This window comes from Orbilia oligospora, assembly GCF_000225545.1.
Source record: "Orbilia oligospora ATCC 24927 unplaced genomic scaffold scaffold00091, whole genome shotgun sequence".
In the NCBI taxonomy this organism is placed as follows: Eukaryota; Fungi; Ascomycota; class Orbiliomycetes; order Orbiliales; family Orbiliaceae; genus Orbilia; species Orbilia oligospora.
Window position 1 is genome coordinate 139,338 of NW_011645648.1, and position 143,384 is coordinate 282,721.

The 143,384-nt window shown below is 40.8% G+C and overlaps 28 protein-coding genes across 28 annotated transcripts; 16 read left to right on the forward strand and 12 right to left on the reverse strand.

Annotated features, from left to right (window-relative positions):
* Positions 1–390: 390 nt before the first annotated feature.
* On the forward strand, positions 391–1,287 carry AOL_s00091g48 (uncharacterized protein; the record flags this gene model as incomplete). The annotated part of the gene is made up of 3 exons (XM_011125806.1): positions 391–431; positions 488–792; positions 869–1,287. The coding sequence occupies 3 exons, from the start codon at positions 391–393 to the stop codon at positions 1,285–1,287; spliced, it is 765 nt and encodes a 254-aa protein (XP_011124108.1).
* A 696-nt stretch (positions 1,288–1,983) lies between these two features.
* AOL_s00091g49 (uncharacterized protein) lies at positions 1,984–2,592 on the forward strand (the record flags this gene model as incomplete). The annotated part of the gene is made up of 2 exons (XM_011125807.1): positions 1,984–2,131; positions 2,261–2,592. The coding sequence occupies 2 exons, from the start codon at positions 1,984–1,986 to the stop codon at positions 2,590–2,592; spliced, it is 480 nt and encodes a 159-aa protein (XP_011124109.1).
* A 2,123-nt stretch (positions 2,593–4,715) lies between these two features.
* Positions 4,716–5,645, forward strand: AOL_s00091g50 (uncharacterized protein; the record flags this gene model as incomplete). The annotated part of the gene is made up of 1 exon (XM_011125808.1): positions 4,716–5,645. The coding sequence occupies one exon, from the start codon at positions 4,716–4,718 to the stop codon at positions 5,643–5,645; it is 930 nt and encodes a 309-aa protein (XP_011124110.1).
* A 2,311-nt stretch (positions 5,646–7,956) lies between these two features.
* On the forward strand, positions 7,957–8,769 carry AOL_s00091g51 (uncharacterized protein; the record flags this gene model as incomplete). The annotated part of the gene is made up of 1 exon (XM_011125809.1): positions 7,957–8,769. One exon carries the CDS (start codon positions 7,957–7,959, stop codon positions 8,767–8,769), a length of 813 nt encoding a protein of 270 aa, XP_011124111.1.
* A 2,343-nt stretch (positions 8,770–11,112) lies between these two features.
* Positions 11,113–12,819, forward strand: AOL_s00091g52 (uncharacterized protein; the record flags this gene model as incomplete). The annotated part of the gene is made up of 1 exon (XM_011125810.1): positions 11,113–12,819. One exon carries the CDS (start codon positions 11,113–11,115, stop codon positions 12,817–12,819), a length of 1,707 nt encoding a protein of 568 aa, XP_011124112.1.
* Positions 12,820–17,146: 4,327 nt separating this feature from the next.
* On the reverse strand, positions 17,147–18,039 carry AOL_s00091g53 (uncharacterized protein; the record flags this gene model as incomplete). Its single annotated transcript, XM_011125811.1, has 2 exons — positions 17,147–17,211; positions 17,298–18,039. 2 exons carry the CDS (start codon positions 18,037–18,039, stop codon positions 17,147–17,149), a joined length of 807 nt encoding a protein of 268 aa, XP_011124113.1.
* Positions 18,040–18,581: 542 nt separating this feature from the next.
* AOL_s00091g54 (uncharacterized protein) lies at positions 18,582–19,124 on the reverse strand (the record flags this gene model as incomplete). Its single annotated transcript, XM_011125812.1, has 1 exon — positions 18,582–19,124. The coding sequence occupies one exon, from the start codon at positions 19,122–19,124 to the stop codon at positions 18,582–18,584; it is 543 nt and encodes a 180-aa protein (XP_011124114.1).
* Positions 19,125–22,392: 3,268 nt separating this feature from the next.
* On the reverse strand, positions 22,393–23,198 carry AOL_s00091g55 (uncharacterized protein; the record flags this gene model as incomplete). Its single annotated transcript, XM_011125813.1, has 2 exons — positions 22,393–22,990; positions 23,062–23,198. 2 exons carry the CDS (start codon positions 23,196–23,198, stop codon positions 22,393–22,395), a joined length of 735 nt encoding a protein of 244 aa, XP_011124115.1.
* Positions 23,199–26,098: 2,900 nt separating this feature from the next.
* On the reverse strand, positions 26,099–27,619 carry AOL_s00091g56 (uncharacterized protein; the record flags this gene model as incomplete). The annotated part of the gene is made up of 1 exon (XM_011125814.1): positions 26,099–27,619. One exon carries the CDS (start codon positions 27,617–27,619, stop codon positions 26,099–26,101), a length of 1,521 nt encoding a protein of 506 aa, XP_011124116.1.
* A 1,023-nt stretch (positions 27,620–28,642) lies between these two features.
* AOL_s00091g57 (uncharacterized protein) lies at positions 28,643–29,942 on the forward strand (the record flags this gene model as incomplete). Its single annotated transcript, XM_011125815.1, has 2 exons — positions 28,643–29,813; positions 29,887–29,942. The coding sequence occupies 2 exons, from the start codon at positions 28,643–28,645 to the stop codon at positions 29,940–29,942; spliced, it is 1,227 nt and encodes a 408-aa protein (XP_011124117.1).
* Positions 29,943–32,157: 2,215 nt separating this feature from the next.
* AOL_s00091g58 (uncharacterized protein) lies at positions 32,158–32,995 on the reverse strand (the record flags this gene model as incomplete). Its single annotated transcript, XM_011125816.1, has 2 exons — positions 32,158–32,709; positions 32,792–32,995. The coding sequence occupies 2 exons, from the start codon at positions 32,993–32,995 to the stop codon at positions 32,158–32,160; spliced, it is 756 nt and encodes a 251-aa protein (XP_011124118.1).
* Positions 32,996–50,993: 17,998 nt separating this feature from the next.
* On the forward strand, positions 50,994–51,959 carry AOL_s00091g59 (uncharacterized protein; the record flags this gene model as incomplete). Its single annotated transcript, XM_011125817.1, has 2 exons — positions 50,994–51,164; positions 51,219–51,959. 2 exons carry the CDS (start codon positions 50,994–50,996, stop codon positions 51,957–51,959), a joined length of 912 nt encoding a protein of 303 aa, XP_011124119.1.
* Positions 51,960–52,632: 673 nt separating this feature from the next.
* Positions 52,633–54,276, reverse strand: AOL_s00091g60 (uncharacterized protein; the record flags this gene model as incomplete). The annotated part of the gene is made up of 1 exon (XM_011125818.1): positions 52,633–54,276. The coding sequence occupies one exon, from the start codon at positions 54,274–54,276 to the stop codon at positions 52,633–52,635; it is 1,644 nt and encodes a 547-aa protein (XP_011124120.1).
* Positions 54,277–59,440: 5,164 nt separating this feature from the next.
* Positions 59,441–60,805, reverse strand: AOL_s00091g61 (uncharacterized protein; the record flags this gene model as incomplete). Its single annotated transcript, XM_011125819.1, has 2 exons — positions 59,441–59,990; positions 60,048–60,805. 2 exons carry the CDS (start codon positions 60,803–60,805, stop codon positions 59,441–59,443), a joined length of 1,308 nt encoding a protein of 435 aa, XP_011124121.1.
* A 3,721-nt stretch (positions 60,806–64,526) lies between these two features.
* Positions 64,527–64,934, reverse strand: AOL_s00091g62 (uncharacterized protein; the record flags this gene model as incomplete). Its single annotated transcript, XM_011125820.1, has 1 exon — positions 64,527–64,934. The coding sequence occupies one exon, from the start codon at positions 64,932–64,934 to the stop codon at positions 64,527–64,529; it is 408 nt and encodes a 135-aa protein (XP_011124122.1).
* Positions 64,935–76,805: 11,871 nt separating this feature from the next.
* AOL_s00091g63 (uncharacterized protein) lies at positions 76,806–78,482 on the reverse strand (the record flags this gene model as incomplete). Its single annotated transcript, XM_011125821.1, has 1 exon — positions 76,806–78,482. One exon carries the CDS (start codon positions 78,480–78,482, stop codon positions 76,806–76,808), a length of 1,677 nt encoding a protein of 558 aa, XP_011124123.1.
* Positions 78,483–80,485: 2,003 nt separating this feature from the next.
* On the reverse strand, positions 80,486–81,175 carry AOL_s00091g64 (uncharacterized protein; the record flags this gene model as incomplete). Its single annotated transcript, XM_011125822.1, has 1 exon — positions 80,486–81,175. One exon carries the CDS (start codon positions 81,173–81,175, stop codon positions 80,486–80,488), a length of 690 nt encoding a protein of 229 aa, XP_011124124.1.
* Positions 81,176–84,337: 3,162 nt separating this feature from the next.
* On the forward strand, positions 84,338–94,140 carry AOL_s00091g65 (uncharacterized protein; the record flags this gene model as incomplete). Its single annotated transcript, XM_011125823.1, has 6 exons — positions 84,338–84,374; positions 84,477–84,752; positions 84,853–90,776; positions 90,835–92,570; positions 92,650–92,732; positions 92,786–94,140. 6 exons carry the CDS (start codon positions 84,338–84,340, stop codon positions 94,138–94,140), a joined length of 9,411 nt encoding a protein of 3,136 aa, XP_011124125.1.
* Positions 94,141–98,451: 4,311 nt separating this feature from the next.
* AOL_s00091g66 (uncharacterized protein) lies at positions 98,452–99,213 on the forward strand (the record flags this gene model as incomplete). Its single annotated transcript, XM_011125824.1, has 1 exon — positions 98,452–99,213. The coding sequence occupies one exon, from the start codon at positions 98,452–98,454 to the stop codon at positions 99,211–99,213; it is 762 nt and encodes a 253-aa protein (XP_011124126.1).
* Positions 99,214–102,618: 3,405 nt separating this feature from the next.
* Positions 102,619–103,146, forward strand: AOL_s00091g67 (uncharacterized protein; the record flags this gene model as incomplete). Its single annotated transcript, XM_011125825.1, has 1 exon — positions 102,619–103,146. One exon carries the CDS (start codon positions 102,619–102,621, stop codon positions 103,144–103,146), a length of 528 nt encoding a protein of 175 aa, XP_011124127.1.
* Positions 103,147–106,488: 3,342 nt separating this feature from the next.
* On the reverse strand, positions 106,489–108,016 carry AOL_s00091g68 (uncharacterized protein; the record flags this gene model as incomplete). Its single annotated transcript, XM_011125826.1, has 3 exons — positions 106,489–106,581; positions 106,646–107,857; positions 107,936–108,016. 3 exons carry the CDS (start codon positions 108,014–108,016, stop codon positions 106,489–106,491), a joined length of 1,386 nt encoding a protein of 461 aa, XP_011124128.1.
* A 3,362-nt stretch (positions 108,017–111,378) lies between these two features.
* Positions 111,379–111,657, forward strand: AOL_s00091g69 (uncharacterized protein; the record flags this gene model as incomplete). Its single annotated transcript, XM_011125827.1, has 1 exon — positions 111,379–111,657. The coding sequence occupies one exon, from the start codon at positions 111,379–111,381 to the stop codon at positions 111,655–111,657; it is 279 nt and encodes a 92-aa protein (XP_011124129.1).
* A 231-nt stretch (positions 111,658–111,888) lies between these two features.
* On the forward strand, positions 111,889–112,233 carry AOL_s00091g70 (uncharacterized protein; the record flags this gene model as incomplete). The annotated part of the gene is made up of 1 exon (XM_011125828.1): positions 111,889–112,233. One exon carries the CDS (start codon positions 111,889–111,891, stop codon positions 112,231–112,233), a length of 345 nt encoding a protein of 114 aa, XP_011124130.1.
* Positions 112,234–114,928: 2,695 nt separating this feature from the next.
* On the forward strand, positions 114,929–116,483 carry AOL_s00091g71 (uncharacterized protein; the record flags this gene model as incomplete). Its single annotated transcript, XM_011125829.1, has 4 exons — positions 114,929–115,065; positions 115,161–115,414; positions 115,544–115,972; positions 116,032–116,483. 4 exons carry the CDS (start codon positions 114,929–114,931, stop codon positions 116,481–116,483), a joined length of 1,272 nt encoding a protein of 423 aa, XP_011124131.1.
* A 2,798-nt stretch (positions 116,484–119,281) lies between these two features.
* On the forward strand, positions 119,282–119,575 carry AOL_s00091g72 (uncharacterized protein; the record flags this gene model as incomplete). The annotated part of the gene is made up of 1 exon (XM_011125830.1): positions 119,282–119,575. The coding sequence occupies one exon, from the start codon at positions 119,282–119,284 to the stop codon at positions 119,573–119,575; it is 294 nt and encodes a 97-aa protein (XP_011124132.1).
* Positions 119,576–120,904: 1,329 nt separating this feature from the next.
* On the forward strand, positions 120,905–121,666 carry AOL_s00091g73 (uncharacterized protein; the record flags this gene model as incomplete). The annotated part of the gene is made up of 1 exon (XM_011125831.1): positions 120,905–121,666. One exon carries the CDS (start codon positions 120,905–120,907, stop codon positions 121,664–121,666), a length of 762 nt encoding a protein of 253 aa, XP_011124133.1.
* Positions 121,667–121,904: 238 nt separating this feature from the next.
* Positions 121,905–122,874, forward strand: AOL_s00091g74 (uncharacterized protein; the record flags this gene model as incomplete). Its single annotated transcript, XM_011125832.1, has 2 exons — positions 121,905–122,430; positions 122,588–122,874. The coding sequence occupies 2 exons, from the start codon at positions 121,905–121,907 to the stop codon at positions 122,872–122,874; spliced, it is 813 nt and encodes a 270-aa protein (XP_011124134.1).
* A 987-nt stretch (positions 122,875–123,861) lies between these two features.
* Positions 123,862–124,839, reverse strand: AOL_s00091g75 (uncharacterized protein; the record flags this gene model as incomplete). Its single annotated transcript, XM_011125833.1, has 1 exon — positions 123,862–124,839. One exon carries the CDS (start codon positions 124,837–124,839, stop codon positions 123,862–123,864), a length of 978 nt encoding a protein of 325 aa, XP_011124135.1.
* Between the last annotated feature and the right edge of the window lie 18,545 nt (positions 124,840–143,384).

The following is a 143,384-nucleotide window of genomic DNA, read 5'->3' on the forward strand; positions in this document are numbered from 1 at the left end:
GCTGGGGCTTTTGTCAGGTGTCAAATGTATATAAAAGAAGCAATATATCTGCCTGAGGGGGCCATGGTAACCCTAGTACAAGGTGGTATCCACTGAGCCTCGCTGATAAAAATCCGAAATTACGAGTAGATGTTACAACCAGATGTTATCTCCAAAGCCAATCATGCACTACTCGACACCAAAACAGCCAACAAGGGCATCCGCTATTATCCAGTTTGTTGATTTGGGAAGGTGTTGATCATTTTGAAGTGATGAAGAACATGGACTATGAAAGATTGACGAACAAAATTTTTTCTATAAATTGACTGATGTGCTCTGCCGATTGGGAGATTCACCCTGATCTTGCATTAGTCAGTGGATCTCATAGGTAGCTATCTTTTCTTCAACATAATGGCTCATAACACTTCAACTACTACCTCCCTTGAGTACCCGTAAGCCAATTTCCCGCGCTTTGAAGCTAAAGTTATCTACTAACGTATATCCGTAGACGAGGTTTCGACTTCGACGTAACCGACGACGGCTCCCCTCCCTATACAACCTTGCTTCAACTATATTGGAAGATTACCGACTTGGACGACTGCATGTCAAAGACTATGCGTCGTAACGAGCGGCTCGTAGCAGAAAATGATCATTTGGAGCAACTTAACGCTGAATTGACCCAACAGATCCAACATCTAAGGGGTGCAAATACCTTGTCGTCCAACTTAACTGGCGCCAATCTCAGCTATCCCATGACACCGCCGGACTCCCAATGTCCAACAGAAGTGCTGTCAGACGGATCTTCCAACGACGGTATGTCATCGAACCCACTACCCATTACCTTTGGCTAAGAAGGAAGCGGTCTAATAAAGTATGAATCCCGAACCAGGATACTCGTGCTACCAAGAAGACTGTGATCGAATCTTCAAGAACATATGGGCGCGGCTTCAGCACTACGATATTGCCCATAAAGGGGTCAACACTTGCACCCTATGCAGCTTCGAAGCCCCCCTTGATGCCAGTCGGGATGAAGTTTCACAAACACCTAGGTATCATTGGATCAACTACCATTGCGGTCTCCAAACTGCTGTACCTGAGATTTGGCCATATTATCGAACTTGCGGCAGTTGGGTCGATAATGACGATGATATTGTCGATGGAAAGCACTTTTGCGTGAAAGGATCTCCCATAACCCTCGATCGTGCCCAAGGCAACGTGGATATGCTTTTACAAGCTCCGGATTTGGTGAAAGCCTGGCTAGAACTAGTCCCGGAGCCTCATACAATGACGGAAACTCCCTTCAACTAAACTCTGAAGCTCGCCCAATCAATCTTTGTACAGTCCTTTCGGTATATATCTACAATTACAAAATAATTCAATTTGTTTATTTATAACTATCGCATCAACGACAAGTAAACATGCTAATGTTATTCTACTATCGTTTGATTTTACACCTATCTGCCTGTCTATTAAATGATATCTGTTTGATGCCTGTTTCGAATGGTTTTCCACTCAGGTTAAAGCGCTTTCAGAATTATAGGGATGTTATGTGGGAATTGACACTAATTCTCCCCCGACGATAATCACCTATGCTGGCCACGTACAACCATATTTTTTCCAGTCTATTTATGGTATTTTCATTGTTTAAAATAAATCATAGGCCTCATCTATATATCCATGTAGTTATTATTAGATTTTCAGCAACGTTCACATATTTATCTCAAATATGCATGTGTAGACGGTCTCGTTCCCAGAATGCCGTTAGTCAGAAACCTATATATATCGAAGCTCGGTCAAAAACAACAGACTTTTTGCGTTGAGTGGTGGAACACTTCATTTAGAGTTTACCCCACCTTGATGCTGCATCTATAGCTACCAGCGCGTATACCCCACATTGCATTTCCTCTCAAAAACAAATTTGTAAGCCCAAAAGAAAGCTACACCGACGACATACAATACAACCATTAGGATCAAAGTCGGGATTTAATAATTAGGCCGGCCATCATGGATCAATTGCGGGAATACTATAGTTACTGGGAACTAGCGTTCCCGGACGCTGATCAGGCAGCGTTTAGAGCAAGTGCCAGATCCGTGTATCCTCAGAGGGAGGCCAACAAGGATAAGAGAACTTCAGCGGAGGATGTTAAAAACGGTATTTATGGAGAGGGTACCCCTCAAACTCAAAAAAATAAGGATTGGGCAAATCTCAGAGTATCTCGCGTCCGATTCAGAGTTGGGTATTGAATATCGTGCTAATTTATATAGAAAAAAATCTCTATAGTCCGCGAATCCTTCTCAAAATTTTATTCTGAGGAAGACCCGATCAAACTACGGTACGATAACTTGACAACCTCACAGCAGATGCAAATTAGAAGGGCAATTGCGGGGCTTGTCGACTATCAAGATCATCAAACACAGATTAACATCTTCCAATTGGGATTCTCCATATCGGAGCCAGACGCTCTAGCCGTCTGGTTATGGGAGAATCATGTTATACCGTTGAAACAAAAGAAGACCCCAGGAAAAGAAGATATGATTTTGGGGGACGAACCCAAGAAAATCACGCTCCCCCCTTTTGGAGAAATCTCAAACTTTGGAGTTGGGGAGTTCTGATGGAGATAAGGCCTTTGCCGCTAGAGCATGCTGGAATTTCAAGCTCAAATTCTCTGTCCGGTCTCCGAGCTCTCGGCCGTTTAATGATTGGATATAACGATTGCAAGGTAGTAAATCACACGTTAGTAGTCACCGTCTAGCTTGTATAGACTCCCAGCCTACAACGCTAATAGTTTGATATCAATGGAACACGGACATGTATAATCAGCATTTCCCCATCCAAAGTTCTCTTAGCTGCTAGCTTAATACTATATCATCGATTTAGCTAAAACTTTGTTCCCTGGGGCCGTGGGGGATTCCCATCGAATCATCCACGTATGAGTGGCTCCAAGTTGATAGTGAAAAGTCGATCCGCACTTGCTCTAGAACCAGTTGCGGACCGATGCATGTCTCCGGAAGAATGCTCATCTCCAGGTTTAGAGTGCCTATTTGCGGAAGTACGTGAATCTAGTGCTCTAAATCGCCTATGAGAAGGTCTGGTAAGCCGAGCGAACATGATTTCGACATTTGTAGCCAAGATCATACCTCAGAACACCACCTAAGTCATTCCGCTTTTTAAAAATAAAATACCCAATAATTACTAGCAAAATCGAGGCAAGAACAATGGCTGCGATAGCACCGGATGCTATTGGCCTCTTCGAGTTTGGCTTTGCTGAATAACTAGGCCTGTATGTTGAGGCTTTCATTGCCGCTGGATGTTCAAGAATGTTAAACTTCCTAAGCTTGCAATGAATCCAATGTGTCGATGGTGAAGGCTGCCGAGTTTTATATCTACGGCTATTCTCAAGGTTCCTTCTCTTTGAATTTTAGATAGAACCGCACTTGGCACCGTATCCACGCTAAATTGGGAAGGGTCCTAAACCCGAAATCGCCGGAAGAAGGTAGCACCTAATTGGGGGCCTAAACTTGTGTTTAAACGTTTAAACTTGCTAGGAGCAGAGAAGACGTTTGTCGAGGAGAGCGAAGGCGTAAAAGATTTTAATTGCTGCATATTGCATGTTGCAATACCCGCTCCCGGCTACCAGCTTCAAGAAGCCTCCTCAAAGAGGCTTAGATCTGCATCAAGAAAGATGATAGCAAAACGATACGTGAAATTGCCTAGAAATAAACCGGCCCCGCGCTCACCTCTTACTTAGGTGCTTTAAAAGATTGTAAACGCGAGTTAGCATAGGGGGGAAGCATTCACCTTTATATCTATTTACAATCGCTCCAAGCAGTCCTACGAGCTTCCACACAGGTCTAATATTAACTGGCGACGTCTTCGTACAATAACTCAAGGGGTTAAGAACCCCGACGGCGTTGGCTCAAACCGTGTTTGTGAAATATTCTTAGGCCTGCGTAGGGAGTATATATTTTGCTTTCGTTTCGCGGAGAATGACGTGGCCTTGTACGTGGCCCTGTACTGCATTTTGCGTACGAGCGCGAGCGGTTGCATTGGTAGCTGGGTCAAAACTGAGCTGACATATTATCGGTTTAGATGGTTCCGTTTCAGAACAAAAAAAAGAAAATGACGCTAGGCTATTGGAATGGACTATGTATTGAAGATGAAATATGCGGTCAGATACACACATAACGGATATCCCATGCGGAGTTGTAATTCAGCGCAGTTATCCGGCCTTTTGGTAAGTGATAAGTGTGATCTAGTCGAATCTATAGCTAGGACTCTATACTGTGATATTCGGACTGCTTATTTACAAAAATATATAGCCGCACCCCATCTCATTCCCTGCGTAGTATAGGGGCCTTCTTGCTATATTCTACTGGCGGGATAGAAAGACACCTGGCACTCTCCACGCAAATTTTCGGTCAAGCAAGTGTTACCAGGCTCAGTAATAGCGAGGCTATAAGACCAGGTCCTAGCGCCACTATCTTCGAGCTTCTGGTTGATACCGAGAATCCGCGATGGTATGTCAAGCAAATCCAATTGTTAAAATCCAATCCAATAAGATTTCATCGGTAAATTTCTATTTCGGTCAGTTACCATAATCATGCGATGTGATGAAAGTCTAACATTCTAATGCACTCTGCCTTTCGATAGTGCGCGACGCACCTAAAATTCCCAATCTTTAACTCGTCCGTTCTACATACCATTATTGATACGTCCGGATTTTTCGACATACGACATGAACAGCAGACAACGAAGCCATCTTGAACGTCAAGAAATTGCCGCGGCACTAGGGCTTTCAGCTCTACGGTTTACCGAAACGCCTATACAAACGCCTTTTTCGGTCCTCGATTGTTTCTTAGCAACTCTTAACGATAAAGGGGTACAGTTTCAATCAGAAAAGGACAGGAATTCTAGGACTAGGACCGATAATCAGGATTTAGGCCATCTGTCGGCTCATAAACAGCAGCTGGATAAAGAGATACGGGAATTGACATTCACCGCAACCTGTTTCCTTAAACTCCCTACGGAAATCACCCTGCGGAACTTTTTTCTCAGCTTTAAAACGCTTCTTTTGTCCATTTCCCAGCATCCAAAAGCGATTCCCGATGTTTCACCATGGAAGACATCTATCGACGTACTCCGCAGATGTATTCTATCTCCTCAGGGACTCGCGCTTTGCTATGAAATTCCCGAAGTTCATCGATTCGTTTTGCTTGGCTTGGAATCAACTATACTACTCCTTGGGCGGCGCTGCAAGAACATGACAAAGGATGAAATCATACAGGTCCAGGCCAGCATGTCATTTTCAATTGGGGCATTGCGCCAGCTGTCCGACGATCTTTTGGCGCTCTGGCATGAATTCCGGCTCTATAATTCTAACGCTCGTTTTCTGGCGGGCGGGCAAGCCTTGGATGATACCAGGCCCGGTGGGGAAATGACGCTCGATATGGATAACAACTTTCCCTCGGCTAATACGGGTTGTGTATGCGTCGCGGGTCGAGATCTGCTTATCCTAGATATCGGTCGCCCGGCCAGCGCTGCAGTTTCTCCGCGACACACATCGGAGCTCGACGGTAGACAAGACGCAACCATCGAGAATTCGAAAGAGAGCTGGAATTTCCAAGTAGGAACGAACGAACCCAGTAGATACAAGTTTGTCTGTTGAGCCAGGAGTTGGCGGATCAAATCTAGAAATACCACAAATGTATGTACACCTCGATCTTCTATGGCAACGCGATTGAACCAAATGAGCATGCGCATATATCAGTTTTCCCTCTTGACTTTTCCCTTTTTCATTGCAGGTACGACTAAACAAAATTTTAATAGTAAATGATAATATATCAACAATCATTATATATTGTATACTAAGATTGCTATAAAAAAAGTATGATACTATAAGCTGGCCTACTACTTGCGTATCAGTCATTCTCATGTTACTTCCCAGTCTCGATCTTATCTGATATCTGCCGCCGCTTAGGCACGCATACTTGTTCCTGTAAATAAGGGATCGATAACATCAATATCTAACTAGAATACTAGAGTGGTACAGGCGCATAAGTGTCATCTTTGCTCGAATGTTTTCCTTAGCGGCCATGCCTTAAATAGGCATGCGAATTCCGTACCCGGCTGTTTCGGGAGTACTGATAGCCTGGTCATACCCAAAGACTGGGAGCCATATGTGTGCAGAGAGACCCGCTCTCGACCCAGTCTATTTAGCTGCGATATTGACTCCTGTACAGCGGCATTAAAATTACGAGCTATTGACTATTGTTATAAGGATTGGGTTATAAAGGTAAGATCTCATTTGGCTAAAAAGCATGGGCGTCTTATGATGATCATTTGTGGAGACTGTCCGGGACAGTCGTTTATGACGGTTGATGCAATGGTTGGTCATCGAAAGTGTCATGAACTCCCACCACCGAACGAAAGTAGCTTTAGAATCACGCTATAGTTGTATCTAATATGTTTTCGACATTCCATTTTTTTAATTTTCCCGAACAACTTCGCAAGAGCCATGTAGAATATATCAACATAAGGTTATGTAAGTCCCATCATAAAGATGTACACGTCTCACTTTCAAGGGCCTAGGCGGCCGCGGCCGTCCACTGCATCAGCCGTCGCTCTCTTGCTTGCTCTAGACCTAGTGGCCTTGGAGGGTTTTGGTTATATGCTGTTCCGGAAATCTAGGTGGGATTAATCCGGTGTTATTGTAGCGTAATACGGTATTAATACGATATCGTGGCCAATATTCGTCATATAAATTGGATTAGAACGGTATTGAAAAACAGGCCCCTTCTGGCAAAGTAATTTAGGATTAAACGACCAATATATACTATACGAGAGACCTACGTTAGTTGTTTTCGTACCTAGACGTCGGAAGGGCTGGTAAGCCGTTGCTTGGACTTTAGCTAGGTGTAAGTCTGAATCGGTATATACCGGGATCTAGTTTCTAATGAAACTCTAGCTGCGGTCTACGGGTCAGAAAGCAGCCAAGGCCCTGAAATAGATGCCACCCAATATGGTCGTGGGTATGATCACGTGAAGAAACGTTCGAACATGGACATCAATACTTTATATATTGTCACGATATATATAGCATAATAATATTCCATGTATATATAAGCACGGAGTTCGTGCGGGCCTAGCCCGATCCCGTAATCAAAAGCTCATTCGCATAGCACCACCAGCCACCGGCCTCCTGTATCTCTGCCCTTTGCTCACGTGCTCATTGTGCTCCTGTAACTTTGTTACAAGACACATATGTTGGAATTTGTGGCAGCTAACTTAACTCCGGGGCCAAATGGGGCCTGAATAGTCTTTATCCATGTGTACAGACTAGCTCGCATATTGTTTACTTTTTTGTGCTCATTTCATTGATATGATATATGATTGGCGTCTAGGAGCAATCTTTACTTTTCGCGTATTGACTAGGATAGCGCTTTAATAGGTAGAGATCCCCGGGAGCCTCTCCGTAGTAGGCGGTACTTCTAATCAACTAATCCTGTCTCTTTGCACTGATGCGGAGAATGCTTGCACTACAAATCGACGGAACTATAGTGAAGTCTATAGTATTCATCTCAAAGTTTAATATATTGGTGAAATAGGGCCTCAAATATTAGTGTGCCATAAGTGCCTGTTAAATAAAGACTTTCATATTCCAAAAATTTAATACCGTACAGTATAATTAACCTTAAGTACTACTTTCATGTAGTCAGTAAAAGTTGCTGCCTGGGCTTCATTTAATTTCCCCTCAAATTCGTCTCATTTAGGCATACTAACCTGAGCGAGGTAGACATGGCTTGGATGGCGGTGCATATGTTATCTAAGGCTCTAGTGTAATATAAAAAGTCGTATAGAATCCTGCACGAGTTCTATTTTTCTGGCTTCTTCCTCTAGATCTCGAGCTTCCCCTTTCACAACGTATCTCCCGTCCTTTATTCCTTTATACCGCTTAGCGCCATTTCATATCCTTCGAAATGCTATTGTCTAAACTACTAAATCCCACCGAAAGCTCGAGCACAAATGAGGATAATCCTATTTCACATGTTGATGGACTAAGACAAATGGAGCCATGTTCTAAAGAATGTTCAATGGCAGAATATGATACTTTTGCGGTCCACGAAGCACAGCTTGAAATGTACAAGATGAACACCAGCGACAAAACTTATACACAAGACGGCCCTAGAATGGGTCGGAATGTGAGTGCCGAGGTATATCAATACAGTTCTGACACCTTAGCCAAGGCCACAGCACCAAGCCCTTCCGAGCCGATTGATATCTCCCCAAGCTATAGGCATCGCGAGTTCGGCACCAGACATCCAGATCAGGGGACTGGAGACTTCAATACTGTATCTCAGAGTAGTCCTCAATTCTACACAGCGAAGTTTGAACAAAGCGGGATGCCTGCTAATAACAGTGAGTTATTTACTGCCGAATTTAGTACGTACATGACTCACCACATTGTTGAACGAGATATAGAACACTTCCCACCCACAGAAAAGGACGAGATGGCTAGTGCTACTACAATATCATCGGCAGTGGAAGCGCACTTTCCACATACTGTGGCGCCTCAGCAACTCGGAGAACAGCTGGATGACGATGAATATGAAGTTGAGAGAGTGGTGGCCAGCCGAAAGCCCCGAGGAAAACAAAGAAAATACTTGATAAAGTGGGAAGGCTACGACGAGTATACATGGCTACCGAGGAGCAGTCTCAACAACGCCCTGGATGTACTCGCGGATTATCGCCGCAAAAGGAAGGAGCGACGCAGAATGAGAGGGTATGCTTGAAGCGGGAAGAGGCGCGTGTAGCAAGAATTTTCATGCCCAAAGAGTAAATCCCATAATCACCTACTTGGATATGAGTAGCCCATGGTCGTCTGACAGTTTCACGAAGCAGCAGCCGCGAATGAATCATGTCTGGAGTCTGACTATAGACTAAATATGCGGGCGCTCGTTCGTTTGTCTAATGCAGGTTCAGGTAATAGTATTGTGCCATCATGTACAGAGTTAATGTAAAATATTAGTGAAAATTTGTGCCTGTTTGTCTATTATTTTAAAGAATATGCATATATGTCGAATATCACCCTATAAATGGATGTGTCATGGACCCTTTTAAGGTTGCAACAGTAAAATGTATGTTTGGGGTAGTGACCAGAAGAGCCTTAATTTTTAAAAGGTTTGGGCAATCACACAAAGAAAACAACGTTCTTAGAATTGTATTTTTTGATCTTGATATCTACAATCACTATGCCACCTTATCTTTAACGTTGAAAAACCCGGCGGGTTTCTGATAGCCTCGTCACGTCGGTATCATTGTTACATTGTTGCATTGCCGTCGCGCTGTCGCTAAAAGCAGCTAGTGCCAGGTATAACTGTTGAGATCTGTGCTACTAGGGTACGTGGGTGTCAATGGGCGGAGCAGTCCGATGTGATACAATGACTGATACATGATGAAACTTGACTTCAGGTACTCTTCGGCTACATCCTGCAAGCGTAGTATCATCGCTAGGACGGACAGAACACGAAAACTCTCGTTTAGCACATCCCTTTCTTCGGGTACGCGGCTCGATACTAGGCTGGCCATATTCGGGATAGCCAGGGAAGATTCTTGGAGCTTGCTTTGAAGTTTTTCACGGATCAGTCGAAAGTTTCAGCCTCGAGCCAAGTTTTATTGGGATGGTCTAAGTCAGATGAAATAAATCTAATTGCCTATGGTGGCTTAAATTATATTACGGGAAAAATTCGTAAGAAAGAGGCCTCGAGGACTCGAATACCAATGACCATTACAATTGATCGGCACTCTTGATTATTTCGATATCATTGATAACCACGAAGCCTAAGCTAAGGTTCTATGTTTGAATTGATATAAAATCTTGATTTACCCGTTCTAATTTAGTAATAGGGGCGCTGAACAGCTCGATGGGGTAAAACTTAGTAGACAGATCTAATTATCTAGTGGCGCCACCGCGCACTAATATCAGAAAGTGGCCAATCCTTGCTGTTGATTTTGCGATTATCACGTTAAAATAACCGTGCTTAGGATCTACTTTCCGCTATCCTCACTTGTAGGTTCTCAAGACAACCCGTCGACAGGACTTCTGAATCTCTCCTTTGGTACAACGTGGGACTATAATTATAACAGGGGGAGCGTCCAATAGTGGTGGATCAAAGATTAGGTGTGGCGGAGCTCAATCTAGACCCAAATATTGCAAATCAAACCCAAGCATGTTTTCAGAATAACACAGTTAGTCCTTGGCGAACAACAGCCTATCTTGCTGCGACAAGACTACCTATGTCTTGTTAACTAATGTCACGTACTTCTGCAACCTTGTGAGCGAGCTTGGGTCGTACCGAGACTTTTTCGTCAAACAAAGCCTGTCTGCGGAGCAACTACTATGCTTGCGCTGCTCTGCGAGTTTCTCGTGTGGCAGGGAACCAAAGGAGCGAGAAATGGAGAAGCAGCACGGTAGAGGAGCCAGAAAGCAGGAATGTAGTAATCCAACACAGGGAACTATTCACAGAACATTGTTTCGATATTATGAATAAGATTTAAGGAGGATTGGGAAACCTTGTCCCGTCAGATTCTTGCAATTCATCGAAGGATGTCGACGACGCAAGCTGTATCACAAACCGCTCAAGTTGTTGTGCCATTCTATGCCGCCGTCCGTGCTAGCTGCCTATCCCGAGTCTATGCTTGAAGAATCCAGATACGAGCTCTCTATGGACGTAGCGGGCTGTAAATACGGAGCTGAGCAATAATTGTGCTATGGCCTTCTCAAGGCAACCAGCCATTGGCAGTACTCACCGCCTTCTACCCACCTTTGAGCCGAAGAATAGAAGTTGCATGATCAATCGCTCCGTAATCCCCATGTATCGTGAAACATTGCAGGCAGAGACTATGGCTGTGCATTTTCTATGGTATAAGCTCAGAGATAATTCATTTCTTCAATTGACGAAAGGGGTTTCGATGTCTATATAAGTATTGTCAATGTGCCCACCTTTTCGGAAGTCTATTCTACTTCCTGAACAACCAGATTGACCGCTCTCAAATATCAACAACATTTGTCTTAACCTCAACCCAGTCCATATCATTCAGTCCCTTAACCTTCTTCTTCATCTTCTTCTTTCACGATGGCATATCCAATAACAGACTTAAGACAAGCCGGTGAAGATTGGTTCCCAGAGTCTATTCACCACTATAGTCAGAAATACTCTGTATCTTCAGAACTCAATCAGCCTTTTGATCTTTTGCTTGAAGGGATCGAATTATCAAGCTCAGGGCATGTCAACGAACTACTCGACAGCAATCTGGCCTGGTCTGAAGAAGGGATTTTTGCCCTAAATTCGGAGCCAGCAAGCAATTACAATTTCCTTTCAACTCAGCTTGCGGCACCAAATATGCCGTGGACGTTGGGGCTATATGGAGAGTCCCAAATCGGCTGGAACTCAGTTCCGTTTGAGAACTTAACGACCTTCGATGTGCCAACGCTCCTAACGCATCGAGAAACTGCCACGGCGGCAGGATTACCCTCTTATGAGCCGATTCTGGCGCCTATGGCACCTCGAAGCACCGCTCAAAACTTTGGAATAGAAGATGGGAGCCATATTTTGAACGGGATGTTGCACGATCCCTCCCACGACACCAACATCAAACCTCTCAACCCCAGTGCAACACAGGCGAAGGGTGTTGAAGTGCTATTTCAACTTCCACCACTGAAAGATCTACTTAAAATTCCGACAGCCCCAGTTGATACTAGTGTCAGCTTAGACTCAAGAGTGGCGCCTGCTGTAAACGATATAATGTCACTGCAATCTGTTTTTGAGCCGAAAGACCGCCGTTCATATGTCCACCATGTACACAATGGTGCTGCGGTGAGATCCCAGTTGTCAACTCCTGTAGAGGCCAGTACGCTTGACGGCCTGGAAGATTCTGATTCGAAGACTACGCCCGACCCTGAGATCGGCAAGCTCCAGTCACAAATAGAGTGTGTCGGTACTCCGATACTAAATAGCAAAAAGCAAACCGATTTATCGAAGGAAATCGAAGCTGAAATTGTACCTTATGAAGAGAAACCTGCGACAAGTGAATTGGAATTTGCAACAACGGGTAGCGACGGTGAAGGGGATACGCCAGACACCACTAAAGTTACCAGCACTGAAAGGGAGATGGCGCCTGCACCCCAGATTTCTACCGGATTTGTAGACTTAACTGATACTAAGTCGGAAATCGGCGTTCCTGATGGCATGGAAGAGGAAACAAGCAGTCGATACCGTACCTCTGATAAGGTGGTAGATCCGACCAAGGTCAAGATGAACAAAAGGAAACGAAACACTGAGACCAATCTAGTCTCGGGTTCTAGAGCTGTTAACTCGCCTCGGGGAACGAGACCTCTCAAAAGAAGGAAGAAAGCAGATTCGACGCAGGACCTCTACCACATACCTCTGGCGGAAATGGAATGTGTTGTTATGCAGTTTCCAGAAGGACCCGCGTACATGAAGCGCATTCGATTAGCTGATGGATCTGTATCAGTGGAAATGGCGAGTGGGAAGGAGATAGAAGCTTTCACCAAAGGCACATCCATACCCTTAGCCACGATTCAATGTGGGAAAATTTCAAATCACACTCAGGGCGAAAGCGATCTCAAGCACAGCTGCTTATTGACATACACTTGGCGGTGGCAAAATGGAAACGAAATAGAGATAGGAGAGAATGAATTAGATGTCGAGCTACTCAAAAAGTATTGGAAGAAGAAGGGGTCAAACGACATGCGCTTTTACTATTGTTTCGCGTCAAATCCATGCCAAGTTTGCGATCCAATCTTGGAGGAACTGAGATAGAAAGGTTTTTATTTATTTTTGTTGAAACTGTACTATAAACCTGTATTTAAGAATCACTAGTTTACTTTCGCTGCTATCATGAGTTCGTCTATTTTCTTAGCGTACAAGTGCCCAAGTGTAAATGCGATAAGCATTTAAATTTTCGGACTCCATGCATGGCCAAGTTCGTATGAATTCATGATGTTAACATATGTTCAGAGGAACTTCCAGCCCTGCAAGCCAAGATGAATAATACAACATAAACAACACAACACATTTCAGTGCACTTGCGGCAGCGAGCGATGTTATATAGGTCGGTTGTGTCGCTCGATCCCGCAACCAACAGGGGAGATCGAACGCGCGTGCACAAACGGAGGATATATTTGCATATATGGATGCCAGTCTGGGACTACTTCGTCGGTACACATACAACATTCGTGATGTGTTGTCCTGTTGCAACATGTTGCCCAGACTTAATTTTCTAAATTTGGATGATGGTTGGTATGAGTAGGACTCTCGTGCTCACAAGTGGATGTCTACCAACGTTCTCGATTCGGCGACATTTCAAGACCTGAAATAGAGCGAAATACCTAGATTCTAAAGCCATGGCGCAGGGGTTCGACTAGAAGAAAAAGATCCTACTGGCAGACCCTGACACGCAGTCATCAACATCAACATCAGCATCAACGTCCACCTCTAGATCCTCACCCCGCCCTTTCCCTCACCAAGCTAGTGACGACAGCCCTCAAGGCCAACTGATTGAAAGAACCAACAACCCCAATTTAGCGCAAGTGCGAGAGGCCCTGAGAATCCCGGAGGATGGTTTGATTAGCACTCAGATCCTAAGTCGGTATCCAGATTGGCCGACCGAAACATCTGGCAAGGAGGTATGGAGGATTGTTTTGGTAGGTAAATACCCCACTTACCAAGCACAACAAGCCCTCTAACGTGCTTGAATATAGGATACTTTAAAAAAGCTGATAGAGGACTACGCAGACGGCGTTACGATAGATGACAAGAGATATCAATGGAACGTCAGTGGGCCTAGTGACTATGAAAGCCAGAACTATGTCATCCAGACGGCCGTGATTGATTCAGCATATCTCAAACTATCTTCGGACAATCGAGTCAAGTTTATCGCAGAACGACTCCACCGCTTTGAAAATGAGTGGGCATTGAAATTTTTATTAACCACAAGAGCGACCGCACACAAGCGAAGAGATAATAGAGCGGCTGCGGCCAATCGTATTGGGTAATCTCAATCGTCCCATCACCATCTTGTCTGCAGGAAGCACACGGTGCATCCAATAGGAAAGCAATACCCCAGTGCAAAGGCCCAGCCAGAAAGTACCACACGATTTTGATTAAATCAAGCAAGCCTTGGTTCAGGGAATTGAAGTCATCGTATATACGTACAGATACAATCTGCCCCGAGTAGTCAAGATTGTGAAGATATACCAAAATCGGTTGTGTCTGGGTACGAGGCAAGTTGTGTTCCATTTATGGTGCGGTTTTAGTCAACCCGTCTTGTATAATTAATTACCCCAAGATATCTCAAGTCACGAACGCAGTTTCAACAAAATCTAAGTAAATTTGTTCCCTGAAGCGTGAACTGTTGTAATAGTTGATTATTGCTTGACTATCCTTACGAGAAAGCGTTCTACCGAACGACGTTCCTCGTTCGTTATATACATATATGCTTATTGCTAGGAGCAGAGATTTTTCGGAAATTTTCTTCATGTTATCGAGGTGAGCTCGTTCACTTGTGAAACCTTACTTGGTCACGTGTGTGGCGTTCGGTCAGCCACCGTTGGTGGCGCTCGATTGCCTGTTATTTCGACATGAACAACTTTAAAATTCCAACGTCTGCAACGCACATGAACCCAAATCCCGCTCACTAGCTAGACCTTCCAAGAAGAAACAAGCCAACATAAAAGAAGACAGAGAATCCAACAACAAAGAATGCCGAAAAATATAAGTAGCCGCAAACAATCAGATCTTTGAACAGAATAGTCGTATTCATCGCAATTGCATGTCATATCATAGACCCCACGACACTTCGAGCAACGTATATTCTCCAGGTCGTTTAATTCCGGGTGCCGGATTTTATCGGTTGCAGGTGGACAAGCTTCTTGATTAGCAAACAAGGACGGGATGGAGGCTGTCGATGGTGAAGAGCATGCCTAATAATCATATCCTGGGGTTAGCCCTTTCAGATTTGCAAATCGGCTGGATTAGTTCACTGACCCTGTCCAATTTTGCTGCCATTTTTAAAAAGCTAATAAGCCTGAATAATTCCGAATAATAGTGTGATAGTATAACTCGTGGTATTGAGTTCCTTCAGTAGTATATTTCGATAGGGGAATCTGGCGGCCTAGAGTGTAGGAGCTATCGTCGAGGTTGAGTTGTTGAAGCCAGCGCAGACCGGATCACTATAGAGAGCGATTAGATTATGATTGAAATCTGCCCAAAAGCGCCCTTTCGTTGAATAAGTAGTTTTTGTATGTAACTAATCTCGGAAAAATTTGAAGCCTCGAATTATAAAAGTGGGTGGGGTGCTTTGCCTACGCGCGTGCACGTACAATCACTATCACTTGTTATTGCAGGTGGCATATATACGTCCGAGCGCTTGTAATTAGCGGCTGGGAAATATGCAAAGACGAGTCCCACCGATGCCGCCATGCACTCACGAAACATAGTCACCAGGTCCCCCTGCAATGGACCTGGCCTCGAGACTAGCGGTGAACATCAGAAGCTAAAAACATTGTCGAGCATATTAATACTGCAACGCTGCCTGTTGACTCAACACTTTTACCTGCGGTACTTCAGCTCCCGCGAGAGTGTGATCTCCGCGACATGATGTACGGGAACCTTGTAATGAGGACAAGATGGGAAGCCGGGCATCGGCATTGTAGAGCGGCAAATAAAGCAAGTAAGACCTCTGATATAAAGTGTATAAACCACGAGGGTGTGCAACGGCTGTCTCAGTTCTCCCCAATCCACTCCACGGCAGTCTACCATGAAACAACTAATCGATGTTATCCACTTGGGCTGAAGAAAAATAAATAACCATGTAAGTCTTTCTAGTCCTATAGGTTTTGGTTTATGCTGGCTGTGGTTCTGGGATGGGCTATGGGATAGGCTCTGGCTCACGCTTCTTGTTCTTCGGGCTGTGGAGCAGTAGGCGCCTGCTCTGCCGATGCATGCCTCTACAACTTTTGCCCACAGGACAAGAAGCGTAAGCCAGAACTCATCCCAGTCCCCATTCCAGAACCAGAAGAACCAGAAATAGTCATTCCTACTTTTGGCGAAGCTTACACTGACTTGCCCTATGGACTTTTGGCTGCGAACATCGCTTTATATCAACTAAAGAGCCACAGAAGATCTGATTAGCTGATATGAATAAGTAAGTTTTGCATGTTTGGATAGTATCATGGAATATCGCAATGCCCACACCAACGATTCCGACGGACTGAAGTACCACTCCAGTATAAATATAAAGCAAACTCAACGCTACCAAAAAGCCAGTGGCGACAGGAAATCACCGCCTCCTGCAACCTCAACGACATGAGGGTAATTAGTGGCTCAAAAATGCGGAGTGGACCCGGATTATGTTCGGTGCGGTAATATAGTTATCGATATCAACACTAAACAATCAGTTCGGATTAGTATCCTCGAATTCCCGCGATGGGCTTATACTGGAAAGAAGGGATTCTACTGGCGGGTACTGATGCTTCTACAATAGCTCAGAATCTTGACCCCACACCCCACCACGATGATAGTACCGTAGAACTAGCGGCCCGCGAAATCGACAACCCTGGCGCAAGGGCGAAGCGCCCTAGATATTCTGGAGGATAAATTGAATATTTGATAGATTGCCACTCTATATCCGGAATAACTATATCGGTAAATATTAAATCTCCTAATATCTACTGAGCTTAAGAGAATTGCTAATAATCCGTAAGGAGGTTTTGAAAGACCCGATAAATAGCTACGCAAATGGCGTTATTATGAATATCAAGTCATGGCTATAGGACGTCAGTAGGGCCTGAAAGCAACTTATAAAGCCCAACTTTCAAATAGCCGTACCATCTTCATTGTTAATAGGTTGGGGCGCCGCAGAAATGACTAGCATTAAAATATCTGTTAAGTATAAAAGCAACTGCATATAGGCGTTGGGGACAATCAGCTGATTAGGTTATACGACGATGGGTGTCTTAAATTCATTCCATTCTTTTGTATCTATTTGATATTTTAACCCGTTCTAATACATAAATGACGTGTAAAGACTATGACGCCGAACTAAAGTACTTTAGAGAGCGAAGAGGTTATTGCTTTGTTTTCCTGGCTAAGCTACATTTGGTAGGAGTGAGAAGGATTCGGTAGTAGAAGGTTGAGTTGAAAGGCACTGACCTAGTCGTGTATAAGTACTGTCAATCATCTCTCTGCACGCCGAAATAGGCATCGGGATAGGAATTTTCGAAGAAGGGGCGTCCTACATCGCCGGCGGGCTTTAACTTCTGTAACGTGCGCTGTTTTTGGAACCTCTGATGGGCCATTGCGGTTTGGAGATGGGGTGGATGTTCTACAAGGAGATGATAAAAGCGCTGGGAACTGTGATGCTTTCGCGCCAGTCGTGATTGCAGGATCGACTGACGTTGCCATGCTTGTTGGTGAAGGGATAGAGTATCGTAACGAGTGGCAGGATCCTAACCTCGGGATGGCCAGTGGAGGGGAAGACAGTGGAGGGGCAGACAGTGGGGGCTGAGGTATTAGTTGTATGGCTGCAGGCACGATTGTGGGGGCTAACACTGGCCGCAAAGGGTTCCGACCGTTTCGCCGTCGTAGGCGAGGCGGGAGTCGCGGACACGGGCCTAGATCTATTGGAGCAGATCTTAGGGGTGGAGGCGGCGGCGGCGGAGGAGAGTGTGGAGGGCTGTTTGGAGGACAAGGGGGAGTGAAAAGTCTCCATTCTGGAGCGGAGTCCTCTTCATCTGCCGCGGGTTTGTATCTGTAGTGGAAGCAGAGGCGGATCTGTTTACTATAAACTTTCGACACCTTCTCTCCTGAGCGGGGCGTTCCCTGAGCCCAAGTGGAATATAGGAGCTCTGTTAGCCAAAATCCTTTCAATTTGCAAATTTCGTGCGAAGCAGGTCTTAGGATTGGAATCCGAGTCATATCTTTCAGCAGTGGGATGAGCCTCGAAGGCACACTTAGACGAACATCTCTTTCCCCTTTCATCTTATGTTCTGGGCCAAAAAATAGGGTCAACTTTCCATCAGGTCCAGTCAACCTGACCGTCAATACTTCCAATCTGAGTTTCTGAAATTTCTTCACCCCGAGAATAAAGGTCCTGGCGATAGATATGAACCTGTTATAGAAGGTAGAAAAAAAATGTGATTGAATGGTAGCATAAAATACGGTGATCTTGCTCGACTATGGATTCAACAAAGGAGCGATCCTGTGAATTCGCGGTGGGGATGATTGCTATTTATGTTGTACAGAGCTCTAAGCCTGTCCTGCTGTGGCCGCTCGGTAGGGCAATGAACCAGAGGCATATATCTGGCTCAGCCACTGTAATTCGATTCCCTCCCCATTACATCCCTATGTGCCGCTCAGCACCTCGGTTTCTGCTGCGGCTCCCAGTTTTATTTTCCCCTTTGTTACATACAAGATAGTCTCGGTCCCAGACGCCCTCGGACACAACTGTGCATACAAGATACTACCCTAATAAAGCGATAAGCCCGTCTGTCTCAGATAGCCCTTGAAAATCCACAGAACTCTCACAGCAGCCCCTGAAGGTCATCTGGGAACCCAGGCGCATACTCGATTGTCGGCAGATCACCCGTAATTCCTATAGGTCGATCACGTCCATTGACCGAAGGAAGGTTATTTTGAAGGCGCAAGACAGCATGCGGGACATGGGAAGCCTGCGTCTGATACGGCGACTCTGGTAACAGGACTGACTCTCGAGGCCTCCCTAAGCCATGATCGAAGTTGACACAATCCGTCGGCCCTTTGATGACAGTCACCTGTTCCCAGAAGTTTTGAGTGGGTAAACCCATCGTTTCCGCTACGATATTTCCTCTCCTACACATAAGGTATTTTCCAGTAGATTCGTCGGCTTGCGCTGTAGCGATAGCATCGTATGGATTCGGGGAAGCGGAATCTGGATTAAGCTCATTCCAATCTTCCCAGGAATCTACAGGCGCCTGGCAGGAAAATTCAAGATTCTGGCGAAATCTTCTAGTGACTCTCTCCCAAAACTGGTTCAAATTTCGCCGCAGTCCCCATATCTGGCGTTTCGATGGCTGGAAGTTAGGCATGTCGAAATATATATTGTGAATTGTGTTGTAGCGTGTGGTATTTTCACCAGTTAAGGCAATCGATACTAATCAATTTAATTGATATATGATATCAACGCAATACTGACAGATAGATCAGTGCCAGATGCAGATTGGTTAGAGAAAGGAGAACGGATCGGCTCATGATCGCTGCTATGCCCAGCGGGCCATCACCATCGTCAATCGTCCAGGGCCCTTTCTGATTTTCCGTTTCCAAAATTTCGCATTTTCGCTGAAGCTCCGGAACGAAGATCTAGTTCCCTGCAATATAACGACGAACATCTCAATACGGGTGGTCGATGGCGCAAGAGTCCCAAAAGTAATCACACTCTTAATGGTTTAAAAGCCTAAAGTCTAGGTGCTAGGTCATGAGCTCATCAGGACCAAAGTGTACTTTTCAGCTCATAAGCAAGCAAGATGGTCGCGGGGAGGACCGGTCTCGTATACCAGCCTCCACAAACGCTCACGGGCCTTAATTTTGGTAGATGTAGTGGCTAGGATCCTGTCCCAAGAAGAGCGGGAGATCAGGCTAGGGAGCCTAGCCGTGGTGACACCTTCAGTGCATAGTCGAAATTTTAGGCAGATGAAAGATGTAGACCATAGAATCGCTGTCGGGGTAGGAATGGAGCTCCACCCAACTCCGCGCCGCCCCATCCAGCCCCTTACAGCTCTGTCTAGGTTTATTGGATCCTTTCTTGGCTAATATATGGATAGTATATATCGGACCTCCACCAATTCGGGACCGCCTTGATCCTTGAGGGATGCTCCGCCCGTTGATGCATTCAACATCAGGCTTAGGTTTGGTTGAGCCCGCAGCGCAACCTCCACACGATCCTTCTAATTTTATATTGCGGTATAGGCAAGTAAAAACCCGTAGAGCAAGTACCACAGACGGGTATAAATCGGGTGGCACTTTTTCAACGAATTATAAGGTCGGTGGTGGATGTGAAGTGTGTGGTGGAGAGGATATCTCATGACAGGGTAGCTCGACTTTCGTCCGTTATCGCGCTACGAGCCGCTGGCTGAGGGTGTACCAATCCAGGCTCTCACACTTATCGCGAGGCACATCGATGACTAGATGAATTGTTCGCTATTGATGCAGGCACCTTCGAAATACAGGGCCCCGACATGACCGCTAGAGTTTAAAATCACCGCAACTGTACAAATTAAAGCCATATAGATCGATGGCAGTTTATTGCATAGTAACAAAAAGCGACCCTCTTTATTCTAGCTGCAAAGAAAGGAAAAAGACGCTGTGTCTATCGTGGGGTTCTTCCGTTGAACGGCAGCGCCTAACACCACGGAGACGTACGCTTGGCGCTGGCCCCAAGGGAAGTCCTCGGCAAGATAGATGCTGCCGAGGATGCTGTTGAAAAGAAAAGCACGTTTCTTCCGAAATCCAATGAAGCCCAATGTCCCTATGAGTTCGAATGGGCAAGCCGATCTTCCTAATTCGAAAACATGGAAAGTTGCAATGAATATTTGCCGGAGACCTAGAGCTTAGAGTGTGTTGACTTTGTTCACATGTTGGGTTTTTTGTCACTGTGCTCTGATCTGTAACTTTGTTACAAGATACATTTGTAGGAATATGTGGCACCTGTCTTAGACACAGGGCCAAATAAGGCTTGAACAGTCTTTATCCATGTGTACAGAATAACTTGGCATATTTATTCGATACGCCTTTCGAAGCTTTCTAAGTTTTATTTGGTAACTCACAGGACAATCACCCCTGTACAATATATACGGCACCCTAAGCTATGTTAACAGGGTTTGTGAGGGGTTTCAACATCATGTACTTTGGTAACAGGATGGGTGTAGAAACAGGAAGGTGGGCGGCGACCAGCACAGCGGCAGCATGTAGGAATATAACTTCGTTTATCATGCCTCCGGTCATGTATATTATCTCTTCCCGATAAAGGGGGAATAACCAAGTCCAGTTTTAAGTGCCTTGGTGGTAAAGGTTTACACCAGTTTGTATAAAAGAATCGTGTGAACTTAGACGGGAATACCAATCGAGGCAATGCCGGAGATCAATGAAGATTGCTAAGACCTCGGTAGGTCTAGGATTTCTTAGCTCACAAGTATGTCGAGTGTGTCGGAAACTCCTTACCCAGCTTCGGGACCGTGTGCCATTCGTGCTGGCATGAGCATAAAACCTTCTCGATTTTAGACTACGAGGTAGGTTTTAAATTTCTTATACATCGTGGAGCTATAGCTTAGTCGTAGGTTCTATTTACCGGGCTCCCAGTCACAAGGTGGTCATACTTTGTGTGACCTTTGGGTAAGTTTTAGTCCAAAGCCATTGAGAGATATACGACTGCATGCGGCGTCGGCTGCACATTTGCAACATTTTTTTCAATGGCCATAGGCAAGGTTTTGGATTAGAGGCCATAACCAAGCCACGGATCTGTTCTCCCTTACAAAACGAAACGAACCATTATTCCAGTTCCAACCTTTAACATTCTAAACTTCAAGTTGACACTGATACCCACGACGTCAACTAGAGGAACATCGCAAAGTCAATTATATCAATTATAGATATGGGGCCCTCTATCTTGTCCACAGAGGCACCTAAGCTTCCTGGAGGGGTATTCCGACCCTAGAAGAAGCCAAGCGTCAAATTCCCGCACACAAAGAAGATATACAAAAGTGCTTTACTCCAACTACCCAAAGCTTGACGAAGGCACCGGTATTCGCGAATTACAGTATAGATTACTAGGATTAATATAAAACTTGCTTATTTGAATAGCATTGGTGACCTATTGAGAGTATTCGCGTAGATCTAAATATGATTAAAGTATAAGATAAATTAGGATAACCCTCCACGTAAAAAATTGCAGGAGAACGACTGAAGCAAAACCACCATAAAATATTATCCAAGCCAACAATTGCTATGAAAACGGAGCCGCCTCCAAGTCCTTAAAACAGGCACAGAATACGCAATGCAAGTGGGCTCATACTCCCATACCGTCCCAGAACCCCTCTGTGGCTAAGCCCATGGATTTTAATCCATCTTTGAATATTTTATGCAGGTTTCGCCCTGTTTTTCAATACGCATTGAACACGATTGAACTCTGCATATTATACGGAGGGCAGGTTGGCGTTTTTGACGATCTGATGAGTGTCCATTAAGGGGGTACAGGTAATATTTTTCTTGGTAGCTCTATTCTAGGCCCAGCCCGACTTGAGACGGGGGACAATGTTAATATAATAACCCAAAAACCAGATCGAGCGATAGACTGTTAGGGTCTTACCGAGATGATCTTTGTTGAACGGGGCGCAATGGACGTCCTCCTATAATCTTTGTTATATCCTTCCGAGTTCGACGCTCCGGGAGGCCATACCAGGCCATTTTCTTTGGCCCCGTGGGTCCCACCTCCCAAGATTGGGGTTGGCCCTTCCGCTTTACACTTACGAATGGTGATTCTGGTCCGCTCTCTCCTGCTTTTTCGAGTAGCTGACTGGCCTGCAGCATTTCCTCTGGTGTCATGTCCGTATAGTGGACTCCCCGCATCAGGGTTATTGGGGCCTCACCGCGGTACTCATGTTGACGATAATGTAAAATAATATGGGATTTTGCGGTAACACCAGAGAAGCAAACTAAGCAAACGTAACGGGAAACGTGCTGTGCTATGTGGTTGTATACGAGAAAAATGTTAGGAAGCCGAATAAGACCACAGCATGGACATTGGTATTTCCCACGTCGTCCTCGATAGTCATATGTTCTGATAGCAAAACATGATTCTGGCGACATCCATGGCGGGAGGGTGCGCTGGGCCTTTTCGTTGATTGTACATACGCCGTAGTCGCTGATATTGGTGGTAATCTTATGATGCTCATCCGGTCGGCTACAACAAATGACTGGTGGATTAGTGTCTAGAAGGCTGTTCCATTAAGCGTTTACGGGTAATCATCTTACCTTTCGGTATGCTTCCTTTCGGTATACTCGATCGGCGTGGGAGGAAAATGTTCAGGTTCAGTCCGTTTATGTATGATAAACTCGATCGAGGTGGGAGAAGGGTGTTTGGGTCCGGTCGAGTACCTATCGTCTAACATTCTGAGGCTTTGGGGGAAAGGTTTCAACATAATTCTCTTATACGACATGATACCGCGCCGCCAACGTCTAACGTCCACTACTTATATGGCTACACTGGAGAGGGCATCCTTCGTACAGGGATGATGGCTAGGTGACTCTAGTTCTGTCTCTCTCTCAAGCATGCACGTCTCGTTTAGAGGAGCACGGATCGATCACGACCCCTACCCATTCCGAAAAGCGGATGGGGGAATTAGCTTGTCAATCCCTGCTAAGTGTAATTAAGAAGTTGGAGGTTTGTCTCATGGAACTGATGATACTTTGACACTGACAAATAGGAACGGAAATTTCAGGGAATCTCAGGGATCCCAAAATTTACAACTAGAAGAACACCAGAAAAGCTAGTCAAGAAATTCTATTGATGATCCCTGAGAAATCTCCAGCCGCAAAGCTCGTGATTTCTTCAAAGGAAGGGAGCATCATTTTCTCAGATTCATCACCTAAAAGCACATCTTCTTTTCCTACTGTCTTCTTTTATTTTAACAGTATCACATAATTCTCCCACAGCTAGACAGGGAGAACATTTAGCTTTGATATAAAAATTTTATTTGAAAAGTATTAATTTATGTTTGGTAATTTTTGTAATTAACAAGCCCTATAATTATTTTTAAAACTTCGAGAACGATTCGCAAATTATAGATATATTTTCTTGGATAAATTAGCAAGAAATCCAACATTTAATCTTGAATTGGTTGTAAAATATTTTTAGATTTGTCTAATTTTTATTCTTTTGCACTGGAGGAATATCTTTGTAGATCTTGTTTTTGATTTTTTCTGCTGAAGTCCGTTTATCTTTATTTGCCTTTTTCTGTAGGTACGTGGATTTGGTACTTGTTCGGAAGGCTGTCTAATCAGCGTCCGAGAACACTAATTACCAATAACAATAATATTCTTGCAATCGATCCATAATCCTAGGTCCGGTTGGCGGGTGGGGATGTGCGTCGCTTTCCGTGTGTGCTTGCAAAAGTCGGGGATCCGGCAAAAGTGCGGGGGTAGTTCCGTGTTCGCCTGCTTTACAGAATTAGTCGCGCATCAAGCCTTGGCCGTCCAGAGCAACGACCAAAAATGTGACCAACCGAACTCAAGTGCGCAGGAATTCTGGACATAGTTGGTGGAAGATCAAAGCAGATCGTGAGGGGGTATTCAGGGGTCAAAACTCACAGGCAGCTTAACCAGCCCAAATACTTATTACATTTTAACATTTTAGATTTACCATCAGTATCCCTAAGGTTTTTTTCCACTTATTAAGATGAGCCGCCGCACGGCCTAGCTGCCCAGAGCAAAACCCGTATTTTGTTGGATCGTGGTCGTGCAGTCTGGGTACGAGACCAGTCGTTGCTGGTCCTGGATCTGTATTACGTTTGTCACTAAAAATTTCCTGTGTTCTGTTGAGCAACTGGGCGCTGTGTTACACAACGTGGCGTCAAAGCCTTGGCAATTTTGTGCTAGAAAGGGTGCGACCCAAGAAAGGCTCCACAATTGGCCTCCAAGAAAGTCCGAGACTTTTGAGCTATGATCAAATGTGACATGAACTGAATTAATTTAGCTATTATATTCTTATTGGTCTTTACTGATGGGTCAGCTGGGCGAAGCCACGATTTCCAGGGGGGATCCCTGTAAGGGCCCACTAAAGTCGACTTTGATGACTTTGACAACTTTGACAACTTTGATCCCCATACGGTGATGGCCCCCACAGCCATCAATGCGCGCACGGTTATTCTTGTTCCATAGAAGACCTTTTTCGGCTGTGCAACCCGGCTTTCCTGTACCTAACGCCGGCCCTTACCCTCAGATTTATGCACAAATCGAAAAATGTGATGATCGATGAAACAACGGACATTAGAATTGTTTAATTTTTTCTGCTAAGCGGGGAGATTTTGATATTAGTGTCCATCTATTAGCCTAGCTGTATCATGCATATGTGTGGGCCTGTGGACCCGTTTCTGTAATTTTCAGCTTATATGTCCGCGTTAATTTTGGCACGGCCAGGCTACCTTAGCTTCGGAGCCTCTGAAAACGTCGAAATTTTGCTCACTATGATTGCAGGTGCTTGCGGCCCGACTGGATACGATTTTCCGAGCCGTATTTGCCCCCGTGTCTAAATTAACTGCCACTTATTTCTGCAATGGCCTTTCTATTTACTTCGATATCCCATGTAAAACAGACAACCCCGACTTGGCTTATGAGGATGAGGCTTCGGAATACCAATTTTTGAAAACAGAAGAGGCTGAGAAAGGTATTTTTCATACCCCGGAACAAGTTCGTCGTCAACCTCTTTTTATTGGAATCTATATTCATTTGGAAAGCTAAGACTTTCCCTCACTGAATTTATCCAGGCCGGATGCCTGAAATATCTAGTTAACAGCCTTGCAACGGAGTAAACCATGTATCTTCTGTGCAGCTGCGACAACATCCCATGTAAAAATTGCCCGACGGCGAGAGATTGATTGTAAAAGGGCCGCTAACCAAGCGCACACAGAAACTCAAGTTATAGATTCAGAATATTGGGGACGATTTTATACCCCCTCCCCATTCCCTCGGGTCAAATGTCAGCTTACATGTAGCATACACTACACTCAGTGTCATTAGGAGAAAGCCGTGTTAATTCGTCCGATATCCCAAAATATATGTATTTATATGTATATATATAGATATATATAACAAAAATCCTCCGAGGCTACTAGGTCTAGAGAAAGAGACCGACGGCCGATGCAATGGGCTGTCGTGGCCGCCTAGGCCCTTGAACACGAGATTGGTGGTCTGACGTATATAAGCTTATGTCGATATATTCTACATGTAATGTCAGTCTATTTGACTCTTGCGAAGCCGCTCGTGAAAATTCGAAAACATACTAGATATATAGCTATAGGGAGATTTCAAAGAGTTCGCGCCTTCTTGAATGGATGCTAGTAAGTCCATGAAGTTTTCGATGTTTAACCATTGCTTGAATCGTCTCAAACGACTTGTTTGGACACAACCCGCAAGTCACAATCAGACGACGCCCATGTTTTTTGGCCAAATGAGACTCCACCCTCTCAAGCCAAGGTTGATAATGGTAAGCGAAACGATTCAAATGTATTACTGTGCTGCATGACGGAATTGTACAGACAAATCGCATAGCTGGAGAAAGGCTCTCTTTCAACCCATATGGCTCCCAATTTTGGTGATCAGCATGCCTGCCGCAGCCGGGTTCGATACCCGCATGCAGAGTAAGACCAGCCTGGGTGGGATGGATCGCCGAGCAAACATGGCATCTATGCCTCTGGATATCTTTGGTCTTGTAATGGTGTGGATGGCTTTTGGTGACGTGCCTTAGGTAATACTTGAAACGATGCGACATTGAATTGTTGTTCGAAACATTATCACCGCAAATGACGCAAGTTCGAAATTTGTCGATTTCGCTGGATTTGTCATCATCGCGGTCGGCTGTTTCTTTGATCTCGGATTCATCGTCCTCGTTATCGGTTATATCCTCGGTCTTAAATTCATCGTCCTCGTTATCGGTTATATCCTCGGTCTTAAATTCATCGTCCTCGTTATCGGCTGTATCCTCGATCTTAAATTCATCGTCCTCTTTATCGATTTCGGTTATATCTTCGACCTTAAATTCATCGTCGTCGTCTTCGACTTCGGCCTTGACATTATCATCGGTTATCTCCTTGATCTTGAGACGTTTGCGTTCGTTGTGACTCCCATCTTCGTCGATTATAATTATCTCCGCGGGGTCGGGACGTTTGGTTTCGGCTCTTGCCTGGCTCCTTGTTGTTCTGCGGCTGGATCTAGGCTGGATCGGTGGGCCGCTGGATTCGGATCTTGTAACCCGTAAAGTACTGACATCAGATCTTTTCCTTTTTTCCTTTGCTTGACAATTCTGAGCAAGCCTCGATGCCCCATCCTGACTCCTAGTAACCAACTTAATAGCCAGCAGACACAATTCCCGTAGCATGATTATCGCCCCAGAGGCTAAGGATGGAGCTAGTGTTAAGTTGCCTCCTATTAGAAGCACCATACGCTTGATATCATCCAGATCCTCGCCGAATTTTTGCTGATCTGAGACATCTAGTGCGACCTTTGGCTCCAGCGAACTCGTGACCTTCTTTACCAACCGTATTAGCATTGCCTCCAGCAGTTGTGAGTAACAATTCACATCATTTAGAGAGAGTGAGCGGATTTTGTCTTTTTTAATGATGCGGTCTAATTGCAAAACGAGATGGATATAATGTAGCGAGTATATGTCGGGGTCATAGTTAACCTCAACCCCATCGCAGGCCGACGCAATCTGCCGACCATAGTGTGAGGCGGACGCAGGGTTCTTTAGCTTTGGGTTTTTCTCGTACTTGTCCACGAGTCGAAGAACATCTGAGAGTTTGCCCAAAGAAGACATAGTTGGCAGCATGGCCCGTTGGTTTCGAGGCTAAGGTGTGAGAGACAGCAAAAGTAATACAATGAGAGTAGTTGAAAACTATTTTCGAACTGTCCTATATATTAGGCAGGTCTGGAAACTAGGCTGGGAGGTGGCTCTTATAGCTTTGCAATTCAGGGCACAATTGTGAAGGCTGCGTGGCACTGTTCCCATCCTGCAATTTATTTCTTCGTGCAGAAATAACGTATTTTGAGAATCTCTAATGAGAATATTACAATTGCAGGGGCCGCGAACAGGAGCGTGCATATATGAGACTATGCATATATGCACATTTTGCCATGGCTCAACCACCCTTTCCCAGCCATCTGCGCAAGCGCGGATTACGAAAAGACCCATGCTACTTCCTTTGGAAAGCCAAGGCTGGCTTTTAGTAGGGATCCCGTGGAGGTGCATAAACTTGAGCGACGGCTACGCGCTCTGACCCAGGATTCCTATCCCCTCGCGGATGGGTTCAAACTGGCCATTGGGCTCAATTATGCATTATGAAAACGTATTATGTTACGTAAAGAGAGGTTTCAAATATGTGGATTGACGTGAAATTGCGAATGAGATCGCATTTTGAATCAACCCCGTTACGACGAATGGGCAAGATTGCTTTTTTGAAGATGAAGGCCAAATACACCGCTACCGCAATTAGGAGTGCTGGTGCAGACCAAAGCTTGGCTCAGCTAGGTTCATTCCAATTACAGTGGTGCCCATGGGTAAGTGTAAAGTTTTAACACTCGCGGAATAGAGTGGCGATTACTTTTTAGTCTTCAGCTGTTGCAGCCGCCCTCTACCCATTTTCAGTTCTCTAGGCAACCGCGGATCACGAAAAACCCACACATGCGCTTGCCGTTGAGGCGGTCTTTCAAAATATTTAGAGCTCTAGTATAGTCCTTTTCTCCCATCTCGTCTCAAATTTTTGGACTCGGATGCTCAACTCTTTCGTTGTTCCCTCTCATCTTGTCGTTTTCTATTCACTACGGAGGACTACACAGCACCATGGCTAGATCAGGAGCGACTCCAGGGCAAACACTATCACAGATGGAGTTGGCTCAATTGGATGCTGTTGCTATTGCAGCTCAAAACGAAGAATATATGGTCAATATGTTCACTAGGTGGAAGTTTAATGCGAAAATCAACCCCAACTATATCCTTGATTTCCAACTCTATACCGCCAGATTCATCCACGACCACGCTGGGTGGATAATCGTTAATGACACTCGCCCTGTTATTGATACGCTTTCAAAGATAATAGCCAATAGCGCACTTCTAACAAATAGCTTCGCCAAAGAAATCCTATCAAATATTTTGAAGGGCACGATTGGCGGCAGTGGGCACCAGGTCCTCGAGGCACAAGACTACGAGTCCGCCATTGCCACAACCACAACTATAGTGGAAAAATTGTGGCTACAGGGGCACATTACAATATCTCAAGCTCAACAATGGTTATTTTTCCAGTTTTGGATGCGGATGGAGCGAGAACTCGAAAAAGTAATAACCTTTTCTCCTTCTCAGCTCAGTTTCCCTGAATCATGGCCAATATGTATCGAAGAAAAATCGAGGGAAGCTAAGGGAAACTCGTTTCGTGAATCGTCTACTTCGAACTACTTCGAGAAAAGCTTGGATCAAGGCAAAATTGAACTGCCACCGTTTTCCGCTTTGTTCGCCAAAGTGGAGGGTAAGGGGGGCGTGGATTTCTCACGGCAAAATCAAATGCCGCTCGTTGCGTCGGCCGCCACATGCATAGTGGACCGGCTGGCAGGCGCCGCGTTCGAGAATCGGACGCCATGCAAGGAATCGGAAGCAATCAATGCGCCTTACGAGAACTCCCCTGAAAAAACCGCCGATATCGATACAGCAGATCATGACATCAGCCAGATCTCGGAGAGAAATTCGCCTGCACTAAGCATAACAGACGACCAAAGCTGCCGACTCAGAATTTCAAGCAGGTCTCAACTTTCACCTGCTGGCACAAAGAAACCCTCCCCGAGCATCATAGTGACGAGGTCAAGGCATCAAAAGGAAAAGGATAAAGAAATACAGAAGAGTCAACCACCAGAGGCGGCCAAGAGGAAACGACCGACAAAGCCAGTCTTGTGCAGCGATTCTCGAAAACGGCCGCAGAAGTCGAAGGTGGTAATTAAAAAAGAGCCGCAAATATTGATCACAGGTATATAAATTTCTTTGTTCATGCTTTCGTATATAATGTTGCACTCGCATCCGCTGATACTAAAGTTTCTTAGCTGAACGAAGTGGGCCCGGCTTCTCAAAAGAATGTCCCTTCGCCATCGATGATTAAAAACCCTTCTCACTTTGACATTAAAGTTTGAATGGGCCATTATTTTTGCTACCTCCACACAGATACTTTGCTTTGGGATATTGAATCGGGGCTGTTTTTTTGGATTCGAGGCTAGTTTGTACCATATGGTGCGACTGAATTTGCGCGTAGGTCGAACTTCAACCTCAATTTTCGGTATAGAGTCCAAAAATGAAAAAGACCATCTACGTGCATACGTATGCATACTCTCCCTAGCAAAGAAAATATATATGCACATCTAGTAAGCTATATCTATGTGCCGAATCCCCTGCCTGTCTATTAGCCTACCTACTTGTCAACGCCATTGACATTAAATAGGCGAGGCGGTGGTGAATAGGCAGGCAGGCTGGCAGGCAGATAGGCGGGCAGATAGGCTGGTGGACAGATTGATCCTATAGCTCGATTACCGTTTTGGCCCGGATGGATCATCATATCCACATCAGTTTCGAAGCCATCATCAAAGTCATCGCCTCCAATAAACGTATGGTTCGAACGCCCCCGTTCGAATATATTATAGTATCAGGGCAATTATGAATGTTTGCGATTTTGATTCGCTCATACAAAGACAGCTCCGAAAAATTCCAAATCACCACAAAGCCTGGGCCAGCCATATTCATCAACCCCCCAAAATTATGCCACGGCCACTAAACTGTCTATGCCAACCGGCTGAGATATTATAGTGTCATCTGCTAAGATGTGATTCCTATAATCGGGGCCTAAAAAGTTAGCGCAAAACATAGCCAGAAAAGAAAACTCCGGGGAGGTGTGGGAATCGAAGTTCCCGATAGTTTTGAAGTTTATAATAGCCCTAGGGACCCTCATATCACTATTTCCGCGTTTAACGTTGGGGAAACGATAACAAAGCGCATTATATTCTATCGGACGCATATCTAGAAGACCGACATCGGCTAATATTTGTAAAATGATATTGCTAATAGATCGAGTGTCATCGATAATCACCCACCCATCTTGACCGGTCGACCGCGGACGAACTCTGCGGTATAGAGTTAGAAATTCAGTAGACCATCGCTTCTTATCTCTCCGGAGCTTTTTCACCTGCTGAATATCCCTTCCACATATTTTTTACTTCCCGTTCGACAGCGACAGCGTCCAAGTTGTTTGCCTCCTGCAATTACGGCTACGCGCTACGCTAGCCAAGATGCCGAGGTTCTGGAGAGTTGTGTGGTATTCTGGGCCATCGATGCGTTGTTTTAGAAGGCCTGAAACGGGCATACCGAGAACAGACGCCGAGATCCAGCCTGTCACCACCCTTCTTGAAAGCGAGACCGTAAATTGCCAGGTCACATATGCACATTGCATGTGTGGTTTTGCATGTTGGAGGCAGCTCGTCCTGAATACCTTTCTGCTTTCGACGGCCAAGTGTACCATAATGACATAGCTTTTATGGCTAGCTGCTAGTGCACATGTACGAAACATCAATTACAGCCAAAAGATACGGATAATTCTAAAACTCGCTCGGCAGGAGCTGGCTTGGTTTTGATTTTGTTGCGGAAGATATTCGAGTTCCGAAGACCATGTTCCAGTACTCTAGGTCTAGATCTCGCCGTCTTTTGGGCTCGATCTGATGGTCAGCGAGGCCATCAGTCGGCGTAATCTCTAAGGGAGGACAGTACTCAGTGCGGTTATTTTAGTTGGGTATACCATGGTCAACATAATAAGGATAGAAAAATTAAATTAAAGTCATGAAATATCTTTTAGCACCACCATATATCACAAAGGTAACCATGGGGTTTGCCAGTGTATATCCTAGGAGCACGTATGTCCCGGGGGTCCCATATTCAGGATGTGCTGCCCGCTTAGCCACAATCAATGCCACCCAGTCCTTAGAGACCACCTTGACCCAAAGATACCCTCTAGTCACACGTTCAACTGTAAACCGATTGCACATTATAGTATTAGCTGCGAGAAATGGTTTGGTAGCGAGATACCTGAGCTAACACACATCTTTTTATGGCTTAAGTACATGCATGCTGCTTCGTATAAACCACCACCTAGTTCACCATTCCCTATGGACATCGAAAAAATCAAAATTCTTGGCTCAAAAGCTATAGCGGTGATTATCGGCTAGATGTGCTACCAGAAACCCGATGCTTAGCATTCTGTTAGAGGTATTTGAAGCCTTTTAAGCTTCAACTTGGTAGGGGGTTGCCAGTCTGAGTTCGGAAAGACGGTTGAATTATGTTTGTCGGTGCTCGGTACCACGGATGACTTTTTTCACCCTTGTTTTGACGGTCTGACTGAGGGATAGAGAATTAGATCGTAGCGGTTGCAACGTGGATGGAAGCGGCAAGTACCACTCGGCACTCGATGAGGTTGATGGCGGACGAGTTGTAACCGACCGGGGAAGGAAGCGTTGTGATAGATATTGTTTAATTCGCTCCGGAATGTATGAAGAAGCAGATGCCACCATGTACCGAGGTTTTCGCCGTACGACCGTGGTGGGTTCTAGCTGAGGGGAGCAAGATTGCTGGCTGGTTCCATCATCGATATTCTCTTCCAAACTAAGGGAAAGTGGGGTTGTTGGTTCCGGAGTGTTTCCTTCATAGGCCCCAAGAGCCTTTTTCCTCCTTAAATCTTTTGTTGGTGGCGGGGGTGGGGATGAAGGTCCAGAAGGGAAGTCGAAATGGACGGGGTCGAGGTCCCTGATGTATTTTTCAAGAGTAATTTCGCCGCCTCTATCGCAAACGATATTGATATAGTGACCAAAATATGTGAGCGAGCCTGTTGTCTAAATGCCGATATAGTATTGAGATTCGGTTAGTTAAAGCCCCCTTGCGGCGAAGCCACCACAACCTGCGCGGGACACTTACATCACAAAGCCAACTCGAGACTACATCATTCTGTTCCACAAGAAGCTTTGCAGCTGATAAACAATCTTCAGATATGCTTTCGGATACTTGCTTCGGTTTTGGACATAAGTATATCTTCGGTTCTCTGTCATCTCCGGCATGTTCTCGCTCCACCAACTCGAAGCAGATATCTGCCCGAAACAATAGTTCTTGACGATTGACCATTTCTAGCATTTATCTCGGGTTTCCGCCGCGGGGGGGGAAGAAAACTACTCCTGATATGCCCAAAAAAATTGGTGAGTTGAATTATAGAGAGGAGTATAGTTAGACTTGGTCATATCAAAACATGGTGCACCGGTGGGCATCATCGTTGTATATATATTATCTGCTTCCGCTTTGACCACCGCACAAGGGAAGGAAATAAGCTGCGCGTATGTATGTAGCCCAGCCACCACCTCATCGCTCAATCAATCCCCAGGTTTCAATTTATATGCCTGCCACGAATCCCAGTACAGGGCTCGTTTTATTTCTTCTTTTCTAGTGTATATATCGGGTGCATTCTACACCTATACTGGAATAACTGGCTTCTATTAGTCCCGTTGACAAAGGATTAAGAAGTTTTTTGCCATATGTAAAATAGTCGAGCTATAAGGACTATAAAATTCCATTAACTGGCTACACAGTATTTCAACTGAGATTTATATATAGTTTCTTATATTAATTAGTAGTTGCAAATTGATAATAAAAGTATACAGGGAGTAGCTTTTTTTTTATCTGTAAACATTTATTTAATAATATTGAGATTGTTTGTATTGAACTATGTTATTACTATTCTTTCAACTAGATTTTGTTTTTTACGAAAAATGTTTATTGACTTCTTTGTATATAGATGGCTGTATATTAATATTTATAAAGTAATGTTTATTTGTTTTAGTATCTATGGATAAATTTTCTGCTGTAGGAGGATGCCTGTCTACAGAGGTATGTTAATCCAATACTCTTAATCGCCTATAGAGAAGTATTGTTAGTTGGATATATACCATCGATCTCTGGTGTTTAGATTAATATTAAGTATTTAATAACCCTGTTTAAATCCTTTTGCTTTCTAATTATAAAATATCCAATAATTGCGAGTAAAATTAAGGTAATAATAATTGCTGTGATAGATTTGGATGTTATTGGCTTCTTAGAGCTTAGTTTTCTTGAATAATGAGATCGGGGCTTCAAGGTGCTCATTTCTGCTGGATATCTAACGATATTAGGTGTATAATGCTTACAAAGATTCTTGAGTATTGAGTGCTGCCGATTTGCCAATTTATATTTACCGTTCCCAAATTTTTCATAAGGGTGAGACCCGCTTATTTGGGGCACATGCTATATTAGCTAGCGCTTTGTCGCAACAGGTAGGAGCGAGACTAGGCTAGCGGCTTTTCTTGCGAAGAGGAGTATATACTAGCTAGTCGATGCATAAAGTGGATTTAGTTTCGAACAATGACTCACACAAAAAATATAACATACAACGTATACATCCCCAGGAACACTAAAGGCGAGAGTTCGCAGGTGATGGCCTTTGCTTTTTCTGGGTAGGAACCTAATTCGGTCGGATAAGCTATAGTACTTCTACATTAGAAACTCTCGAAAAGATGTTGGTTTTATGGTGAACCAGCTAGGGACGCTCTTCCAAATCAGATACCTCAAAAGGCTATATCAAGCTATTTCAAGCCATTTTCTCCAGGTATCCCTCCTTGGGTGGTCTTTCTCAAATCCGGATTGATCCGCACACACAGAAACCTTTAAGAACACAGCACAGAACATACTTGGTGCGAAAAAGATAAGTACATCGTCATGATCCTTTTTAGATAAATTCTAGGAATATTTCTGGTAAAGGTGTAGAGAGCGTGTGATAGCTTGTTTCAGTAGACAAGTTACAAGAATGTCAAAACATACCATAAGAAAATCAAAATAGGAATCCGATACAAGGATGCGTAGAGCCTCCAAATTAAGCGTTACGTGCTGAAACGAAACTAACACGCACTTCTGAACCCTCTAGAAGTTTGTACTGAGCTTCTCGCATCAGCGTTAAACAATCTTGCCTTGAGAACTGAAGGTCGGCTGTGAAATACAACGCTCGAGATGTGTTGTTTCTCAGGCACACGACGTATTTGTAACGAATCGAGCAGAATCATTTCTAGGTATCAAAAGGCCCAAAGCGTCGAGGTTGGTTTGCATTTATGGCCTGAAGTTTGGCTTGGTGCTTACATCGGAGCTTAAAACTTTTCGTGTAGCACTGCATATACTCCTCAACGAGCTTTAGGTAATCGGCCACAAGCGTTTCGTGCGGCAAGTGCCCGTAATTCCATTCTACTCGATAAACCACTTCGTTGTCCTTATGGAGAGGGTGAACATTTGAGAAATGAATGCCCAATTTGTACTTGCTCATTGTCATTTCGTCAATTACTTTCAACGTATTTTGTAGTAAAACTGATTATTCTTGATAGAATCAATAATGATGGTATCGATATTTTGATGTGGTATCTCTTCACAAAAACAATTCTCATAAATTATTATATTCACATCAGTTTTAAAGCCAGCATCAAAGTCATCACCTCCAATAAATGTATAATTCTTATTCAAATCTAGCATAGTATTAGGGCAATTAAGAATATTTATGATTCTGATTATCCCCTCAAATGTATAGTAATGGATTGAAATTGGAATAAGATCAAGATATTTAAGCTCATGTATTAGGCAAGAACCTTCATTTGAACATTTTCATACTCAGGCGGTAAGAATTATCCCAGAAAGCTAAGTTTTAAAACCCTCAAAACCACTACTAAAATCACAACATAACAAACTTGCTTACAAAAACGAATAAAAAGTCCATTATCTCAAACTTATCTCCTTTTGCTTCTTTTATGTATGGCAACCATATCACGTACAAGAAGACCGGTACCAGCTGGGAACGACAAAAGCTGGCAAGTTGCCACCATGTCTAGATTGCGAGATAGATTTTAGCAAGAGTCCCAATATCTCAAAAATAAGACTGTAAGACCGATACAAAATAAGCATGAGGGTTTTTCTATGCTTATTTTGGTGTTTTCATAGAATACCAGGGGTTGCCGAGCCCGGTTTCGTATCTTTACACTAGAAAATGCAGTGGGAGATCCTAAATCTCTGTGTTATGGTATCCATTTTCGGCTGGCCCCGAAATCGAGCTATCACCTAATGCATAGTAAGTTCCACAAACCCCAGATAAGCCTTCTGTTAGCTCGGATTAATTCAAAACCCTCGGCCACACCCCTTCATCCTAGGCCGAAATCTTAGAAGCAAACAACGTTACGTTCCGTGGTATATTAGGCTGACACTCATCCTATTTTGTTCCCGCAATTTCCTTGACAGACGCTTTTACAATACCTGACTAGGATTTTGATATTCGGCCATTTTCATATTCGACCATTTTAGTGCTTGTACTTATGTTTAATCGAGAACCATAGTCTCCCTGGGAATTACCCCAGCTGGTTAGATTCTGGTCGCTGCATCTGACCGAAAGGGTAACGCACGCAATATAGTACTGCCAATGATGAAAGAATTAACAGTCTATAAATTAGAGGGCCAATCCCCAATCATTTTTGAAACCCACTACATTCCATCTCTACCAGCACCCAGTGGTCTAGTTCATTTCTTGTATCTTTGATTGAAAGATTTACACTGTGCATCCTCCCTTTCCAATAATGACGGTTAAAATTCAAGCTTGTCAACACATGTAAGCTTAAATATATCACTTTCTTGTTAACTACGATGGGAATGGCTGACTGATTACAATGTTGCTCGTAGTAAATTGATGAAGTTGATAGATGCGATACTAACCGAAGAGGAACTTCTGGCCAAAAATCAAAAATTAAGATATCGTAATGTTGAGGTTGAGCAAAAAATCGAACTGTTTAAGGCTCGAGCTACGTAGATCGACACTACTATAACATTACTCGATAACGTAGAATACGATTTTGACTGTTTAACGGAAGTCTTGTTGTCAGGATACCTTGATACTGGTATATATATAAAATGTTTTATGCGATTTTTTCTCGTTAATTTAAGGTTTTTTAATCTATCTGACAATAATAGCAGACGATATTCCATGCTCTCAATCAGATTGTCCCCGAATTTTTAGTGATGACAGATTATAGCTCCAACATTATTATTTGGAATATACAGAGATCTATTACTGTCCTCTGTGCGGCCTTAGGACCTCTATTAACGCTACAAAAGATATAGCATCAAAAAAACTAAAGGAGCATTGGCTTAAGAACTATCTAGATCTTGCGCTTCTCATACCAGAAATTTGGCCGTCGTGTACGTAATTTGTTCAGTAATAACTTAATCAAACATTCCAATGCTGCGCTATCTGTGATACTTTACATAAAGTTATCTTATTACATTACAAATTAATGTTAACCATCCCAAAAGTCAACTACATCTTCCTTTCATTGAAAACTATCATACATGCTAATAAGTCAAACTTATCAAGTACCAAAGATAACCACACTTTTTCCTAAATTCAAAGACTTTTAAATACTTATATATTACTTTAATGTTTTATCCACTTTTTAAATTCAGTTTACAGTTCCCAAATTTTTTTTTGTCTCTAAAATAGCCCTATGTTGGCCGCTAGATATTCCAGTGCCATTTTCTATTCCCGACCCATTTAGCCCAAAACAGTTTACCCAGCGGTCTATTGTCGGAAGAACTAAGACGGTTTCATATATATATCGCTCCCCGATAACCAACGCATCGGCATGTTGTATTTTGGGTAGTTTTCGGAACCGACTTTTAACCACATTTGGTAACAACTCAGCCTATTTCGGGCCATACCAGGCTAGCCATTCAAGCGTTCCAGGGGTTGATCCGCAGATACGCAAGCTAGCTACTTAACGCACTACTGGTTTGCAATTGTATTCGTTGGGAGCATACTAAATACTCCCAGAACCTGAGATTGCCGTAGGGGCAGGTCTCCACAGAATATGATCCTCGCTAGACAAAGCAGGCCTTTTAGTTTAGCTACCAACTGACCACAGCCTGCTCACCAACCTAGCTACAAATCTGCTTGGTACAGCTGCGCAGCCGGCACGGGAAGTGGGTGTGAACAGACGCCTACGATATAACGCCGTAGCAAATAACACTCTAACGTTCTAGGCTAGAAAATGAGACCCCGAGAAACATTGGAAACATGGGTGGTGCGTGTTCAGTTGAGTTATGGTTTTGGTAGAATATGGATGGTTTTATCAACTTTCATGATATCTATGCAGTCTTTAGCTTTGGGATTGATGGCTTAAAGAGCTTGACCAGCGATAGCACACATGGTCTTTGTATAAACTGAACGTTTATTTTTTGTTTATCGATCTCCAAGCTGTGGACTAGACGTAACGTCACTCGAGTCTATCTATGGCTTCAAGGCTGTCCTGAAACAACACAAAATATCAAAATGCAACAAGTTACAGGGAGTCGGCCGGAAGGAGGATAGAATCGAGATATAAGCTTAGCTAGCAGAGGCTGCAAAATAAAGTGACCTCTTGTAACTTACTACGAGCCTTTTACTAATATCCCATCAACTGGGAAGTTTAACTCAAGAGAATTCGAGAAGTACAAGCTAGGCGTTAGGCTGGCTGGTTGCAAATATCGGATGATCCCACCCTTGACCACGAGATACCATGCTCGATCGCGATACTTAGCCATATCTACTCCCAAAAGGAACTAGCCCGTCGTATACATATTCGACAAGCAAGCAAGCAGTAACCTTAAACGAAAGACTTGTAGACCGCCTGCGACGGCACTTAAACCCGGCTGCCCACCGCTTTTTTTTACTCTGTTTCCCTCCAAACATATCAGTACCTAGGTACTTAGCCAAACCGCTTGACTATATCCATATCCACGATTCAAACATTAATCAAATAAGTTACTGGCCTGCTAATTTCGCTCGCTACTAGCCTGGCTATCTATTTGCTTACCCAGATACTAGCCAAGCTACCAGCCCAGCTACCGGCTTAGCTTCCGGCTTCACCACCGACCTAGCTCCCACCTTAGCTCCTGGCCTGTCTCCTAGCCTGGCTAATAAGCTAGTTACTGGCCTGGTTGGCAACCTAATAGTTAAGTTCGCTGGCTGGCCGGCTGGTTGGCGCATGGGTAGCCAGGCAGGCTTGCCCACCGGCCTGCTCTCTAGCTCAGATAAACTTGTCAGGGTCTGTTAATCATAGCGGTGCATGTCTATCCGCACCTGCGGATCTGAATCCGTCACCGACGCTCTTTTACTCTCTATTAAGGCGCCCCCCTAGAAGATTTGCACTGGATGGGTATTCGGAAACAGCGAAGAAGAAGATACCAAAATTTTTCTCAGTAATAATCTAAGCGACAATCCAAGCGACAATCCAGACCAAAACCTAAGCGAAAATCCCGTTACCATTCTTGCTATCTTGATCACCATCAACAATCAATGTTGTCGACGAGACTACACCCGTAATTTCCCAACCTGTCACAAGCCAGTTACCCATTCAAGACCTTGGAGATGTTCTACAACTACGAGAAGGGGGGGAGGGGCAAAGCTGGTATTGCTAAAACGGAGAAATGCAAAATTCAGATTCCTGGCGTTACTCTGGGTTACTATTCTGTAGAAAGGGGGATGATAGGAGGCTCGCTTGGGGCCATATTAAAAAAAAAAAAAAAGGGAAACTTGGGATTTCAGGTTGTTTGGTTCATTATTTACCTCGTGTCTCAGCTTTAGTGAAATGAAGCTGATAGCCGTCTATAGCTATAGTACAGCTCGACAATGGTAGGAGTTCTCGTTTCTAGTTCAATGTCGACTCCTGTATCCATGTATATGCACCCCACGGCGGCGTCTCGACAGAAGATTTCTAATGTCTAGCCTCCGCTAACCTGAACAAGCAGGCCCACACGATACAGCTCTGAGCATCCCCCAGACTAGCAGCTCTGGGCCCAAGGAGGAACTAACAAGACCAGGGCATATCCGACCCGCTAGAACCCTATCTGATAACAAGCTAGCAACAGAACCGAGTCTTTCATCTCGAAATGTGTGGAACCATGGGCGGTTGGTTACGTAACAACAACAAAACACATTAAAGCAATAATTCCCAAAGTCTGATTTTAAGCGCCATACGAAACGTAAAAATGTATGCAAGTATTTCAATTAACTCCAATCGGAAAGCGTGAACGGGTTAAGGCTAAATTTGGAGGTGTCACAAGGCTTATTATATTAACATTTTTGTTATAGGGTAGGATCTTGAATATGAGCTGTTAGTATCGCCCAACGTGTTGCGTGCGGAAGCCCCACTCCAGATATATATATATTTCATTTTCGTTAGGACATATTCAACATCGATCAGCCCTGTCTCAGCCTTTCAACCTTGTCTCGCGGTACCAGTACATATTCGTAGGTGTACTTTCAACTCCAAAGCAAGGAGCAATTTACCACTTTGCTGGATCACTAGCGCGGATTGCAGATGGCACACGGCTGTCATATCCCCGGTCACAAATATAATCTTGGATTTCGTGTGCATAGACGCATGCTTATTGGTGAATGGTGACCAATACCATCCACGAAACTATGTTTGGGCTCTTTATTAAAAATAGTGCCAGCAAAAAATATATATAAGGAGTGTTATCTTGTGCCATCTACCTGCGTTATTTGGTCATTTGGTGATAAGGTAATAGTGCAAGCGTATTAGTTAGTTCTAAGGTGATATGACTTCTATTCCCATGAAGTCATATTTCACTTTAAGAGTATATATAAAAGATAGCCAAAAAGCGTTATATTGAGCAATGTATATTTCTTCCATTTAACTAAACTTACCTCATTTTTGCTTTAGTATCATAATGTACTCAGGTGTTGTAAATTCCAATTGTTGAAATTATCATGAGAATGAGATCAAATTTATTATAGGCTTCATTTTAGTACCTTATTGAGCGGATTTGGAATATAAAGTCATTACCATGGCCGCAGGGTTACTGCCCATATCAGAGGCCTTTTTCGAGGTTAGTAGATGTATACCCATATCCCTTTGTATTTGTGAAAATCTAATAACAAAATATCCATAGTACAACCTTACAAAAAATAATTCGAACTTTAACAAATTCTCTTGGTGGTCCTATAATTACGCAAAAGAGTATGGTACTCGTGTTTATAAGAACAAACAAAACGATGAATATATGTGGACTTGGATAATTAATGATCCAATATTTGGTAATCCATTAACTATAATTACTGCAGTTCATCCAAAAATATTCTATATTTAATATTTAATGAATAGAAGTGTACTCCCATCCACTTTAGCGAATCCATTAGCAGAGATTGTAGAACACTTGCGAAAACAAACATTAGATCAGCTATTGAATTCGAAAACACCAGCGTTTTCACACCAATGAGATACAACTATATTGTTATTAGTACTTGTCTGATCTAGTATCTAAATCTCGCCACCGATATTAGTGAGCTTAATGCCACTAAAAGATTCGAAGTTTTGTGCTATATGAACTAGCTTGTCTATTTTAGTTCTAGCAAGAATTCTAGGGCAAACAACTCTCCTATCATCTTGAATCCGAACTCTTTACCACAAAAAAAGAAAATCAACTTCAGAAGACTTTAGTTTTTATTGTTTTATATGTAACTGTAGTTTATAAATATGTGTCTTTCCTAATAGAACTTATTATCTGGATTGATTTAAATTTATATATTGGTTAGTTAGGCTTGTCTAAATCTTCAATTCATTAGTCTTAATTAGATACCCATATTAAAAAACAGGTAGACTGGATATCTGTCGGTGTCTAAAGTAAAGCCGCCAATCACTAACATGTAGCCTATCCCAAACATTTCTTATCTTATATTTAGATACTAAATCCTCTTTCAAGTCAATACATCATTAAACCATAAGGGATTAAGGTTGCATGATCCACTGTTGGACCCGCTGGAAATCCATTAACAGAATCTTAACAGTGCTATTCTATCGGACCTAAGGTATTAGGCACCTAGGTAGGTATATAAAGTGCCCTATCCCGGTCCCATCCTCACTTCCACATCCAACCCACGGGATTCGCGTCAAGGCACCAGCTTAGCTAGAATGTTCTACAAGATCAATATTTTACATCTATGTCTCAAGTAAACCACCAAGCTATTATCCCCCCAGCCTCTGGCAAGGGTCTCGCCCTACCAAACCAGACAGTTCCAGGGTAGGTGAATTCGGTCATCCTGTTGATACTATGGACATCTTGTTCGGGAAGGGGGGGTCTATATGGGAAAATATGGAAAATAGTAAATGCTGAATATGTTAGAAAGGTCAATTAGTTAGCTGTACCGCCTTTTCAAAAAAAAAAAAAGAAGAAAAGAAAATCGTAATCTCCAACCAATGTCCATAAATTCTTTATTTATACCCCAGTACCAATGATGTTACTAACAACTGACACACCATAAACCATTCGGCCACGTCTACAAGGGCAAATGAAGTCTCTTTCTCTTTTCAGGGATTGTGGATCAGGGCTCCAACAAGCCGCATATCACAGCTACGGAAATATAAAATATTCTCGCCTCGAATTTAAGGTTGTCAACTGGTTTATAGGATAAGTTAACAGCCTTCGATCTATGCGCTCGAACTTGGCGGATCGGTACCGAAACGGGGAACAATACTTGTATCCCGAGCGGGCGCTCGAACATTTGTCTCAACTTAAAATTTCTGTGTTTCACGGATTACCACGCTCTCAACACAAAACTGACTCTATGAAGGGCGATTATTTTAGAAGTCCAAGTTTAAAGGTTTAAAATACTAAATTTCGTGAAAATATAGGCATAGCCTACGGGCATAGCTAGTCCAAGCATTGGAAATTCTAGGGTCAGAGCTCAGCCTTAATAGTTTTGCAAAAGAACTATGTTTCAAAACTCTACTCTACTTTGGGGTAAAGGAAGAAGCAAAAAGTGCCGCCATTTCTGCAGTGAGTGTTCCTCATCAATATTTGGGTCTGAAATCGTAAATATAGACTGCTTCTGAATAACTGCTATCAGCAATTACGACGCCTCCGCAATCCCTATCTATTCTCCATCTATCCCTACTGCAACAATCTTTAGGAATACGCATTGTGCTATTGTTTTTCCTAACCTTCAACTCCTCCTCTATTAAATACAATCATAAAATTGTGGCAAATTCAAGAAAGTGCGAATATTTTTCCACAAATAAATTTTGCATAATATCTCTTGGGCTTTTGGGGGGATCAAAAAGTCGCTCGAAAAATAGGATGATAGTAACGGTTATTATCTGAGTTATCGCATTTATGACTCTTGGTAAAATGCTTTTCGATGTTCTAGGAGGTACAGGTTTTGGTAGGGTTTTTATGGTCTATGTTTTTATTAACAATAAAATAGTTGGTTTAGAGGTGAGTTTTTATAAGAAATTTGGTGGTGAAACAAATTTCGTGGTTTCTACGAATTCATCCCATAGGTTTAAAGAGATTTTAATGGATCTATCTTGAGATGGGGAATGGTTCAAAACAAAAGATATTGATTGTCTGAACTTTATGAAATAGTAATTTTGGATGCATATTAGCTTGAAGTTATTGTTGTAATCAAGTTCAAAAACCAAGAATTTTGTTGCAATAATCTTTTGTTCTGTAATGTGAAGCTGGGCCCTTTTGAATTCTATAGAGTTAAAAATGTTTTTTAGTTAGATCATTTTAACCTCTTAAATAAAATCTTTTTTTGGTTGGTAGATTTAAAGCTACCTATTGTAAGATATAACTAGGTATTTGCTATTAGGGCTAGTTATATAAACACTTCCATTGATTATTGGGTTGCAAAGTTCTACTGTTTTTCGATCGATTTTTAGTCCATTTTTATAATTAAGAATAAGAAGGTGGAGTTGTTTCAAGTTTAGCGAATTCGATTTTATGATCGAATACAACCTTTACCTTCTGAACTAATGACAACTTTTATATAATTTCTACGGATAAGTCGCACCAAATTCAAAACTCTATATCTTATCTGGTTTTTTATGATTAGTATTGATGTAGAAAGCACTTAAATTTTGAATTAGCTGAGGGGACTTCCTAAGAGGAAAGGGGGAAAACTTATATAAATTGATTTGTATATATTTTATTGTCTTTATAGTGCTAAATGATTATTATTCTTTCTGGTTGAGAATGGATAGAAATGAGATTGTTGATGAAGAAGTTTATATAGTTTATTTCTAGAATAGATTGCAATTCTTAGTGATTTACGAAATGTTTTTATATATTAGCTAAATTAATGTTAATATAATTGATGTAATGATGCCTTATATCAATCCAAAAAATCATTTTATTGTTGACAACTTCCTAGCAAGATATGTTAGATAACGTTATCATTTTAATAGGCCTGGGCTTGGCATGATGTTGTTGTGTAAAATTTAGGTATTTAAAAATTTTATTAATGTATGGAAAAACTCTTTCTATCAAATTAAATATTTATAGTTAGCTTTTAAAACCCATTCTGCCTAATTTTTGTTTTCTTAAACTTGATATTTCTTCGTAATATCCATCGATTCAAAATGTTCTGCGATATACTTTTTTACTATTTTGTATTCTATTTGTATTTTCTATAACTTATAAACTTTTTTTGCTCTCAAAACCTGTTTTGGCGATAGTAAATATAAAATGTAAAGGTTGATCTCTAGTGGGAAAATTTTTATCAGGTTAGCCATTGATGTATATATGCTGTTAGCTGGTGATACTTTCTGATAAGAGTAGAGTTTGATATATATACTAATGATAACTTCACATAATAGTACGTATGAGCAAAATTCGTAGTTGATTGTAAGATATCTTAATGAGTGCTGGCCTCGTCCTTGAGCCCCGTATACTGACCTCAATATATAACTGTTGCAATGTTGTTGATCTGCTAAATCAAAGTGAATCATATTTTTGAATGATAGCTAATCAAAGATTTAACAATCTATTTTTGGGTATATGATGCAGATGCCACAGACTCAGTTGACCAATAATTAACCTAGTTATTACAAGATCTCGCGATAGAGTATTAGGTGGGATAATATTATCGACTCGACGGTACTAATGTTAGTAGCACAGGCCCCAGCCTAACGAACAGGGTTATATATCACGCAACTATATTGACCCTTTATGGCCATAATAGGCTTGACTAGCTTTTTACTAGCCTGGTCGCATCGTATATCAGGAAATGGTCCTGAAATCCGTAGAAATCGCGTTAAATATGGCCTATGGAGTTGACACCCATGATATACCCCTCTTGCAGCTTAACCTCCAACAGCTCCAATGTGTTGTTGACTGCTTCGATCGACTCCTCGATATTGAAACAAGACGGATGCCGCGCACTGTTGAGAATCGACCCTATTCAGAATCGATCCTATTCAAACAGTTGCAAAGTATATTAACCGTTAGGGATATCGGAGTTGATGAGGCCACATACGTGCTACATGACGGTGATCGCCGGCGCCGCTACATGAGCAATTCTCAGAAATCCAAGTTCTCATAAGGTCCTCGCACAAAAACGTCATACAGATCCTTGGATATATCCAACACCCCGAAATTAACTATATCCAACACGAGTATCTCGAAATCGCCCTGAATGAAGTTATCGGATGTCCCATCACATTTTCTGAAGCACAAATCGGATACATTTGTCGGGAGGTACATAATTAGTTTCTACTAAATACTCAATGCATAATAAACCAAGTGCATATACAACTCTAACATTCATCGATGCGCCTAGGTACTTTCTGGCTTGGAATTTTTGGACTCAGTTGGTCTCGAGCATACCACGGTTGAATCTTCGAGAATTCTTCTATCTCAACCAAATATTGTGAAAATTGGGGATGCATTATCAATCCGCCGAAAGAATTTAGCCGCCCCTGTTTCTGAGATCCCGTTTCCAGCAGTTGGGGTCGGAGAGATCGCTTTGGACATGATGGAAAATGGTATTCTTTCTGACAACGGGGACAAAGCCGCGATGTTAGCTCACCCCGAAAATTGGACAGCCTCAGCTTCTGACTTCGTGCGAAATACTTCATGCTCCACAATTGGAATTCTTCTTAATGTGGGTTTATTCCTAACCACAAATTTCGCGCCCGTTAAGTTGCGGCTACTAACCCAGCCCTATAGCACATATTTGTCAATCCTAGTCCAAGCCCCAATCTTTCAGAAGCCATAGCCCTGGGTATAATTTGTACCCAAAGATTGTGGTCCATTGACCAACGATCAGTCTAGCCTGGTGGCGTCTCTCAGCTGCCTGAAGCGTTTTCTTCATTTTCTGTCTTGTGTTTGATTGTTGTGCTCTATCATCTGTGTTCTTTTTGGTAGCCCCAAGACCAGACGATGGCACCCTTTTTGAGTAATATATTTCTCTATAGTGAATGCCCAAATAAATATCAGTTTCATCACCGCGGGTTGTTTAGAGGTCCCACACCCAGAAATAGTCATCATTCCTAGCTACTCTCCAATCAACTAACCCACGAACCCACCGACCGATCACCCTACCTAATCACCACCACTACAGGGCAGTAATGATAATCGCCGAAGTGCCTTGATGAACGCATTTCTACGAAGCCCTTTGAGATTATCTTTGTCTATCTTATCCTTAGGCCTTACAAAAGCCGACGTTCTCGAGATCTTCGAAATTGTTGGGGTCCGAAATTCCACTGCATTCGGTCTCACCGAGATACTATTCATAGCCCAATCCACATATGGACTATCTTCCGAGGTCAGGCGATTGGCCTCCAAAGTTGGAGTTGTGTTTGTTCGTCTCCAAAAGCTTGCCCTGGCCTGGCCCTTCGGCGGCTAGGATTCGATAGCTTAGGTGTCAGTAGGCTATTGAATTCATTTCATGTCGTGAGGCTCTTTCCATCGACAGAAATTGTGAAAGATTACGCACAATTTCGTTTCAAGTAAGTCGGTGGTCCATGTTACAACTGTTGTCCCAATATGCTGCACCAGGCACCCACAGGTGGTATTGTAGCGAAAGATTTCTCTCTGATCTGAAGAACGTGATTCCAGATCCCCTGTCTAGCGAAATAAACCTCACTCACCTCCTGTACGTCTTCGTTTGCGGGGGTACCTTGGGTCTGAAGTCGTGCCTCTCGGGAGGCAATTTGACAATACTCGCCCATGCCCCTCCATCTCCTTTACACCCAGATGAAGAAGTTGCTAGTAGTTTACGCCGGCGTTTCTGAAAAACGGGCTAAATGGAAACTTGATTGGCTGCGCAGGGTTTACCCAATGATTAGCTTAGCGTTTCTGTCTTCTACATCTTGCGAAAAGACTTCAACTCGCCAAACATTTTGAAGACACCAAACAGTACAATGGTTGGATTTGTTAGTGAAAGTTTCTAGAAATACCTCCTTCTTTCTTTTTGTAAGGTTTTAAGTATGTAGTTTCGCCGATATGGGATCTATATCGTGAGGCCCCCCGCCAACGCTATATGCATGTAAGCAGCGCTTCAGATACAATTCTATTTTTACATCGATTGCAAGTTAGCCTAATACCTAGACCCCCTAACAACCGTACACGAAAAGCTAACCGCTCGACTACCCGTAAGGAAGATATGCGGAGAGAGCTAGAGGCCGGGGGAAGGCTATCTAGCGCTTATGCTATTAAATTATTGGTATCGAAATAGCCTCTATCGACTATAAAGACGGTCAAAATCCGGAAGATTTGGCTGCCAATACGAAGCCTATGATTTTTGGGCTCACAATCCGTCGGCCAGGCTTTCTTTTATCCGCATTTCAGTACTACTTGAGTCCGATACCTCAAATACGCTGCAATATGAACGCATGCGCAGTTAACGAAGTACCATACAGCGCCACCAGAGATGCACCCGGGGCCCTGGACCCTTTAACCATCAGGTGTCACCAGTTACTTTCAGCGATTAAAGAGGCTGCGATGGCCCTTCTAGGTCACCTCAAGGACAACAAAAGCCATGTTGGCGTTTACATTGTGTTTTTTTGTGGGATATTTGATTGGGTGAAAATCGTCGAACAGATTATGTCAAATTCTCGTGACCGCAGCATCGACCGAAATATTGTAAAATACATTTACAACTTGAAGGGCTTGAGGCATGGTCTATTGGCAGGAAAATCACAAAGAAGCAAAAGTATTCCAAAATTATCAAACAACGAGACCACACTGCCCTGTCTGGAACCTCCAGTCGATGTTCAGATATCCCCTCCGAAAAAAACCTTTGCGCAATTGGATGCCCCCTCTCCCAAAGTTAGCCTTCCATAACCCGTAATTCAATCTAATCTTCTAAAATATCTAATATTATTCAAACTTTTAGGCGGGGAAGGGTATCCGCCTGACAGAACGGCAATCCCGGCTTCCGAGGCCAATATCCAAGGAAATCAAGCTACCCCAGGCTCGATCAGATCCTCTCCTTCTAGAGCCGGGACAAAGTCGAGTTGACGGAACACAACCGGGCGGTCCATTTTCTCGACGAGAGTATCCCGAATATTCTCCGCAGCGGTTTTGTGAGTGCACCCTGGTTCTTCTATTAATAAAACTTTCTGACAACTACGGTCCGGAATACCTGCAGGAGGAAATTGCGTCGCTACCTAGTATGGCAATATCACCTTTACTTTCGCGAAGGAGTCTCGAAAGAAGTCTCCGAATATCCATTTTTTCATATCGTTTAGAGATCCTTTGATGCTTCCCATGGTACTCGACGAGCCCTTCTCTTGCCGCAGGGTTGGTCCATTGTCGCGGGATATACATGTTTATTTCAAGGTTCTGTATTTAACCGTTGCAAAAGATTGATTAGGCCAAACCGCTTTGATTGCGTCTAAAAGAAGCTTCGATTTCGAATATTCCTAGATCTATCGCAATATCTTTGGGGGTTTTGGCATATCTGAATTAAGGGATCTTACTTTTTCTATATCTTGAGCGAGAAGCTCCTCCATCCAAGAACCAATCCATGCTTCATGAGCTTCGATCGGTGGTTACGTTAGCGTATGGATGCTCAGCGGGTTCCTAGGGTGTTTGGGTCGTACCTTCTTTTTCTAACAACCAGAACAATTGTATTTTTCTAGTCATAAATGTATGCTTTCGACATCCCGCGATCGCCTCTTTCATATAAAGTAATACACCAGTGATACCTATACCTGTTGCAAATGCGATAATAGTGCCATATCTCTCCAGTCTCATGGAGACGCCGAATGGGCCGTCAAAACGTGCGGGCGTCCTATATAAAGACACTGAATTCGCCCGTCGTACCAACTTCTCAGTAAAACCCCTTTTTGGAACCACCAAAAGGGACATTATCAACATTTCTGGATATTCGTCCACCCAGGATATATAGAAGGGGTGTTGTTGGATGAAAGCTGATGTGCTCACGTCCGGGATGCACAACTGAACAAATTGCCCAGCACGAATACGAGCTGTCTTTTTTGTTGCGACTTTGACTAGTACCACGCCCTGAACTGGCGTAACTACGGCATTCCCAACGGATAAGCCTTCCGGATAGCTGGCGCTCTCGGCGAGGGCCCTGGCTGTATACTGCGGAAGGGAGCTTTGACGGCGCCGCTGAAGCCTTTTTTTATACCCAGAAAGCAATATACCGCATCTTGAGATTAAATTAAGCCCGCAAATAGTTATCCAAATAGGAAAGTACACTGACTTCCCAACATGAATCCAAAGCATTACGATGCAGGCAATTGCTAGAGCTAGATGAAGTTTAGAAAATACTTCATAGAACTTTCTCTGGAGAAAGGTCGATAAAAAAGCTGATAGAAGGATTATGGCGGCCTATATGCAAATTTTAGTTTCGGAGGAGTAGTTTTTCAGGCTTGAAAGCTAGGCCTACGACTTACGACAACTCCTGCACGATATTTACCGTCTGTTCGGATCGAAGATGTCGACGATCCCTGCTTTATCGCAATGATAGAGTGGGCTAATGCAACGACCCCTGCCGTGATACTGCACCATATGTGGATTGATGCAAAAAAGGTGGGTGTGACTTTGAAGATATTGGTAAGCCGACTTAACTTTAGGCCGACCGCTAGTGGAATTAGGTTAATCGTCGCAAGCAGGCCCGTTCTCTCGATCCACCGGCTATTGTTTAAAGGTATAACCAAAATTACAACGTTAAGAGATATAAATGTGATTATAATCAACATATCGCCACGAGTACATCGCCAGAACCGAACCCGCCTCCCTCCAAACATGGACGGATAGGTGATATGCTTTAGGAAGAAAAGCAAAGCGTGGATCCGAAATATTCTAGATAGGTATTTAATAGCATTGTAAAGAAGGCGGATGACAACGAGTAGGAGTATAAGGATGCTATACCAAAATACAGGCGACTGGGCCTGTAAAAAGAGAATGAACTGGAGCCCCGTCACGAACTTATGGCGAGCATCTTGAAGGCTATTCCAATCTTCCTTTAGGCCGTCAGGACCTAGGCTAGATTTCAGTTTATCCAAGTTTTCTCGTATATTACTTGAGTCTGGTTGGTTAGCCTTGAATTTTTCCCAGTCTTCCTGCAAGTTTCCTGATCCCCCAGACTTGAAGTTATCCCACTCTTCCCTCAGTTTATCCATTTCGCAGCCACACGTATTTTAGGAATGAAAACAGTTGAATTCGCGGTCTTATGGTGTGTTGATGCTTAGCCTTGGTGTTCAGTTATGGTCTTGTTATATTCATGCTTTATCAGTTTGACCTCTTCTTTAGGTGAATGCGTGGCCCAAGTTGTTACGGGTTTTCAAGTCGACTAGTCTCCACTCTAATTGATCTGAAACGAGAACATAAAGGTTCGGTAAGATTAGAGAGGGCTTATCGATTACAGAAATGAGATATAAAACACAGCAGCACTGATTTGATAAAACTTTCACAACATGTTTCGCCACAATATAATATGTGGGCGCATAAACGTGTATGACAATCATGTTTCAAACGGCCTACAGATACAGCCACAACTACCTCAACATTTTCGTATGTCACTGCCTCCTGCCTGCAATCGATAAAATATCCACAGTCTCTTTACGAATTTTTAATGATGAAAAGTGTATTTAATTAAGGATAAAAGCCCATCTACATTTCCGTGTCGCACATCAACTGTATCTAGCGAACTAAACCGAAAATTTAAAATTGCTCTATACTTTGCTAAAATCTTTATTTGATTATATCGGAAATCCTTGCTTCGTTTGATGTGCATATCCAACTAAAACGGTACACTATGAGCACTGAATTTCGTTTCAAACGTTCGAAAACCTCTTTTCTATGCAAGGCAAACAAGCTCCGCGAGAATTACGGTGCAGAAGTTTTTGTTGTGATAAAGCGGAATCAGAGATGCGCTGTTTACTCCTCCGCCCCAAATTCAAGTTGGCGAACAACCCTAGACGCAATCGTAAGTGCCAGCCTTGACTTGTAGTATCATGGGTTGTCTTCTAATCTTAGGCAGAAGGCCTCAGAGCTTGTTGATGAAACTTGGTGTCCGGAAAACATTCACCTTTTAGAACCTAAAAAACGAAATGACCCAGATGGGAGCTTAGAGGCCGCAATACTAGAGCCACCATCGTCTTGGGAGACAGGTAATATGACCCTGGTCACAGATAAGCTTTGGGGCGGGAGGGAGAATCTGGGCTCCAGTCTATTCGCCTTAAAACGCCATAATAATACTTCCAGCTCCATCAAGAAGGAACTTCGTGCGAATGCGAAGGATAATACAGTACAAAAAATGCCAAACATGAGCTGGGAAAGAGCCATCGAAGGCCCCAATGGGCTAATGAGTTTCTACTCGAGGAGTGCCGATAGCCCAGAAGCATTGAATGAGGACGGGTTGGATTCGAGCGGAGAGATAGAACGGGTTGAGGACAGAAGCCCGGACGCAAAGATTTCGCACCCCCCCGGCCCCACGCGCCAGAACGACGCCCAAAATAGCTTCTTAGACTTTGGATACAACCGCTCAAGCGCACAATCCCAAGCTCCAACTCACAGCTTGACAAAGCGAAGTGCACAGACCCCAGGGCGACACTCCAAGCCATTTAAACCTGTATTTTCGAGCTTACCACTAGGATGGGAAGGGATTGGCAACTCTCCGGAGCCACACGACGTCGTCCTCGGCTCGTTGTGCATGGAGCCACCCCGGTTCAAGGCTGAGGATCTACAAAGACACAAGCGAAAGCGAAGAATTGATGCATAGGCTTAGGAGGGAATTTTGTGGTATTTGCTTACATGTATCTCTATTTTTACGGTACCGGAGAATTCTATTATTCGCCACCTTGTCCTATCTATTTTTTTCTCGTTGTTCAAAACTATATTGAAAGTTATATATAGAAATCTGCGTACAGATTAGGTCAAATAGCGTAGCGAGTTGAGGCATGTCATCGTATCGTTCATAGAGTAGCAGGGGCTTTAGTCTGAATCTCTGGAAGGCGGCCAAATTCGAGTAAACATCGAAGGCATCCTGGGGAATCAATGGGCCGACATCTTTAGACCCACTTCCTTCGACGCACTCTCGAGCGCACTCCTATCCCTGTAGTACTACTAGCTCCCCTTGAAAATACGCAGTAATATAATGACAATACCAATATAAGATCGTTCGTTATACGCATCGTTAAGCCTTCTCGGTATAGAGGATACTACGGGTTGAAGAATCGTGCTGGATGTACCAAATATCAAGATAACTATATATAATATTAAACAGGCCCATTAAAAAACCTCCACCGGAGGAAAAAGGGTGTCTGTGTTAGGAATGAGGGCAGAGTAGCTCACAACAACAAACGAGTCAATACATGAATATAAAACATGCGAGAAATTTTGAAGGCTCTAGAAGAGCTCGTCTTCTTAGTGTACGAGGCCGTTCCCTTTATGGTTTACCAATCCCCCTCATCCTCCTCCTCGACTTTAATATTCGGGACCCTGAATATTTCGCTGTCAGGGTTCGCTTTCTCATGATGATTCTGGAATTTGACGGCGACGTCATAAATCCTTTGGTCCCATGCCTTTGACGAACGCCTTGGTAAACTCAGATTTTTGCAATTAGACCTAGGCTCCCACGTTTTGTGTCCATCTCTCCAAGAGAGAAGGACATATGTTAAAGGCATTCTAAAGCCTTTTTGTCGCTTGCGAGGGTCGATCGCTTCCGGACCTCTATTATTTGCATCGACGAACGCGACGGCTGAAATACCCCGCAACATGCCGTGAAATTCAGGCTTCCCGGCTCGCCTGTCCTCTTTATCTAAATTTGAGATTTTGGGGTATTGATCCCAGGCAACGTTGCACTCAGCTGGTAGCAATATACGATGTATCGGTGAGCTTCTTGGACCTATGGCCAAGATTATTTGGCTAGAATTGCAACAGCGCGCCACCGGTCTTCCTCTAAAGAATACCGCTGTTATATCCTCATCGATTATGACATCCTCGCCATCTTTCCGGACTCCGAAGCTATTCATATTATTGGCTGCAGAATCATCTTGTAGCTTGGAAGATTTTTTATTCGTGGAGGGCGGTACAGGGTTCCCGGTACTTTTATCCTGAGGTTGGGTACCTTTACCCTGTCCCTCGGCGTTATCTGGGACATTGGACCCCTCGCCAGTCTTGGAACCATCGCCTTGGGACTTGTTTCCAAGATTCGGGTCTTCCTTCTCCTCTTCATTTTCAGAGACGTATTGGTCACCCATTTCATAATCCTCCTCCGTAATTTCCATGCCATCCAGTTCTTCTACGACTATGACGTACTCATTCTTCTTGTCGCTACCAGGGGTCGATCCACGGGACTTCTTAGCATCTTTTTGTATTTTCTTCCGCTTATGGACTCCGCCTGAAACGGCCTTCATGTACTCGGCCTTAGTTCGAGCAGCTTTCGAACCTCGCCCTTTCGGCGCTTTCTTTTGTTCGATTATATACTCCGTCACCTCCTCCCACTTGTGATTTTTCCAAGCCCCTTTGTCATCCACCTTTTCCAGTACGGCGAACTTTCCTGCGCACACCTCTGCATCCTCAGTTGTGACCCAGATATTCAATGATGTTGCCTGGCTCGACAGGACCTCGAAAACTGAACGATAATAATTTGCGTCTTCATCCTTGTAAAACTCTTCACGTAACCTTGAATATCTCTCTGCTAAAAGATACCGATAGCTGGCGTACTGCATTTGTGCATCAAAGTCGACGTCAGGGCTTACTCCATCTTGGCCACTGAACGGGATATCAGCATTCCGAAACCCCCGGAGATACTTTTTGTCAATCTTTTTGAGACATCTTGCTATACAGCCCATCAAAAACTTTGGCCGGACGACAAATCTGGTATCTGTAGAGCTCTGATAGATCCCTTCCTCGAACCAGCGTCGAATAGGCCGCAGGGTGAGAAAATCTTTAGGGTCATAATTTTCTAAAAGTTGTGCAAGCTCCCGGGATTTAGCTCTCTCCGCTTCCGCATCTTGCTGCGCATGTATCAACGAGGTGGGGAGAATTAGAGGTCTTTGATCTTTTTCTGTTTCCTCTTCATTCTCTGGACCCATGCTGGCGAGGTAAGAGGAGATCTTGAGGTCAAGGCGACCGTACGGGTAGTCTTTGTTACGTCGTTGAGTCCCCTTTGCAATTTTTTCGAATTTAAGCTTGATATTTATATTAAATTTACTTTAATTTGAAATGATCTGTATTTCGAGCGAGATCCAGAAAGGTTCGCCACCGGATTCTTTCGATTGTATACACAGATTATATACAATTAGGCAATGAGAGCTCTGTGGATTCAAAGCCCCCGAACGCATCAATAACTACAAAATATAGGGACGCAGATGTTGGTGAGACTAGCGAGCATGCTTGAAAGTCGGCCGTTAGGGGAACGAAAATGTTGTTGCTCTCATTGTTTAAAGCTCCCGATGCCTACAATAATTTAGTGTACTTTCGGGCTTCAAAATGGAGCGAAAATAGCTAAGTACCCCAATAAATCAACTATGATATTACGCGATAAAGATAGCAAGTCTATTGTGCGGCTGGTCCCAGTTTTGTGCCTACATAAAGTCTCTTGTCCATCAGAATTACATAAGAATAAGGTATGTAGGGTCCAAAATTGTAACTATGCGATTGATATAACTATATTGTCTCGACGCGAGAGCATCGATCTGACCGCATCCAACACGAAATTGGAATACACGAAAAGTTTTTTTCATCCATGCATGTTTCAGGTGGACACCCGCCAAGACCAAAATGACTAGCTCAGTCACCATGCTATCGATATAACGAAGCTTGAAATCGGACGACTCGTAGATGGCATCGGTTGATCAACCTCCCTGTTCAATCATTTTGAATGGCCCCAACGCTAGTTTGAGCAGTAGATCGAATGACCATAGGCCCAAACCAAATTCCCTAGTACTAGATCAATCAGCAAGTATACATTAGCGTAATTACCAACATTAATTTGATTTTCCTAGCACATACACCAGATCCGGGGTCAATGTACAAAACAGAGAGGGAGACCCTCGAGCTACATTTACTACACCCTTCATGAATTCATCCGTCCTTCCTCGTGACATGTAAGATGTACATATATTTAGGGTATTTTTGAGCGGTTGGCGAACGGAAGCTTTTTGTTCTGCTGTCGTTGCACCATCGTGTTGGTATCTAACCCTCCTGCATACTGCTGTTGGCTATTGGATTATAGGAAGAAAGTAACGACTACCTAGCCTATTAGATATTGAGTTATTAGTGGGAAGGGCAGTATTCCTGGTATCGAGAAGATAGTTGCGGAGTTCTTAGTTTGTCAAGGCTCGCCCATGCAGACAAAAATGGCTTCCACTTACTTCTAGCGACCAGGGGAGAACATCGCCCCCCAACCTATCCAGTCTTATGTAAGGCAACTTAGAGAACCTGTTGAACAGGCCATCGAACCACCAAAACGAAGACGTGGACGTGAACGACCTAGGGGGAAAAAAAAGACATATTAGAAGGACGCTGCATGATACTGCTATCTTTCGTACTTACCTTACGCGCACCCCTCCCCGCACACGCACGCCGTCAGGGATCTCCGATGTAACTCGTCCAAATGTTCTTGCCATGCTTCCAACTCCTCGACCAACCGAGTCAACGCCCCGCGAAGCGCTGGCAGCGTGCGCATGCCCAGTCGCAACGCCCGAATCTCCTCCCCCACACGGTGAATATCAGGAATCAAAGATTCCGCGAACGCAAGAAGAAAATTTCGACAAGGCATTTTGTTTTGATTTGGGGTAGTAAGATACAAGAACGAGAAGAGGACTTCCTAGACAGACTCTTGAATAACATTCCTTTTGAAATCCTCCATGGAAAACCCCAGATAACTCTCTTGTTCAGCCGTTGACATAGAACCTACCTTTGCCACGGAAGGGCCAAGAAAATGATTATATAGTTTTCGGTACGTTTTAATTTTTCTTCTACACGCCTAGTCCTCTAGTTTATTCCACGAGATTCCGCATATCTTTCTTCGACAACCTTTCTTCCCTGTGAACAACACTCTCTTTGTGTTTTTCAAGAGTCGAAGACAGTTCCCCTTGACGACGTTTCATTTCTGCGGTAGCCCTAACCAGCCCTTTAGAACTCTTTCATAAATTCCGAAAGCCTTGCTTAACCTCTTTCCTCTCCCCCGTAACCCTCTTTCGAGCTTCCTCGAACCGAGCTCAAGTTTCTTCCAGTCATTTGAACTTTCAATTTCGAATCTCCGAGATACGACTAACTACACGAGCCAGCGAGAACCTGGGGTCCCAAGGAAGAATACGTAGCCAACACTACATCATATTGGATTTTTCTTTGTTTTGCACGTAATTCTATGCACATTAGTTAATAGGAAATCTCCAAATCTCGAAAGCACCATTCAATGGGCCACCCCGGAGTTGACTCTCAGGACGGCACCGCTAATATGGTACCAATTTTTACAATAACGTTAAAGCATCCTAGTAATTCTAGCCTTAGTTTTCCATCAAATTAAAAGCATACCGGTAGTAGCCATGGTCCCGAGGTGACATACCTTGGTGGACTAAAGTAAGTATCCCTTATTGTGTTATAACTACAAGGGCGTGCTGTACGTTGAACTCTGTTAATCCGATATTGAACCCAGGCTGTAGCCAACGTCTAAACTGAGTAACAGCGAGGGCAAGTTCTCCTTCAACAGCGTAAATTTGGCATTGGGAGGTTAGGGGCGAGTTTATATATACCTACCCGCTCATCTATATAGCGCAGCCGCGCAACTATAGTTCAGGTATTTAAGGAAGCTCTAAATGCATAAGATAGTTCTTCATCGAATTCACTAGCCTTCAGCCTCATAACACCTTTTCGCTTATAACAGTTGCTTTTATTTTGTATTGTAGTTTGCAATTGATCAGACACAGTCAAGGAAAAGGAAACAAGTACATACGTTTTGAAAGAAACTATCGACCTGTCCTGCAGGCCTTCATTTGATTGGCAGTCAAAAAGTGAGAGTGCATCATCCCGAATCACCACGACAGATGCAGGAGGTGTGTAGAGTTAAAGCAAACTGAGAAAGAGTGTCGCGGGCGGATTTGTGTTGAGCGTGTTGGATATTGCAGTTCGGGAACCTCGGAAACGCAAGAAGTGCGAAGATGCGGGGAGAAGCGAGTGCGATCCCAACCGATCAAACGAAGCTTTTTGTATCGTACAAATGGTATGATTAAGGGTACGGAACCTCATTACACAAGATATCCAAACATGGAAGATCGCGAGGAGGCCATCAGTATAATAGATCCTACGGGTGATACCATAATCAATTGCTGCAATGAAGCTGGAGGTGTAGCTCTAATACTAGCTACTATTAGAAAGATGGAGACAGTTCCCCGAATCTCGAGTTCTCTGGAGTTGTTCTAGGTGTCATTAGCCGAGAAGGTATGCGCGTAGTCAGGGTATCAAAAAAGTATATGCCAATATATATTGGGCCAAACGGTATAAATCACGGATAAGTGGCCGAAAGGGACCTAATACAGCTACTATTAAATTTAGACATTGAAAACTTTCGAGCAGGCATACGTGGGGGCTGGCTTCATTTAGAAGTTTATGTTTGGCCTCTCTCTTGTACTTCTTTTCTTCTACTTAAAACTGAGCTACGTACGGCAGGTTCGATTCCGACGGGCTAATGGAGCCTTTTGCTAAGGCTGATTTTGGGAGTACCGTATTCAGTTTCCTAGGGATATGCAGAAATATAATGAACTTACTGCCACTTCCCCTCATTATCGGTCCCGTGTAACTCTTTCCAATAGGCATGTTAGGATAACAGACCATGTGATTTGTGGAGTCAGGTAGCTTCTGATTATCCCCTGCGTGGTGCAGATCCCATAGACTTGTCGAGCTTAGATCCTTCAATGTTAATTGCATAATAGGATTGAATGGCTTCTGCTCGTGCTTCAGTATCAAGTAGGTAAATGTAATCCGCCTCTCCTCGTGCCCCAAGGCGGCATGAATTGGCGGTAGATGAGACGTTTCGAGTCTGGGCGCCACATTCTTCAGAGTGTGGGTTTGTTAGATATGCCGACGACTTACCCGGCTGTACGCCTATTACGTCATCACGTACAGTTTCGTAGAATTTGACTATAAATTTGTAGTCCTGCACTTAACTTGGAACAAAATTGTTGTTTGTCAGTCTCAGAATTAAATTGTGAAATGTATGGGAGAGCTATTTTATATTAGTATATAAATGTCCCAAGTTTGAATACAAAAAAATATCCCAAAAAAAAAAAATTTCAGATGGGGAATCGAACCCCAGTCATCCACGAGTAAATAGGCTTTTATACCATAATACAAATATTGACATTGACCACTGGTTCATCACTGCTCATTATTGATATATTATTAGTTCAATAATGTCGCGTCTGTTTGTTCTTGCTGGACTTCAAAAATGTTGTGTTGGTGTTGTATTGTTGGATTGGCAAACCAACCAACACAAGAAGGTGCCGGGACTGCACAAGAAGGGTCGCCGGATGAGCAAACCAAAACTGTGCCGGTACGAGACCAAGACAAACTAATGCGTTGGACCAGCTGCAGTCTTGCAACCCCAAAGGAATCTTAGCATAATTATTGTCTACCCCAGGCCGGCCCGAAGCTGTTTCTAATCCTCTTATCTGGTTTGATTGTCGGGGTACGAGATTTCTATTGCCATACACCCAGTTGTCCAAAAGTATCTCGCAAGGGCTTAACTCGCCGAGTCGTCTAAACCAATCACAAAAGTGCAAAACCTATTCACCACATCGGCTTCCGAAAGCTACCTAGTGATACCAACGCTCAGTGAGATGACTAGTTAAAGCGAAGGAGAAAGGAAACAAGCGATTTAAGGTATCATTACATATACACAATTCAGCCCGCGTAGCTTCAAAAGTAATAGTTCCAGTATCGTCCAAAAGCAATTTTATAATTTAATACTAGTAGAGAGACTTTAAGACCACTCATACTAAGGTACTGCTTTCCAACACCCTTTTTAATCGGAAGTAGTAGAGGCTAAATTGGAGTCTGTTACTAATAATTGATAACACCACGCATTTTACGGAGCTAGATGTCAAGTGAGTTGTAGCATATATTTCTATCTACAAACGGCGCAACCAGAAATGAGGCATAGACTATTTGCATCATAGCTAGGCCTCGATAAATCGTTTCTCATAAGGAATCGTGTTTCCATAATTCTGCATATAGAGCGAAAGACGAAGAGTGTTCTTAATCTCGGTGGAACCTAAGCTTTTGCTTATAGTAGCCGTCCGGAGATTCATTCTTCTGACCAACTTGTTTCTTAAGCTTTTTCTTTTCCTCCTCAGTGATAGGTGTGTTCTTCAGTTCCTCGATGACATCATCATCATAGTCCTCTCCACCGAGACCCGCTTCAAGTTCTTCATAAGTAGGCTTTTGATTTGTTGGTGGCCTGGCAGTAGGCGTAATAGGTTTTCCGATATCCGTAGGCTTTTTCGTGGGCAAAACCTTTGTCTTAATAGTAACTATTTTGGTCTGAATTTCTACCGTTGTTTTTGGTGGTGGCTGAATAACTTGAGTCAGAGTGAGAACGCTATTCTTAGTGACGACAGAAACCGTAGTATGATCGTCTTTGATAATCGTGACTAGGTTGTTCTTCGTGACGGTGACAGGCTCGGGAGGAAGCACAACGGGCTCGACAGGTTGGACGACCGGAACCGGAACTGGTTTCGCCTGTACCACTTCCTTCACAACAGGTTGGAGCTGTTGGATGGGAACACATCCTCCAAAAGGGCCGTTCCTAATATACGAAATTAGCGTCTCTTACTGCCAGATGTGGGAGTGAAGCTTAACTTACTCAGCATAGTTTTGACATCTAAGGATGCAAATTCTTGGGGCGGTGTAAGTTCCCTCGCAGTTCATGTTCGCGGGTAATGTGACCTCAATGTCGCATGGCGCCGGGGCGCCCCACGAACGTATAGATTCGGCATTACCTTCGCAGTTTGTAGTTATTGGCAGGTCCCAGGCTGACCACTGATTCGCATTACCTTTATAGTCGATGAAGCATCTGAATGGACCACCGCCGTCCTGGTTTACCATCCAGGCTGTGATCTTTACTTTTCCACCTGGAACGACCTTCGGAATACCAGTTTTGAGAGTCTGTTTAAGAGCATTGTCATATCTAGTTTTTTGGCCCCACTCCAACCAAGCCATGTGGTCAATCCCCCATTTAATGTCGTTATACCCTTCAGATATAGTGTCCTTGTAGGGCCATGGCCATGCGGCCCCCTTTTTTGCTACATCTTGCCACTCCGCTTGGTTGACCTTCTGTACCTGGGTAACAAGAGAGTCGGTAGTAACTCCGCATCCATAATTATTATAGTTTTTGTTCCATTTAGTGTGAACGTTTTTACTGTCGAAAACTGATACATCTTTCTGCCAAGGGAAAAAACCACCCCCATCTCGTCTGTTTGCCGGATCGTAACCCAGTCCGTAACCGGCAAAGCTGTCATCGCCACTTCCCACAGCCTTAACGAAAACAACATGAGCGGATGCAAGTTCGGATACGCTCAAGAGAGCAATTGCCACCGGGGTTAAAAGGCTTGAAAAGTGCATTTTGATTGACAAAAAGAGGGTGTTGAATTTTGGTTTAGAGAGTGAATGATTATATGAGGGTAGTAAAAAAGATGATTCAGAGAATGAGTGAAAGTGGTCAGCGAAGGAGCCACAAAGCGAGAGTGAACATTACCTACTAGGTAGGCCTTAATTTTGATCGACAGGGACTGTGATGGTGAGAGTAGTAATCTCTCGAACTGTCGTTATGGGCCCTTCTTATACCCACAATAATGAATACAGTATCGATCCCACCATATTATGATATTGGATTATAATGTTAGGTTACAATTAAAGTAGGATTTCAAGGATACCTTTCACCTAGACCTGGTAATTAAAGTTGTAGCGCCGCTTATGAAAACCTTTACGGTAAGTTTTGGATGAAGTTGGGATGAACTCTCCCCTTCTGTTGATTTCCGAGTCACGCGTCTACGTTAATTTGCCGAGATTTTAGTTATAATTTCAAAGTTCCAGAACCTAGTTCCGCATGCAAACGCCAGAATGCTAACAAGCCTGCCAAAAGATCCGATTTCCTATCAAATACCGCTCGCATCGACGATCCTAAGAACTATAAGTTTACTATGTCGTTGTATGTTTCGATGACAAGATATTCTCGGATCTAGCCTACATTAGCATACATGGCCTGAGGTGGGGCACTTCGTTCTGACCTAGGATCTTGTGAAGTTGGCCCGCCAAATTTATGCATCGGCAAAAACTGACACCTCGAGCACACGGACCCGGTACCAAAAAAAGGACATACAGGGTTCGATGTCATCTGAATGATCATTTCTAGTATAAATCGCAATTGCTTTTAAATCTTGTCTCATATAGGTACAAACAGGTGTACAGATTAGGTAATGATCCCAAGTCGTTTCAAGGCAAGCCTGTTATTATAAGATCGCTAGCCCTACCCATAGGTCTTGCGCTATAGCGCGCTACAGCAAGGGACATATAATAAAGATATCAGAGTTTGTTAGTTATATATTATGTCTTAGTTGTCATGTATAAAAACCTTATTCACGTACTAGTAAATATCGCGGCCGAATACCCGAAATCGGGATGTGATCGCGATGGCGGCCATCGACCGGCATTGCGCGCCGAGCAATTCTTATTCTGGGTGTTATACGCAATAGGTTCTCCCACAGATATTAATTCGGACATCGAAGAGATCGATATCTAATTGGCTAGAAAATATGATACAACACCTGTGCGACATTAATAGTTAGCGTTGATAGCTAGCTACCGGCTTAGCGAGCTTAGATGGTTATATTATCATTATTCGGTTGTTCCTTGCAATATTCGTCCCATCTGACTCCTAGAGGCCGCGAGGGATATATTAAGTTTAATTAAGACGGCCGAACGGATACAATTTAACCTAAGTACTGAGCTTCCTTCCAGATACATTGATATCAGCTTAATTGTGACCGACAAATTCTGTCAAAACTAGTAAGACCTAAAGATCCGGTGATGGTAAGGCGGAGTTACTCACATTAACATTGAGGGAGGGGAAAAAGGCTCTATCTTAGCCCTTCGCGCCTCCTTTGGTACATCGATATTAGTTTCGACGATATCGGTATATCAAGATACCGGGTTCTAGCTCTTAAGCTCTTGGCTTTTCGAATCTAGATCAGAGAAAAATATGCAGGGCCCAAAGCGAGCCTTGATCTAGTAATTCTGCATGTCTTAATATACTGGCTTAATTGTCATTAATAACACGGTAACAGATTTCAACCCTAACCGTATACAGTGGAACCACGGGATATCGGATGGCATGCCCTGTTCGAGGCTGGCTAGCTGCATGCGAGAGCGTTGAGAGAAGTGCCATGCATGCATCACGTCCATTCTTGCCCCCTAAAAAGTCCACGTTTGAAAAGCCAATATCAGCTTCGCATGCGCCAATATTAAAGAGCAAGACAAGAGTATACTAGTATGCGCATCGAATGTCGCTTTTTAAAAATTTCCCTCGGTTCGGAGGACGTCGACAACAATCTCGCAAGCTGTTGTTACAAGGAGGCACCGTTCTCCCTAATCTAGCCTCAAAGCCAGATTTTAACCGATAGATTTACCTCTTAAATTTATAAATATCTTTAACGAAAGGGAGCTCTCAAGCGGTACCTCGTGATTGATGTAATCTTCTTGTAAAAAACTATAGCGAACAAATCAGGTTCCGTTCATAATATAAACATCAAGTTATATTTAGACCGTAAAAGATCCATCGACTTAAAGAATTCCAAACCACGTATAGCCAACAAAAGCTTTTGATGAGAGTTTTGTTGAATTTTATTCTATTCTACATGGTTTTGGTCTACCAAACATTGCACCCATCCCATCCCGCAACTCAGCCGCTTTTGTCGTTTTTCTGCAAATATTGGCGTATCTTCCTAAGAGCACTAGCTTGCGAGACAATAATATATACATCCAAATTCAACAAAATAATTAGGCCTCTACATGGGCCGAGCTGGGCCCGGATTGGAATTTGTGTTGCCGGTTATCTAGATCGATTTCAGTCCAAAATCTAGGTTTAATTCAAAAGTTTGGCTTATTTAGGGCTTAAATTCTGGGCTCGAAATGGGCTGGGCTTGAAATAAGCTTTTTGTTTTTTAAATATAAATTTTGCACTTAGCTTGGAACAAAATTGTTGTTTGTCAGTCTCAGAATCAAACTGTGAAATGTACGGAAGCGCTGTTTTGTGTTAGTACACAAATGTTCCAAGTTCGAATACAAAAAAGTATCTCAAAAAAAAAGTCTCTCTCAGACGGGGAATCGAACCCCGGTCGTCCGCGAGCAAATAGGTTTTTGTACCATAATACAAATATTGACAGGCGGAAATCTTGACCACTGGACCATCTGAGATGTGATTGGTTCAGTCCACTGAACCAGACAGCCGGTGCTATTCTTGGAGAAATTTCTCTCGATTAATTATTTATTAACCTCGAAATACTTTGGTCAAACATGGGAATGTTGAGACCGAAACTAGGAATTTTAGACAGACAAACACTTCTGATTTCTATGCTTCGAAGTCGTCCCAACTCCCATGGGCCCCGTACCACAACTATACTTTAAAACATGTTTATCTTATTTTATCTTGGGTTTAAATATGAGACCAATTGTTAGATCTTATAACATAGCTATTTTTCCAAGTATCGTCATTATATTATTGCGGTATTCCAGACCCGAATTTTTGCCTTTGGCATGTATACTAAGCATAATATACCCTAGGCCAAGTTGGGACAATCTCGGCACCAGCAGTTAGGAGCGTCCCCCAGACTAAGTAGTTAGAGTTGAAATAACTTCAACAGTAAAAATATTTTTCAAAAATGATTATAAACTTCATTAAACACAAACTTTATTTTATGATAAGTATAGTCGAATACATTATAAATTAAGGATGTATATATAGTTAGTGCATTGTACACACGACCATAAATCTATGTAGCCTTAGTACTCTTGTATATAATCAGGCCCTGAGATAAAAGGGAATGCGCGTAATAAGTTAATATTCAACTATCTATCATATCGATCTGAAGTTTTGGCATGTATAGAAGTGCTTTGCTAATTTTTAAGGAATTAAGCCTTCTGATTTTCTAGTGTGAGTATAAGAATAGTTCTGTGGGTGGAGGCTAATTATCTAAATATCTAGTATTGAGTGTTTAGGACTGAGACTGATTTCCGTTTTGGAGAGGTTTAGGAAACTCGAATTTTTGTAATTATCCTAGAATTAATTTTATGATTTGTCTGTTTTCTTCCTCTTTCCGGTATTATTCCCTCCTGAACCTCCTCCAGTACCCCCGCTACTCTTATGATTGTCTCGCCAGTTATTACTCGCATTGCCTTCACCATTCCCTTTATTCCCCTTCCCGGTATTGTTCCCTCCTGAACCTCCTCTAGAGCTTCCTCTAGAACCCCTACCATTGTTGTGACTGTCTCGCCAGCTATTAGCCCTACTGCCTTCACTATTCCCTTTATTCCCTCCGCTCGTGTAACCATTACCTCCATTCTTCTGGTAATCGTTCCCCTCGCCCCTCTGGCTATTCCCTGCACGGTTCCCTCTCCCCCCTCCATAGTTTCTAGTATGATTCTTGCTACAGTTTCTACTAGTGCTATTGCTTTTGTTTTGCTGAAGATTTTCCATTCTTTTTTTGCTACTCTCCCCACAAATTTCTTTGATAACGATGGAGGGAAATACGCCAGGATTAATTCGTATTTGATGTAACGTTTCTTCGATTATACTAATATCGTTCACTCCCAAAGATAACTTTAGGTGAATATTAATGTTTGTTATAGTGCTTTGAAAAGTTTGTTGGATTGTTTTTTGGGATGCTTCGATTTGCATATAAGAGTAGTGTTGTATTTGGGTATAGATATTTTGTAATTAAAGGTTATTATTATGGGAAGCGTTGATAATGGTTATATGGATATAAAAGATATTTGGTTTTTTTAAGCATGTTTGGATGTCTACGAAGATATTATTTTGTAAACAATTTTTCTAGTTGTCGGTAAAGATAATAATTTCGGGTTTGTAAGATTAAAATTTTTTATTTTACAGAGTTTGCTAAATGATTTGGATAATCGCATTTTATAATACGGTGTTGTCTCGCCTTTTGATATGATTGGTTACAAGGTTTTGTAGGTTATTTTGTAATTTAGTTCAGTCGACCTTTTTTCAGTTTATATAGGGAAAAAGAGTTTGTATGGATTCTGCAAAAGACTTATTAATCATAAGAGCAAACAGTTAGTTTTACATTGGTATAAATTTTTGGTTATAACAGAATCTATAGTTGTTTATCTAATTAAAACTAAATTTTTGTTGTTGAGTATTAAATTAATATTCTCGATACCACCAATAACAACATTGATAAAATAAATTATTGAGTTGCTTATGTTGACACCGAAAATAACGTGATAAGGGTATAAAAATGTTACTTTTTATTGTTATAATATTTTAATAATTAATTTTACTTGATTGATTTCTCCACAAATGTTGCGATAAACTTTGTTACAAACAAATTTAGGTATTTTGGATTTAAAATAATACGAAATTTCAAAAAATTTTAATCTAAAAGCTGGAAAATGAATAAAATATATTAATACTAACAAAAAATACTTTACTAAAAGTTAAAAAAAAATACTAAAAAAGATATTAATTATATGGAGTGAAAAAAATACCAAAAAGATATTAATTATACGTAATAAACAAAATAAAAATAGACAACAAAAATGCAATCAAATAATATAAGAAATATAATACTATTATAAAAGGCTTTAATCAGATAAACAATGAATATAGTTTTTTTATGTTGGTTTTTGCGATATAAAGGGATTGAGTGATAAATTTCGGGTTTTTGTCAACTCGCCAAAGCCTGGGGTATTTATGCATGCTCTCAACACCCGATCAATTCCAGGATCCATACTTAACACTGTAGCCTCGCCCTAAGGCGCCAAGTAGAGGCTGGAATCAGGTTATGCAATATCAATAAGTAATGGTAAATCCTTCACTCCTATCGTAGCGGCTAGAGTCATTGATTATTTTTAGTCTGGAAGGCCGGATGGGGAGTACACATGATATCTGCCTTTTCGCATTGAACAATCATGCACGGAAACAGTGGCTTGCCAAGTCGGTCTTGCTTTGTTAGTATATAGAACGCCTTTTGTACAGGGTCTCTACTGAAGGCTGGATGTTTTTATCACAAGTAACATGACTTCGAACATGCCTTGGCGAGTATTGCTGCAGATCCTATTCGAAACACCTAGAATTTTGCATTGAAAAAACCCAATGATCCTACACCGTTGAACAAAATGGGTTCTAGCAATGGCGTTAAACTGGCTTTGTAACCCCGGAAGTTCACCCTAAAGTCGTAGTTTGGGTTGCTAAATTTAAAATTTCGACTGAAGTTTCTGCAACTTACAGCCGTGAAATTTTGGCGCCGGGAACCAACTATACAACTATTCTTGAGTTAACATTACTCGTGACGCAGAGCACCGACGTCCAGCCAGGCGCCTAAGCTTAGGAAATGCCGGAATGGAGCCAAAGGCTGCCTGTACGTATTTTGAAACGGCTAATAGAGGTGGTTGGATGACCCCGCAGTTGATGCGCATCTGAGTCTTATATGCACATGCCATGCATATATATTTGCAGCCTTGCTGCATAATGAAGTCGCGGCGACTTTTATTCCATTACACATACATTAGTACATACTTAAGACTACTAAATGACGCTAGAAATATCTCCAAGATCAAGATAATATTATCCAAATATCAAAAAGTATATCTTATTGGTAAAGTATTCTGACCCATCTGCATGCCAAAAGGAATGCAAACATTACGTAACGTATATAACAAGTGCAAGGCTTGATCAATTGTACTGATTGATGGTTGACCCAGCCCTACAGCTGCAGCTCTACACCTCCGATTGGTCTATGGTGACACAAGGCTGATACAGATACCCCTTAGTAACATTATGTTGATTTCTTAAAAAGAACACATATGCAGTATCAGAAAGCTCCTAAAGCTGGAATAAACTATACATTTTAAGTCGATCATACAACTTTAGTTTCTTCTCCTCATAAAATGTATATTAAAATCCAATCCCGGTTTTAGTGTTTGGATGGCAGTGATTATACCATACAGGGTCTAAATTCGCAATCAAAGTTTGAAATCAGAGCTTGCTCACAGTCACCAGTCCTTGTGACGTCTAGGTACCAGACTACTGGCAGTAGGTTTCACAATAAGGGCCTCGCATTGGGGCCGCTCAATTAACCGACATCACCGTATAGCCAAATAGTTTTCGAGCTGCACAGAATTTACAATACTATTAGCTAACAATGTTAAATCCTTTTAATTCTATTTTCATATATTGGTCCTTCTTTTTGTTCACTAATTCTTTTATCAAAACAAATAAAAAAAATCGTGTTATCTTAATTCCATATAGTATTACAAAAAAAATAAAAATAGAGAACAATAACTACAATATCTTCATTTTACTTTTCTACCTTTTGAAAATCAATCAGTATGCTTGATTCTTTACTGTTTAAGAAGGTTACTGATTTGTTAAATATAGTTATAGAGAGCTTGTGTGGCTTAAATGCAGTATGTTATAGAAGTAGAATGTTCTCCCCTACAACTTGTATTACTGGCTCACGATAATTTGAGTTGTTTTGGGTTATATTGACCCAACATGCTAGCTTAAATCAAAAACTATGTTTAGCCCGACTTCTTAAGATTGTGTAACTTTATGGTCACAAAATATTGCTTTTCTTGATTACAGGATTACTTTTGCTATAGTGGCTCCGGCTTGTGAGATAATTGAGGGGGGGTTTTGAAGGTGTGAATGTATTCTTAAAAGTAAAGCTTATTAAGATTTTAGTATGAATAAATTTAAAGCTTAAAAGAAATTTTTTATTGTGTAGGATTGATAAAATCTTAAGTATAAAAAAATCTCATTTCTACCCCTTAATCTCAATATTTTTCGTTCACCATCTAGTAGATAAAAAAAAACAAGAACACTACTCTATAACTTTTTTATAACCTCAAAAATCACTTTAATTCTTGCAGAAATCATATTTTCTTCATTCAATATAATAAACATCGTATTCTCCGCCAACACAGTCAAGCTCCAATTGAACCAGGGCATTGAAAGCGCCACCTTCATTACAATTGGTACTGTTCTTGCCAACGGTACCAACCATACCAGCATCACGACCTTACCATTTGCATTCGTCGTCCTTACAGAGAATTCCGGAAGCCCGCCAAATACTTGATTTAATCCAACCTAATTAAATTTATTACCTCCAAAACTTACACTTTTATCAGTTTGTATAAAATTCCAAATTTTATAAAACTTCACCAACTTAAAAACTAACATAATAAAACAATAAATCCAAATGGTTCCAATATAGTTATATTCATCAGCCTTGATAACAAAACCGTTGCTACCTTCAAGCAGTAGGTAAAAATATTTGTGTTTTTCCCCTCTACTCAAAACTTTTTTAAATTACGCCCATAGTAATAATGATTATTTCGAAAATTAGACCCCCTTGTAAAAATTATCTAATTTATTATTCTTCCAATACGATAGCTAAGCAATAAAATTCAGAGAATAAAAAGAATTAAGTCCCATAATTTACCTATTTAATCTAATATTTAGACCAATTTTAATTTTTAAAGCCATCCATCAATAGTTGTTACGTAATAACCTGTCTCAACGGATTTTTGTTTGCTATGATATTTGCCATATACACCTTCTCAGCCTGTTAACATTAACAATTAAATTCAAATCCCAGATTAAATTAATAATATTCCTTGTACAACTGTAACTAAATATTATAAATAAGCTTGTTAGAATCAGAAATATTCTGCATATGAACTATAGCATCACTCCAAAAAAAGGTATATTTATGTATTCTCTTCAAATTTTAAATAATAAACAAAAATCAAAATTAACTAATACTATTTAATCATATTTTTAGGTATTTTACTAAAAAACTGGAAAAATTCTTATTCATATTGAGCTGATATATGAAAGCTTAGTAATATAGGGGTTATTGATTGGGTATTTACCTTTTTGGGATACCACAACTTGATATGGGCTAGCAAACCTAGCCAAACTATTAAATTGTGGTAAGCTAGAACGCTTTTAAGTAGATTTCAACTGGATATTAAGACATTATCAGCACATAGATAGGTATTTCGTATTTATCCGCTAGGGCTTTGAAAGTGTAGCTAATGTTTCTTAAGTTTCTTTGGTCCTTCTACAAACACGTCCCTTACCGCTAGACCCTGACCCCCGTTGTAATTTTGATTCCCTAGTTGGTGAAGGCGAGGATGCAACTGACCGGGGGGCTTGGTGGTACTTGGGGTTCCGGCCGTCGTAATGGTGGTTTCGAGACTCCTATATCCTCACCATCTGTATCACAATAACAGCAAATCCTATCCGCTCCAGTTTTAGGTTTCTCAGGTACTGTCGACATACATTCCGAGCAAACAGCCGCGGATAAAGCCTTCTAATAACTCATGACTATAGCCATCCAAAACTGTTCGTTGGCCTCGCTTGCTTCATCTTCCGGCTTTGACATCTCCGGTTGCTTCTGTGGTAGAAGGTGGGGGCGGCATACTACAGTATGGTTATTTATTTTGGACTTTTTGTCGCGCCTTACCTCTTTCTCGTTTTTTCCCTTCTTTTCGTCCTTTCTGTAATTCAGGTTTTCTCTTTCTTTGGAATTTTTCGACTTTGCTTGTTTTTTTTACTTAGGATAATCTTTTTGTCGGGCGTGTTTTTTTAACTATGAATATTTTTTTAATTCTCTATCTTCCTTTGGCTTTGTATATTCCTTTTACTCTCTGTTTTTTTTTTGCTTTGGATAATTTTTTGGAGCTGTATGATCGTTTGGTTTTAAGCCCGTCTTTGTTTGGTTCTCGGTCTTTAGTAATTCTCATCTATTTGGGGGGGGTTTCTACTGAGTTGGATTCTTGGTGGAGGATCTTTTCAAGCTATATTTTAGTTTAGGTGGTCTTTTGATGACTCGGCTTTGCAATGGGAACCACTATAATATTTAGGTTTTTTTGCAGGCTCTTTCACTGACGAAGGTTTCGGTGAGGACCCTTTCCAGTTTGGCAGTCTCTGAAGAGTGTTTTGCTAATGTCCAACTATTTGCAGTGGATTGATATGAGGTGGTGACTTTTCTAAAAAATCTTTCCGAGGCTGCTGATGATAACAATTGGATGTATTACTCCAAAGCTGTTATAAATTGCCAGGGGAAAACTTTTTTTAACGATGCGTTTTTATCCCTTTTTTTGTCTAAAGAGTTATTCACCTGCTGACCTTTCATTAAAAAATTAACCCACAATGGTTCATTAATTGGCAAGTTGTTTTTGAAAACAACTTTCAGTTTATCTTCGTTTGGATTATTAAACTAAAAATTATGTTGTTTTCAATTATCGTTCCGAATGTCTTACTGTAGTAAATCTTCAATCCACGCTTTTTGCTGTTTTTGACCATTATTTTATGTTTTAGGTTTACTTTTCTTTTCTTTATTGTTTTAATTATCAGATACATTTTTATCATTGTTATTTTATTTAAATTAAGATTTAGATTGAGTTGGAGGAAAATTTTTGTGATCAGGGGGTGGTTATTCTACTCGTTTTTTGGGATATTGCCGGGGATAGGATTGAGGGACTCTTCGTCTTTGTTGTAAACCATTGTTTGTGTAGGTGGATAGATGATAAAAAGAGGACTGGTAGGATTCGTGTTTAGAGGAGTAGGTGACGGGATGGAGAATTTGGTGGGTTAAGAGCTTCTGAATACATGTACACAGCAGAGAAAAGCCGAGACATCATGATATGGCGATATTATTTAGTAGCTTGCTATAGATGTGTCGATAGAACTATTAATATCAATTTGTTACTCTATTTATGCTTATTACTTTCTTCCTTACCTGACTATTATTCGATTCGTATTGAATACTATTTTTTGTACATTATTAGTCTGCTGTTTGTAAAAGAGAAAGGTATGGTATTAATTCTTTTGGTTCGATTGAAATCCTTTATCGGAAATTAATTATGGGGATATATAGAAGAGGTGTGGATGATATTTAAAGAAGGGTCTGTGGGTATTTCTATAGGGAATTATTATGACTAGAAAAGAGATCGAAAGATGGGCTGCTATTGGATGGTGAATTGTATTTTGATGCTGGTACCTACTGGATGAACCTAAGTTCTGCTCGTATTGGAAAAGGCGATGGACTGAGTATTAAAGAAGTATGAATTGGAATTAGAGATGGGTTTGATCCAGTTAAATGAACTTGTGTTTTTAACTTCCTAATTTATAGATGTACCTAAATTTATGATTCCATTTGAAACATTCGAACAGCTAAAAAGCCATATTAAAAATAATCATAAAAACATGAAAAATTACAAAAGAAATAATTATTTCGCGTTTTAGCTTGCAAGAAGGAGCGGTTTTGCTTTTTATTTTTAATTTACTTTGATATCACACTCGACGGGCTATTTAATATTAAAATTTCAAACAAGAAAACAACTTGTTGGAATAAGAATAGAATATATCTAGAATATAAAGGTCAAAAACCAAAAAAAATAAATATCTGGCTGGATTTCAAAATGTTTTCCAAGGGGGTATTTAAATTAAATATTAATTTATTTTATTAAAGATGTGGAATAAATTAGTTATTGGGATATAGGGCTAATAAATAAATTTAAATATTATTTTTAATTTTGAATATGCTTTAAAGTAGTTTTAGTAAGGGGATTTAGATATAAGTTAATTAGTTTCAACTTTAATGTAATTGGTTGATTTTATTTTTATTATAGGCGACAGATGGTGTTAGCTAAAAAATACAGACTATGGCCTAATGCAAACAAATTTATTATAATTTAGTTTTTAAAAGCCAGGGCGGCTTTAGAGTTATTAGCTAGTAAGGCTTCAATTTCTACGTTTTTGCTATGTTTTTTTTTCAAAGATAGCTCCTAATTTGATGATGTAGATTAATTTAAACCCAATTCCGAATACTGGAGTGGGATGTCATTATCAAATGGTAAAACATTTAGATAGATGGACTATGGTGTACCCATCCAAACATTACAAAATTCATAGTCTTCACACTGATTTGTAGTTAAGAAGTGGACAAGGACACTAGATACTAGTAGCGGAAGTAATATTAAAATATTAGTAATGTTTACGTGAGCAAGTTTTAAAAAAAACTAAACAAAGAAAGGTTGTGTAGGGGTACAGTGAGATGTATTTCGATATATTATAATATTATAAAAATAGTGTAAACTGATAAAACTCACTTAAAATTGCCGTGGTTTGATGTTAAATAAAAAAAGATTTTAGAAAATAAAGAGTTAGAAATTTAGATTATGAAAGAAAACATATTTATTTTAGTTTGTCTTGATCTGTGTTGTAATAGATTTGCAACAAATTGGGGTTTGGTATTTTTATATGATCTGGCTGGATGTGGTTTTATAAAATATTTGTTGATTTTGTGTAAGGGTACGGCAATGAATGCCCCTGTAATTATAATCAATTCGAAATTTAGTATGTACAGATATTTTCTAAGCTTGGTGGTGTTCTGGGTTTTATGGATTTATTATCTCAATGTAATTTTAAGACAACATCTCGAAGAGTTAGCGCTACGGTAATCTCAGCCTTTGATTGAAGTAAGAAATAGATATGGAAATGTTACTCTTGAGTTTGAGCTTTAACGACTGATTTTAGGTTATCCTGCGGAATGGGAACGACAGATCAAATAATTATGGTAACAAAAGAATTTATTCGGCACACACGTGGTGTATGTATGTTGTTCTAGCTTTTATAGAATTTAATTAATATCGATACACTCTAAATTAAGATCCATTCGAATTCATTAACGTAAAATTAGCTTCTAAGCTAAGGTATAAGTTGACGTGATTAATTTCAGTGATTCTCGGTATTAATATTTTTCGAAGTTGGTGACCGTCTGCGAAATGAATTAATTGTGATTGTAATTAGATGCATTATTTGGCCCTCCCAACCACCCTGGCCATATCTCGTCAATGTTGACATGCCCGCCGGCTCTAGCCTCTGCACCACATCTGGGTCTAGCCACAAATCAATTTTGCCAAGAACGCGGAGTGGTACCATGTGAGGCTGGCCACATAATCATTTCATAGCTGTGGTAAACAACCTGGCATGTGCATACGTGCATTGAACTTCAATTGTCGACAAAAAAATTTCGAAAAATAGAATTATAAATATATATATAAAATATGTGTAAAAAAATGGGTCTTAATCACCGAACTATGTTATGTTGTATACTTCGATATATATAATAAAAATTTTATGTGATATCTATATTATGTGATTTTAACCACGTAATTTTAATTATAATTCAAAATGTAATTAGGCTGAATAAATTATTTTTTTTTCTCTAAGATAAATAGCAACTTTTTACAAACTGCAACAACACAATAACAGATAATTGAGTGGTTTACATTTTCGGCACCTCTCTTGCAACGGAAATTAAAATTAATAAGAATACACCACTACTAGTTACAAGTTGCGATATCTCTAAAACAACAATGGTTTATAAATCAAGCGTTACCGCAGACACCAGTAGTAATGAAACTCAAGTTGGAGACACAGTTAAAGACAATAAGTTGCTACCCCTGATATAGATTATATTCCTCTGTGCGGTACATTTTATCGAGTTTATAACCTTCTTTTTTATTTTCCTATATGTTAATAAAATGTATCGAAAAAATGGATTTCTCGAAAAAGCTAACACGGGCTTCTATAACGGTCTAATTAAATCTCTTTTTTTTTTATCTAGATGTTGGTTATAGTCTTTTAGGGTAAGGTAGCCGACCATCTGGACCAAAAACCTATATTAATATTCTCTATAATTAATATAACCATAACTACGTTGTTGTTTGGAATGGTTATTATCATTCGGGAGATGATTGTTTTTTGGTGCCTAGCAGGCGTGTTTGTTGGTATTATTCTGATTATTTGTACCATAATCTTCAAATATAACATTGTTAAAATATAAGCATGTGTTTTCAATCTATTCGTGTTTACTGGAAATTTGGGAATTTTATTCGGACCTTTAATTAATAATATTTTAGTAGAATTGACCATTCAATATCCGAGTATCTTCTATAATATACTCTTCTTTAACAAATATTTATATGCACTACCTAACTTTACTATCAATACCATTAATCTTATTATAATTTTAATATGCGCTATTTATATTAAGAAAACACTACCTAATAAAATTACAGAACAACACAAAGATAAAGAGATAGGTATTAGCCCCCCTACATTTGCAAAAACTATAATATCAACCTAAAAACTTGTTAAAACTTTTGGAATCATACTTATCTTGTACACCTCCCAACACATTATGCTACTTACCTTTACTTATATAACTGTCGTTTCTGTATTCTAATATACTTCAATCGCATTAAAAGAGTTGGGTCTTTCATCACTATAAATTAATTTATTCATAAGCTTAAACAGTTTATTTTAGGTTATATAGCTTTTTCTCGTTTTCCTGCCATTACAAAGTTGAATTGGTATTAACGGAATATTACGTATCTATGTGATTGTCTATCCAGCATTTCTTGCTATCCCATTCTTGTTAAACCTACTATTTTGTGGCAAGTTCACCCTAACCTTCTAGATTAGTGCATTTATCCTAATAACACTAAAGTATGGAGTTGCTATGTCCTTCACGGCTATTTAACTTGCGTTTAATGATGTAGCACCTACCCCACAAGTTTTAGGTATGCTCAATGGGCTATGCCTTGCATTATCAAGCAATATACAATCCTTTTTACCAACACTCTTTGTAAGTTTTTTTGCGGTTAATGCACACAATTAGTGGCTAAAAAAGTATGCAATCTAGATCCTGTTAATAATTATTGTTTTTAGCCTTACGGTAATCAACAGACGAATGTTGGATTATAATAAATTATGAAGGTATAAAAAAAGAAAAGTTAATGTTGAAGTTAACTAATAATTAGGCTCAATTAAAACGTAAAGTTTTTCAGTCAATGTTATAATACACCGCAGAAGATAATAATAATATATATTACTACTGTAGAATAGGAGCCTGGTGTGACTGGGCAGGATTTAAGCGGATTTAACCAGTTGGCTACATTCTTTTGTAACCTAAATACTTTCAGAAGATTATCACAATAGCGCATACTCTGTAAAGCATTGCTATAAGCTTTCGCTTGGTTATTCTGAAGTCCGTTTACTTCTACTAAGCTAAAATACTGGAAGTATAGATCTGATATTAGTCTAATTTATATTATAAGCTACCTTTCGAGGCCGCACAGACTTAATTTGCATATGTAGTACTGATAAAAAACTTTTCGGGTGGAATCTGACGCACTAACGGCCAATTTAAGTCTCATCTTCACATCTATTATATCGAAAGCCCTTATATCAAGGGGTGATCTTCCTCCATATCCCTATATAGATCACATTAGTCGAAGACCTAGCCGGGCGGATGATGTTAAATTGAAGGTGCTCTTCCCGATACCAAACCGGTCAATATGTCAGTAGTTACCTTTAGGAAATTTCCCTGGTGATAAAAGATAAAAGATAGAAGGTCAATCTACGTCTCAGGTATCTTCGAACTATCAAGGCGAAACTTGCATCTAGTAGGGAGAGAGATCACTAAGTCCTCTAAATCGAAGTAATACCTATTAGAAGCAAACAAATCCTCCGTGTATAGGAAGCACGTTGACAAGATTTCGGAAATCGAAGATCATTGGGTTGCATGGCATTTTCATGCCCTGGGTATAAGCCTTATAATCATATAAGCTTATCAGACCCGCCCTGGGGTGTGTCGGTTTAGTTGGTTCGGAGAAATGTTACAAGATCTAATTTACTAGTTGATAAAGCGAATCAATGAGGTTGTGGCTCAGATATACGCAAACGAAGACCCCAAGCACGCATATATAGGACCCGAATAAAGGGCCATGCATGGTACTATCCATTCCAGTAATCCTAGTTTACGAGATAACACCCAGGGCGTATTTTCTTCTATATTTATAGTTGCATAATTTCCTGATCAACGCCACGCTATTCTAAGCTCTAGCCTCAATCTTCCAAGTGGCACACCGTTTTACTTCGTAGAGTTTGTCGATTATATCTGCCTAAACCGACAAGCTATTTTCTTTAAATCCCCTACGTAGTATCGGTGATATCATGCATATGTATATATTATTCCAACGTGATAACTAGAACCCTTCCAGTTACAAGTGCTAGCGATCTTTTCATAGATGGAAGGGCCCCTGTTTGATCAATTGATTCAGTGAGAACCGTAGATTGAAAGATCGTGTCGTGACAAAAATTTCAACCGTGGTGCTTCAAACCCAACTATCGGAAACTAGTTTAGCCCAAGAAGAACTTTTACACTGATAGATTTTGTGTTTAAAAGGCTGTATGATACCCTCGAACACGAGGCGGCGAGGGACTGCTCTCGTTTTTGAAGCCTCAAGTGTCTTCGACCTCGGTAGGTACATTGGTGAATTCGAAAAGGTTCATTTCTCCGGAGTATTGACCGAGGATAAGGAGTCTGTCGTTTGAATCTGAACGCCTGCCTCGGTTACCATGCGGCAACCAAAGAATATTTTGACCATGCCGAGTTACCCAGCCATCCGTAAGAAGGATGCGGCCTGAGGGCTTCTGAGAGATAATACGGAGAGGGAGAGAATAGATAGAAGAGACGACAATGGTCTCCCCATCGGTCTCTAGGTATAGGCAGTCACTAGAGAAGTGCAAACCCCGAGTGGAAAATTCTGATTGGAAGGCTTCTAGTAATTGCCCTGTCGCTGTGTCCCAGAGTTGGAAAAGATTGCGCCACGACGCTGTTGCCAACAGTTTTCTGTCGGGCGAAATGGCAACCGTTTTAATGTAGTTAAGGGAATCCTCATAATATATTTCAATTTGTTGAAGCTTCTGCTTCGTCTCTATATCCCAGATCGTGATGGTCCCCCTTTCTTGCAATACCAACTGCGCTCCATGATCCGGAAAAGCCATTCCAACTCTCCAAAGGTCTCGACTTCTATCAAAAGGTTGGAGAGACTGTACCAACTTGCCTGTCGCCGTATCCAAGACTTTAACCTCACCGAATCCTGTCGCTAGTGCTAGTCGTTGGCTGCCAGGAGAGAAACAGGCAGTGAGAAACCAATTTCCCCCACCGTTATCGAGAAATGGCGGAAGGTATCTTCTAAGGCTTCTCTTCTTTATCACGTTAAGTGTTATCTTTGGCCGCGTTACATCTGATGCATCGAAGAGCTTGGCTTTGCAAGCCAAGCGGTATCGCGTTGTTAATATTAATGCCATGAACTTGCTGTTAGGTGAGAAGAACACATCTGAGATCCCTTTAAAGGTTTTTATTGGCTGGTCCGACGCTGTATCCCAAAGAACGGTGCTGCTCTCTAGCCCCAATACTAGTCTAGTACCATCGGGGGATAAAGTAACGGTGGTAATGTATTCACGGTTTTCCGTAGAAGTCTTTGACTGCGCATCGATCTCCTCCAGACACGCATCAACATCCCAAAGTTGAACAAAGCCATTGTAAAGCGCCGTCGCTACCCGCTTCCCGTCGCGAGATGAAGCAATATCACAAACCTCGTCACGGCCCGAGTCCACTCTTTGGCCAATTGTTCTAATTTTCTCGAGATCTCTTGTTTTTATGTCGCCGAATATTATTTCGCCATGGAACACTTGTACTGGTTGCTTGCGGTCGAAATCGTAACAAGCCTTTCCCTTATCAAGGATCCGCATGCTCGCCTCCTGCTGTCCTGCTGCCAGGTTCCATATTTCAGTGTTATCTTCTCCTATTAGTGCCAATTTTCCTCCGTCAAAGGAGAAATCTGCTTTAAATCTGTCCAACTGGTGATAGGGAATGGCTACCGGGAAGGTACACACTAATTCCCCTGTCGCTATAGCCCAACGCTTGACAGTTGCGCTATCCCCATCATCACCGTGGTCAGGATATGTCAACGCTACTAGTTGTTTCACTGCTGAACAAAAGCCTATTTCCACAAGATTTACACCAAACTCGAAAGTTTTCATTAGCTGCTGTGTCGCTAGATCCCAAAGGCTAATCTTTCTGTTATACACCGCCGTTGTTAATTCTTTGCCATTAGAAGAAAATGATAACATTGTAATATGTTGTCCATTATCTTCGTACTCTTTTATTTGCTACCCAATCGCTGTATTTAAGGATATGAGACTGTCACCATCTGTAGATGTTATTAGTTCTTTGTTATTGGGTGAAAAAGCTATTTTGGGGAATTTTATGGTGTGTAATTTTAAAAATTTAATCTGTTAGCCCATCAATATTTCCCAAAGTTTAAGTGTACTAGTATTAGATGCCAATAATAGCTTTTTATTATCAGGAGAGAAGATAACTTTATGAGTTGAATGAATGTGTGCTGGTAGCGCTTGTGGTTCTGTTCTTTAGGATTGTGAAGTTTTCGAAAATTTATGAATTTATTTTAAAATGTGGTCTTGGAATTAAGCTTTTATAATACTTGTTTCTGGATTGAAGATTATGGCGGAAGAGTAGACTTGAAGGGGAGCCTCATCAACTATGTGTTAATGTTGTAAGAGAAAAGGCTTAGTATCAAGAAGAAACTTGAGAACTTCCGAACCTTTGTTTGGCTAGCCAATATTTTCAATTAGTGTGAGAGATATAATTAATTAGATTCAAAATGCAAACTAAGATCAATAGATTTTTTTTTGTGGGGGGAACAGGATAATATACTTTTGTGAGTGAAAGCAAACTTTGGGTTAGATGAATACATTCTGATATACACCCAATAATGTTAAGAGCCTTGAGTTAATATAAAAACTACTTGTATAGAAACTTGTGGACTACTCCATGATTTAGTATGAGCTTGCTAGTAAAACTACGTTCTAGGTGGTGTACCTAATAATGACAAGAGTATTGAATATGTGGTGGTATATGTTTGTTTATCCATGCGCTGTTGAGTTTTATTCGTAACTTTCCTGGGTACTCCAAACCACAAATATTTTCCTTAAGATGAGTTGACAATATGTCGAGATATTTTATTGTTATCATTTTATATGTTTTTCGTTTATCGATTTAGAACCAATTATTTATACCTTTTTTGCTTCTTCTTTTGTTAGGGTCGACAAAAAACTCTTGGAATGAAAGATGTAAAAACCGGATAGGCAATGCTGAATCAATAAAGATGTTAAAAATAGAATGCAAGTGCAATAACTTTCCATTGACTTCTTTTTTAGTTATATTGAGAAGATCTACTAGTATTATTATTGGTAGGAGATCTATAATTATTACGATTGATCCAATGATAGTTCTAAATTCTTGAGTGAACTTTTCAAGCTATGTTTTAGATTGGCTGGATTCGAATTATTTTAAAACAAAAAAATAAATCCAATTTAGCTGAGAGTTTTTTCCTCCCTCGTTATAAATTATCCTGTACTTCAAAATAATAGTTAATTGTTGTTACGGGTCCCAATTTAGCTTATCTCCAACGAATCGATAAACAATTGATGCATAAATAAATAAAGGAATCGTCATTTTTGTAAGTCTTTTTATATCGTCTGCTCTAGGTTAATCTGAAGGAAGTTTAAAATCGTCAGAGTATTCGCGCTGTGTGATATTAAAGGTGGATCTAATTTTCGAAAACTCCCATTTAAAAAAAACGAATATGTCGTATTCAATAATAACCGAAGAAACGTCTTAAAATATCATGCAGTTATAAATATCAACAGACATTTTATTGAAGCCGAGACAAATTGGGAGCTTTGGTCGGCTTATTAGAAAAATCTGTATGTGCATACGCACAACTTTTAATTTTGCCATTTCCGAAAGAAAATCCAGAAACTTTAAACAGGCCTGTGCATCAGCAGTCTACCGACTTACAGCATTTTTCATGAACCGCCCGTCCACAAACCATTTTAACAACATATCAGTATATACAGCTCTCAATACATTTGGTAAAAGGACTAGTAACTTATAAGCATATGTAAACACAAATGCATCTCTGTGCAATTTGATACCACGGGATGAATTGAGTGATAAACGGCCTGTATTACAGACGCATTGACCACATACAAAGTTTGGTGACCTTTTGTCTCCAAAGCAATCCACGGGCTCGAGAGGATCTGACGAAAGCTTATGATATAGTCGCTTGATCCAAAGCTAGATGAGCAAGCTTATCCGCCTCGACATTTTGGCTACGGTCGATCAACCAAAACCGGCACTGGATACCGCCATCATCACTATACTCCATCCAGTTAAGCCTGTCCCGGACCCGCTTGAGCAGATGGAAGTGCACGGCCGGCGTCCCTTTGGAGGTCATGCCCTCCCTCCCTTCCCAAATATATATCCATTCTGTTATAGCTTTGACCAAGTACTCAGAGTCAGTGAGGACTATCAAGTTGGAAAGGCTCATGTCTTTATTAACTATTATCTGAATTATATCCAACGCCTTGATAAGGGCCTCGATTTCCGCTCGATTGCTAGTTTGTGCCACATCGCTTGTGATTAAACCTGACGCATTATAAGGGGAATTTGGACCGAAGTACACGCCGTAAGCACCGTGGGGATTTTGGCCGCCATTGTTACGGCAAGCACCATCAATATTAACTATCATTGTATTTCTTTGAAGCACGGAGTTGCTTCTGCCAGCAGGAATAAACTGGAGTTGTCTGATCCCTTTTTCTTCATTAAGGACGACGAGCTCCTTTGAGTTTTCTCGGAAGATCTGCCTGTACGTATCGTCGATATAGGGATGAAAGAGTCGAGAGCGACCGTATTCCTCCAGGTCAACGTTCGACGATATATAGTATGGCATAGGATCCATTATGTTAGCGACCTATTGGATATCGGGCGGGGAATTCCACTTTGAGATTCTATAAAAAAAAAAAAACCCTCAACTGTAGAGGTGCAAGTTGATCGCTTGTAGAACAGGTACGGTCGTAATCGAGTTAATTACCTGTAGTTTTCTGCGTTAGACTTGGGCAATTGGCGCAATCGGTCAAATAGCTAGCCAAAACCGTATATGCACGGAATATATCGGAGCTTCAAGAATTTGGAGGAGTTGAAGCACAGCAAGCACTTACTAAGTGTCTAGACGCTAAAATGAATTAAGACCTTTCCCTGGCTTTTGTCGAACTCAGAGCGGCTTAGCCTTTGCGGCTTATAGGGAGTTTTTCCCCTCTTGCGAAGCTAAGGAGGATTCGTGGGCTGAAATTGGGAGGCTCCTTACTTTAATACTTTACTTTCAAAGCTCGAATTTTAGATTTTACGATTTTCTGGCTTATACTTGCCTGTAGGACTTAGGAATACGAGCCACAGGCAACCCAGAAAAGTCGCAGACGGTCGATTGCTGGGTTTACTGTCCTTGAATCTAAGTGTAAGCATGTTGGGAGGAACAGTGCTGAGTGCGGGGCTGCGGAGTGCGGGGCTGCGGAGTGCGGGGCTTTTCTATCACGTGGCGAGTTGTGTAGCAAACGACACGGTTTTTGGAAGTTAAACGGCCCTGCTTCTCCATGTTGAGCTACGAGGACGTAAGGAAAAAGTAACAAATAAATAATTGTAGTGCCGCCGGTTGTGTCCTGGCGTGTGGCATGGTAACTGAATAGCAGCGCTAGGCTGGCGCATCATCCTGGTGTCTCTAGTTTAATACCAATCTCTCACAAATATTTAAGGTTATGGAGACAAATGATGCCCTCAGATCACCTCTTTACAAACCCGATATCGCCTCTTATCATCAACCACAACTCCACGCTTCGTCATTCATTTCTGCTAGCCTACTGCTCCTTCCATAGTCCTTCGGCAGTAGTAGCCTCGTCCGCTCATTTATCCAGCCTCCATTACTCTGCTCTCGGTTGATCATAATCTTCGATCTTGGCTCTTCTTCCCCCTCCTCCTCCCCCTCCTCTTCATCGCCAACTTCTTCAATTGTTCGAGTATTAACATGCTCCTCATATCCCAACCTCACGAACCACCGTTCCGCAACCTTCGGATTCCCCAACACAATCATCGAGAACGCAAACTAGAAATCGGTTGGTCCAAGGAAGGCGGTGAGAACTAGAAGGACGGAGGGGAATAGAAGGTGATATTGGCAGACCCAGCCAGGCCAGCTGCACCTGTGAGGATGATATGGGTCATGATACGAATTTGGAGGACAATGGCATCAAATTTTATTCCTTCCTAGATTTATGGTGAGAATGGACATGGATATAAGAGAGCATATACGCCAACTAAGCTTTAGTGATATTCAGAGGCTAGCAATTAAAAATACTCCGCCAGCGGGCACATTACTACGCATACTGCGGGATATCATGCCGAGACTATAAACGCTTGCCCGTGAACCGACCAAGGTCACGAAAGGGAAGATACCCTTCACGATTTACGCTGCCAGAGCTTGGTGGATGAGAAAACCTAAGAATATGGTCAACACATCGAGCGGAGCGACGCGATGTTACGAGTTGTCTATCATATTGACCAACCAGAGGATTTAAGATAGTTGCTATTGTATCCAATTACATAGAACAATCCCTTGAACCCCTCGTTTCTCGCCTTCTCCGATGAGTATGCTACAGCGTCGATCAACTAACCATAGTGGTCCGACGACGGCGTGTCTAGAGAGTCTTTCGCGGATAAGCTAGCTCAGGCCCATAAAAAGTACAACACAGTCGGGTGTTGTGTTTGTTACCATTCCACGGCTGCTCTACTCGAATTCGAATAGAAATGGTTCCGATCTTTCGGGTTTGTCTTTGCTCCTCTTAAAATCCGTATATGTATGTCACTTAAAGTTATTCTCACCTGCATCCATTCTTACTAGGCTGCAACAAAAGTAATTTTTGAAACAAATTTCAAGTTGGCTTTTCCAGAACTGAACACGGATTAGTAATCATATAGTGCCTGAAATCGACATATAACGCAAGTTTACACAACATCAAGGTTCCTACTGTTACTACTCTCATATCATTAGCACTACATACTAGTCCGTATTAAAGCGCCGTTTTCAGTAAAGAAAGGAAAAAGAAAAATGCTCTGTCAAGGTAGCTCCCCATATGAAGCCAGCTGCGCTGTAGCATGCCGTGAGAACGCGAGCACAGCCAGCTTGACGCCATCTCCAGCAAAGACTGTTGCGGAAATAGTGGGAGTGCAATAAGTCCTAACTTCATTTCCGGTTCCAAGAGACGTTTTGATAGAGAAAGTAGTCAAAATTTATAAAACCATATAGTCTCTCCAAATCTATCTAGGAGAAGAGGGCTTTCGGTATTGGGGTACGCGGTTTGTAACATACCTATATACCAGAAACACTAGTTCAATCATACATTGAGATTGATTACTTACTGAGCCCACCATCAGGCTATCGGGAAGAGATGCATACCTTAAATCCTTGTACGATTACCGTAAGGTTAGTTATGATTGGTGCATCTTCATCTGTCTATGGTATACGCTTGAATATGTGGCGCTCGTTTACGAAATAATGTTTTACAATTTTTCAAGCTCTTCTGTGCGATGTTATTAATCTGGAAATATAACTTAATAGTATCACTGGGGATATGTAGAAATCTTGAAAGCTTCTTAGCTTGTGTTACGTATTGCATTTCCGAATGCGGATGAAACGGCTGGCGCTGTCTACCCATGAGAATTTTACAGACTATCCGGAAATTTATTCCAAAGGTTTAGGTCAAATGATGCTCGAATTTTGGATTTCGAGCACAATTTGGTAAGGATATGAATATATGTATAACAAGGGATAAAATATCCATAGGCGTGCGGATGGCACGGTAACCTGTAGCATTTCCATATTAACCTCCTTTCACATCCTTCGGCGCAAAATCAGTCTGCACAAACTCTCGATTTCTATCATATTCGACGCAAAAGTCTGTGCCTATGCTATGGGCTTAAATTTCTTTGTGTCGATTGCTTAAAATACTGGTTTCCGTACATCTGCTAATCTTCTCCGGATCTCCTGTGAAGTTAAATCCACTCTGGACAACTTGCAATGGAGATGTATATGAAGGGCAACGAGAACTATCACGGTAAAAGGCTTCCAAACAGTTCTTGAGAGAGTCACTAGCTTTCGCGATAGCTACTTATAACATCCTATCCCTAATACGTCTAACTTGGCTTGAAATCTACAGGTATCGGAAAGGGTGAGATCGAGTATATGATCCACCATATCATCCTCCCGCCAAATGTTCCGCGAGCGGAGGTCGAAGAACAGAGGCCAAAACATCATCTACTTTTGAAATTTCTCCTTCAAATTGCGGAGAAGTATATCCCTAGCTCCGATACATCCGACCTCTGTGTGCCCGGTTATATTCAAAATATTCTTAACCCTATGACGGAGATTCATGACCCAAGGGAGGACTTCCCAAAAGCGATTCAAAATGCGCTAATTCACCTAGCATCAGGAGGTATGGAGGTCAAATATATTCAATAGCGACCAGGTTCTCAATTTAACGTTCTAATTTTGTAGATATGTACTAAAAGCTAATTGTTACATATATACATTAGATGCATTCGCCTTGCACGTACTCATGCAAAATGCGGGCATAATTTTCCGCCGTGTAGACGGTACTTTACAGTTCGAAGTTTTTGAAGCATCAGCTGATGCAGAAGCCGTCGTTACCTGTCAGGGACGACTAAAATGCACCTACCCAGGCCCAGCAACGTGCATCCCTTGGGATGTTGTTTCAGACCCCGGTTTCTTGAAAGAACTGGCTGCGTTCCTGCATCATATGGATACCTACGAATTTACCGCCAGAACGAGGAAAAAGAGCCACAAAGGAGGAAATCGGCTTAGCGAGACCCGTGAGACTGTGGACCCGTGTTATATCATAGAGCTATTAACTGGGATAATGAGGGGGATTGGTAAGGAGATTGGTGTCGGCCGTGTCACAAAAAACGTGAGAGACGAAGTTAACTCGGGTTCTGCAAAGAATCCATGGAGGCGAAGCGGCCTATGGCTCGTTACTCGAGTGGCTTTGCAGACAACTTTGAGTGCTAGGGATTATAAGTGTTTCTTGTTGGAAGTTGTCCGAGTGATACTGCAGCAAGCCGTTCAGTTTGATCTCGATAGCTTCACAGTTTCATGTATCAGCAAAAAGCTGGCTCGCCGCGCTCAAAAACTTGGGGAGAATCAAATTTCTTCTCTCTTACTGGAAAATATTATGCGGACTTCGGAAGTGGCATCCCGCTTGATTTCGAGACGATGGGAAACGGCTATTGCGGCGTCTCAACGACAAGTCACGTGGAATAGCCAACTGGGGACTTCTTCGAACATTTCAGTGAACACGCAGCTTCGTTTGCCAACTGGTTCGAAATGGATAAAGAAACGAATAGAAGTATTTGAAAACCCCCCAAAATTGCGAGGAGTTATCAAGGATCCTTCCGAAGTTGTCTGCCATCTTTACGGGAAACATTTTCCAACGATGATAACGGGCACAGAATCAGAGACGGCCATAAGCATAATTGACTTCGAAAATTGGGTCAAGGTGCATCTCCAAGATTGGTGTAACAGCAATTCTGAGGCAGATATCGTGGAAATCTTAGCGAGGACAATTCAAACTTATCACGTTAAAGCAAGGGGTATTTACCTGAACAGCAACGTCCTTGACACATCCTTGATGATGCTCACCATTCTGGAGATGTGGGTGCAGCTCGACGAAGCACTCTGCCGGATGGAATCATTGATGCGCCAATACTCACCGGAGCTACCATTAAATATTTTAGAGCCTTTACTTGTAATCCAGCAGTCAGATATGGCTCGGGTCCGGAAGGTAGAAAGGTATCTTGCTAAGCGGTATGAAGCATTGCCACCATGCCACCGAACTTCAATTTTCAACCCGAACGCCTCGGAAACCACCTTTGAATATCAATATTATCAAAATTCTTTCACACTCCAGAACCTTCGCTATGAAATCATACGAAAGGCAGAGGTCGAGAGATTAGAGAAACAACGTGAGTTAGATACGCTGAATGCGAAGTATGAGTACCTTAGGGCGGAATATCGGAGACTTCAGTGCGAGTGTTGCTATAGCTGGAATGGGGCAATGTGCTGCGGAACTCTTATTTGTCGCAAATGCGCCCTAAAGCGCAAAGCCGAAAGCCTTACGATTGTTGTGCACGAATGGCCACTTCCAGAATCTGAATCAGAGATGAGGTCTACATTATTTGAGCTCCAGCCGCTCAAAGAATTCGTTATTTGGAGAGACACCACGTACTACATTCTCACCGACGTTTGTTCAACAACGGGCAGTTTCACTAGTGATCCAAAGAATTGGGGTCTCGAAAATTGGGAGTCTCTAGCGGCGCATAAATCAGCAATTCAGACGCAAATATCGTGGTTTTCGACCAGGACGCCGTTATGCGGCGCTTCTCACTATACGGATAGGAAGATCCCCGCTCTTGAAAGCGATGTTCTTCTGAAGCACGCAGGTGTCTATCGGCTGTTTGATAAACGCAGAGCAGAATGGGTGGCCTCTCGTCATAAGGCGGGAAGTTTTGTGTCAGCTTGCCAGTCAACAGTATCAGACACTGCCTATAGCCGCCTTTTATACGGTATTAACGATGTGACTCATACTCACAATGAAGTGATCGCAGCACAGGACCAGTGCCCCGCAGAGATTTCTCTTCGTGAGTTTGAGGCTTTCGGGTCCTTGAGATCGGGTCGGAACTTACAGTGGCACAATATCCTTCTTGAATTGCGGAAGGACGATCTATCCTTCAAGAAGGATGCCGTCTATACGCTTATAATGCATGCAGCATGCCAAGTTGGAGTTGCGACGGATCCCGATGACTGGAGACGAGACGCCCACATTACCCTAGCTGATTATAACTTCTCGAGAGAGCTCCTTCAGACTTTACGACACTTTTTGAGTGTAATAAGGGACAACTGGGAGCAAGCAAATACCTTAAAAGTATTGGTGCTTCTTGCTCGTAAGTTAGCAAGCTGCGGTCATTCAAATTTTAGGTCAGAAGCTATCAAATACTTAAGGGAAGCCCGGAAGGTTTGCCACCCTTGGATCCAAAGCTTGCAAAAGAAACTAGAATTAGCAGCCGAAGACTCAGTAGTACTGAACTTCCGACACTGGCTACTGAGAGTATCTGGAATACAGTGTAGCACCTTTGATGTGGATGACCAACTTCTCCCTGTGGCGTTCGAAACTCAAAAAGACGTAGTTGAGCTCCTAATTTGTCGGAATATCATCTACGACAACAGCCTCGGGACGTTTTACCACCTACCACCAGATTTGCGGTTTCTACAGGAGCGAAATCGACGATTTGCTGTAATCTCCGAGCATTATGTCCAAAGCAGCATTCGTGCAAACCATGGCATTCTCTTTGCAGCTATCAGGGAAATATTACCATCTCACAACCAGGTCTCTGGGATCTGGGAGCAAATAAATAGTTCCGCTGATAGGTGGTGGCGTTTGGTCTCGGATGTCGAGGGCACTGTAACCGTAATCCATCTAGATATCCTGCAAGGGAGACTATTGGTTAATGGGAAACCGAATGGACGACTCCCAGCTGACTATTATGAACATCCAAGTTACCGGAAACTACTCGGAGCGGTACGTAAATTTCGCCGTGGTCCAACCTGCTTGATCATCATTAACATATTACAGCGTATATTCGATGTCATTGAATCCTCTCGGCCGGGTATGTCGTATCAGACGAAATCGTTGTTCTCTGGGATTACATTACATTTTCATCTTGATGGCCTCAACCTTATTATTCAAAAGGATGATGGCGACATCCATGAGTTCATCCCATCGGAGAAATTCTTAGGCGACGTCCCGAGACCGATAATCGAGATTGGTAGCCAGTGGCTCAATCTTAAAAAGAATAAAGTAATATTCTACCAAGGGCCTGAATGGTGGAGGGCATGTCCATCCCCGGACGATTGGATTCTTCTACAGCGAATACGTGGTGCTTGGGTCATGAAACGACAAAACGCGGAGCTTCTGGACATTTACGGTGACATTCACGCAGCTTCATATGAAGCGTTGGGAACGATTGAAGCAACTGATTACATGATTGCTACAGTTGATGAGAGTCTCTCAATATCGATAGACATTCCCAGGTACAAGCTTAAATTCTGGATTAACGAAAAGGGCAATATCGAATGCCGAACTCTCCGGGGGTGGGTTGTCGATGAGAATCAGGAAATAGGGACCTTCATAGGTCTCAATAGTTTCGTCAAACTAAGGACGGACGATGAACGCTGCAGAAAGGAATCGATACTAGTTCCTTTTGGTAGGGTTGAAACGACAATACCTGACCCCAGACATCATGCGTTAATCAAAATCCATCCCGGTGAGAGTGATCGAGAATTCACGATTTTCAGTGTCGATAAAGTCTTAAATAGACTTCTGGATGACGGAAGTCTTAGGGCGCGCTATACTAGGCTGTATCTCCATGCTTTAAGCAGCGGTTTACAAGAAGATCCTCTAACAGGTCGCTGCGGGACTGAAGAGGCGTTGGATGGCTTGCGGAGCGCGGCGTCATTTTCTTTCCAGATTCTTCACGACAACGAAGCGCATATTCTTGGGAAAATTGCGGAGCTAGCTCCCAGCCGTTACTTTTATCCTTCTCACTTGAAAGTTATGCAGGATATCAAGTGGGAAGAATCAGTGCCTATATGGGTTCAGGATGATACGTTCTACCCCGCCGTAAAGGAAATCTTTCATGATTGGTCCCGCCGTCAGTTTTTGATAGAAGGCTCGACCCTGCATAAACCCCCTACTCGAGGTTCAGAAGCTCTCACAGAGCGGGCGCGGAACCATCGCAGCATCTTCGAACCGGGCGACCCCTTAGCCGATGCTCGGGCCTCAGCTTCTAAAGTACATCAATTGAGGCACGGGCTTAGCGAAGTCGAAGCCTACACCCAAGATATGGCGAGAGCATCTTTTCAGTGGCACCAGAAACAGGATTTGGACTCAGATCTTCACAAATTCTTCGAATCAAAGAGGGATCTTCCGGGATTCAATAAAAAAATATCTCTTAACTATTGTCCAGAATGGAGCTACAGAGATCCTGTCACGGAATGGTGTACTCTTTATGAGCTTTGCAGGGTAGCAACAAAAGCACATCGCTTCGCCGTGCTTTTTACGTTCTCCGCCCTTGTCTACCAAGTTCACGAAAATCGGAAATATTTAAAGTCTCTGCTGGCAATTGCCGTCAACAGTGGGTTCAACCAGCCAAAGTTGCCATCTTATCCGTCTTTCAAGCCTGCGATTGGTACTTCACCCAACATTTCGGATATCAGGGAGTTTTTTGATTCATCCGTTGTGTCGTACGATGTATCTGACTACGTCTATCTACTACAACAGAGGGGCAAGGACGACAAAGATTATGGTGTACGACGGCGGAAACAGTTTATTTCGGATAGTGAGGCGCAAGTCAACCTAGCAGCTCAAGCGGTAATGCGACAATGGCCGAGAGCATTCGCCACCCCTCCAACAGGCCCTTACTATAATTTTATCGAGATGAGTAGAGCAATTGAAAAAATTAGTCCCTGGTTTGAGATTTGTTATCGAAATCGAGAATTCTTTCAACTGCTAGATGATATCTCCTCAACGCTTCGAACATGGAGGTCCGAAGTCAATATGGTGCAGATCTTCGATTCTTCGGTTCTTGCTGGGCACCGAATAAGCTCAGCTTCGCAGCCAGCAGGGGAACGGAGCCGCGGAGCACATTCTTTGCAGGATTTGCTCGCCGATAGATCGCCGCCTAGGCACTTATATATGCAGAAAACCCTACCATACTCTTTAACCCGGAATACTAGGGAGGAAGAGCGCAATCTCGAAGTCAAGTCACTTAATATAATCATGCGGCAGCTTCGGAACTCACAGGAACCTTTTGCTCGGCAGTATACCCAAGATCTGAGAGAGAGCACTGCAGCCTTGCGACAATATCTCGGGCCGCAAAGCCTCTTGGACGTCAGAGTTGAGGCAGAGGAACTTCCGAGATACCGACAAGCTTCTATCTCCAATGTAGAAAATATATTTAGTCAAGTGGCGTCAGCATTGTCCCCGCAAAGCGAGCTCCAACGGCTCTTACGCACAGCGGGGCTCTGGCCGAGTATCACCAAGCTCAGGGTGCTGCAAAACCTGCGATTGAAGGAACGAAAGAGGATATCTACCGCCTGGCGGAAAACCATTATAGAACTGGGCGAGACTATAACTTGGCAGCAGAGAGCCAACAGGCTTCTCCGGCTTTCCCAGGATGGCTTAGCCCAGGAGCTCCAGAAGGAGCTGTGGAATGCCGGTCGACAAAATTGGAAGGCTGAAGACTATACTGATTGGCTGCTGCTAGAGATAGATTCCGAGATGTTAATCCGGCCTGTTCAAGCGGGCATCGGTATGGCCATGATGAATGATGCTAAAGACGGCAATGCCGTCATGCAGCTGAATATGGGCGAAGGGAAATCTGCCGTAAGTATATCACATGCTAATGCATTGCCCTCCGCCAAAAATTCTAAAATGTAAATAGGTTATTGTCCCGGCCGTTGTCGCTGCACTAGCAGATACCCAAAGGTTTGTCAGATCTATTGTGCTCAAGCCACTGTCGACCCAAATGTTCCGTATCCTAGTTCAGCGACTTAGTGGCCTTTGCGATCGGAGGATTTATTTCCTTCCACTCTCTCGGGGACTCAGCCTTACATTGGATGGCGTCGACAGAATCAGAAGCCTGTACAAAGACTGCATGTCCCACGGCTCTATCCTTCTTGCCCTGCCAGAGCATCTCCTTTCGTTCAAGCTTATGGGTCTGGAGAAACTCATTCAAGGAGACACAGCTCTATCTCAGCCCCTGATTACTACTCAGAAGTGGCTAGATGAAAATACCAGGGATGTATTGGATGAGAGCGACGAAATTCTGCATATTCGCTATCAGCTCATATACACCATGGGAGCGCAACAGACCTTAGAAGGCGGCAGGGAGAGGTGGGCAATAATTCAAGAGGTTTTGGATCTTCTTCGAGAAAAGGTGATTGAATGGGCTAAGGAAGATCCCATGGCTGTCGAGGTGGTGCTCGCTGAGGGGGTCAAGTACCCATCTATTCGAATCATCGATAAGGACAAGGGAGAGCATTTTATCAAAGAGATGGCTAAAGACATCTGCATCAATGATACGGACAAAGTTCCCAGTATTTCCCTGAGATTAAAGCTTCTGAACACGGAAACAAGAGAACTCGCTCGCAAGTTCATTGCCGTTCAGGACATACCTTTGGAAGAACAGCAAACGTTATTTTCAAGCTGCGAACACTTAAAAACTCAGCTTTTAGTCCTCCGGGGGCTCATTGCAGACGGCGTTCTCCTGTTCGTTCTCCAAGAGAAACGATATCGAGTAGACTATGGATTAGACACCAAACGTTCCAATCTCGCTGTTCCATACCGGGCTAAAGATCGTCCGGCTGTCAAAGCGGAGTTCGGTCACCCTGAAGTTGTGCTAACGCTCACATGCCTGACGTATTATTATACCGGGTTGGATGATTCTAACTTGCAAAGCTGCTTTAACCTTCTTCTCAAAACGGACGATCCGGACCTTGTATACGAGAACTGGACCAAGAGGCACAGTGATGTTCCGGCGAGCCTTTCAAAGCTCCGAGGCCTGAATCTCCTTGACCAGGACCAGGTTAACAAGGAAATTCTCCCCTTCTTCAAGTACAACAAGGATGCCATCGACTTCTTTCTTGCGGAGCTTATTTTTCCTAGAGAGGCAAAAGGATTTCCTTATAAACTGTCGACGAGTGGGTGGGATATTGCTCAGAGAAAAGGCCATAATACTACTGGCTTCAGCGGCACAAATGACAACCGATACCTCTTACCCACGAGTATTAAGCAACTGGATCTGGCTCAACAGCTACACACGAACTCTTTGGTCCTCACGAATATCTTACGGGATGAAAACAGTGCTGTCATCAAAGTCCACCGCAACGGTGTTAAGCTCCAAGCGAATGAAATGCTAGCACTAGTGGTGGGTTTGACTCCAAAGGTTCAGGTACTACTTGACGTCGGCGCTCAGATTCTAGAGCTCACAAACGAAGAAGTTGCACGCCAATGGCTTGACTGCGAACCTTCGAGTAATATCCTAGGAACCGTGTTCTTCGGAGGAGATGACGAATTGCGCGTGACGAGACGAGATGGCAAGGTGGAGTCTTTCCTGTCATCTTCACTATCGAAGCAATTAGATCGAGTCTTGGTGTATTTAGACGAAGCACACACGCGGTAGGGGCTCTTTAACCCTATGAGATTAACTTAAATATATATTCCGTGATGAGGATCGCTGATCTTCGACGGCCATTAGCGGTACCGACCTGAAACTTCCGATCGGCGCAAGAGCTGCGGTGACTCTCGGACCAAATTTGGCAAAAGACAAGTTTGTGCAAGGTTTGCTGTTCGATCAAACCAACAGTTTGTGATAGTTTCTAACAAGATACAAGGTTGCATGAGAATGCGGAAACTTGGACAAGGGCATTCGCTTACATTCCTAGCCTCACCGGATATCTACGCCCACATTCAAAAGGCAGTTGTCGACACTATTCAAAAGGATGTAGATAAACCACCAAATGAGGTTATCACGACATCCGACGTTCTTCTTTGGACGATGCTAGAAAGTTGCCGACAGATACAACACGGGTTTGCAATATGGGCGGATCAAGGTTCCCATTATCTGAAGCGTAAAGATGGCTGGTATGACTTCCAGATCAACGGGGATCATTCCAAGCTAAAAGAAGCTACGATGGAGGTGGAGACACGGTCACTGGTGGAAATGTACGCTGTGCAAGAAGAAAAGCGACGGGTGGACGTAAGGATTGCGTGCTGCCGAGATTCGCATACGATTCAAGCTCGCCTTCACAAATTTGCCGTCAGCCGCTCCAGCGCAGCCGGGGTCCAGGAAGAGCAAGAAAGAGAAGTCGATCGCGAAATGGAAGAAGAGACAAACATCGAACGCCCACCGCCGGCAAATGCCAGGGAACACTATCTTCATCCCGATGTAGTAGACTTGGTCACATTAGGGGAATTCAGATCTTCGTCCTCGGCATTCGCCCTCGCATTCAATATCTTTGAGCATACATCAAGTCGCGGCCTCCTAGAGATCAATGCGTGGAATTCGAACCTTTTCGTCACTCAAGACTTTGCGCGTACCGTTGAAAGAGGATGTACTGATGATATGGATGATTATTTGAGACCGGTTCGATGGATTATTTCACTCCGACACCACCCTTATCTTATTTTAATCAGTCCGTATGAAGCAAACAAGCTAATGAAAAGCTTCAGAAATTCGCCCGTGTGCCGCCTCCACTGTTACACACCGAAAGTCTCTCGAACTATGCAAGCATTTGATCAACTAATCTTCTGCCCTGTTCCCGGGACGTCGTCTTTTCCAAACGCCCCAGTGGATCTTAAAAACCGGTTTCTTCTGAACATATTTGCAGGACAGTTGTTTTTCGAGGATATTCGATACTACAGAGCTCTGTGCGAGTTGCTTGGGATCTACTACGGCAAGGTACAGGCAGATGTGGATATAAAAAGGGAAAATGATGGATGGATAAACCAATTTGCCCGAGAATCGTTAGGGCTGAGAGTAGATCGGCCTATCATTGTGTTCTCCCGAAGTCCGGTTCCCTTCCTGCGCGAGATTACCAAGATGAGGAGGAAAGGACAAGGCTTCGCTTCGACACACTTGGGTTGTCTATTGAGTGCCCGAGTTTTGCAGGAGAATGACTTTACCCTCTTACCCTCTAGCATACATGATCATGAGAAAAACTCATCAGCACGGCCTATTCCGTCATAGCCTCGATTACAAGGGGTCGGTGGCCTGTTGGCTTTACTGGCTTCCTACTGAGTACTCACCATCGAAGAAGCTCAAAATACACTTACCATTTATTCTAAGTGGAAAGTCAGCATTTCTCCAGCTATCTGAGGCAATAAACCGGGGTAGGGAACATCCCAACTGTGATATGCCGCCCCGTTGGCCGAACTCGAAGAGATCTTATGAAAAGAGTCACCCCAAGAAAAATTTCAAAGCCGCGGCGTTGCGCGCAACGCAAAAAAAAAAAAGGTGTACCTAAAACGACCGGCGACCGAAAGAGGAAATTTAAAAGACCGCAACAACGACGACGGATAGTCGATGGACAACAACCAGCAGACATGAACGACAGGTGATTTATCGAAACGAAAAATCAACAAAAACCCCCTAGCGCAGAACGAGCACTAACGAGTAAAGCTACAATGTAAACTAAAACTTGAAATAAATTTTAAACCGTCTATTCGAAACCTATTCATAAATATTGTATGCGGAGAACGGATGATATTCTCGAACGTCAACAGAGCCTGAAATTGTAAAATTTGTAAGATGCGCCGTATAATAATGAAAACGTTACACTTGCCTCGGGTTCCCGAATCTTAAATTCCAAGTCTACTGGCCCATTTCTGCCGTATCTTTTAGCCTGGTTTTCCAGAGCTGCTTAGCTGAGAAGCCTGTCCGGAGTATACTGTTAAACAGTGCAGAGGAAGGATCCAACCTGTCAACCCGATGCTCGTTCCTAACGTGATTTTTGAAGATTATTTTCTGATCTCGACTTCAAAGGTGGGTTTTCAAAACTAAATACTGCAATACTATTGGATATCAGCTCTCCCAACCCGAAATGTGATGAAGAAAAAAGGGGCTTCCGATATAAATATTTTACTCGAAAGAGAAAACCCAAAGCTGATATCCCAACCCAGACGTCGTTCACGGTAATAGAAAATCGGGACCAATAGAACAAACACATTCAAGTACGACACGCAATGTCCGCGGAAAGAAAACGTCAGTTCATCGGACAATTCCTCGATTACTACGAAGATTTCGGGGTCCTGATATGCACAGTTCACCGAGGTGCCATAATTCCATCCAACACCGCGAGTTATATCAACATCAGAGCATGGGCTTAGGTCTTCGAAAGGATCCGATAAAGCGATGCGAAGGCCTTCAGCTGACCAGTCCACCCGATATTAAAATAGCCAGACCGTTCAAAGCCTTCAACTGCCTGGAAGGACTGTATAAGATCTTCATCTGCGCTGTTGACGATTGCAGCATTTCGCAGATTATGAAGCACATCAATTAATATACGCTAGCAAAGAGATTTAATAACAGTTAATCCGAAACAAATAGAAGGGAACTATCAGTCAAATATTTTTTCAAGAAAAAAAAAATTTTTTTACATAAAATACTTTAAAGTTTACGCAGAGACAGGAACAAAAAATAATATTAAACAAGTAAACTGCTTTATGATTTTTTTTTATAATTTATAATTATACTATAAGTTTGTATCTGTATAATTATAAGGATTGTGTTTTGAACATAGTTTATAATTGTTTTTATTTAAATTTTTAATTGGAGTTAATTGGTTAATTTCTATACCTTATAACAAATCTCTGTTATTATCCGAAATTCCTAATATTGATACTACCTAATGTTGCGGATTGGTTGATCCGATTGAGTAATATTCACCCAAGGTTCTGGCATATCGATTTGCAGGCTGCGAAGCGTTTTGATCGGGGCCAAGTCACAGACTCATATGGAAGGATGATATTTAGGCATCGCGGTTGATTCTTAGAAGGGGTTTGCGTACGAGTTTGATGGCGCGCTGTTTACCCTTTTTTTGATATATAACTCTCGAGAATGGTGCCAACTATCAGCATCCGTAAAGCTATACAGAGCGAACGCACATCAGCCGCTTCACAGATAGTTTTTGTGTGTCACAAGGGCATCGGCGAATGTGTGGCTCAAGGGCCCGAACCACAGAGCCTGGCAGGTCTGAGGACATTCAGCCTGTTAACAGAACTTTGAACCAACAGCTTTTCCTGCCTTGGCAGAGTGAAAGATCTTGAGATTCTGTTATGTGACAGAGTTGGAAGGGTGTTTGAACACAAGGATACTCTGGTGCCCGGTTATCGAACAAGGTAGCACCCTAAGGGTTTCACAAAGTTGGTTCAAAGAGCAAGGATCCAGTGTGGCTGAGCTCCAAGCCGCACAGAAGTGCTCTGTTTGACAGGACAACAAGGATCAAATGTGGCGGAGTTCGCGAAATTTTCATCCACAGCAAATTATTATACAACATACCAAACTTCCCCCCCTAAAAAAAAAAAAAAAAATTAAAAGTCTACTATCTCAGATTTATAACTTTGGGTTTCTTCTCTTCCGCATCTTTGTCTTGCAGGGTTCTAATGTAGCAACATTGAGGCATCGGAGCTTAAGTTATGAGGAATTTATTTCCATATATATTTAACTATTTATCGTTACTAGTGGTATGGAACCTTTTAAGCATATGAATTTGGCACTTTATGCTGAGTATCACCAGATATAGGTTACGCAAAAGCAGTTATAGTACCTTTTTAGATCACAGACCATGTATCGCCACGAGATAAGAGGCCGAAAGCCTCAAAACCGGACGACGACTATCTTAGTTGATAGCTTATCGGTCAATAGCAAGTCCATCTGATCTGGTTTGGTTTCATATTTCCTCCTTCTTCTTAGTCTCAAAGACCTTTCCTTTTTCTGATCCTGTGAAACTCTGTGGCTACTCACGTTAGTCGTTACTTTACGCCGAATCAAGTGTTGTGCTCCGGAGCTTATGTTGTATTATAAGAGTTGCCCGTGGTACGAGATGATTTGGGTGCCAAGACATGGGAAGCGTGTTACACATTATACGAAGCCAGGAAGCAGGAATGCAGCGTCCCAGCCAACACAGGGCACAATTCAGAGCACCGAACAGAACGCTGTTTCGACTATGAATTATTATGATATTAACACCTCTGCTATTCCTGAAACTATCCTCACAAGTTGATTTGACCTTCCAACCTCCTTACCTTCTAGCCTTTCGATCCCTAAACCTTAAAAAAACCGGCTCACGCCGCCACAAGTCGAACGTCTAAGTGGGTTTGGTAATACAGATGAGTTGATTGTGTGTTGCGATAGGTATGGTGCAAAAAATAGGCTGTTCATTGGATTTTTGGGTGCACGTCGCTTGTGGTCAGTCAGGGCTGCGACTAGTTAACACAGGCCAACCTTCATTATTGAAGAGAATAAATTATTGATTAATTTCAAACCCTGGTGGAGTCGAGGTTCTTTCGAACCAGATCTTTTTCGAATTAAATCTTTTTGATTGTTAACAGGACTTTGGGTTGACTAAGCGTTGTATGGGTTTGGCAGCGTCGCTCTGTGTCTTGTTTAGTCGGGCCGCGACTAGTTAATACAGGCTATTCTTCATTGTTAGAGTACAATCGCACAATCTTAGTTATGCTTGTGAACTGTGCCTGTGCAATATTTCTTAACTTAGCTTCATGGATGACGACCTGTCTAGATCAGGTTGCTCAACAGATGATTTGCGTACCAGCATGCAACTGCGAAAACTCGTCAAAGGCATCGGACTACCACAATAGAGCCTGTGAGGCGATAACAAGACGTACTAGATGCAAAAATGGTTGTTTACCAAATGCCTTGCAATTTGTGAAGGGTGACAAGGGCAGAAACAGATTCTGTTAGAGTGCTACAAGCTCTGTTAACAGATCAAATGCAAGGAAAAGCCGTCTGACGCCGCGAGACTCCCCAGACGGAGGCTTCTGTTGTGTGGCAGGCCAGAAAAGCTGATGGTCGGTGGACTGTCTCTTGGCACAACGATCTAACAAGGTCAAGGATGATAGAAAAAGGTCGCATCCAATAAAAGCTGCACAAAAGTGTTCTGTTTGACACAACAAGAAGGATCAAATGGGGCGCAGGAGGGGAAGAGAGAGTAGAGCGACGGTGACCCGGAAGGTCTACCGACTAAAAAATCTATTATCAAAGAGGAACGAACCCAAGGGGGTTTCGGAGAGCACGACGGTCAGGATGTTAAATTGTTAGTGGGCCTTTCTAAAACGTTTGAGGGCGGTGTATAGGGGGCTTCTAATAGACGGTATCATGCAATGTGCAACATTACCTTTCATTGTTTGTCGCAGCTGCACGGTTGGAACAAGAATGTACATATGCATGATTTGTTTCTGCTCCCTGTCTACGAATCTAGTCGCTTGAAAGGAACCATCACTGCCGAAATCAAAACTTCCCCCCATATATATCCTTAAAACGATGCTTAAAATGAATTCAGTACGGCGTGAGTTCAGCAAATTGCCAGATCTAATCATCAAGCTCACACGCCGGCATTCCATCAGCGATAACCCAGAGGCAACCAGCGAGACCTCGAGTACCGAGAAGGTGTATGTCTCAGCCGCGGCCCTTCAGAATGCATCACCGGTTTGGCGGCGAATGCTCGACCCAGAAAACGGGTTCCAAAGCCTGCCTACAGAAGAATTCGGAAATGCGAAATTACCAGTTCTCTCACTGGAAGACGATGACGCGGATTCAATGCTTATATTGCTCAGAATTTCGATGCATTACCGGAATAGGGCTATCCCAAAGTCCCTAAGCTACGAACAGCTACTCGATATTGCGAATTTGTGTGACAAATATGACTGCGGGGACTTGGTACACCCTTGGCCTAGCTTTTGGATTAAAGAGTTGATGCAAAACAGCAACCAATTGAACCCTGGTTACGAAGGATGGCTGCGTATCGGACACACCTTCAGTGAAATTGACGGAATGGAGTCGTTAGTAGAGCAACTGTCGGCACAATTAGCGAAGGAGTGCTGTGAATGGGATTCGAAGACGTCGGAAAAATTTTTGAGATGGGAGTTACGTGAAAACTTGATTTTGCTACCCGGCAACGGATTTAGCGTGGCTACAGATGATATACCAAGCCCTATCCTAGGCGAGTCAGCCGGAAAATCTCGTTTCCACCCCAATCATAAGGATTATATCCCTAGCTGGTGCAATACTGTCAATATGCACTGAATTGAAGCATTTACTTCCAACTACTCGGGCGTATAGTCCATAATAGTCAGAATATAAATTCAAATAACTATTCCTGGAACAGATCATATTTGGAACGAACGAACGTCTACCATGAACTATCTTGTTGATTTATTGACGGATTTCTACAACGACATGCTGCCCCGTTCGGATGATACCTTCTTTACACCTAAGCACCCCTTATGTAATGCTTCAGAATGTGTTGAGATCGCGATTGGCTCCCTTGTCCAGTCACTCAGAGCTGCGAAGTTGCCACTGGAACCATCGTTCAACTCTCACGATTGGAGAGATCTACCAATTTGGATATTACTTAATCGACTGAAAAAGCTGACTTGCGTAACTATCGTTCCTTGGTCACTACGTACGCGAGTACCCGAGCAAGCAACGTCGGTTGGAATTCCGTTCAGCTACATAGACAATATAAGGAAAATGTGGAAGGACCCATGCCCGGGAGGCTATGGACATTCCATGGTCTGGGGAAGGGTGTCAACGCATCTACAATATCTCAGAATTCCGGTACCACAACAGCTCACGCTGCCGTTCGTGGGAAGTGGCTCCGCATATAACATGATGTGTCTACGTCTTCACAGCCCTACCCCTACCCTAGATGGTATTATATATCCTGCTCTCGCCCAAAATCTGAATAATCTGCAGATATTAACTAATGGATACCCTTGGTATTGCATCCGTCAGATCCACTTCCTCCTCCTAATTTGGGAGTAGCAGGGCCCGGCCGGTGCGGTATTGCCAACAGAATGCAGAAATTCAACATGGACATAACGGTAATATCACGGAAAATATTGGGGTTTAAGCATGATGTGAGGCCTGCAGACATTAGTGAAAGTTAAATGATTCTTTTATCGCAATTGTATCCAATTCTTCATGTAGAAAATGGGTCTAGGAAACCATGGGCTCAATCGACAAACACAAGTGGTGTACTGGCACAAAAGCAATGTAGCCAAATTATGTGTACCTTACACTGGGGTATTCTTCCTGTACCCCTTATTTGTGAACGAAAGGGACCGCGCTTAATGAGCTACGGGCCCTCCTTCAAGATCCACTTTCTATACTATGTTATTAGCGCGCTAGATTACAACAAGAAAGCAGATGTAACACTAGTACTAAAGCGGCAAGCAAGAGGATTCCCAGAAACGGAAAGAGGGGTGCAAATTATATTCACAATGTTGTACTGGTGCAGATGCATCCGAAAAGAGAGGTAGAAACTCTCAAGCCTCTTTTATTTATTCCGCAGATATTAATTTCTCCTCAGATTGTTTACTGGTAATTATTGTGGGGATCTTACGACCAAATATTCAGAACAAAATGTCCGGCTCAGGGACTTGAAATTTGTCCTCGCTATGCTCCGCTTCTTCGAGTTTTGTTTCGCCGTCGGCCTCACCAGCGTTTGCGCATGGCCCCATGAAAGAGCGGCCGATGCTCACTACTACCGTCTGTACAAGATCGATGTGCCGCTTGGCTTCTTAGTCGCCGCCATCTTCATTTCAGCCATGACAGCCCTTTACTTATATCTCCCACTCGGCAGGCGCACAGGTCATTATGGGTGTTTTGACTGGGTTTTATTTGGAGGACATAATTTAAAGGTTAGGGTTAGACGGTAGACAGTAGACGGGGACAGTAGATGGAGAGACAGGTAGACAGGTAGACGGGTAGACGGGTAGACGGCCAGTAAAAGACACCAGACAGTAGCCGGACGAATGACGGTGAACGGTAGAACAATGGACGGAAACAATGGACGGAAACAGTAGACGGAAACAGTAAGTACGGAGGTAGCCGTACCACCACCACCACTGGAAATCCAAGCTATCTGATTGTCGAGAACAAGTGTATATTGGCGACATCACCTAAGTCTTCTAAAGCGGTAGAGACCATTTTTATAGCTTTGGAACAAGTATTATTCGGGTTGGAGGCCCTTCTGTCAAGGATTCAGGCCGGCCGCTCACCCCAACTTAAAACAGCCACACCTCATTTTGTCTAAGGAAGTTGGAGCACGTTATAACCAGAAGGCTTTCTACCATCAAAATTTCATCTTTAAAAAAGTGTATAGGAACCTAAAATAGGATATTACTGTTGTTGAAAATGCTTATTTCTACCTTGTTGTGGGTGGTGTTGTAGGCTTGCTTTTTTATTTAATTTTAATATCTAGTTTTATGGTGGATGTGCTTGGGCTTAAATAAATCATCTCCATCATTAACTAGAGTGTTAGCAATGGAAAAGCGAAAATTGATGATTAAATGATATTTATTTGGTTTTGGGGTATGTGCTGATTTTAATCAAAATGATTTAGATGTCTTTTCAAATCAAAAGCGTTGTAAATTCGCCAATTTGAAAACAAAAAATGGAGGTTAAAAATTGTGTATCTTGCAATAACATCTGAGGTATAAGTCATTAATCACAAAGTACAATGATTTATTTTTGTGGCTAAGCCCTTGTGAAGGTTGAGCGCATGAAAAATGTGATGACAGCGGCTTAAGTTGTCCCAGATCGTTCCACTAGGAAACACTACATTATGGGTCTCTTGCGTCAACGCTCTTTTTTCAGACGTCCAAACTCCCCATCAAGTGCATCTGGGGACAAAGCTTAGATACGCTCGGCCTTAATCTGTTCTTGCGATTTGAAACAAGTTAGAGAAGCAGCCATTTTTTCCATTTGCCATTCATCATCACATCCCTCGTCATAAAGCGGACCCCGACCAATTCCGGACATGCCCAAATTGAGACCCTGCCACGTGCCTGCCTCCGGGACAATTCGTTTCGGAGGGCTTGATTGGGGTGCCTGTTCAAAGCGGCCCCGTCCATCCAGCAACATGGGAGTCACCCGGGTGCTTGGTTCTTCGCGGTATATGCGACTACTCAGATTCTCGAGAACAAGGAATGGCAAGGATACGCGGCAATGGCAGCCGGGGAAGAGATAGCATCGCCGTTCAGGAAAGGCATTCTTAGGAGGCAAAATTTTCGGTTCCCCGGATTGTTAGTCGAAACCAGCCCAACACTGTTACCCAACCAAAAGTGAGCGGCGTAGAAACAGTCTCATTATCCAAACCCTCCTTGACATCACAAGAGTCATTTCCTCTCTGTAAAAGGATCGGCAAACGGCAAAAATCGTCATCAGAGGGTCTTTCGTTGGACCACCTTCGCTTTATCACGCCGTCTCAACTTTTAGGAGGCACTTAAATGCTGTCACGCAGCACCTTTTTTTTATTTTTTGCCAATATATATTTTAATTACCTCTCATTGCGACTCTACGCATATAAAGTCAACGACTCTCATCAGATTAATCGCCAAGAACAAGTTCTAATCGTCAGCCGGATCTCACACCATTGGAGCCCTCGATACCGAACGATTGCGAAAGATCACTCAAAACTCTGTCATGCATCATATGCAAGAGACTCCAATACTCGACACTAGTGTTGAACACGATCATCCCATCGATTCAACCCATGACCCAACTCAAGGCCGTTCACCCACCGAAGAAAATCGTCGTACATCTGCTGGCGAGATTTTGCTTTCTGAGACAGATACTGCTTGGCCAAATACCATTCCATCCGCTGGTAGCGAAGGTGCCGAGAGCGAAAGCGCCAGTTCTCCCACTTCGAGTCCTCTAGGCTCCAGAGCCGAAGCTATCAGACGTAATAGAAGAGACAGTTCGGACGGCAGTATTGATGCGCATAACGGAAGCTCTGTAGGAACTATTAATCTGTTCAACGTGATTTCGAAGAGCCAGGCTGGCGGCATTGCCGGGAATCCGGTTATTTCTGGTAGGCGCGGCAAAGTTGATACTGGCAGCTGGAGGAATATAATCAATTTGAAAAGAGATAAAAAGAAACAAGATGAGAATGGATGCGAGGGCGGGAAGGTGAGAGAGGGGGAGAAGGGAGAGGGACGCGGGATGGAGTGAAGGAACAGTGATATGGCTCTTTCTTTGAATTTTAGGTGTCACTTTCTGGAGTGTCTGTACGCCCACTGCATTGTTTCCGCTTTTCCATTAACATTATATTACGCTACGCTTCATTGGTGAAGATATAGGCATTTTAACCTATAAACTACTGCAAATAAATTGTTAATAGCAAGCAACGGGTATTAATTAGAACATTGGCAATGCAGGCGGTTTTTCAATGTACCACAATGCTACAATTGAGTCTTCGCTGGAAATTGAATCTGTTTCGAACACTGTCGCATCGTCGGTTTTTAAATCTTAAAAGTCATCCAGATGTCATCAGTCATACAGGCTAACAGCTTATTGATTTATTAATGACCTTGCCGTCTTTTTTTTTTTTTTTTTTCAGTACAGCTGTGCAGCCGACTAGTGTTGTGATTGTTAAGGCTCTGTAATAAACATACGATAATGAACCTCTACCAAGGCAATATCAATGCGAAGGCTGATATTCAGCTTGAACAGTCCCTAACGTATTTACTCCTGGTTATAGAACCCATTGAGGCGATAATTTTTGTTCTGATGCCATAACTCTAAGGGGTGTCTATCGTAAAGTATCTGGAGCCGCTAAGTGGGATTCTGCATCTCAGCTCCAAAATTACGGAATATCAATTTCTTTAGATTGGTACTTTGCTGATATCGCGGAACTTCAAACAAACTTTTTTTAAACCGGAAGGATTTTAGCACCGGTCTAACGCGATCGAACGAATACGAGAGTTCTGGTCACCTGGGAACGAGGTCTCAGAATTGGGTGATCGAAGGTGGGGAAACCATCCCTAGGCCAAAAAAAGGAAAGGAAAGGAAAGAACAGCAACCACAACGTGGGCGGTAGATAAAGCAACTTTCTGATTATGATGAGCCTGAGCATTTGTGTAAGAATCATAGCAGGCAAGCTCAGGCTCCAAGGCAATAGACAAATGTCACTGGGCAGGAGTAGATTGCGTGCGAGTACTACAAATTGATACTTATATTTTTGCTTGATTTCTAAATAACTGAGAGCTTTTGTGGTTAAAAAGACAATAACAGAGGAAATAACATAACTGAACTAGACAGGAGGTAACTCTGTGACTAAACAGGACATGGTTCTCTGCAGCTCTGACCTTCTGTGTAGACTTCCTTTGGTTCATTATGGAATACCTACCAATAGGTACTTCCATAATAGATATTCAGGATGAACCAATGGACTAGCATAAGGGCTGCTGTATTAGGGTTGGACCTATTCAGGATCGGTGCCCTTGTGTTGCTCCTATGGTTTTCCCTCCGACCACAGTACAGCTTGGATCTCGCCAATAATCATTCGCATGGTAGCATGTCTGCAGCAATTTGGCTTTCGAGCTGATCTATCAATGATTATGAGAGACGATTTAATTCGGAACCTTGTGGGAGGAAAAACGGGAAGAAACGTGACTTAGCCCCGGCGCTGTTGGCATACTTTCCGTTTTCATGATCTTCTCGGTCCGTGCCAGCGTCTCGATTTGACTTATCGTTCTCCTTTTCATGGGGATGCGTAAATCTATATAGGGAAGCATTCTCTCGGCTCATTGGGCTCCTTGCTTTCGGTTGTTGGTTCTCCAGCAGCCTCTTTAACCCTAGAGTACAAATAAATAAATAAAATTTGTGCGTCGAATGGTGTCCTGAGTTCTATCATCGGAATTTGTTATTTCACATGCCGAAGACGTTCATGATCTGCTTCGCTTGGCGGTCTCCCAAATCATCGGCAATGATTTCGAGCAGGGTTCTCTGAGATGCTCTAAGAGATCCATTCGCAAATAACGCCCAGATTTCAGTTCCGTGGAAGGATAAGAGGACTGATGAAATTACTTACTTTGGCAGAGAGACTCTGAATTAAACTTGCAGATCAGCGTAGGCTCTTTACGGCTCGTTAGTTTCAACACACCTTTGCCGGCGACAGTTATTCGGTCGCCTGTACTGATTCCGGATGGGATGTTTGAGTTCGACATCCCCCTTGAGAGTGGGTATGTTCAATTTTCCGCCCATAATCGCTGTAGTCATAGGTATCGTAGCAGTATACAAACTTCGGTCTAGATCTGCTGAAAATTTGATGAGCCTGATCTTTGATGTGCACGCTAGGATCTCCCCAACGCATGCTAGGGCCAGGGGACCGCCTTGAATAACCGGGAGTCTCCCTCAGAATCAACCTTGAGGCGCATCCCATACGATTGCTTATCTCGCAGGACGCCTACGGCAGAATGTTCCGTAGTCTGAGCCTTTGGGAGTCACGATGCCATTCCCATCGCAGGGCTCACAAGTCGAGGCTAAACTCGCGGTCATGAGGACCTGCTTATTCAATTGCCATCCTGTACCTGCAGAGGCCTGACGTTCCACCCACGTGCCAGCGGAAACTAGCACGGTTTCGTAAGGCAGAGCAATCATTGAGTATGCCAGATAAAGTTGAGCATGTGCTCAAACCTACCTGGTAAACGGCGTCCCAGGAGCTCCGGCCATGCCACCACATCCTTGCTGGCATAGGCATACTTTTTCGCTAGCTTCCTCAAACTAGCAGCGGAAGGATGTTGGCTGGCCAAAACGAAATTACAGTGTTCATGGAGAAGAGTTTTGTGAAGAGTAATCAATGCTTGTCACTGATCATTATTCAAGTGAAGCGTGCCTTTGACGCCCGTTGAAGCAGCCGCCTGCTTAGATGCAACAGCATAATGAGCTAAAAACAGATATCCAGGCAGCTGCAGTACTGATACAGCCAATTATCATTGCGGGGTATTCCGTGTTCGGAGGAGCCACTTGTTGCCGAACCTAACCACAAGTGAATAGATGACAATTCCTTTGCACTAATTCTTTCTATTCATCTTATATTATAGAGTAAAATCACATCGAGCTCTGTTGTATATATATTTCGATTGGGTCTTTCCCTAACCTCACTCTACAAGGGTTGACTGTAATGGAAAATATATTGTACACACATAGTCATGTTCGGACGACTTCAATAAACTCGTGGCCTTCACGACAATGTGTCATATGGCTTGGACATTAGCGGCGGAAGATTTGATTTGCCCTTACAAAGATAAGGCTGAGAAACCATTGACTAGTTTTAGGGTAGTTTAGTGCTTATTTCTATCTCAGGAAAAGAAAACACCGCCGTGAGATAAGCAAGTGAGTAAGGGGATGCTTTCCGATAACGACGCTTCTAGTACGAAAACATAGTACAACAAAGACCGCCCAAGTAAAACACCCAACGGAATGATAAATAGCAATTGTTATGAGAATATTTAAAAGGCTGATTATGTCTGTAACGCAGTTTTGCGTCTATTCAGAATTCGGTGAAGAGAATTAAGCGGGTTGGGCGGGAATGATGGGTTCTGGAATCCGGGTAACCTGAGCGCCAGCACGGGCGATCCTTGCACCAGTAGAATCATTAACGAACTGTAAAACACGCCGATGGTTAGCCTTAAAAAGATCAAAACTGTGTGTCTCTGGAAAGACTTACGGAAATATCCTTGTTCTCCTGTTGTGCTTGCTTCCAAACTTCAACCTCGCATCCACCGCGAATAACACCAACTCTCATGGTTGAGAGCAAGTTGTGCGCGGCGTTCGAATGATTGTAAATACCGCCATTGAACATGGCAGTGGCGTCTTTTCCGATGCCAGAATTTATCATAGCCCCGCCACCGGGGTGGTCTTTGATAAAGTCACCAACATCGTGGATGACACCAGCGACCGCGATGAGTGCTTTTCCGTTGCGAGCTTGCTCCTGAAAGTCTTCAAACTCGATGATTGGAAGTTGGCCAAGAGGGATACCCCAATCGAGTTTGGCACGGATTCGATCCAGTTTCTTTTGCATCTGTTGAAGTCGACCTTTCTCGATCTCGTTAGACTTGAACTGTTTGAGGTCATAAGCAAGACCAAGCTGTTTCCAGGTCCAAATGGCCCATTTCGTGGGGTCGTATTGGAACCATTCGATGGCGTTTCGGTAGTCACTAGGGAATTCGTGATGGAAATTGTGATAACCTTCTCCGAGGGTCACAAGCGCGGTGAGTACGTGATCTCGTGGAGAGTTTATGTCGTCGAAAGGTTGATCTCCAAGCCAATGAGCCAATGAATTAACGCAGAAGGTAGCTTGTTGAACAAAAAAAATTCTGAGAATGCCGGCGTAGATGAAACCACCTTTCCAGTCCCCCCAGCCTAAACCGGCAACCGACATTGGGAAGATCAAGGACATTAAGGCAACAACAGGAATGTAGTGCTTATGTTGCCAGATCACCAACGGGTCCTCGTTGAGATCGGTGATATCGGTCCGACCGATCCGTTTTGGGTTCTGCTTCATGAGCATCCATCCGATATGGGAATAAAGAAGACCTTTCCGAACGGAATAAGGGTCCTTGTCGGTGTCAGTGTAACGGTGATGTGCACGATGCCCGCGAGCCCACCATTTAATGGAACCCTCGACAGCACCGGCGCCGACGGCTGCAAGGTAGATCTTCAATGGCATGGTTGCAGAGTAAGACGTATGGGCCCACAATCGGTGGTAACCAGCGGTAATGCCGATGCCGGTGTTGAAATAATAGATGATGGCCCAGATAGCTGTCTTTGTCTGCAACGGGGTAAACCAGGCCCAGTAGCACCCGATCAACGGGATTATAACGACAAAGTATACGTTGAGCCAGTCCGCATACTTCCACCAGTTTCTCCATGTCATCGGCTAGGGGATACGTTTGTTAGTTCCGACTGTGTTTTATTGAGCCCAGCTTAGAGAAGGTGAAAAATTGGAGGAACGTACAAGCTCTGTGATATGGGGTCTCTCAGAGGTCCTGGTCCGGCTGGTCTTTGAGTGAGAGGAAGGCGCCGAAAGGGTTCCCATTGTTTTGATTTGAAGTTGAAGACCCCAAAGGTTAGACGGAAGGGTACAGTCGATTGCTGGAGAAAGAAGGCTGGAACTTTGTAAGAGATGGTGGAACAAAAAAGAGTAAAATAAGATAAACCAGATAAATACAAAGCTCAGAGCCAGGGACCATTTTATATGCACGGCAGTGAAGAATAGAGTTTTGAAATTTTAAAATTTGGTATGTGCGCGCAGTGTCAGCGGTTCAGGAGCTGGCAAGCTGGCTGCGGCTAGCTGTCCGCACAGCTACAACAGCGCTTCGAAGGGGGTACTTTGTGGAGTGTTGGGTTGAGATGTTGGGGAGCAGGTGTGGCAGTTGCCTGTTCTGGACGCCAGGCGGACGCTGATTGGCTGGCCAGGTTCCCAACTACCACGCCAGATTTGAAGCCATAACCAACAGCAGCCAAACGCTTATGCACAGAAATAATAACACTCATGTTTATCACTGAATCCGCACAATCTTTCCTGTATGCTTACCTACTTCAGCGCCCATCCTATTCTGCCCTGTATTACGTGACCGATAGGTCGGTATAGACCATATCACCATATCATATACTGACACAACGATAGGGACTATATCAAGATGTCACTCGTACTTACATAAAGAAACATCATGTATTTAGTTCAGTCGTTTTCACCCTGAATAAATGACGGTCTTTTCTCACATCCCCATCGGTCAGCTCAAGGACAATATTGACTAGATCTCTACTCTTATTGTTGTTATAATATTCATTAAATTCAAGATAGTTGTAATTATAGAGCTAAATATTTATATTAAAACTCTCAGTATTACAGCTCCAGTATGGCTGATTATTATCCAAAGCCTCAACTTCTTTAATGAGGTTGTTAAAATATTCAAGAATAAACAAACTTCTGGATGTTAAGATAATTTGGTTGGTTATTTATTTATTAAAATATCTTCAAATACCTTTTTTTTTAAAAAAAAATTCTTTATTTGCAGCTATATTAAACAGAGTTGGTATGTTATTAGTAACATTTGATGCCTACTTTTTGATATTAATTACGTTTATATATAATGTCGGCAATTAATATATAGAACTTATTGGGTTATTAAATGAATTATTGGTGGATAATAATACTATACTAATATTTTGGTTAACATACAAGTCATTCGGTTGTGCAGTATCGGGGTTTAGCAACCTTACTATCTCATTGCTGAAAGACAATATAGCGTGGTTCAATTAGATTGATCCTTCATACTGGATTCTGATGGAGAGTGTTCTTTCAACTACACCGAATTTATAGAGTAGGGAAATGAATTATTATCAGTTGAGGGGTTTCTTTTAGTTTTTTGAATTTAAATGTGAATGTGAATGTGAATTTGAATTTGAAGTTAAGGCAGTTTTGCGAATCAGTGACAGCTCCAGTGACGTGTGCAGAAATTGAGGAATAGGAAGAAGGTAAATAGAACAACCCTGGAGTTGGGGGCCTGGCCGCTATGATTGTGGAATATATTGCGCGCATGTTCCAATATTTACCTACATCAAAGAACGCTGCAGTGCCGTAGCCACTTATCCGTAGATGAGCTCTAACTTCAGGATGGGAGCACTAGGATAGACACGATAAGAACACCCAACTACCGAGAAGCCAGGTTAAAACTATGCTATCAATCAAAATTTGAGACGAATATCATTTTTCAGAGCTAAACTTGCGCATAACAGGATATCCTATTCGGCAGCGCGGTCTAGATTGATGTGCGTCCAATTGCGTCCTATCCATCATGCGCATAGTTATATTTTAAATAATAGGGTTTTGCGACAACTTATGATGTGTCATCTCTGGCTTTTACATCTGCTCAAGGCGTTCTTTCGCGGATTCCTTCGCCTCGTCGGAAACTCTTGAATTGCCGATAGAACTATTTTGATACTGAACTAAACATAGGTGTTTGGTGGATATTTTAGAGATATCCCAGGACCTGGCGTGTTTAAGATTTGAGCGATGCCTCCTGAACACTGCTCAGATAGGGCTATATAGTATTGAGTATTATTCCAGTAATGCAAATTATCGCGTCCGTTAATTTAGTAACAAATATATGCAAGTCTACACTGTAACATAATATCAATAGAAAAACAGAAATAATTCAGGATAGCGTGCGAACACTCTATAAAAGTAAAATCCAAAATTCAGTGTCATATCTATCTTTCGTTCAATTCTAAATACAAGAGAGAATCCCTAGTATCTGGATTGTAAACTCAAGTTAAAGTGATTTTCAGGATACGCCAGATTCTATTTTGTTGATTAACAGAATATGGATATATGATGCCCTCTATTGTCATATTGCTCTAGGTTCTAAGTAATAGGAAAATAAATAAAATTGAATATTTCAACTCCCCAAACCCGTTTTCATCATAACACCAGACACAAAAAAACCCCTACATATCAGTACAATGCAATTACACAATCGCACCATCACCCAACAACCACTCCAAAATCCAGCAGCTAAACCAACTTTACAAGCCTAGCTTTTGTCACAATTTAAGATTCAAACCTCTTTACTTAAAGACTCAGTATTAGTTTTGTTTTTTAAAGAAAGTAAATTCTCCAAAGGTAAACTTCTTTTTCTCTTACTGAAGTGTTGTAAAAACTAGTGCTTGGTAAGGTTTGTTCAGGGAGACTTGTTGGACTTGTTCTGTAACTAGAGCGGTTGCAAGGGGCGATGCAACGATTGTGGGTTGGGTTTTGAATCGAAGCTTATGTGTACCCTTGACATGATATGCAGTTGTGCTAGAACCGCCTCTGCCGACACTTCTATCCATCGAGAATAAGATTTAAGGAGGATTGGAAAATCTTTTCTGGTCAGATTTTGTTTTGTAATTTATCGAAGGATGTTGATGACGTAAGCTGTATCACAAACCGCTCAAGTTGTTATGCCAATCGTTGCCATTCTATGCTGCTGTCTATGCTAGCTGCCTATTCTGAGTTTATGTACGAAGAATTCAGATATGAGCTCTCTATAGACAAAGCGGGCTGTAAATATGGAGCTGAGCAATCAATTGTGTTATAGCCTTCTTGAGGCGACCGGCCATTGGCAGTATTTATGGCCTTCTATTCATTTTTAAGCCTCGAAATAAAAGTTGCATGATCAATCGCTGTGTAATCCCTGCGTATCGTGAAACGTTGAAGGCGAAGACTACGGCTGTGCATCTTCGTATGGTATGAGCTCAGAGATAATTCATTTCTTCAATTGACGGAAGGGGGGTTGGATGTCTATATAATATCATCAATCTGCCCACCTTTTCGGAAGTCTATTCTATTCTCTGAACCAGATCGACCGCTCTCAAGAACATTTAGCTTAACCTCAACTCAGTGCGGCACCAAATATGCCGTGGACGTTGGAGCCATATGGGGAGTTCCAAGTCGGCTGGAACTCAGTTCCGTTTGAGAGCTTAACGACCTTCGATATGCCAATGCTCCCAACGCATCGAGAAACTGCCACGACAGTAGGATTACCCTTTTATGAGCTGATTTTGGCGCCTACAGCACCTCAAAGCACCGCTCAAAACTTTGGAATAGAAGATGGGAGTTATATTTTGAACAGGATGTTACACGATCCCTTTTATGACACTAACATCAAACTTCTCAAACCCAGTGCAGCATAAACAAAGGGTATTAAAGTACTATTTTAATTTCTATCACTAAAAAATCTACTTAAAATTCCAACAGTTTTAATCGATACCAGTATGAACTTAGACTCAAAGATAACACCTACTATAAACGATATAATGTTATTGCGATCTATTCCCAAACCAAAAGATCGTCTATCATATATCCACGATGTACACAATAATACTACAATAAGATCCCAACCATCAGCTCTTATAAATGTCTATATGCTTAACAGCCCGAAAAATTTTAATTCAAAGAATATACCCGACCTTGAGATTAGCAAACTCCAATCACAAATAGAGTGTGTCGGTATTTTAATACCGGATAACAATAAGCAAACCAATTTATCGAAGGAAATCGAAACTGAAATTATACCTTATAAAGAGAAACCTACAACAAGTAAATTGGAATTTACAACAACGGATAGTGACAGTGAAGGGAGTACGTTAGATATCAGTAAAGTCGCCGGCACTGAAAGGGAGATGGCACCTGCACCCCAGATTTCTACCGGGGTTGGCGGCCAGAGATTGGAGCTAGTGAACCAACCCGAAACATCTCTATCGTCGTGACTGCTCACCAGTTGAGAAAGTTCTGGCGTGAAAAACTCGGCCGCAAACGGATATTATATTATGTACCGATCTACCAGCGCAAGGGAATCCGTTGGTCACTGCCTGTGTAGAAGTCCTGATCCTATATGCCAATATACCTTGATCCTATTAAATCCCAGTATGTCAATTCGAAGCTAGCTTTTTCTGGTATTAGCTACCCAGAGCTTCTATATACTAAGGGTAATGAATACCTCAACTTAGCTTCAACAGTATGTGCCTAGTCAATACACTCAATCCTTTTTTGTTAATATCAGGTATTTGATTTTACTTATGTAAAGAAATACGTGAATAATATATGTTTATAAAAATCATATAAAATGAAAATTATGACAGTATAATTAGAAATGCGGGGGTAATATCTGCCAAAACAAAAGCCATTTTGTTCAAAATTTAACACAGCAACATAATTGGCGGTTTGGTAGCCTAGTAGCGCCTGAATAGTCAACAACCTCTGCTGTGAGTTATTCAATCTACCCAATAATATTCATAAATATACCTTATATTACCGGAAGAAAAAGGAAAAAAAAAAAATCAGATCATATTCACACCAACCTAATGGGATGTGTTTGCAAAGATGCATATATGACATATTCATTCAAGTGGTTAAGTACATCCGGTAATAAAGTACAGATAATGGTCTTTGTTTGAAAGTTCCTTATATACGTGTATATAATCCTTAGGCGATTCAAAGTAGATAAATTATAAACAGAATTTTTAAATGTAAATATGCTATTACAGCTTGCAAAAAAACTAAATACCTTTTCAACCGAGCTTGAGGCCGCTAAAAAAAAATGTATATATAAAACATCTATACAGATAATATCAACCATCTACCAAAAAACACTACAAAACCCACAAACTAAAATCAAATATTTATTCAGTAGTATAATTCTTTGGTTGTTTATGTATTATTCCTCCACTTGCGCATAGGTAAACTGAGGTGATGCAAAAATTCTGAGAACGAGGAGAGTCGTTCTTTCCAATCTCAAACGGATCGTAGTTAGAAGCCCTAACATCTCTTCGCAAAATCCCTAGTATTCATCACCAACGTCGTTGATGTCTCCATAGATACTTGTGAGCATCTCGCTGACGCGGTCACGATATGCGGTTAAATATCGATGGCTCTCTGGTCGGCGGGTTTCAAGGCGGTATAGGGGATCCTCGACCTTATGGAAACGAATTCGTTGAATGATATGATACTTCTGAATTGTTGCGGCGAATTTGTGAGGAGAAGATGATAATGATTACTTTGCTTCTTTGAGGAATTCATAATAATTCGTGAGGAGATCGTAGTGAGTATTTGCTATGTTCCCCCATATATCGGGAGTAAGGAAGGGTGTAACTTTTAGCCAATTTCGAAGGTTGGTGCATACCCCTTCTACAGTGCGGATTTCGTGATATATCTATCGCCTACGGACCGGATATAAGGCTACGATGGGGCGCTGGTGCTTGAAATCTTAAGGCGTTTGCTCGTTTATAAGATATTAATTTGTGAGAAGGAAAATGCAGGCATGGCCTTTGATAATCAATGCATACCCATACATATACGTCGTGCAACATTGCATGCATCATAGTGTCTGGAAATTCAAGTACATGTCCAAAAATATGCCGCGTGAGAAATGCAGCATTCGCAACACATCCCAAAATGCCACCTGACAGAAAAAGAAACCCTGCCCCCAACACGAGCTAACGAAAGCTGCAACAGTCTCGAGAGTCTGTGCTAATTTGATTTCTATGAAGGGGAACGTATGATAGAATAATAATTATTGAGGCGAGTTTGGTGGAGCGCGAAGAGTATCGCCTAGGGGCTTGCAGTCGGTGGGGGTTCCTGGCATTTTTTTGGCACAGTAAATTGTATATTTCAAAAGAATGGGTAGAACCACAATCAAACTTTTTTTTATTTTTTTTTTATAGCAAGGGCAACGTCCGAAAACTGTCTCTCAAAGATCGTCCACGAACCTGTAATCATACCGGAGAGGGTGGGCTTCTGAGAAGATACCTCTATGTGGGGCTTCACTCGTCAACTATGTCTCACTCTCATTCCGCTTGAAAGCAACCGATTTGACGAAGGACGCTAAACGGTTGACGCCAAGCTATCCGTCCTTCGCAAGAGCGTTTGACGAATGATGCACATGCACAGCCATCTCGTCAACTTGTTGGGCCCATAGCCCGCGAGAGCTTCTCATACGTACCTCCAATCCACAATCATAGACATGCGGGGTACTTTGAACGCTTTCGATATGCGGGTAGTGCCTTATCGTGCTACAGCATGTTATACCCGGGTAACAATGTTCCTTCTACTTGTGTATATTACCTTCTAGTTTTTAAATCATATAACCATCCTTTTCTCTTCGAGCTTGCGGGTCAAGAGCTTGAGGTTAGCCCTTTTCAGCACCAAACTAATAATCAGTGGGAAGGCTTTGTTGACAAGAGCCTACTTCTATACTAAGAGAAGCTGAGGACGGTTGAGTACTTGGGATTGTACTTCGACGGATTATGCCGAGAGTGGTGATATCACTCATATGCTTCCACAACACCTACCTTCCCGTTGATTTTATACTTCAGCGGCTCCTACAATCAAACATCACCATCCCTCCGGAATCCACCGAAACCGCGCCCCTTGAAAATATTCCGATAGTCTATTACCTACATCAATATGCGGGCAAAAGTACAGAACGTGCTACAATGTTGGCTCTATGATGCCTTTTACCAGCATATTCCAGCCGACAGCCTAAAACTAAGAAACTTGTCGAAGAAGTTCGCAAAACTATACGACCAGAAACGCTCAAAAGCGTAGAATTCCTGCTAATAGAAAAAATGATACGGGATGATCTTGGGTAAGAGAATTAACTCGACTGATTCTGGAGAGCTGCTAACCACCTCGATAGACAAAGGAAATACCGCGTCCCACCCACGCCAAGTGATCCGGCTGTGAAGAAGCTCTTTCCACACTGGAGCCTTTGGCATCGTGACGGTCCTCCACCAGCTACTTCAGCAATCCAAAACGCTCCGAAACCGCAAGCTGTCACAGTTCCCCAAATTCAAGCGACACAATCGACCGTCCAGTCAGAAATCCTTCGACCTGCTCAGGGGCCATCTCAAATTCAAGGGCTAGAAGCATTTACTATGGACGCAGCTACCGGTAGCCAGAATCCTGGGAAGGCAGAAATATCGAAATCTCGCAGGATGAAGACACATTCATTCAGACAGACCAGGATGCACCCCGCGTTCATCCCCTAGAAGTAAAGACATAATCTAACTAACTATGCAGCTTATCATACGAGGGCCATCGAAATCGACTCTAAGATTACCGGCCAGCCATCAACACGGCCTGAAATCCAGATCGAAGGAGGCTGGAAGATGTCAACGAAAAAATTGATTAATACCTCGACGCAGCTGTTTGACAGGCCTCCAGACAGTGACGCGAATGACCATACCCCCGCTGAACCTATTATATCTCCTGCCCCGCTCTTCACGTCGGATACTATCCGCGTTGATCCCAGCATTGATGATGCGCCAGCAAGCAGCCTCCAGTTCGCTACATTCGCCAAGCTTCAAAGCGAAAGTCTGAAGTTGAACTTTCGATCTGATGAGGAACTTGACGACGATATAGTCTTTCTCAACACCAACACACCATTTACCACCTTCATCTGCGGGTTGCAAGGGTCCGGGAAATCTCATTCTCTGTCTGTCATCATGGGTATGAGTTCTCACGCTTCAGATCATTGTCCAGAACTTCGTACTAAATTTGGCATACAGAGAACTGTGTTATCCAAAACCCAGCCGTCGGGATACTTCACCGTCCCCTAGCTGGAGTGGTTTTCTACTTCTCCCCATTCACACCTCTCGATGTTGGAAAACCCTGCGAGATAGCGTATCTAGCTGTACCCTCTTTTAGTCCAACTACTTCGGCCCCACCTCAACAGAACTGTACAAGAAAAGTAACAATATTAATATCCCGCTCTAATCTTTCCAACATGCAACAGGTCTATAGAAAGATTCCTAGCGTCACAGTGTACCCACTTCTTTTGAAGGCCAGTCAACTCACCACCAAAACCATGCTGTACCCCATGTCTATTCAAGAAGATAATACGGCTCTTTATTTGCAAATAATCACCCGCATTTTGAAAAATATGGCAGCAAATAACAGCTTCAATTATGAAAAATTCAAGGCCCAGCTTGCTCTTGAATCTTTCACTTCAGCTCAATAGATATTTCCTAATCTCAAACTCAAACTTCTAAAATCTTTCTTTGGTACAAAAAAAAATCCAAACCCTTTCAATACTTTCAAAGGATCCATCACAATAGTTGATCTTACCTACTCATTCATCAATTCTAAAACTGCATACGTTTTCTTTTCCATCTGCCTTGATTTGTTTTGCTCTATTTTAAGCACAATAAGTAAAATTGTCACATTAGATAAAGTTCATAAAGTATAGTATATATTGCTCCCCATCTAACGCCTAATTTAACTTTTATAATAATTCATGTCCTAATCAGCTTCTTCCCAACAGTTCGCTAATTCAGTCATTCAGAATATTCGTTTTTAAAAGTACCTTAGCATTTGTATAATTATTAATATTTAAAATCTATACATTCATTTAAAATTACTTGAACTATCTTTTTTTATTATTATATACTATTTCAATAGTCTTTAATGGTTTAATATATTCCATAAACACGTCAATTTCTACAATACTACTAAATTTAGTAATTCTGCTGAAGACTATAAAATGGATAGGAATGCGGCCAATACATTTAAGCAAATTATGTGTTTAAACGCTGGGTAAATGTTTATATATTACCCTCGCCTTATGATAGTTGATTATTGAGGGGATTTTAAAAAAATCGTAGTACTTGGCACCAAATTGATTAAACTTCAGGTAAGGAAGAGATTTACTCTGGATGGAGGTGTTACCAAAACCGTCTTTTGATAAGTTTATTGCAAGGTTACTTTTATCCGTGTATTTTTTGTTGGTTTATTTATTCTATCTCTGTTAGCGGTGCTGAATGCGTGTATCTGATATGCCTAAAGTTTGTCTGGACTCCAAATGTACATCTCCATTTCGTCTGTTCACAATAACATTAAACTTGAGTTGCTAGTTGGAAATACCACAACTGGTGGCTGAGCGTTGGCCAGAAGGCAACTCTCACGATTGGAGAGATCTACCGATTTGGATATTACTTAATCGACTGAGAAAGCTGATTTGCATGACTATCGTTCTTTAATCACTATGTTGGTTAGAATTTTGTTTAGCGATGTAGATGATATAAGGGAAATATGGAAAAGTTTATGCCCGGGATGTTATGGATATTTTATAGCTTGAAGAAGGGTGTTAACGCATCTAGAATATCTTGGAATTCCGGTATTACAATAATTTATGCCGGTGTTTGTGGGAAGTAGCTCTGTATATAACATAATATGTCTACATCTTCACTGCTTAATCTTGAATGGTATACCATATCCTATTTTATTTAAAATCTGAATAATTTGCAGATATTAATTAATGGATATTATTGGCATTGTATTTGTTAGATTTATTTCCTTTTCCTAATTTGGGAGTGGTGGGCCCGGCTGGTGTGGTATTGCTAATAAAATGCAGAAATCCAGTATAAACATAATGGTAATAGTACGGAAAATATTGGAGTTTAAGCATAATATGAGGCCTGAAAGTTAAATGATTCTTTTGTTGCAATTGTACCTAATTCTTCATATAAAAAATGTATTGGAAACCGTGGACCCAATCGACAAACACGGTGGCGTATTGGTACAAGAGCGATGTTGCCAAATCGTGGGTATTTTCTAATAGGGTATTTTTTTTTGTTCCCCCTGCCTGCGAACGAAAGGGTATTGTTGTTTAATGAACTGCGGGCCCTCTTCGAGGTCCGTTTTTTACAATTGCGTATTAGTGTACTAGATTGTAATAAGAAAGCAGATATAACACTAGTATTAAAGCAGTAAGTAAAAAAATTTTCAGAAACAGAAAGAGGGGGACAAATTATATTTACAATATTATACTAATAAAGATGTATACGCAATTATTACAATATCTTGGTTTTTTAAATTTTATAATTTATTCGCTTCCATTTTTTTAGCCTCTTTAATAGGTAGATCCGAATGTTCCAAGGATGGCCCATATTTTCTTGGGCGGTCCCCTCTGTGCTCGATAAGCCCACCAGCGGAATTTCTGAGTCGGAGATTGTTGTTTTTGAAAGAAGTATTTTTGCATACTCTTACCACATATTTTTTCAAAATCAGAATAGTCACAAATCCCTCAAATGGTGAGACAATAACCTGCTTTCATAATTTTAGCTACCTCTATGTTAAAGTGAAGAACATTATATTTTGAATTAAATAATTTCTGATCTATGTATTCCTCATCACCTGATTTCCGGACGTGATTAGACTGTAGTAAATTTTCGGATACCTTCTAAGCTTTTGAATTACAAAACCATTACATTGCATGCGTTTTATAGGTTCAGTTATGCGAGCACTTAGTCGTAAAGCGTGGGTCGTGTTCGTACCCCGGATATCTGTACTCCGGACAACGTACTGCGATCTTAAGATATAACTCGCGGTTTGTCGGATAAATGAGGGTCAGATAGTAAATTGTTTATTGCAGTTAGTATGAAATAGAGCAAAGCAACTGCAGGCATTTCGTTTTTTCGAATCTATACCAAGTCTCGTGACGAAGAGGGATGCCCCAGCATTGGTCGGGGCTGCATGCGGTGTGTCAAAGTCTTCGCCTGGCCGGAAACGGCATTCTATATATATGCCTTTCTCGTCATTTAGGCGCAAGCAAATCACTTGGAATATAAATATCCGAATCATGGAACAAACAAAACTGGGATAGAATTATAAAGCGTCTTTCAAGCGTATTGCTATCGAATATTGAATCAACCTTACAAAAGCTTTCAAGAGCTGTTGAGAAGCATGACGGAGAACGCAGGTGTACGTATATGTTCAGCAAGTAAAGTTATCGGTAACTAATTCCTTGAATAGGTCAATATGCTGTATCCGGGTCTTTTCGACGTACAACTCATTGTATTCAGCCAAAATCGAGGAACCAGCTTTAACTGGTCTCCGCCAAAGATCGACGTAATTCCAATAGACGAGAAATCCGTGCCCCTCGCATGCTTCGACTTGAAAGCTATGTCCCGAATGCCGGATTACAAGAGGAAACCAATCGGTGATTCTCTAAGGGTATTGAATGAGAAAGAATATCTAAAAGGATGTCAATGGGTTGTTGCAGGATTAGAATGCTGTGACGATGCAGTCTGTTTGGTTGTCAAACTGGTTTAGAATGGCGTAACAATTTCGAAATAAGGGCAGGGATATCATGACAGAGGCCATCATCGGTCGAAGAATGATATGAGACTGGTACCATTAGTGTATTATGTTTGCAACTTAACCTGAGAGGAATTGCTTAGTTATATTGCCTCGCGGTTCATCTGTCTTCAAATCCCAGGAAAATCCCTTGCACATGTGCATAACCGTGGGCCTCTTCTTGTTGTACTCTTTTTTCGATGATTCATATTAATGCCAAGCCATCATGTGGTTGCAATGTCTAAATTACAGCCGAGGTGCCCATGTTTCTTTTGTACCCTATATATGCTTTATTCCTTCTCTTCCCAGAATACCAAAAAGACACAGGCCCCGCCATTTCTAACTTACGGATACTTCTGCCCGCAGACATGCAGCGCTCAATTACGAGGAGAGATATTGCCGTTATAGGCGCTCTCAACATGGGCATGCTTTTCACCTCGAACCGGCCCCTATTTCTTCCTGTAATACAGATGTTATCCAATGCGAGGCGAACCTCAGTGCCGCTTTCGATACCCGAGTTGCCTTCCATGGTGCCGTAGGAGGGGATGAATATGGAGAGCAGCTTAAGGAATATTTAGCAGCTGGTGGTATTGATGTATCATCTAAAGTAGATATGCTCCCGATGAACCTGGTGGGATTTGCTGCGTAGTAATTAATGCAGTAGCTGGCGAGAGTAGTAATATTGCATACCAAGGTGCGAGTATGAACTGGCAGCCGAGCGAAGCTTTGATAGGTAACTTACGCAGCGGCAAGAAACCTGATCTCATAATTCTTCATCTCGATACTTCGATAAAACCCAGGTATGAGTTGTTAGAATCAAGCACTGATTTTTGATCTTGGCACAAAAACCAGCACTGATTTCAAGCATTCCAACCACTTAATTTTCTTAAAAAAGTATACCCTCTTGTCTGTGTCCGACCTCCGTCTTGTTTGCGGTGGGCCTCGTTTCTCAGCTTAGCCGTATCAAGCGCGTGATGACGCTCCCGCGCCAATTGCCTCTACTAGTCCTTTCTCTGTTCGATTCAAATTCAAGAGCTTTCTGATATCGCCTTTGATGAAAATCCCATTCGTGCTAGTGTGATTCACGCTTTATGGGTTGTGGTGGTTATCCAAATTAAGGATGGTTAGGAGATTATGACGCTATCATTGTCATATATAGCCCTAACGCCATGGAGTTTCTTCTGCATGAACGACAAAAACCAAATATTGAAACCATCTGTCGTTTACTACTTATCGCCTGCTGTCGTCGACCTCCACCCTGCACGGCTTGCATGAGAGTTCCCCTCTTTACAAGTAAATACGCAAATGGATTCAAAACATCCAGATTCTGGAAACCCACCCATCGATATGGCCGATATTAACGCAGAGCGGGGCGACGACCCTTTAGAGGTCATAACGATCGGTCAGCTAAAGGCTTCCTTTACCATTGAGGAGGCTGCTCCGTCACTGGAACATCCCGGTTCGCCGATGAAACGGAAGTTCAGTCTCGCTTCGCAAAGCGGGTTTTCGTCGGCTTCGAATAGAGATCTCGGCATCTGTAGGCTCGCAGAACCTGTTTTTCGACTCGATATAACGAAACAACTGAGGTCCAGGAACTCCAGTCCCGAGAAACAAGGTATAAGGTCTAAGTCAAGGAATAGCAGCCCTGATAAACAATCCGTAAGCGCAAGGACTACGGTATCTCAAGGAACTAATTCGATTTCTTTAAAGCGATCAGCTATGGCGGAATATAGTCCAGCGTTCGTCTTTTGTCATAATAATCGTCTCGCTTCCGGGAATATTCCCAAGGCGGTTCTAGATTTCAAAAAACGCATTAGTTCGGCAGGGCTACATAATCCAGGGCACTACTTCGTTCCTCGCAGCTTTGAAAGCCTACCACGGCATCTTGCATACACACGGCTTGCAGCCGGTACCTGCGGTTTTTTGTTGTGGAGGTTTTATCCGAATTTTTTCTGCTGCACTTCACTGTTACAGAATTCGGTTTGGCCCCGCCAAGCTACTCGTCTCCACGTTCTTCTCATGCGAGTCTGCGGGATGCCTAATGTGGTAAATCCAACATTCGGATGATACTCAGGGTGCAGGCCGCTGCAGATGTATGGCCATGGGAAGCTCTCAGGTACCTCATTCATGAGCATGTGGGGAGGCAAAACAGGGATTGTGTTTGTCACGCCAAGACATACCCAGTAACCTTACTTTCTCTCCTCCCCCCCTGGATTCGTCGACGGTTACTTCCAAATTCGTTTCCACGATTCTTAAGTATTTTAGCTTCTATAGCCTCGAGGCTTAACTTAGCTGGATATTCAGCATGATCTGCTTTATTAAGAGCCCGCTTCTTGCCGCAGTCTTGGCATCCATCACAACCCTAACCTCCCGAGTTACCGCCCAAGTGGCCCCCCCAGATACCGACAACGAATCCATCAACTTCGGAAGCGCATCAGACTTCCAAAGCTTCATATCCACCAGCTCCTGCGTAATCTGCTGCTTCCAACGGTACCCTAATGTCCGGTGCACCGGTTTCAACCAATTAACAAATGTAGTCGACTGTAGCGTTAATTCGTGTTTATGCGACGGCAATATCAGGAGCAGGGCCACCGATCATTTGTCAACTTGCGTCGAGTTTAGTTGTTTTGAGGATACAAGGGGTATACCCGGCGCCATCAGCGTGTTTGATGGGTATTGTAGTCAATATCTTGCGAACGATAGGGGTGGGGTTACGGGTACGAGTGGAGGAAGCGGTGCCGTTGCACCGGAGACGGTGACGGTTGTGGAGACACGGACGGTGCCGGTGAGGACTACTGAGAGTTCGACGACGAGTACGGCGGAGAATGAAAGTAGGTACATTTCATTTTAACTTATCATCAATCCATCCATCTATTTATTCAATTCAATTCAGAGATGATTACGGGTAGCTATATGATTGTCAAAAGAAACAGAAACCTACAAAAAAATGTGCTAATCTGATGATCCTAATTCATTAATATAACCCAGCCAAAACCATCACAACTTTCGTCACCCCTAGCAATGAAGCTTCGAACGAAGAAACCGAGAAGAATACGGTAACTATAACCACGACTGCAACTACTGCCGCTTCGACAAATGCCTCCACGGGAGGAGGAGGCCGTCTGTCAGAGTCTGGGAAGATCGGAGTGGGGCTGGGAATCGGCATTGGTGTACCTGTATTCGCGATTTTGGTTTATTTGGCTTACCACTTCGGGAGATTGCCACCTGCGGCACCTGAGATGTTGGAGCCGATTCAGGGATCGTATGTTGGTTGAGGGGGAACTCCAGCTGAACTTTGGGAAGTAAAAACCTGCAACGTTGAAGAGTTGGTGATATAGGTACTTATAGGGTATGTCCCCACATCGTTGAGTTTTAACTTACATTCCATTCGACTTTTGGGTCAGGCCTTCGATGATGCGATTTCTCAACTCATCATCAATATGCCCTTCCATTGGTGTTCTTTTCTGGTACCTGCTAATTTCCGCGTTGATGTACTTCCTAATATCACCTACTTTTGCGCTAAGCTCGATCTTGTCCATTTTTTTAAACGCTTCATTGATATCCTCTGGGTGGGGTCGGCCGGTTGTGAAAATCCTAGCTCCAGTGTCAGCTAGCTTTTGAAGTATTCCTAGTACATCCGATCTTTGTGACCTACTAATGCTACTGGAGGGGTGTGGAAATTTTGAAAGCTTCAGCTAGTGTTACGTGGCATTTCTGAATGCTGATGAAACAGCCGCCTGGTCTAGCTTATGAGGTTTACGGGTTATTAGAAATTTAATCCAAGTTTTAGATCAAATGATGCCTGAATTTTAGAGTTCAAGTGCGATTTGACTAATAATAATTTGTACGTAGATGATTATTCAAACTTGGGGGGCCTTTTTTTTTTTCTTTTACTGAAAACAGCGCCTTTATGCAGACGGACATGTAATACTGGTGAGCCACTACCTAGATATGGGATCTAGTAGTAGCGCCAGGGAGATGTAGGAACCTTAGTAGGATGTAAGTTAGTATCATATGGCATTTTCTATGATGAAGAATCGCTTTTTTTGCGGCTAAAAATATATCGAGAGTCCTCGTAATTGACAAGATAAGGAAATGAATCGGAAGACGAAAACGCGGATTACAACAGTCGATAATTGTTTAGATAAAGACAATTGTGAATGATAGGGGCGCAATTTTGAAGGAGTAAAGGAAAGGCCGAAAAATTTCAAGCCATCTCTCATTTAAGAAATATTGTAACTGACTGAAAATGAAGTCACAATCTAATAATCCGACGTCTCAACAATTGACCAAGATCCCCTTTGACAACGTCCTACCCTACAGCCCTCACAGAGCGACTTTATATGCGGTCTTGTCGGCTTGAAGGGCACTGCCACTTCGTCAACCTTCTCGTCTCTCCAAATCTTCAGCCTACGTATCACTCTCTCAACATAGATGTCCTGATCTATCGTCACGATCCCTAGTGACTTGCATCTGATGCATCGTTGGTTGAATACCTTCGCGTTATACGCAATTTCGTCGTCGGAAAGCTCGTACTTGCGAATAACAGTAGAGACGATACCACTCTCCCATTCGTGCTTACACCCCTCCCTCGAGCATTCGAATTTTCCGACAATGTTGGTCAACCATTCATGGACGCCGTCTCTGTCAGGCTTTTCAAAAAGAACACCTGAAACTCGTTGGGCGATTAAGTCGTGGTACTCTGGAAAATGATACCAACGCCTGGGAGGCTCTCTGGCTGACCTCGAAGCCGCGTCATCTGAAGCGCTGGGCCCTAGAGGCCGTGCCGCGATCGAGGTAACAGCCTTACTGTCTGAAGGAGTGTTGGTTGGTTCCTGTTCCGGTTCCGATGCTGGAGCTTGATTACTTATTGATGCTGCTTTCTTAGCGGCGCTTCGGCGACATCGTTCCTGGTTAATTAAATATCTTTGACGTCGGGTATGGTTTGCCATTTTTAGTCCATTCAACGTGGTCTTGCTCATCCCTTGAAGCTCTTGTTGGAAGATTTCATCCGTGTCACCAGCGTTGGTGCTTGTGGGATTCTGGTCCTGGGTCTGCGAGCCAACAGACGAGCCGTTATTGGATGGGATTGCAGTAGGCAGGGCTGAGACATCGGGCAAACAGTTGGGAGGACTAGGGACAAGTTGATGAATCGCATGTTTCGACGGGCGGGGTAGAGAGCTTCTTAGAGCGGTGAGGGAAGATTTCAAAGCCGGTAGGTTGACTACTTGTGAAGGCATCATTAAAGCAGTTAATAGTCGTCAGTCCCAAAGGCTAAATCCCATAATTACTTACCTAGATATAAGTAGCTCGATGGTCGTCCAACCGTTCCACGAAGCAGCAGTCGCGAATAAATCATGTCTGAAGTCTAACTGTAGACCAAATATGCGGGCGCTTGTTCGTGGCAGACGCACTGTTTGTCCAATGCAGATTTAGGTACGGAGTTAATCTAAAATATCGGTGACAATTTGAGCGGGTTTGTCTACTACTTCAATTAATATGTCAAATATGATTATATGGGGTTGATTTCATCCCGTTCACCCTGTAAATGGATGTATCATGGGTTCTTTTGAGGTCGCAGCAGCGGAATGTGCGTTTGGGGTAGTTGCCAGAAGGTCCTTAATTTTTGAGAATTTTGAGCAATCACACACGGAAGCTCTTGGAATTGCGTTTTCGATCTCAATGTCTTTGCAATCGCTGTGCCACCTTAACCTTAACGCTGAAGGACCCAGCAGGTTTCTGATAGCCTCGTCGCGTCGGTGTCATTGTTACATTTCCATTGTCGCTAAAGGCAGCTAGTGCCAGGTATAACCGTTGAGATCTGTGCTACCAGAGTACGCGGGTATCAGTGGGCCGGAACAATCCGATGTGATACAATGACTGATGCATAATGAAACTTGACTTCAGGCACTCTTTGGCTATCTCCTGGAGGCGTAATATCATCGCCAGGATGGACGAGACGCAAAAACTCTCGTTTAGTACATCCCTTTTTTAGGGTACGCGGCTCGATACTAGGCTGACTATATTCGGGATAGGCAGGAGAGATACTTGGAGCTTGCTTTGAAGTTTCTCATGGATGAGTCGAAAGTTTCAGCCTCAAGTCAAGTTTTATTGGGATGGTCTAAGTCGGGGTATCATGGAATACAACTAATTGCCTATACTAGCTTAAATTATATTGCGGGGAAACTTCTTGAGAAAGAGGACTCGAATACCAAGGACCATAATGGTCAGACGCCACTGTTTTATGCCATAGATGGGAGGGTACCCCAAAGGTGGTGGAGCTGCTGCTTAACAATGGTGCCCAACCAGATCTAGGGGATTTCTGACTACGCGGATAGCCATAAGAATAAAAAATGGCAGCAATATGCCGTTCGCTGGCGTTTCGTTCCAAGATGTCAATCCCTCAAACTCGTCAGAGTAGTTTGTGATGAGGCTTTGAATGGATTTGGTAGAGAGGCTTGCGACGGGTGCCGTGGCAGAGTTTGTGACGAGGTGTTGTGAAAGGGTTCTGTGATACGGCAAAGCAAAATTCCGCAGCATGTGAAATAACCGAGAGCAGAGCCGCAAGGTCAGGTCACAAAGTATTGATACAACATGTGAACAGACGAATTTGGCTATGTTGACGAAGAGGTGCTGATGTAACCTCAGCAAAAACTCTGTGAATGCACAAGATTATTTTTTATGGGCACTTGCCAGACAGATTCACACTTCGTGGCGCCGGGACAAACAAGGCTGCAAAGTTATATTCAGACTGTGTGTAACTTGCCAGATGCGGGCCGGACCTTTATTGGGTAACTCTCAGACAGCCGAGTGAGACAAGCCACCAAGACAAGCGTTGTATTTCAAATGGCCTAAGGTTCTATTTCCAGGGGCTATCACTTTTGTGACTCCAATCCTTTCAGGTGTATTGCCAGTATCGCTAACCCATAATATACTGACAGAACCACGACTTACAAGCGTTGTAATATACACACTTTTCGGACCGAGCTCTGGCTGATAGAGAGTGAGCTAACTGACTTGGAAATCATATAGGAGACCTGGGCGAGGTGTAACAAAGATCATTCCTGTTAACCAGTCTGTTAACAGGGCGGAACAGGGCGGAACACTTGACATATAGTCTGGTACACAAGGCACTGATTCAGGCACCCTCCCTTTTGGTACTTAAGTTTGTAGAAGTCTCGCGTTTCATCTTTCAAGGTGTGAGCCACAAGTAATGGCAGCAAAGGGGCCCGGAAAAGGTAGTAACCTCATAATTCCAGACACAAAAACCAAGACGGAGACGAAAAAGAATTGTCGAAATGAAATAGGACAGCGGGGCCCCAAATGGTAGGTATTAAAAAGAGGGTGTCTTGGAAGTCTAAAATAAACTCTTCAGCTCATATGGAAGCCTAAAGAAAATCCCTCAACTCCTCATAAAAATTACAAATGGGTAAAGAATTGGGTGCATTCTTATTCTGGGTGAGTTTCTTTGTGTTCTTGTGGTATTCATCTAACAGTATAGCTGTCATACTCATGGCCCACCAGCTGCTCGTATTTCCGCCCTAAGCCCATTATGTTGCATCCTCGTTACATGTGAGAGAGCAAGATGGTGTGAGAAAGGGGGTTTATATGTCGTGCAAAACTTGTGATGGAAAGGAGACATTATCGACACGAAAATATTGGACCTGAAGGGGATATCCAGGAGTCTTATGCCCGGCTACTTATAGCCTCTACCCAAAAACTAACCTTCCTGTTATATGTTCTTGTGTTGTTGCGTGTTGGAAAACGTCCAACCGAACAAGCAAGCGCCAAGAATGGTTTCGGAACGAAACACAGCCAATGTGAATCATCGGGGCGAACGCCAGAATCTTCCCCGCGAATGAGAAGGAGCCGACATTGCTTTGGGCGACGGGCGCTGCCAATAGCCACCACCTGTTATCTAACCCTGGAAAATGCTTTTTGTTCGAAACATTCAGCATGCGGATAAGGGTGTTTTTGTTGTTGGATAGCCGCCTCTTGGCAATGGATGTGCCAGCTTCTGTGAACAAGGCAGGTTACGAGCCACACAAACAAACAGACATTGGAAAGATATTTTGTCAAACACAACTGATTGCATATGCTAACAACCGACAAAGCTTCTGCATGTGGCCTAGCATGAAGGACGACAAGATAAGGCGGTCTAATCAAAGTCTAGTCTGAAAACAGTAGGTAAAGATAATAGGGTGGAAAGAGCTGGAAAACAGTCTGCTAACAACTTTGCAGACCAATCCAACTAGATCTTTGCGAATTGCATGAACTTCATGACAATGCTGCCAACACCAACGATATAGCACGATGGAGAAGAAAACAGAAAGAAACAAAGTTAACATGACTAAGAATCAGTGTATCAGAATTGCATACAGTTTGGGATGCCGGCTTATTCGAGACTGGTGCTGTTTTATTCTCATGGGTTTTCTTCCAACCACAGTAGCTTGGATCTCCGACGCTCATTCGCGTAGCACCGCCAGCCGCCTGGATCTCCGCCTTTTGCTCATGATGCTGCGGTAGCTTTATTACAAGACGCATATGTAGGAATGAGTGGGGCCAAATAGGGCTTGAACAGTGTTTATCCATGTATGTACAGAGTAACTTACCATATTTATGCTACGCCTTTATTTAGTAAATCACAGAACGATCACAGCTGTGCAAGGCACAGTGCCAATGAAAGCGTTAGGTTTCCGGCTATTATTATAACACACGGAACAAGAAACAGCGTGCAAGCTTGTAGAACTAGCAAACGAATAGTAATATAACCGATTTAGGTACCCGAATTTAGGCACCATTAGTAGTAAGTTGCGGGGGTGTTCCGTTCAGCGCCTTGTTAACAGATTTTGGGTCACTTGATGTGGCCCGTGTTAACAAGTATTTGTGAGGTGCCTTCTGCTTGTAACTTTGGTAACAGGGTAGGTGATATGGAAAAAGGAAGCGGCTTAGAGCCTAAGTGAAAACCTGTGGAATAAACCGCAACCCTAAAGAATATTGCTTTGCTCAAGTCCTACTCAGCACTGTTTTACACCCTAGCTGAAATTCCTCTAGTTTGTACGTATTTGTATGTTCAGAGTGAGTTATGTTGCAGGAAAAGGTCATTCTAGATATTCTAACAAGCGAGTGAAGCAGGAAGAAGTTCCGTGAGAACTAGCGGCTAGCTGGCCAAGACTCTCACAGCAACCAAAATGATATTGCATTTTTCGGTCGTGTGACGCAACACTTGCAACACAAACTATCAGCGCTTGCCGCTAGTACCACACAGACCTATTTCGTCCCGGGTAGAATGTAGTAATATGGCCCGATCGGCCCCAGTGACCTCGCTCTGTGATAGGCCCGGACAAGATCAGGTTTGGGGCTAATCGCAATATTTTAGCTCTCTCGAATCAGATCTTTTTGACTGTTAACAGGACTTTGGGTTGACTAAGCGTCGTGTGGGTTTCGCAGCGTCACTCTGTTTCTTGGTCAGTCGGGGCCGCGACTAGTTAACACAGGCTACCCTTCATTGCTAGAGCACAACCTCACAGTCTTAACTATTCTTGTGAACTGTGCCTGTGCAATGTATCTTAGCTTAGCTTCTATGGATGACGACCTGTCTAGATCAGGTTGTCCAAATGATTTCCGTACCAGCATGCACATGCGAAAACTCATCAAAGACATCGGACTACGACAATAGAGCATGTGAGGCGATAACAAGGCGTACCGGTTGCAAAAATGGTTGTTTACCAAATGCCTTGCAATTTGTGAAGGGTCACTCAAGGGCGCAGAAAAAGAGATTCTGTTAGAGCAGTATAAGTCCAAATACAAGGAAACGCCTTGTGACGCCAAGAGAGTCCCCAGACAGAGGCTCCTGTTGTGTGACAAACCAGAAAGGGCGATGGACTCTCTCTTGGCACAACGATAACAAGGTCAAGGATAATAGAAAAAGGTCGCATCCAATAAAAGCTGCACCAAAATGTTCTGTTTGACATAACAAGACGGATCAAATGTGGCGGAGTTCCAAGGCCAAATCAAGCGGAACCCGAAACCCATATCCACCCCAAAAAAGACTAGATATCAAGTAAAGGGCAGCTTGAAAGTGCACCAGATCAAAAACAAATCCCTCAACTCACACGGAGGCCTAAAAGAAATCCCTCAACTCCTTTTAACTCGTATATCAAAATAACAAAAAAAGTTTTTTTGTTAGTGGAAATATTTATAGTTTCGATTATAATGATAAAACCCACACTTAGATAAATTGAATGATTAAAGGAGATTAAGAATATATCAAATACCTTGATTGTTACATAAAATATAGTAAATACAACTACACATGAGAACATAAGTGGATAGATAAAATAGAATTCAGAAAAACCTTATATCAAACAAACCTCAATTTATTTGAAGAATTTTATATTAATTACTTTAAAACATATCACTTCACGATCAGCATTGAATATTCGGTTGAAATTTATGATCTACTCCCTAACTATCCAATAATAGGAAAATCCAAATTTTGTAAAAAAGTCAGATGTTATTTATACATTAAAAAAATTGTCGAATATATTTTATACAACAACACCTTTTATTTTTGCCCCAAATGTTATAATAATTGGTACTATTATATAGGACATGTAACCATACTCAACATAATCTTCAAAAACAATTTAGGATAATATATTTGTTTTATTTATCCAAAAAAACTATAATTTCAAATTTATATCCAATTTTTGGTCCATATGAACAAATGTGTTTAAAAGTTGCGATTTAATTTTTTTAAAAACCTTCTCACCTATAAACAAAATATTGAATTTCTATTTGATGGATATCTTTTTATTTATGGAAATATTTTTGATGAAGGAAAATTATGTTATATGTGTTCTGAAATTACCATCTCCTTTTTATACAGACAATTATATTTTTGTAGTGAATACTAACATACTTGGAGAGAATGAATCAGATTCATGTACTTTGTAGATATAAAAGAAAACCAAAAATAATTAGAATATTAATGTGGTTTATGCTATGAAATGGAAAAAAGCTGGAATGATTTCTTTGACTATTATTTCGAAAAGCATATCTTATGGATCCATGTTATGGAAAATCCTTTTAGATGAAACGGCCTTAAACTTATTAATGAAAGAAAGGTATAGAATGATAAAATTTCTAGTGTAGGATATGAGTTCGACTTCATGATTTATTTGGAAAATTAGAAAAAAAAAATCTCCTATTTTATAGATAATTTTAACCAAACCTGTTACAGAAACTATTTTTATAATAGTAAAAAATCTTACGAATTTTGTAAGAAAACTCCCAAAAAACTCTATTACAACAAACTTTTTTTATGTAACAAGCATACTAACAAATAAACTCTACAAACCGACCATACACATTATTTTAAAATAATTACAGGAACAAAACAAAAAATACCTTACAAATATCAATGTTATTTCTACGATAACAAAAAAATTAAACAATAAAACCAGTTTAAAAGATATTTCCTCAATTATTATATTATTTGTTTCTTTGACCCACATAACCCATTTTACTCCCTCAACAATTATAAATCATCATACAAATTATTTTTCTTTTTGGAACCAAATTTCAACAAATGGAATAATATTCTAAAAAAATTCCTCAAAAATTATTTAAACTAAAAATACCTCAGAAATTAATACCTCCTAAAAAATCCAACCTACGCATCATTAAAACCAAATCAAAAACACTCGAATTCAACCTCACTAAAAGACACCTTATTTTTTTTACTCACATCAACAGAATACTAATCAATATGTTAATTGATAGTGGTGTTGAAGATTTTTTTTATCAATTTAAAAATTGTATAAAAATTTAATCTACCAATTAAGTTAATAAAAATTTTTATTTTTGTTACCGCCTTTAAAAGAAAATCCCTCAAAATTATTACCAAATAAGTTATAATTATATTTATAATTGATGGATATATCAAAACTCTTTTAATCAATATTTTAAATATTTTTTATAATTTAGTTTTAGGGTATTTATGACTTGAAAAATACAATTTAAACATCAACTGGTGATGAAAAACCATCAATTTTTCTCACTATTCATATCAACAAATTAAAAGTAATAATGGTATTATTTGTATAAAGAATTTTTTTTTTGATAAAGAAGTTTATTTTAATCTTATTTAATATATGTTATTTAAAAAAATCAAAAATCGAATTAAAAATAAGTTAAAATTTATTCAATATTTCTTAATAAAAGCCAAAAAATTCGTTTAAATTATTAATTTTAATATCTTTACTTAAATTATTTTTGATAATTGTTTAATCTTCAAACCACCCGAAGAAAGCGAACCCTTACTAAAAATCAATCAATTCACCTACTATATATTTCTTAAAAAAGAAATGTAATTAAGGTCCCTACCTATATATGTATGCATAAAAAAAAAACTGCTACTCTCAGGAAATATATCAACAAAAATTTAAAAAACGGGTATATTTACCCTTCAAATTCACCAGTAGGATATTCTATCCTTTTTGTTCCTAAAAAAAATGGAAAATTACACATATACATTAATTACCAAAATCTCAATGATATTATTATCAAAGATATAAAATTTCTACCTCTCATAAACAAATCTTTTAATTACCTTATGAATGTTTAAATATTTTTTAAACTCAACATTATCAATGGTTACTATAATATCCAAATCAACCCTAAAAAAGAATAAAAAACCGTTTTTAAATGCCGTTATGAATTATTCGAATATATGGTTATACCTTTTAGACTAATTAATGCACCTGTATTTTTTTAAGTTTTTATAAATTATGTTTTACGAAAACATATTGATATAATCTATGTTGTCTATCTAAACAACATTTTAATCTACAATAAAAATCTTGAAGAATACAAAAAACATATCAATTTAATCTTTGTTTCTTTACAAGAATATGATTTGTGATGTGTAAGAGAAAAGTCTAAATTTGTTGTTATTGAATGTAAATTTTTAGGAGTTATAATTATTTTTAATAGTGTTAAGATGGATTCAAAGAAGGTCCAAGCCATTCAAGATTAGCCTATTTTTTAAGAAGTTAAGGAAGTATAGTTATTTTTAGGATTTTGTAATTATTATTGATGTTTTATTTGAAAATATAGTTTCATGTCAGTAGTGTTGTCTGAATTTATGAAAAAATAAATTAAATTTGAAATGATGTCCAAACAAATTGTTGCTTTTGATATTTTTAAAAATTTTTTTGTATTTGTTCTAATTTTTAAAATTTATGATTTAAAATTATTTATTAAAGTTGAAATAGATGTTTTTGTAGCAGTTCTTAGAACTTATTTACTACAATTATATTTAGATAAAAAATGGTATTTAGTTGTTTATATTTCTTATAAATTTGATGCTACTTAGCTATGATATACTATACATAATAAAAAACTCATAACTATTGTAGAAGTTTATCAAAAATAACATATCTATTTTTAAATAAAAGAACCCTTCACTGTTTTTTTTGACCACAAGAATTTTATTTATTTTTTTATTATAAAAAAACTCAGCTGACAATAAGTTTGTTGATAAAAATTTTTATATGAATATAATATGAAAATCATCCATTTCAAAAAAAAAAAAATGTACTCACCAACGCTATTAATCAACAATTGGATCTAATAAAAAAAATAGAACCCAATAAAGGTGTTATCCTTAAACCACAAAAACACAATATCATTATTAATAAAACCCTTAATCTTACGAAACATGTTGTGGAAGATGAGCTCAAAAAAAAATTATGTAAAATTATCAGCACAACACCGTTACACAATGAGTGCTAAAACAAGTTTAAGATCCCCCCCAACATTTTGAATTTTACAATAAAATCATTTTATTTTGTAACACTTTCTACATTCCCTCAAAAAAATTCCAAACGAAAATTATTTTTTAACATCATAACTCCCCCGCTTATAACTACTTAAAAGTAGATTGTATTTAGGAATTCCTAACAAAATCATATTACTAGTTTAACATAAGAAAACATATCAAAAAATACATCAAAACTTACGATATATACTATCAAAATAAACCCAACCAACATAAACCCTACAAAACTCTCCAACCCCACAATGTACCCTATGCATCTTTTGAAATTATCACCTATAACTTTATTCAAAAAATACAACCCTCACAAGATCTATTTACCAATTTTATTTTCAATGAAATTTTAGTTATCACCTACAAATTTTTAAAAACCACTATCTTCATACCATAGCATAAAAAATTCAAAATAATTGAATTTTAATATATCTACCTCCAACATATCTTTTTTAAATATGGAATTTAATATAAACACATCTACAACCAAGATTGATTTTTTCAAAATAAATATTAGTAATCAGTTATGAACCAAATTGGTATCAAATTGAATATTATTTTTAAGGTATATTTTCAGATGGATAATACTTCAAAATGTTTGATTTAGATTTTCAAAATATATCTTTGATGTTTTATAAATTATATGTAGACAAATTAAATATTTTTTCTCCCCTCTATTGAATTTGTATATAATATTTTCCAATATTTAACCATAAAACTATTGCTATACGAAGTCTTGCGTAGATAGATTTTAAAAACTTTTTTATTTTTTTTCTGACCCAAAAAAGTCGTACCTGATGCTGAAGAATATATAAAAAAAATGAAAAATCTTTATAGTATTTTTAGGAAAAATTTTCAATTTTTTTAAAAACAAATAATTTATTATTATGATAAAAAGTATCTAAAAGCTCCTTTATTAAAAAAAAAGATAAAGTATATTTACTTACATAAAATTTGAAAACCAAACACCCTAAAAAACTTAATTTTTAGAAATATGGTTTTTACACAATTAAAAAATAATTAAATAAATATTAATACGAATTGGACATATTTGGACTTTTATGAATTTATTGTATATTTTATGTTTCTCTTTTGGAACTCACTTTACTTGGATTATGGGAAAATTTAGAAAACATGGAAATTGAATATAATGATTATATTGAATATGATGTCGAAAAGATTTTTAAAAGATTTAATAAAAATAACAAGTATTTTATTCAATGGTCTCTACTTTATGACCTAGAAGACAATTTTTGGTAGTTAGAGGAAAACATCTTTTTAGAATTTATCTAATTTTATTTAAGGTAATTTAAAATGTTTGTTCAGTAAAATAACGTAGTGTTAAAAAAAAGACGTAAATGATTTAAAAAAAATACCAATTAACAAAAAACAAAAATCACAATAATATTCATAACTTGCATACATCTAACAGTATTCTTTATTGTAAATATACCTCCTTATACACCATTAATACAATTAATCTAAATCAGCTTTCCTAGTCTTCTAACATTGAAAAAGCTTATTTAAAATTTCTCATTAAACAAACCATGTTAATAAAAAAACATATAACAAACAAATCCCCCCAAACAAAAAAACAATATTAAAAGTTAAAGATTTTGTAAATGTAAAAAAAAATTTTTAATAAAACATTTTATTTTAAAATTAAAAAAAGTTACGAATACAAAAAAAAATCAAACAAGATTGTTTTAAACATCTCCATAAATATTTCTTAAAAACTCCAACATAAAAAACTCCTTCCAATTCTAAAAAAATTCAACAGTAATTAAGAACCCTAAAAGATTCCACTATAGCATATAAAAATATTCCACAGGTGCAAAATCTTTATCAAGCACCCTTTTTGGAATAACCTCCCCATCATCAACCCAAAGATCCATAAGATCCCAAATATCTCCCCTCAAATAATTTAATTATTCTTAAACACCTGGATCAATCTCCTCTACCTCCCCTCAAAAAGCATCCTCCTCCAACAAAATTACTTTTATATAAACCAAGCTCTCCTTATATTTATTAATAATAATGGATAATTCCCGTTGGTAGTAATTTATTTCCACTATAACCTTCTTAAAGGAATCTAAGGAATCTAACAAATTTTCTTAAACTTTTTTAATCTTATCCTATTAATCCAAAACATCCTTCTAAACAATCTCAAATTATACAGCTATTTTCTGAAATTTTCAATATTTGCAACTCTGTACCTCTAAAATACAAAACATTGAAGAGATCATAAGTTAAAATCAGAATATAATTTTGAAAAGAAAACTTATTTACATAATATTACATTACAATTACTCTTCCCTTTACACACACAAACCAAACATTTTACTGAACTTTTTATAATAAAGCAAAAATAATCTCTTTTAATACAATAATTACAAAAAACCTTTGTTTATACTCCAAATTGATTAAAATTTTTAAAAAATTCTTTACGATATTTTAAAATACTACTTAATTTCTATTTTTTCTAACATTTTTGAATCTTGTTACTATTTATAATATAAAATATATTAAATACACACCGACTAAAAAATATAAAATGGTTTAAGTTTTGATTTCAACTTCAAGTACAAATCTGTTATTTTTATATATATACTTACTTACATAATCCCATATAATTACACATAACTTTTCCCTTATAACTAAAAGTCCTTACAGGATATATCCCTAAAGGAAATTCTTATACAAAAAAATCCCCCAACACAAATTCCCACACACAATATTTTTCTACGCGAAATTTCCCTACAACACCTTATTTCCCTTTTAAAATATTTACCATCTACAAGAAAATCCCACACAAAAATTTCAAAATAGCGAAATTTCTTATAAAAAAAAAATAATATCACAGCCCAACCATATTGACTAACCAAATTAAGAAATAAAACTTGACACAACAAACATACTTCTATTTCTTACTTCTATTTTACTCACAAAATTATTCTTTATATAATTTCTCGAATCTTCCTATTTAAAAAAATATACTTCTTATTCTACACTTATATATTTTATATTATCCAAAAACAACACATATTCGTTTCCTCAAAACAGTCAAAAATATTAACAACTAAACCATTTAATTATATATACATAATTTAACATTAAAGCTTAAACATTAATAACCAAAATAATCGCAAACACTCACAACCTCATAAATATTCACAACCTCAATACCACTCACAACTAATTACTTATCATATCCTAAAATTCTATAGAAAACTTCCTCATATATATATAAACCTTTAAACAATAATAATCTCTAAATTTACTCTTAAATTTTATTGGTCAACTTATCAACTTAATCTACAACCTACTTAAACAATATTTAATCTCACAACTAATTACTATATTACACTTTCTATTCATACAACTTTATATCTTCACCCCAAATACTATACTACCCTTTGAAAGATCTGAACATATAAAGTTAAAAAACACAGCAAAGTGCTAAGCTGTTTTAGGAAACCTTGCCAAGGAATCCTGGGACAGGTATAACAAATACTTATATCTATATTTAATAGATTATAATTTCCTAATATACATTACTTTCTTTTAAAAATTAAATTAATTAAAGTATTATACTTATTCTAAAATTTCTTAATAAGATTTTTTAAAATAATTTAATATTTTACTATATTTTTTAATTTTATATATTCAAATCTTTTAAAAAATAATATAATATTTAAAATAAAAATATAAAATTATATAAATAAAAAATATAATATAATAATTAACTATAAAACTAAATACTATTCAAATAAATTATAAATTAAATTAATAAATTAATCAATAAAATCTAAAAATAAACCCAAAAACTATTATTATTTAAAAATTTATATATACATAAAAATTTTTTTTATAAAACTTTAAAATACAACAAATAATTAATTATAAATAATATCAAAATCATAAACACTCATAAAATCATAAACACTTATAACCATTCCAACTACTAATGTTTAAGTCTTAACATTAAACCATACATATATAATCAAATAATTTAATTATTAATATTTCCAACTATTCCAAAAAAACAAATATATATTATTTTAAACAATATAAAATATATAAATACAAAATAAGAAGTATATTCTCTCAAACAGGAAAATTCAAAAAATTATATAAAGAATAATTCTATAAACAAAATAAAAACAAAAAATAAAAACATATTTATCGCACCAAGCCCTATTTTTTAATCCAGTTAGTTAATATGGCTGGGCCGTGACAAATATTTATTTTAAAGTTTTTATTTTTTATAAAAAAAGCTTTTTTAATTAAAAAATTAATTAAATTTTCATTAATAATAAAAATTATTAAAGTAGAGATAAATAAAAAATTAATTTTAATTATTTTTATAAAAATATCTAATATTATAAAATTTTGAATTATATTTAATAATTATTATAATAATAATTCCCTAATTAAAATAAAAAAATTTCTATAAACTATAAATATTTATTTTATTAAAAAATAAAAAAAAATATTAAAATATACTATTATTAAAATTAATATTAATATTTAAATTAATTTTAATAACCAAGCTATTTAAAAAAATTTTTTAAAAAAAAAATTTTAGAAAAAAAAAAGGAATATCTTGGAAATTTATATTAAATTATTTAATTTTATAAATTAATAAATTTTTAATATTTTTTAAAAATTATTTAATAAAATTTATTTAAAATTTTAAATTTTATTATTTTTTTTGATAATAATTTTTTTTAAAATTTATTTACTTTTAATATATATTTATTTATTTTTATATTACATAATTATATATTTTATAATTTGTTTATAATATAATTTATTTTTTTATTTTTATTTTTTATTAAAGACTGTAAGAAATCGTATACGGCCTAGTCGTGATATCAAGGTAATACACAAATGTTACAGGGCAAGAGTAGTGTACTAGTGTGAATATAGATTGATACTTAAATTGTTGCTTGGTTTCTAAATATATGACAGCGAACTTAGCAGTTTAAATAGACAATTGATAAAGGAAATAACAAAGTGAACTGGATAGGAGATAAGTTTGTGAACTGGATAATCGGATATAGAGTGTTGAACTGGATAGGAGATAAGTCTGTGAACTGGATAATCGGACATAGAGTGTTGAACTGGACAGGAGATAAGTCTGAACTGGATATTCGGGGATACAGGGTGCTGAATTGGATAGTATATGATTCTACATAGTAAATGAATATATGTAGCGAAATACTCTTTCTGGGAATTGCTAAGAGAGCGAGGGCTTTCCTATCTAGAATCTTTAGAATTTAAATAATAACTATAATTTTGTACTACAAGTTTCGAAGTCTGGATCTGGATACTTCCTTATTCTAGGTCTGCAGTTTATATTACGTTGTATAGTTTTTCTTCTAACTATAATATCACTTAAATATTTCCTATAGTTATTCTAAGGGCTTCTTCGGCCACCTGGATTTCTGCTTAGAGTTCATTATACTGAGATTGCTTTATTACAAAATCCCCCCCTTTAGTATCGATGTTTTGTTAATACTTCGTTCGAAAGTTTAGTATCATGGTAGGTTTTTTGCTATGTTGGTATCTTTTGCTGATTTTAGGTGGTATGAATCTTTTGTAGTTATTTTTGCGTTTGGTTCCTAGAAATTCTGGTTTCTTGAGGGTTTTTAAAGGTTTTTTAAAGGATTTTTCTTAATTTTTCTCTGGTATCTTTGGTATCTCTAGTTCTGGAATTTCTAGTAATTCTAAACGCAGATTTTTCGGCTGGACTTCTTCTTCTAGGTTGGGGATTTGATTACTAGTTACCTGCTCTGGTGAGTTCTCGATAATTGAACTGAAATTTCCCATAACTTTCTGGGCTTGAGCCAGCTCGGTTTGTAGTTTCTAGATTTTGTTATACAGGCTGATATAAATAAGTTCTAGTGTCTAGATGTTAAGAAAATCTGATGCTAAAAATAAATCTTGGGTAATGTCTAAATACTGAAGAACCCTAATTAATTCGCTTATTTCTTTTGGGTTATACTAGAATAATAAGGTGGGGTCGAGTATGTTAGGTAGAAAAACCAAGTCAATCAAGATAAGATTTATGAAAGTCGTTGAGTAGTTCCTAAGTATGAGTAATATCAGATACTGGTTACCAGGTGAATTTGTTCTAACCTTTCCACTAAAAGAAATACTGGAGTTTTTGGTAGTATATTCGCGAATCTAGGATTTTCTCAACTTCATATTCTTCTTTGTTATCAACAGTGACTGATGAGAGTCGTTTTTCGTAATTTTGACTAGGGAAAACGTTATCTGGTGCTAGATACAGCAAATTAGTGTGAAAGACGAAATAAATTCTCATTGAGGGGAGAAGCTTCAGCTTATATACTCTTTTTCCTATGGACTTAAGGATCTGAAATAGACCCTCCATCTTATTAAACAATTTTAAGCAAGGTTGTGCTATTTTGATGTTCCGCATATCTAGTTAGACATAGTCTCCTTTTTTGTAGTTAGGTAATAACCGTCTACACTTATTTACTTGTTTTTGTTGTATCTATACAGCACAATTGATTTCTATATGTAGAACTTCTTATAATTCTAACATTTACTATACAAATCTTGTAGCCTCTTAATTTCTAAAAAGTTTTCTAAGTCCTTAGAATTTAAAGGTGTCCGAATTCCATCCATAGTTTGCAGTGAATAAAAAGATTCCAATAATATCAAATATCTTGTTATTGTAGGAATATTTAGCTAAAGATAACCATTTAACCCAATCATCCTATTAATAATTAACGTAAGCTCTAAAATATTATTCTATTATAAAGTTAATTCATTCGGTTTGTCCGTCGATCTAGAAATAATAAGCAGTGCTGGGTCGGTAATAGATTTTTAAGCAATTATTAACTTCATCCTAGAATTCGTCTAAGAAGTTTTTTCCTCTATCTAAAATAGCTTTTTTGGGTAATCCATATAATTTCCATATATCCCTAAAGAATAATCCAACTAATTCTCTAGTGTTGAGTTTCTTCATTGTCAGAGTCAGATATATCATTTTGAAAAATCTATCCACGGTGACAAGGATTACGTCGTGTCCATTGGATTCCAGTAATCCGGTAATCAAGTCAAAAGAGATGTTTTACCAGTTTCTTTCTACAATCTGTAATAATTGTAGTAATTCTTAAAGTGCATTCTTGGGCGCCTTGGTTCGTTTGCAGATGTAGCAGTTATCAACATAACGATCAACATCCTTCCGAAGCCCTACCCATGTATATTGTCTTTAAACCAGTTCTAGCGTTTTTGTTTTTCCTAAGTATCTTGCTGTAGGGTGGTCATAATGTTACTGCAAGATTTTTTTACGAATCTTTTCATTATCGAATACTACTTTTTTGTCATTATGATAAAATTCGCCTTATTCTTCTTTCATCTCTGATATTTCAACTTTAGGATGTTGTTTATCTCCTCTTCTAAAGGTTTTTATGATGTTTTAGATATAGGAATCTTCAAAGACTATTGCTTACCAAGTTTCTTGCGTTATTATAATACCAATTTGTTGGATTTTTTCAGGTGGTAACAATATTCTAATTCGATTTTTTATGCGTTCATCCTCCTCTCCCTAAGGGAGGTTCCTCGACTTTCTAGTTAATACATCAGCCTTAGTGTTAGTTTTTCCAAAAACGAAAATTATTTTAAAGTCAAACCAAAATAGGAATTTCATCCATCCTACTTGTCTTTATCTAAAATGCTATTTAATCATAAAATATTCCAAATTCTTATAGTCTATAAAAATATATACTTAAGTATGGACACTCATCAAATATCGTTCCCATTCTTTAAATACTTAAATTACTAATAAAAGTTCTTTATCATAAATATCATAATTATATTCCACCAATATCATCTTTTTAAACCTATAAGCTACAAGATACCAAAAACCGTCATCATATTTTTAAAAAAGAACTACAACGCAAACAAAGTTTAAAACGTCAATTTCCATTCGTATTTCCAATACAGAATTCCAGTATTTCAGTATTAATTCAATACAAAATACTCATTAAAATATCTAAAAAACGTTCTTTTCTTCTTTTCCCCAGTAAAATATTTTATTCTTCTTAGTTAAATCGTAAAAAAATTTGGCTATTTTTGCATAGTCTTTGATAAATCGTCAATAAAAGTTCACAAATCCTAAAAAAGATTGTACTTCTTTAACAACTCCAAGTCCTTCTTTCAATTCTTCCCAGTCAAATATATCTTAAATCTTAGCAGAGTCCATCCTAATTCCATTACTTCCAACAATATATCCTAAAAACTCAATTTCTTTAGTAAAGAATTCACATTTAAAGAGTTTAATATAAAATCCTACTTTCTGTAGTGCTTTAATAACTTTCCTCACATAACAGATGTATTCTTCTCTTAAATCACTGTAAATGTAGATATCATCGAGGTATACTATATAGAATTCATCTAAAAAGGGTCATAAGGCTTCATTAATGTAAGCTTAAAAAACAGCTAGAACATTTGTTAATCCAAAATATACTATTTGGAACTCGAAGTATCCATATCTGGTGTGGAAAGCTGTTTTTTCTTCATCTTCTTCAACTATTCTGATGCAATTATAAGTGTTATAGATATCCAATCGAATGAAGTACTTGGCTTTTCTAAATCAATTTAGGGTCTCATTGATTCGTGGTAAGGAGCATCGATCTTTAACAGTGATAACATTAAATTTTCTCCAATCCACATAGAGTTGTAGTCCGCCATCTTTCTTAAGAACGAATAAAATAGGTGCTTTCTATAAACTATTAGATTTTTGAATAAATCCTTTAGTCATATTTTCTTTTATCTAGGATTTAAGGACTTTAAAGTGTTTTTTGTTTATTAATCTTAATAATTCCCAAATAAGCTAAGCTTCTGGTAGTATAGAAATTTTCATGTCTTCTTTTCATTGTGGTGGCAAAATGTTTTCTTTCTTTTTCGAAAAAACTTCGGCAAGATCTTGGAATTTATTAAAAAATTTGGTGGTTTTTTCGATTTCGATTATATCATCAACAAATGTGACTTATTTTTATTTTCTTCCTAGGCCGTAAATAACAAAAACAGGTCTTTGTTTCATAATTCTTTTGAAGACTTCCGCACTTACAATGGTGATCTTGGGTGAGCAATTCATGTGTACTTGATTATTTTTTTAATTGACATAGACTTTATGCTTTTTATACTATGGCTTTTCTAGGTTTAAAGGTTTGGTAGTATTAACAATGTCAACATTGATAATCTCTTTATGGTCTTGGATTTTCATTTTGAATTGAGTTATTTTTTTAACAAATTCTCTAATTCTATTGAAGTATTCTACAGATTCAGGGATCTTCTTAGGATAGAGTGGAAAATTATTTTCAATTGTAAATTTACAACTCATATGTATTCCTGTGTCGCCGTTATCTAGACATGCAAGAGTTTTAACAAGTTTTTGAGGATGGGGGTATAAGATGACAGGGATTTTAGTATAGAGTTTAAATAGTGTTTTAATTTCTTCAGGGTTTAAATAGGAAAATGGATTCTGGGATACAAAAGAAATTTGTGGTATTCTTTAAAGCTGGAAAATTCTCGAAGTGATAGATCAAATCCTGCTTTGCTGTATATTATAACTCACAGTTAGGTCTGCTTTTTTCCCTATTCCTCCTTAACGTCTTTTTGTGGGTAGTACCTCAAAAGGGATGTCATCTCGTTTTAAATGTCCTTATAAGTAAGTCCTCGGATGTTCTGGTTTTTGGTGAGATGGGGGTTGTAGGGGATACATTGGATTGGTCTTCCCTAGGACCTTTTGTTTGGACAATTGTTAGCGAAATGTCCTCCTTCTCTACAATACAGGTATAACTTCTAAGCTCAACATCAGTCTTTTTCTTCCTGGGTTAGTCGTCCTCGAATGTTTTTGGTGGATTGATCCATAAATCCAGGTCCGAAATAATTATTTCCCCAAATTTGCTG